This window comes from Arachis ipaensis, chromosome B6 (assembly GCF_059453495.1).
Source record: "Arachis ipaensis isolate K30076 ecotype BB chromosome B6, ASM5945349v1, whole genome shotgun sequence".
In the NCBI taxonomy this organism is placed as follows: domain Eukaryota; kingdom Viridiplantae; phylum Streptophyta; class Magnoliopsida; order Fabales; family Fabaceae; genus Arachis; species Arachis ipaensis.
Genome location: NC_142441.1, coordinates 65,182,352 through 65,320,463, shown reverse-complemented (window position 1 = coordinate 65,320,463; position 138,112 = coordinate 65,182,352). Strand labels below are relative to the sequence as shown.

The 138,112-nt window shown below is 41.6% G+C and overlaps 1 protein-coding gene, 20 non-coding genes and 61 pseudogenes across 21 annotated transcripts; 4 read left to right on the top strand and 78 right to left on the bottom strand.

The window, feature by feature from the left end:
• Positions 1-454: 454 nt before the first annotated feature.
• Positions 455-562, bottom strand: LOC148556324 (small nucleolar RNA R71). Its single transcript, XR_015887325.1, has one exon. It is a non-coding gene; the product is annotated as a small nucleolar RNA R71 (small nucleolar RNA).
• Positions 563-6,044: 5,482 nt separating this feature from the next.
• On the bottom strand, positions 6,045-6,163 carry LOC148556323 (5S ribosomal RNA; annotated as a pseudogene).
• Positions 6,164-6,342: 179 nt separating this feature from the next.
• LOC148556322 (5S ribosomal RNA) lies at positions 6,343-6,461 on the bottom strand (annotated as a pseudogene).
• Positions 6,462-6,651: 190 nt separating this feature from the next.
• On the bottom strand, positions 6,652-6,770 carry LOC148556321 (5S ribosomal RNA; annotated as a pseudogene).
• Positions 6,771-6,961: 191 nt separating this feature from the next.
• Positions 6,962-7,080, bottom strand: LOC148556320 (5S ribosomal RNA). Its single transcript, XR_015890179.1, has one exon. It is a non-coding gene; the product is annotated as a 5S ribosomal RNA (ribosomal RNA).
• Positions 7,081-7,259: 179 nt separating this feature from the next.
• LOC148556319 (5S ribosomal RNA) lies at positions 7,260-7,378 on the bottom strand (annotated as a pseudogene).
• A 179-nt stretch (positions 7,379-7,557) lies between these two features.
• On the bottom strand, positions 7,558-7,676 carry LOC148556318 (5S ribosomal RNA; annotated as a pseudogene).
• Positions 7,677-7,858: 182 nt separating this feature from the next.
• Positions 7,859-7,977, bottom strand: LOC148556317 (5S ribosomal RNA). The gene has a single exon (XR_015891768.1). It is a non-coding gene; the product is annotated as a 5S ribosomal RNA (ribosomal RNA).
• Positions 7,978-8,163: 186 nt separating this feature from the next.
• Positions 8,164-8,282, bottom strand: LOC148556316 (5S ribosomal RNA; annotated as a pseudogene).
• Positions 8,283-8,480: 198 nt separating this feature from the next.
• On the bottom strand, positions 8,481-8,599 carry LOC148556315 (5S ribosomal RNA; annotated as a pseudogene).
• A 178-nt stretch (positions 8,600-8,777) lies between these two features.
• Positions 8,778-8,896, bottom strand: LOC148556314 (5S ribosomal RNA; annotated as a pseudogene).
• A 480-nt stretch (positions 8,897-9,376) lies between these two features.
• LOC148556313 (5S ribosomal RNA) lies at positions 9,377-9,495 on the bottom strand (annotated as a pseudogene).
• Positions 9,496-9,693: 198 nt separating this feature from the next.
• Positions 9,694-9,812, bottom strand: LOC148556312 (5S ribosomal RNA; annotated as a pseudogene).
• A 493-nt stretch (positions 9,813-10,305) lies between these two features.
• On the bottom strand, positions 10,306-10,424 carry LOC148556311 (5S ribosomal RNA; annotated as a pseudogene).
• Positions 10,425-10,614: 190 nt separating this feature from the next.
• On the bottom strand, positions 10,615-10,733 carry LOC148556310 (5S ribosomal RNA). The gene has a single exon (XR_015891779.1). It is a non-coding gene; the product is annotated as a 5S ribosomal RNA (ribosomal RNA).
• A 181-nt stretch (positions 10,734-10,914) lies between these two features.
• Positions 10,915-11,033, bottom strand: LOC148556309 (5S ribosomal RNA; annotated as a pseudogene).
• A 189-nt stretch (positions 11,034-11,222) lies between these two features.
• On the bottom strand, positions 11,223-11,341 carry LOC148556308 (5S ribosomal RNA). The gene has a single exon (XR_015889327.1). It is a non-coding gene; the product is annotated as a 5S ribosomal RNA (ribosomal RNA).
• A 195-nt stretch (positions 11,342-11,536) lies between these two features.
• Positions 11,537-11,655, bottom strand: LOC148556307 (5S ribosomal RNA; annotated as a pseudogene).
• A 185-nt stretch (positions 11,656-11,840) lies between these two features.
• On the bottom strand, positions 11,841-11,959 carry LOC148556306 (5S ribosomal RNA). The gene has a single exon (XR_015891207.1). It is a non-coding gene; the product is annotated as a 5S ribosomal RNA (ribosomal RNA).
• A 181-nt stretch (positions 11,960-12,140) lies between these two features.
• On the bottom strand, positions 12,141-12,259 carry LOC148556305 (5S ribosomal RNA; annotated as a pseudogene).
• Positions 12,260-12,441: 182 nt separating this feature from the next.
• Positions 12,442-12,560, bottom strand: LOC148556304 (5S ribosomal RNA; annotated as a pseudogene).
• A 180-nt stretch (positions 12,561-12,740) lies between these two features.
• On the bottom strand, positions 12,741-12,859 carry LOC148556303 (5S ribosomal RNA; annotated as a pseudogene).
• A 188-nt stretch (positions 12,860-13,047) lies between these two features.
• LOC148556302 (5S ribosomal RNA) lies at positions 13,048-13,166 on the bottom strand. The gene has a single exon (XR_015891753.1). It is a non-coding gene; the product is annotated as a 5S ribosomal RNA (ribosomal RNA).
• Positions 13,167-13,346: 180 nt separating this feature from the next.
• Positions 13,347-13,465, bottom strand: LOC148556301 (5S ribosomal RNA; annotated as a pseudogene).
• Positions 13,466-13,660: 195 nt separating this feature from the next.
• LOC148556300 (5S ribosomal RNA) lies at positions 13,661-13,779 on the bottom strand (annotated as a pseudogene).
• Positions 13,780-13,975: 196 nt separating this feature from the next.
• On the bottom strand, positions 13,976-14,094 carry LOC148556299 (5S ribosomal RNA; annotated as a pseudogene).
• A 182-nt stretch (positions 14,095-14,276) lies between these two features.
• On the bottom strand, positions 14,277-14,395 carry LOC148556298 (5S ribosomal RNA). The gene has a single exon (XR_015891624.1). It is a non-coding gene; the product is annotated as a 5S ribosomal RNA (ribosomal RNA).
• Positions 14,396-14,578: 183 nt separating this feature from the next.
• LOC148556297 (5S ribosomal RNA) lies at positions 14,579-14,697 on the bottom strand (annotated as a pseudogene).
• Positions 14,698-14,887: 190 nt separating this feature from the next.
• On the bottom strand, positions 14,888-15,006 carry LOC148556296 (5S ribosomal RNA; annotated as a pseudogene).
• Positions 15,007-15,187: 181 nt separating this feature from the next.
• Positions 15,188-15,306, bottom strand: LOC148556295 (5S ribosomal RNA; annotated as a pseudogene).
• Positions 15,307-15,488: 182 nt separating this feature from the next.
• On the bottom strand, positions 15,489-15,607 carry LOC148556294 (5S ribosomal RNA; annotated as a pseudogene).
• A 196-nt stretch (positions 15,608-15,803) lies between these two features.
• Positions 15,804-15,922, bottom strand: LOC148556293 (5S ribosomal RNA; annotated as a pseudogene).
• A 182-nt stretch (positions 15,923-16,104) lies between these two features.
• LOC148556292 (5S ribosomal RNA) lies at positions 16,105-16,223 on the bottom strand. The gene has a single exon (XR_015891810.1). It is a non-coding gene; the product is annotated as a 5S ribosomal RNA (ribosomal RNA).
• Positions 16,224-16,374: 151 nt separating this feature from the next.
• Positions 16,375-16,493, bottom strand: LOC148556291 (5S ribosomal RNA; annotated as a pseudogene).
• A 182-nt stretch (positions 16,494-16,675) lies between these two features.
• Positions 16,676-16,794, bottom strand: LOC148556290 (5S ribosomal RNA; annotated as a pseudogene).
• Positions 16,795-16,989: 195 nt separating this feature from the next.
• Positions 16,990-17,108, bottom strand: LOC148556289 (5S ribosomal RNA). Its single transcript, XR_015890683.1, has one exon. It is a non-coding gene; the product is annotated as a 5S ribosomal RNA (ribosomal RNA).
• A 183-nt stretch (positions 17,109-17,291) lies between these two features.
• On the bottom strand, positions 17,292-17,410 carry LOC148556288 (5S ribosomal RNA; annotated as a pseudogene).
• A 484-nt stretch (positions 17,411-17,894) lies between these two features.
• On the bottom strand, positions 17,895-18,012 carry LOC148556287 (5S ribosomal RNA; annotated as a pseudogene).
• Positions 18,013-18,209: 197 nt separating this feature from the next.
• On the bottom strand, positions 18,210-18,328 carry LOC148556286 (5S ribosomal RNA; annotated as a pseudogene).
• A 181-nt stretch (positions 18,329-18,509) lies between these two features.
• Positions 18,510-18,628, bottom strand: LOC148556285 (5S ribosomal RNA; annotated as a pseudogene).
• A 192-nt stretch (positions 18,629-18,820) lies between these two features.
• LOC148556284 (5S ribosomal RNA) lies at positions 18,821-18,939 on the bottom strand (annotated as a pseudogene).
• Positions 18,940-21,440: 2,501 nt separating this feature from the next.
• LOC148556283 (5S ribosomal RNA) lies at positions 21,441-21,559 on the bottom strand (annotated as a pseudogene).
• Positions 21,560-28,997: 7,438 nt separating this feature from the next.
• Positions 28,998-29,711, bottom strand: LOC148556282 (uncharacterized). Its single transcript, XM_088489805.1, has one exon. It carries the CDS (start codon positions 29,709-29,711, stop codon positions 28,998-29,000), a length of 714 nt encoding a protein of 237 aa, XP_088345931.1.
• A 23,747-nt stretch (positions 29,712-53,458) lies between these two features.
• LOC148556281 (small nucleolar RNA R71) lies at positions 53,459-53,562 on the top strand. The gene has a single exon (XR_015886326.1). It is a non-coding gene; the product is annotated as a small nucleolar RNA R71 (small nucleolar RNA).
• A 3,177-nt stretch (positions 53,563-56,739) lies between these two features.
• LOC148556280 (5S ribosomal RNA) lies at positions 56,740-56,862 on the bottom strand (annotated as a pseudogene).
• A 196-nt stretch (positions 56,863-57,058) lies between these two features.
• On the bottom strand, positions 57,059-57,177 carry LOC148556279 (5S ribosomal RNA). Its single transcript, XR_015890757.1, has one exon. It is a non-coding gene; the product is annotated as a 5S ribosomal RNA (ribosomal RNA).
• Positions 57,178-57,358: 181 nt separating this feature from the next.
• LOC148556278 (5S ribosomal RNA) lies at positions 57,359-57,477 on the bottom strand. The gene has a single exon (XR_015890525.1). It is a non-coding gene; the product is annotated as a 5S ribosomal RNA (ribosomal RNA).
• A 183-nt stretch (positions 57,478-57,660) lies between these two features.
• Positions 57,661-57,779, bottom strand: LOC148556277 (5S ribosomal RNA; annotated as a pseudogene).
• Positions 57,780-57,958: 179 nt separating this feature from the next.
• Positions 57,959-58,077, bottom strand: LOC148556276 (5S ribosomal RNA; annotated as a pseudogene).
• A 179-nt stretch (positions 58,078-58,256) lies between these two features.
• On the bottom strand, positions 58,257-58,375 carry LOC148556275 (5S ribosomal RNA). The gene has a single exon (XR_015891742.1). It is a non-coding gene; the product is annotated as a 5S ribosomal RNA (ribosomal RNA).
• A 182-nt stretch (positions 58,376-58,557) lies between these two features.
• Positions 58,558-58,676, bottom strand: LOC148556274 (5S ribosomal RNA; annotated as a pseudogene).
• A 179-nt stretch (positions 58,677-58,855) lies between these two features.
• LOC148556273 (5S ribosomal RNA) lies at positions 58,856-58,974 on the bottom strand (annotated as a pseudogene).
• Positions 58,975-59,157: 183 nt separating this feature from the next.
• LOC148556272 (5S ribosomal RNA) lies at positions 59,158-59,276 on the bottom strand (annotated as a pseudogene).
• Positions 59,277-67,815: 8,539 nt separating this feature from the next.
• Positions 67,816-67,919, bottom strand: LOC148556271 (small nucleolar RNA R71). The gene has a single exon (XR_015887920.1). It is a non-coding gene; the product is annotated as a small nucleolar RNA R71 (small nucleolar RNA).
• A 10,603-nt stretch (positions 67,920-78,522) lies between these two features.
• On the bottom strand, positions 78,523-78,641 carry LOC148556270 (5S ribosomal RNA; annotated as a pseudogene).
• Positions 78,642-78,821: 180 nt separating this feature from the next.
• On the bottom strand, positions 78,822-78,940 carry LOC148556269 (5S ribosomal RNA; annotated as a pseudogene).
• Positions 78,941-79,118: 178 nt separating this feature from the next.
• Positions 79,119-79,237, bottom strand: LOC148556268 (5S ribosomal RNA; annotated as a pseudogene).
• Positions 79,238-79,417: 180 nt separating this feature from the next.
• On the bottom strand, positions 79,418-79,536 carry LOC148556267 (5S ribosomal RNA; annotated as a pseudogene).
• A 179-nt stretch (positions 79,537-79,715) lies between these two features.
• Positions 79,716-79,834, bottom strand: LOC148556266 (5S ribosomal RNA; annotated as a pseudogene).
• A 189-nt stretch (positions 79,835-80,023) lies between these two features.
• LOC148556265 (5S ribosomal RNA) lies at positions 80,024-80,142 on the bottom strand (annotated as a pseudogene).
• A 178-nt stretch (positions 80,143-80,320) lies between these two features.
• Positions 80,321-80,439, bottom strand: LOC148556264 (5S ribosomal RNA; annotated as a pseudogene).
• A 180-nt stretch (positions 80,440-80,619) lies between these two features.
• On the bottom strand, positions 80,620-80,738 carry LOC148556263 (5S ribosomal RNA; annotated as a pseudogene).
• A 189-nt stretch (positions 80,739-80,927) lies between these two features.
• Positions 80,928-81,046, bottom strand: LOC148556262 (5S ribosomal RNA). The gene has a single exon (XR_015891561.1). It is a non-coding gene; the product is annotated as a 5S ribosomal RNA (ribosomal RNA).
• Positions 81,047-81,230: 184 nt separating this feature from the next.
• LOC148556261 (5S ribosomal RNA) lies at positions 81,231-81,348 on the bottom strand (annotated as a pseudogene).
• A 193-nt stretch (positions 81,349-81,541) lies between these two features.
• On the bottom strand, positions 81,542-81,660 carry LOC148556260 (5S ribosomal RNA; annotated as a pseudogene).
• Positions 81,661-81,839: 179 nt separating this feature from the next.
• On the bottom strand, positions 81,840-81,958 carry LOC148556259 (5S ribosomal RNA; annotated as a pseudogene).
• Positions 81,959-82,445: 487 nt separating this feature from the next.
• LOC148556258 (5S ribosomal RNA) lies at positions 82,446-82,564 on the bottom strand (annotated as a pseudogene).
• A 188-nt stretch (positions 82,565-82,752) lies between these two features.
• Positions 82,753-82,871, bottom strand: LOC148556257 (5S ribosomal RNA; annotated as a pseudogene).
• A 189-nt stretch (positions 82,872-83,060) lies between these two features.
• LOC148556256 (5S ribosomal RNA) lies at positions 83,061-83,179 on the bottom strand (annotated as a pseudogene).
• Positions 83,180-83,358: 179 nt separating this feature from the next.
• LOC148556255 (5S ribosomal RNA) lies at positions 83,359-83,477 on the bottom strand (annotated as a pseudogene).
• A 179-nt stretch (positions 83,478-83,656) lies between these two features.
• LOC148556254 (5S ribosomal RNA) lies at positions 83,657-83,775 on the bottom strand (annotated as a pseudogene).
• Positions 83,776-83,972: 197 nt separating this feature from the next.
• Positions 83,973-84,096, bottom strand: LOC148556253 (5S ribosomal RNA; annotated as a pseudogene).
• A 164-nt stretch (positions 84,097-84,260) lies between these two features.
• LOC148556252 (5S ribosomal RNA) lies at positions 84,261-84,379 on the bottom strand (annotated as a pseudogene).
• Positions 84,380-84,562: 183 nt separating this feature from the next.
• Positions 84,563-84,681, bottom strand: LOC148556251 (5S ribosomal RNA; annotated as a pseudogene).
• A 186-nt stretch (positions 84,682-84,867) lies between these two features.
• LOC148556250 (5S ribosomal RNA) lies at positions 84,868-84,986 on the bottom strand (annotated as a pseudogene).
• A 180-nt stretch (positions 84,987-85,166) lies between these two features.
• On the bottom strand, positions 85,167-85,285 carry LOC148556249 (5S ribosomal RNA; annotated as a pseudogene).
• Positions 85,286-85,464: 179 nt separating this feature from the next.
• On the bottom strand, positions 85,465-85,583 carry LOC148556248 (5S ribosomal RNA; annotated as a pseudogene).
• Positions 85,584-86,042: 459 nt separating this feature from the next.
• Positions 86,043-86,161, bottom strand: LOC148556247 (5S ribosomal RNA). The gene has a single exon (XR_015891559.1). It is a non-coding gene; the product is annotated as a 5S ribosomal RNA (ribosomal RNA).
• Positions 86,162-86,345: 184 nt separating this feature from the next.
• LOC148556246 (5S ribosomal RNA) lies at positions 86,346-86,464 on the bottom strand (annotated as a pseudogene).
• A 13,977-nt stretch (positions 86,465-100,441) lies between these two features.
• Positions 100,442-100,545, top strand: LOC148556245 (small nucleolar RNA R71). Its single transcript, XR_015886579.1, has one exon. It is a non-coding gene; the product is annotated as a small nucleolar RNA R71 (small nucleolar RNA).
• Positions 100,546-127,875: 27,330 nt separating this feature from the next.
• Positions 127,876-127,983, top strand: LOC148556244 (small nucleolar RNA R71). Its single transcript, XR_015887324.1, has one exon. It is a non-coding gene; the product is annotated as a small nucleolar RNA R71 (small nucleolar RNA).
• Positions 127,984-136,362: 8,379 nt separating this feature from the next.
• LOC148556243 (small nucleolar RNA R71) lies at positions 136,363-136,470 on the top strand. The gene has a single exon (XR_015887323.1). It is a non-coding gene; the product is annotated as a small nucleolar RNA R71 (small nucleolar RNA).
• The last annotated feature ends 1,642 nt before the right edge of the window (positions 136,471-138,112 follow it).

The following is a 138,112-nucleotide window of genomic DNA, read 5'->3' as shown; positions in this document are numbered from 1 at the left end:
AGCAAAAATACAACAATCCAGAGATAACCTTTCAGAAATTTTCGAACAGGCAGAGGAGATGGCAACCGAAAATAATGATAATGCAAGGAAGATGCTTGGTGACTTTACTGCACCTAATTCCAATTTACATGGAAGAAGCATCTCCATTCCTGCCATTGGAGCAAACAACTTTGAGCTGAAACCTCAATTAGTTTCTCTGATGCAGCAGAACTGCAAGTTTCATGGACTTCCATCTGAAGATCCTTTTCAGTTCTTAACTGAATTCTTGCAGATATGTGATACTGTTAAGACTAATGGAGTAGATCCTGAAGTTTACAGGCTCATGCTTTTCCCTTTTGCTGTAAGAGACAGAGCTAGATTATGGTTGGATTTTCAACCTAAAGACAACCTGAACTCTTGGGATAAGCTGGTCACGGCTTTCTTAGCCAAGTACTTTCCTCCTCAAAAGCTGAGCAAGCTTAGAGCTGATGTTCAAACCTTCAGACAGAAAGAAGGTGAATCCCTCTATGAAGCTTGGGAAAGATACAAACAGTTGACCAAAAAGTGTCCTTCTGACATGCTTTCAGAATGGACCATCCTGGATATATTCTATGATGGTTTATCTGAGCTATCAAAGATGTCACTGGACACTTCTGCAGGTGGATCCATTCACCTAAAGAAAACGCCTGCAGAAGCTCAAGAACTCATTGACATGGTTGCTAATAACCAGTTCATGTACACTTCTGAAAGGAATCCTGTGAGTAATGGGACACCTATGAAGAAGGGAGTTCTTGAAGTTGATACTCTGAATGCCATATTGGCTCAGAATAAAATATTGACTCAGCAAGTCAATATGATCTCTCAGAGTCTGCATGGAATGCAAGCTGCATCCAACAGTACTCAAGAGGCTTCTCCTGAAGAAGAAGCTTATGATCCTGAGAACCCTGCAATAGCAGAGGTAAATTACTTAGGTGAACCTTATGGAAACACCTATAACTCAACATGGAGAAATCATCCAAATTTCTCATGGAAGGATCAAAAGCCCCAACAAGGCTTTAATAATGGTGGAAGAAACAGGTTTAGCAATAGCAAGCCTTTTCCATCATCAACTCAGCAAAAGACAGAGAACTCTGAACAAAATGCTTCTAATTTAGCAAATCTAGTCTCTGATCTATCTAAGGCCACTGTAAGTTTCATGAATGAAACAAGGTCTTCCATTAGAAATCTGGAAGCACAAGTGGGCCAGCTGAGTAAAAGGATCACTGAAATCCCTCCTAGTACTCTCCCAAGCAATACAGAAGAGAACCCAAAAGGAGAGTGCAAGGCCATTGACATAAGCGCCATGGCCGAACCTGTGAGGAGAGGAGAGGACGTGAATCCTAAGGAGGAAGACCCCCTGGGACGTCCAGTGGTCAATAAGGAGCTTCCCTCTGAGGAACCAAAGGAATCTGAGACTCTTCTAGAGACCATAGAGATTCCATTGAACCTCCTTATGCCCTTCATGAGCTCTGATGAGTATTCCTCTTCTGAAGAGAATGAGGATGTTACTGAAGAGCAAACTACCAAGTTTCTTGGTGCAATCATGAAGCTGAATGCCAAATTATTTGGCATTGATACTTGGGAAGTTGAACTTCCCTTGTTCATCAATGAACTAAGTGATCTGGATCAACTGACATTGCCTCAGAAGAGACAGGATCCTGGAAAGTTCATAATACCCTGCACCATAGGCACCATGATCTTTAAAGCTCTGTGTGACCTTGGTTCAGGGATAAACCTCATGCCCCTCTCTGTAATAGAGAAACTGGGAATCTATGGGGTGCAAGCTGCTAGAATCTCATTAGAGATGGCAGACAGCTCAAGAAAACAGGCTTATGGACAAGTAGAGGACGTGTTAGTAAAGGTTGAAGGCCTTTACATCCCTGCTGATTTCATAGTCCTGGAAACTGGAAAGGAAGAGGATGAATCCATCATCCTAGGAAGACCTTTCCTGGCCACAGCAAGAGCTGTGATTGATGTTGACAGAGGTGAAATATTCCTTCAATGGAATGAGAACTCCCTTGTGTTTAAAACTCAAGGATCTCCCTCTGCAACCATGAAGAGGAAGCATGAAAAGCTTCTCTCAAAGCAGAGTCAACCAGAGCCCCCACAGTCAAACTCTAAGTTTGGTGTTGGGAGGCCACAACCAAACTCTAAGTTTGGTGTTGAATTCCCATATCCAAACTCTAAGTTTGGTGTTGGAGAGTCTCAACAAAGCTCTGCACATCTGTGAGGCTCCATGAGAGCCTACTGTCAAGCTATTGACATTAAAGAAGCACTTGTTGGGAGGCAACCCAATGTTTATCTAATCCTTATTTTTATTGTTTTTCATGTTTTCTTAGGTTCATGATCATGTGGAGTCACAAAATAAATATAAAAATTGAAAACGGAATCAAAAACAGCAGAAGAAAAATCACATCCTGGAGGAGCATCTGTCTGGCGTTCAAACGCCAGAACAGAGCATAGTTCTGGGCGTTGGCGTTGAACGCCCAGAATGGGAGCATCCTGGCGCTGAACGCCCAGAACAAGCATGGTTCTGGCGTTCAACGCCAGAAATGGCAGCAAAGGGGCGTTGAACGCCCAAAATGGGCACCAACCTGGCGCTGAACGCCCAGAGTTGTGTGCAAGGGCATTTTACATGCCTAAATTGGTGCAGGGATGTAAATGCCTTGACACCTCAGGATCTGTGGACCCCACAGGATCATCTCAGGATCTGTGGACCCCATAGGATCCCCACCTACCTCATCATCTCTCTTTCCATTCATGATCATCCCTTCTTTTTTTCCATTTACCATTCACATCCATACACCCACTACCTTCAAAAATTCAACATCTCTCTCCCACCCAATCCCACCCATATGGCCGAATACACACTCCCATCCATCTCCTCCATATCTTCTTCTTATTCTTCTATTCTTTCTTTTTTTGCTCGAGGGCGAGCAACATTCTAAGTTTGGTGTGGTAAAAGCATAGCTTTTTTGTTTTTTTTCCATAACCATTGATGGCACTTAAGGCTAGAGAAACCTCTAGAAAGAGGAAAGGGAAGACAAAAGCTTCCATCAAGGGTCTATAGCTCAGTGGTAGAACATTTGACTGCAAATCAAGAGATCCCTGAGATACCTCAAGGGATAAATTTTCTTCCACACAATTATTGGAAGCAACTAAGGGTGGAACATCAAGAGCACTCCATCATCCTTCATGAAATCAGAGAAGATCTAAAAGCACTGAAGGAGGAGCAACAAAGGCAAGGAAGAGACATAGAAGAGCTCAAGGACATCATTGATTCCTCAAGAAGGAAATGCCACCATCACTAAGGTGGATTCATTCCTTGTTCTTAATTCTTCTGCTTTTCGTTTTCTATGTTATGTGCTTATCTATGTTTGTGTCTTCATTACATGATCATTAGTAGTTAGTAACTTTGTCTTAAAGTTATAAATGTCCTATGAATCCATCACCTCTCTTAAATGAAAAATGTTTTAATTCAAAAGAATAAGAAGTACATGAGTTTCGAATTTATCCTTGAACTTAGTTTAATTATATTGATGTGGTGACAATGCTTCTTGTTTTCTGAATGTATGCTTGAACAGTGCATATGTCTTTCGAAGTGGTTGTTTAAGAATGTTAAATATGTTGGCTCTTGAAAGAATGATGACTAGGAGACATGTTATTTGATAATCTGAAAAATCATAAAAATGATTCTTGAAGCAAGAAAAAGCAGCAAAGAACAAAGCTTGCAGAAAAAAAAAATAAAAAATAGGCGAAAAAAAAAATATAGAAAGAAAAAGAAAAAGCAAGCAGAAAAAGCCAAAGCTCTTAAAACCAAGAGGCAAGAGCAAAAAGCCAATAACCCTTAAAACCAAAAGGCAAGGGAAATAAAAAGGATCCCAAGGCTTTCAGCATCAGTGGATAGGAGGGCCTAAAGGAATAAAATCCTGGTCTAAGCGGCTAAACCAAGCTGTCCCTAACCATGTGCTTGTGGCATGTAGGTGTCAAGTGAAAACTTGAGACTGAGCGGTTAAAGTCAAGGTCCAAAGCAAAAAAAAAAAAAAAGAGTGTGCTTAAGAACCCTGGACACCTCTAATTGGGGACTTTAGCAAAGCTGAGTCACAATCTGAAAAGGTTCACCCAATTATGTGTCTGTGGCATTTATGTATCCGGTAGTAATACTGGAAAACAAAGTGCTTAGGGCCACGGCCAAGACTCATGAAATAGCTGTGTTCAAGAATCATCATACTAAACTAGGAAAATCAATAACACTATCTGAACTCTGAGTTCCTATAGATGCCAATCATTCTGAACCCAATGGATAAAGTGAGATGCCAAAACTATTCAAGAGGCAAAAAGCTATAAGTCCCGCTCATATGATTGAAGCTCTGTTTCATTGATAGTTTGGAATTTATAGTATATTCTCTTCTTTTTATCCTATTTGATTTTCAGTTGCTTGGGGACAAGCAACAATTTAAGTTTGGTGTTGTGATGAGCGGATAATTTATACGCTTTTTGACATTGTTTTTAGTATGTTTTTAGTAGGATCTAGTTACTTTTAGGGATGTTTTTAATAGATTTTGTGTTAAATTCACATTTCTGGACTTTACTATGAGTTTGTGTGTTTTTCTGTGATTTCAGGTATTTTCTGGCTGAAATTGAGGGACTTGAGCAGAAATCAGATTCAGAGGTTGAAGAAGGACTGCTGATGCTGTTGGATTCTGACCTCCCTGCACTCAAAGTGGATTTTCTGGAGCTACAGAACTTGAAATGGCGCGCTTCCAATTGCGTTGGAAAGTAGACATCCAGGGCTTTCCAGCAATGTATAATAGTCCATACTTTGACCAAGAATAGACGACGTAGACTGGCGTTCAACGCCAGCTCTCTGACCAAATCTGGCGTCCAGCGCCAGAAAAGGATTCAAAACCAGAGTTGAACGCCCAAACTGGCACAAATACTGGCGTTCAACTCCACAAATGGCCTCTGCACGTGCAACACTTAGGCTCAGCCCAAACACACACCAAGTGGGCCCCGGAAGTGGATTTATTCATCAATTACTTACTCATGTAAACCCTAGTGACTAGTTTATTATAAATAGGACCTCTTACTATTGTATTAGACGTCTTTTTGACCATCTTTGGATTACCTTATGATCCTTTGATCACGTTTTAGGGGGCTGGCCATCTCGGCCATGCCTGGACCTTCACTTATGTATTTTCATACGGTAGAGTTTCTACACTCCATAGATTAAGGTGTGGAGCTCTGTTGTTCCTCAAAGATTAATGCAAAGTACTTCTGTTTTCTATTCAATTCTTCTTATTTCGCTTCTAAGATATCCATTCGCACCCAAGAACGTGATGAAGGTGATGATTATGTGTGACGCTCATCATCCTTCTCCTTTATGAACGCGTGCCTGACAAACACTTCTGTTCTACATGAATTAAGCTAGAATGAGTATCTCTTAGATCTCCTAACCAGAATCTTTGTGGCGTAAGCTAGAATGATGGCGGCATTCAAGAGAATCCGGAAGGTCTAAACCTTGTCTGTGGTATTCTGAGTAGGATTCAATGATTGAATGACTGTGACGAGCTTCAAACTCGCGAGTGCTGGGCGTTAGTGACAGACGCAAAAGGAGGGTGAATCCTATTCCAGCATGATCGGGAACCGACAGATGAATAGCCGTGCCGTGACAGGGTGCGTGAGCATATTATTCACTGAGAGGAGGGGATGTAGCCACTGACAACGGTGATGCCCTTGCATAAAGCCAGCCATGGAAAGGAGTAAGACTGATTGGATGAAGATAGCAGGAAAGCATAGGTTCAGAGGAACGAAAAGTATCTCCATTCACTTATCTGAAATTCCTACCAATGATTTACATAAGTACCTCTATCCCTATCTTATTATATAATATTCGAAAACACCATTATCACTTTATATCTACCTGACTGAGATTTACAAGGTGACCATAGCTTGCTTCATACCAACAATCTCCGTGGGATTCGACCCTTACTCACGTAAGGTATTACTTGGACGACCCAGTGCACTTGCTTCATACCAACAATCTCCCAGGAGGTCACCCATCCTGGTACTACTCTCGCCCAAGCACGCTTAACTGCGGAGTTCTGATGGGATCCGGTGCATTAGTGCTAGTATGATTGCACCTATTAAAGTATGCACACAAAATTATCATAAGCATGTGTCGCGACATAGGGTAAGTCGAGTTGCGATGCCCTACGGACCCGTGGGAGCTTACCGGAAAATAGGTCATTAAGGCTCGCTTTAGCTAAACTATTCAAGATAGCGTCGTTTAAAGAACGAGGGTAAGAACGACGTAAAAAAAAACATGTGCAACACGATGACTTCCCAGGAGGTCACCCATTTTAGTACTACTCTCGCCCAAGCACGCTTAACTGCAGAGTCCTGTTAGGATCCGGTGCAGTAGTGCCGGTATAATCGCACCTATTAAAGTATACGCACACAATTATCATAAGCTTGTGTCGCGACGTAGGGTAAGTCGAGCTGCGAAGCCCTGTGGGACCGTGGGAGCTTGCTGGAAATCAGGTCATTAAGGCTCGCTTTAGCTAAAGTATTCAAGATAGTGTCATTTAAAGAATGAGGGTAAGCACGATGTAAAAAAAAAAAAAAGAAAAAGAGGTGCAACACGAGGACTTCCAAGGAGGTCACCCATCCTAGTACTACTCTCGCCCAAGTAAGCTTAACTGCGGATTTCTGATGGAATCCGGTGCATTAGTGCTAGCATGATCGCACCTATTAAAGTATGCGCACACAATTATCATAAGCATGTCCTGCGGCGTAGGGTAAGTCGAGCTGCGAAGCCCTGCGGGGCCTGTGCGAGCTTGTCGAAAATCAGGTCATTGAGGCTCGCTTTAGCTAAAATATTCAAGGTAGCGTCGTTTAAAGAACGAGGGTAAGTACGATGTAAAAAAAAAAAAAAGAAAAAAAGGTGCATCACGAGGACTTCCCAGGAGGTCACCCATCCTAGTACTACTCTCGCCCAAGCACGCTTAACTGCGGAGTTCTGATGGGATCCGGTGCATTAGTGCTGGTATGATCGCACCTATTAAAATATGCGCACACAATTATCATAATCATGTCTTGCGACGTAGTGTAAGTCGAGTTGCGAAGCCCTGTGGGGCCCATACGAGCTTGTCGAAAATCAGGTCATTGAGGCTCGCTTTATCTAAACTATTTAAGATAGCGTCATTTGAAGAACGAGGGTAAACATGATGTAAAAAAAAATGTTGCATCACAAGGACTTCCCAGGAGGTCACCCATCTTAGTACTACTCTCGCTCAAGCACGCTTAACTGCAGAGTTCTAATGGGATCCGGTGCATGAGTGCTGGTATGATCACACCTGTTAAAGTATGCGCACACAATTATCATAAGCATGTCTCGCGACGAAGGGTAAGTCGAGCTGCGAAGCCCTGCGGAGCCCGTGCGAGCTTGCCGAAAATCAGGTCATTGAGGGTCGCTTTAGCTAAACAATTCAAGATAGCGACATTTAAAGAACGAGGGTAAACAAGATGTAAAAAAAAACGTTGCATCACAAGGACTTCCCAGGAGATCATCCATCTTAGTACTACTCTCGCTCAAGCACGCTTAACTGCGGAGTTCTAATGGGATCCGGTGCATGAGTGCTGGTATGATCGCACCTATTAAAGTATGCGCACACAATTATCATAAGCATGTCTCGCGACGTAGGGTAAGTCGAGCTGGGAAGCCCTGCGGAGCCCGTGCGAGCTTGTCGAAAATTAGGTCATTGAGGGTCGCTTTAGCTAAACTATTCAAGATAGGGTCGTTTAAAGAACGAGGGTAAGAACAACGTAAAAAAAAAAAGAGGTGCAACATGAGGACTTCCCAGGAGGTCACCCATCCTAGTACTACTCTCGCCCAAGCACGCTTAACTGTGGAGTTCTGATGGGATCCGGTGCATTATTGCTGGTATGATCGCACCTATTAAAATACACGCACATAATTATCATAAGAATGTCTCGCGATGTAGGGTAAGTCGAGCTGCGAATCCTTGCGGGGCCCGTGCGAGCTTGCCTTAAATCAGGTCATTGAGACTCGCTTTAGCTAAACTATTCAAGATAGCGTCGTTTAAAGAACAAGGGTAAGCACGACGTAAAATAAAAAAAAAAGAGGTGCAACACGAGGACTTCCCAGGAGGTCACCCATCCTAGTACAACTCTCGCCCAAGCACGCTTAACTGCAGAGTTCTGTTGGGATCCGGTGCAACAGTGTTGGTATGATCGCACCTATTAAAGTATGCACACACAATTATCATAAGCATGTCTCGCGACGTAGGGTAAGTCGAGCTTTGAAACCCTGCGGGGCCCGTGTCAGCTTGCCGAAAATCACGTCATTAAGGCTCGCTTTAGCTAAACAATTCAAGATAGCGTCGTTTAAAGAACGAGGGTAAGCACGACGTTAAAAAAAAAGAAAAAAAAAGAAAAAAGAGGTGCAACACGAGGACTTCCTAGGAGGTCACCCATCCTAATACTACTCTCGCCGAAGCACGCTTAAATGCGGAGTTCTGATGGGATCCGGTGCATTAATGCTGTTACAATCGCACCTATTAAAGTATGCGCACACAATTATCATAATCATGTCTTACGACGTAGTGTAAGTCGAGCTACGAAGCCCTGTGGGGCCCGTACGAGCTTGTCGAAAATCAGGTCATTGAGGCTCGCTTTATCTAAACTATTCAAGATAGCGTCGTTTGAAGAACGAGGGTAAACACGATGTAAAAAAAATGTTGCATCACAAGGACTTCCCAGGAGGTCACCCATCTTAGTACTACTCTCGCTCAAGCACGCTTAACTGCGGAGTTCTAATGGGATCCGGTGCATGAGTGCTGGTATGATCACACCTATTAAAGTATGCGCACACAATTATCATAAGCATGTCTCGCGACGTAGGGTAAGTCGAGCTGCGAAGCCCTGCGGAGCCCGTGCGAGCTTGCCGAAAATCAGGTCATTGAGGGTCGCTTTAGCTAAACAATTCAAGATAGCGTCGTTTAAAGAACGAGGGTAAACACGATGTAAAAAAAAACGTTGCATCACAAGGACTTCCCAGGAGATCATCCATCTTAGTACTACTCTCGCTCAAGCACGCTTAACTGCGGAGTTCTAATGGGATCCGGTGCATGAGTGTTGGTATGATCATACCTATTAAAGTATGTGCACACAATTATCATAAGCATGTCTCGCGACGTAGGGTAAGTTGAGCTGCGAAGCCCTGCGGAGCCCGTGCGAGCTTGCCGAAAATTAGGTCATTGAGGGTCGCTTTAGCTAAACTATTCAAGATAGGGTCGTTTAAAGAACGAGGGTAAGAACAACGTAAAAAAAAAAAGAGGTGCGACTCGAGGACTTCCCAGGAGGTCACCCATCCTAGTACAACTCTCCCCCAAGCACGCCTAACTGCAGAGTTCTGTTGGGATCGGGTGCAACAGTGTTGGGTTGATCGCACCTATTAAAGTATGCACACACAATTATCATAAGCCTGTCTCGCGACGTAGGGTAAGTCGAGCTGCGAAACCCTACGGGGCCCGTGCGAGCTTGCCGAAAATCACGTTATTAAGGCTCGCTTTAGCTAAACAATTCAAGATAGCGTCGTTTAAAGAACGAGGGTAAGCACGACGTTAAAAAAAAGAAAAAAAAAAGAAAAAAGAGGTGCAACACGAGGACTTCTCAGGAGGTCACCCATCCTAATACTACTCTCGTCGAAGCACGCTTAAATGCGGAGTTCTGATGGGATCCGGTGCATTAGTGCTGTTATGATCGCACCTATTAAAGTATGCGCACACAATTATCATAATCATGTCTAGCGACATAGGGTAAGTTGAGCTGCGAAACCCTGCGGGGCCCGTGCGAGCTTGTTGAAAATCAGGTCATTGAGGCTCGCTTTAGCTAAACAATTCAAGATAGCGTCGTTTAAACAACGAGGGTAAGCATGACGTAAAAAAAAAAAACGTTGCGTCACAAGGACTTCCCAGGAGGTCACCCATCCTAGTACTACTCTCGCTCAAGCACGCTTAACCGCGGAGTTCTAATGGGATCTGGTGATGAGTGCTGGTATGATGACACCTATTAAAGTATGCGCACACAATTATCATAAGCATGTCTTGCGACGTAGGGTAAGTCGAGCTGCGAAGCCCTGCGGGGCCCGTGCGAGCTTGCCGAAAATCAGGTCATTGAGGCTCGCTTTAGCTAAACTATTCAAGATAGCGTCGTTTAAAGAACGAGGGTAAGAACGACGTAAAAAAATAGAAAAAGAAAAAAGAGGTGCAACACGAGGACTTCACAAGAGGTCACCCATCCAAGTACTACTATCTCCTAAGCACGCTGAACTGTGGAGTTCTGATGGGATCCGGTGCATTAGTGCTGGTATGATCGCCTCTGTTAAAGTATGCGCACACAATTATCATAATCATGTCTTGCGACGTAGGGTAAGTTGAGCTGCGAAACCCTGCGGGGACCGTGCGAGCTTGTAAAAAATTAGGTCATTGAGGCTCGCTGTAGCTAAACAATTCAAGATAGCGTCGATTAAAGAACAAGGGTAAGCACGACTTAAAAAAAAGAAAAAGAAAAGAGGTGCAACACGAGGACTTCTGAGGAGGTCACCCATCCTAGTACTACTCTCGCCCAAGCACGCTTAACGGCGGAGTTTTGATGGGATCCGGTGCATTAGTGCTGGTATGATCGCACCTATCAAAGTATGCGCACAAAATTATCATAAGCATGTGTCGCGACATAGGGTAAGTCGAGCTGCGAAACCCTATGGGCCCGTGGGAGCTTGCCGAAAATCAGGTCATTAAGGCTCGCTTTAGCTAAACTATTCAAGATAGCGTCGTTTAAAGAACGAGGGTAAGAACGACGCAAAAAAAAAAGCAGCTGCAACACGAGGACTTCCCAGGAGGTCACCCATTTTAGTACTACTATCGCCCAAGCACGCTTAACTGCGGAGTTCTGTTGGGATCCGGTGCAATAGTGCTGGTATGATCGCACCTATTAAAGTATGCGCACACAATTATCATAAGCTTGTGTCGCGACGTAGGGTAAGTCGAGCTGCGAAGCCCTACGCGCCCGTGGGAGCTTGCCGAAAATCAGGTCATTAAGGCTTGCTTTAGCTAAAATATTCAAGATAGCGTCGTTTAAAGAGTGAGGGTAAGCACGATGTAAAAAAAAAAAAGGAAAAAGAGGTGCAACACGAGGACTTTCCAGGAGGTCACCCATCCTAGTACTACTCTCGCCCATGCACGCTTAACTGCGGAGTTCTGATGGGATCCGGTGCATTCGTGCTGGTATGATCGCACCTATTAAAGTATGCGTACACAATTATCATAAGCATGTCTCGTGGCGTAGGGTAAGTCGAGCTGCAAAGCCTTGCGGGGCCCGTGCGAGCTTGCAGAAAATCAGGTCAATGAGGCTCGCTTTAGCTAAACTATTCAAGATAGCGTCGTTTAAATAACGAGGGTAGGGACGACGTAAAAAAAATAAAAAAAAGAAAAAAGAGGTGCAACACGAGGACTTCCCAGGAGGTCACCCATCATAATACTACTCTCCCCGAAGAACGCTTAACTGAGGAGTTCTGATGGGATCCGGTGCATTAGTGCTGGTATGATCGCACCTATTAAAGTATGCGCACAGAATTATCATAATCATGTCTTGCGACATAGGGTAAGTTGAGCTGCGAAACCCTGCGGGGTCCCGTGTGAACTTGTCGAAAATAAGGTCATTGAGGCTCGCTTTAGCTAAACAATTCAAGATAGCGTCGTTTAAAGAACGAGTGTAAGCACGACGTAAAAGAAAAAAAAGAGGTGCAACACGAGCACTTCCCAGGAGGTCACCCATCCTAGTACTACTCTCGCCCAAGCACGCTTAACTGCAGAGTTCTGATAGGATCCGGTGCATTAGTGCTGGTATGATCACACCTATTAAAGTATGCGCACATAATTATCATAAGCATGTCTCGCGACATAGGGTAAGTCGAGCTGCAAAGCCTTGCGGGGCCCGTGCGAGCTTGTCAAAAATCAGGTCAATGAGGCTCGCTTTAGCTAAACTATTCAAGATAGCGTCATTTAAAGAACTAGGGTAAGAACGATGTAAAAAAAAAAGAAGTGCAACACGAGGACTTCCTAGGAGGTAACCCATCCTAGTACGACTCTCACCCAAGCACGCTTAACTGCAGAGTTCTGATGGGATCCGGTGCATTAGTGCTGGTATGATCGCACCTATTAAAGTATGCGCACACAATTATCATAATCATGTCTTGCGACATAGGGTAAGTTGAGCTGCGAAACCCTGCGGGGCCCGTGTGAACTTATCGAAAATGAGGTCATTGAGGCTCGCTTTAGCTAAACAATTCAAGATAACGTCGTTTAAAGAACAAGGGTAAGCACGACGTAAAAAAAAAAAGAGGTTCAACACGAGGACTTCCCAGGAGGTCACCCATCTTAGTACTACTCTCCCCCAAGCACGCTTAACTGCGGAGTTCTAATGGGATCCGATGCATTAGTGCTGGTGTGATCACACCTATTAAAGTATGCGCATACAATTATCATAAGCATGTCTCGCGACGTAGGGTAAGTCGAGCTGCAAAGCCTTGCGGGGCCCGTGCGAACTTGCAGAAAGTCAGGTCAATGAGGCTCGCTTTAGCTAAACAATTCAAGATAGCGTCGTTTAAAGAACGAGGGTAAGAACGACGTAAAAAAAAAGAAGTGCAACACGAGGACTTCCTAGGAGGTAATCCATCCTAGTACTACTCTCACTCAAGCACGCTTAACTGCAGAGTTCTGATGGGATCCGGTGCATTAGTGCTGGTATGATCGCACCTATTAAAGTATGCGCACAAAATTATCATAAGCATGTGTCGCGACGTAGGGTAAATCGAGCTGCGAAACCCTGCAGGGCCCGTGCGAGCTTGCCGAAAATCAGGTCATTAATGCTCGCTTTAGCTAAACAATTCAAGATAGCGTCGTTTAAAGAACGAGGGTAAGCACGACGTAAAAAAAAAAGAAAAAAGAGGTGCAACACGAGGACTTCCCAGGAGGTCACCCATCTTAATACTACTCTCGCCGAAGAACGCTTAACTACGGAGTTCTGATGGGATCCGGTGCATTAGTGCTGGTATGGTCGCACCTATTAAAGTATGCGCACGAAATTATCATAATCATGTCCTGCAACATAGGGTAAGTTGAGCTGCGAAACCCTGCGGGGCCCGTGCGAACTTGTCAAAAATCAGGTCATTGAGGCTCGCTTTAGCTAAACAATTCAAGATAGCGTCGTTTAAAGAACGAGGGTAAGCACGGCGTAAAAAAAAAGAAGTGCAACACGAGGACTTCCTAGGAGGTAACCCATCCTAGTACTACTCTCACCCAAGCACGCTTAACTGCAGAGTTCTGATGGGATCCGGTGCATTACTGCTGGTATGATCGCACCTATTAAAGTATGCGCACAAAATTATCATAAGCATGTGTCGCGACGTAGGGTAAATCGAGCTGTGAAACCCTGCGGGGCCCGTGCGAGCTTGCCCAAAATCAGGTCATGAAGGCTCGATTTAGCTAAACAATTCAAGATAGCGTCGTTTAAAGAACGAGGGTAAGCACGACGTAAAAAAAAAAAAAGAAAGAAAAAAGAGGTGCAACACAAGGACTTCCCAGGAGGTCACCCATCCTAATACTACTCTCGCCGAAGAACGCTTAACTGCGGAGTTCTGATGGGATCCGGTGCATTAGTGCTGGTATGATCGCACCTATTAAAGTATGCGCACACAATTATCATAATCATGTCTTGCGACATAGGGTTAGTTGAGCTGAGAAACCCTGCGGGGCCCGTGCGAACTTGTCGAAAATCAGGTCAATGACGCTCGCTTTAGCTAAACTATTCAAGATAGTGTCGTTTAAGGAACGAGGGTAAGCACGACGTAAAAAAAAAGAAAAAAAAGAAAAAAGAGGTGCAACACGAGGACTTCCCAGGAGGTCACCCATCCTAATACTACTCTCGCCGAAGAACGCTTAACTGCGGAGTTCTGATGGGATCCGGTGTATAAGTGCTGGTATGATCACACCTATTAAAGTATGCGCACACAATTATCATAATCATGTCTTGCGACATAGGGTAAGTTGAGCTGCGAAACCCTGCGGGGCCAGTGCGAACTTGTCGAAAATCAGGTCATTGAGGCTCGCTTTAGCTAAACAATTCAAGATAGCGTCGTGTAAAGAATGAGAGTAAGCACGACGTAAAAAAAAAAAGAGGTGCAACACGAGGAATTCCCAGGAGGTCACCCATCCTAGTACTACTCTCGCCCAAGCACGCTTAACTGCGGAGTTCTAATGGTATCCGATGCATTAGTGCTGGTATGATCACACCTATTAAAGTATGCGGACACAATTATCATAAGCATGTCTCGCGACGTAGGGTAAGTCGGGCTGCAAAGCCTTGCGGGGCCCGTGCGAGCTTGCAGAAAATCAGGTCAAAGAGGCTCGCTTTTGCTAAACTATTCAAGATAGCGTCGTTTAAAGAACGAGGGTAAGAACGACGTAAAAAAAAAAGAGAAGTGCAACACGAGGACTTCCTAGGAGGTAACCCATCCTAGTACAACTCTCACCCTAGCACGCTTAACTGCAGAGTTTTGATGGGATCCGGTGCATTAGTGCTGGTATGATCGCACCTATTAAAGTATGCGCACAAAATTATGATAAGCATGTGTCGCGACGTAGGGTAAATCGAGCTGCGAAACCCTGCGGGGCCCGTGCGAGCATGCCGAAAATCAGGTCATTAAGTCTCGCTTTAGCTAAACAATTCAAGATAGCGTCGTTTAAAGAACGAGGGTATGCACGACGTAAGAAAAAGAAAAAAAAAAGAGGTGCAACACGAGGACTTCCTAGGAGGTCACCTATCCTAATACTACTCTCACCGAAGAACGCTTAACTGCGGAGTTCTGATGGGATCCGGTGCATTAGTGCTGGTATGATCGCACCTATTAAAGTATGCGCGCACAATTATCATAATCATGTCTTGCGATATAGGGTAAGTCAAGCTGCAAAGCCCTGCGGGGCCCATACGAGCTTGTCGAAAATAAGGTCATTGAGGCGCGCTTTAGCTAAACTATTCAAGATAGAGTCATTTAAAGAACGAGGGTAAGCACGACGTAAAAAAAAAAACGTTGCATCACAAAGACTTCCCAGGAGGTCACCCATCTTAGTACTACTCTCGCTCAAGCATGCTTAACTACGGAGTTCTAATGGGATCCGGTGCATGAGTGCTAGTATGATCTCACCTATTAAAGTATGCGCACACAATTATCATAAGTACGTCTCGCGACGTAGGGTAAGTCAAGCTGCGAAGCCCTGCGGAGCCCGTGCGAGCTTGTCGAAAATCAGGTCATTGAGGCTCGCTTTAGCTAAACTATTCAAGATTGCGTCGTTTAAAGAACGAGGGTAAGCACGACGTAAAAAAAAAAAGAGGTGCAACACGAGGACTTCCTTGGAGGTAACCCATCCTAGTACTCCTCTCATCCAAGCACGCTTAACTGCGGAGTTCTGATGGGATCCAGTGCATTAGTGCTGGTATGATAGCACCTATTAAAGTATGCGCACACAATTATCATAAGCATGTCTCGCGACGTAGGGTAAGTTGAGCTGCGAAACCCTGCGGGGCCCGTGCAAACTTGCCGAAAATCAGGTCATTAAGGCTTGCTTTAGCTAAATAATTCAAGATAGCGTGTTTAAAGAACGAGGGTAAGCTCGACGTAAAAAAAAAAGAAAAAAAAGAAAAAAGAGGTGCAACAGGAGGACTTTCCAGGAGGTCACCCATCCTAGTACTACTCTCGCCAAAGCACGCTTAACTGCGGAGTTCTGATGGGATCCGGTGCATTAGTGCTGGTATGATCGCACCTATTAAAGTATGCGCACACAATTATCATAATCATATCTTGCGACGTAGGGTAAGTTGAGCTGCGAAATCCTGTGGGGCCCGTGCGAGCTTGTCGAAAATCAGGTCATTGAGGCTCGCTTTAGCTAAACAATTCAAGATAGCATCGTTTAAAGAACGAGGGTAAGCAGGACCTAAAAAAAAAAAGAGGTGCAACACGAGGACTTCCCAGGAGGACACCCATCCTTGTACTACTCTCGCCCAAGCACGCTTAACTGCGGAGTTCTGATGGGATCAGGTGCATTAGTGCTGGTATGATCGCATCTATTAAAGTATGCGCACACAATTATGATAAGCATGCCCCGCGACGTAGGGTATGTCGCGCTGCGAAGCCCTGCGTGGCCCGTACGAGCTTGTCAAACTATTCATGATAGCGTCGTTTAAAGAACGAGGGTAAGCATGACGTAAAAAAAAATAACGTTGCATCACGAGGACTTCCCAGGAGGTCACCCATCCTAGTACTACTCTCGCTCAAGCACGCTTAAATGCGGAGTTCTAATGGGATCCGGTGCATGAGTGCTGGTATGATAATAGCTATTAAAGTATGCGCACACAATTATCATAAGCATGTCTTGCAACGTAGGGTAAGTCGAGCTGCGAAGCCCTGCGGGGCACGTGCGAGCTTGTCGAAAATAAGGTCATTTAGGCTCACCTTAGCTAAACTATTCAAGATAGCGTCGTTTAAAGAACGAGGGTAAGAACGACGTAAAAAAGAAAAGAGGTGCAACCCGAGGACATCCCAAGAGGTCACCCATCCTAGTACAACTCTCGCTCAAGCACGCTTAACTGCAGAGTTCTGTTGGGATTCGGTGCAATAGTGCTGGTATGATCGCACCGATTAAAGTATGCGCACACAATTATCATAAGCATATCTCGCGACGTAGGGTAAGTCGAGCTGCGAAGCCCTGCGGGGCCCGTGCGAGCTTGCCGAAAATCAGGTCATGAAGGCTCGCTTTAGCTAAACAATTTAAGATAGCGTCGTTTAAAGAATCAGGGTAAGCACGACGTAAAAAAAATAAAAAAAAGAAAAAAGAGGTGCAACACGAGGACTTCCCAGGAGGTCACCCATCCTAGTACTACTCTTGCCCAAGCACGCTTAACTGCAGAGTTCTGATGGGATCCGGTGCATTAGTGCTGGTATGATCGCACCTATTAATGTATAAGCACACAATTATCATAATCATGTCTTGTGACGTAGTGTAAGTTGAGCTGCGAAACCCTGCGGGCCCCGTGCGAGATTGTCGAAAATCAGGTCATTGAGGCACGCTTTAGCTAAACAATTCAAGATAGCGTTGTTTAAAGAACGAGGGTAAGCACGACGTAAAAAAAAAAAAGAGGTGCAACATGAGGACTTCCCAGGAGGACACCCATCCTAGTACTACGCTCGCCCAAGGACGCTTAACTGCGGAGTTTTGATGGGATCTGGTGCATTACTGCTGGTATGATCGCACCTATTAAAGTATACACACACAATTATCATAAGCATGTCTCGCGACGTAGGGTAAGTCTAGCTGCGAAGCCCTGCGGGGCCCGTACGAGCTTGTCAAAAATCAGGTCATTGAAGCTCACTTTAGCTAAACTATTCAAGATAGCGTCGTTTAAAGAAAGAGGGTAAGCACGACGTAAAAAAAAAAAAACGTTACATCACGAGGACTTCCCTGGAGGTCACCCATCCTAGTAATACTCTCGCTTGAGCACGCTTAACTGCGGAGTTCTAATGGGATTCGGTGCACGAGTGCTGGTATGATCACACCTATTAAAGTATACGCACACAATTATCATAAGCATGTCTCGCGACGTAGGGTAAGTCGAGCTGCGAAGCCCTGCGGGGCACGTGCGAGCTTTTTGAAAATCAGGTCATTGAGGCTCACTTTAGCTAAACTATTCAAGATAGCGTCGTTTAAAGAACGAGGGTAAGAATGACGTAAAAAAGAAAAGAGGTGTAACCCGAGGACTTCCCAGGGGTCACCCATCCTAGTACAACTCTCGCCCAAGCACGCTTAACTACAGAGTTCTGTTGGGATCCGGTGCAACAGTGCTGGTATGATCACACCTATTAAAGTATGCGCACACAATTATCATAAGCATGTCTCGCGACGTAGGGTAAGTCGAGCTGCGAAGTCCTGCGGTGCCTGTGCGAGCTTGCCGAAAATCAGGTCATTAAAGCTCACTTTAGCTAAACAATTCAAGATAGCGTCGTTTAAAGAACGAGGGTAAGCACGATGTAAAAAAAAAGAAAAAAAAAGAAAAAAGAGGTGCAACACGAGGACTTCACAGGAGGTCACCCATCATAGTACTACTCTCGCCTAAGCACGCTTAACGGCGGAGTTTTGATGGGATCCGGTGCATTAGTGCTGGTATGATCGCACCTATTAAAGTATGCGCACACAATTATCATAAGCATGTGTCGCGACATAGGGTAAGCGAGCTGCGAAGCCCTACGGGCCCGTGGGAGCTTAATGGAAATCAGGTCATTAAGGCTCGCTTTAGCCAAACCATTCAAGATAGCGTCGTTTAAAGAACGAGGGTAAGAACGACGTAAAAAAAAAAAACAGGTGCAACACGAGGACTTCCCAGGAAGTCACCCATTTTAGTACTACTCTCGCCCAAGCACGCTTAACTGCGGAGTTCTGTTGGGATCCTGTGCAATAGTGCTGGTATGATCGCACCTATTAAAGTATGTGCACACAATTATCATAAGCTTGTGTCGCGACGTAGGGTAGGTCGAGCTGCGATGCCCTGTGGGCCCGTGGAAGCTTGCCGGAAATCATGTTATTAAGGCTCGCTTTAGCTAAAGTATTCAAGATAGCGTCGTTTAAAGAATGATGGTAAGCACGATGTAAAAAAAAAAAGAAAAGAAAAAGAGGTGCAACACAAGGACTTCCCAGGAGGTCACCCATCCTAGTACTACTCCCGCCCAAGCACGCTTAACTGCGGAGTTCTGATGGGGTCCGATGCATTAGTGATGGTATGATCGTATCTATTTAAGTATGCGCACACTTGATGTGAATATTTGTGGAAAAACGAATTTTCAAAATACCCAAATCAACCGGCAAGTGCACCGGGTCGCATCAAGTAATAAAACTCACGTGAGTGAGGTCGATCCCACGAGGATTGATGGATCAAGCAACTTTAGTGGGTGATTAGTTTAGTCAAGCTAACATTTAAGCGAGATTGGGTGAAACTTAAAGCAACAGAATGTAAATGACAAGGAATTATAAAGTGCAGAAAGTAAATTGCATTGAAACTTAAAGAGCAAGAAATGTAAATTGCAAGAATCTTAAATTGCAAGAAATGTAAATTGCATAAAATTAAAAGGGAGTGGGTGCTGGAAATTAAAAGAAAGCAGTAGATCAAGTAACTGGAAAGTTAAATTGCAAGAAGAATAAAGGAAATTAGGTACTGGGATTCATGAAATCAAACACGGAAGTGTAAATAACAATCAAACAGAGAAGTAAAAGATGCAGCAGGTTCAACAGATTTGGAAAATCACTTTAAAATCAAAACAGAGAGCAGCTTGGCTCAATTTCAAAATCTCAATGAGAAATTGAAGATCTCAGGGGCTCAATGAGACTAGAAAACAAGTCTAGATCTCAAGTCCTTCCTTGATCCAATAAAGAACAATTTGCAAAAGAAATGAAGATGAAAGCAGTAAACAGAGTGTTGATTCAAATCCTTAATTCACTGAACTTTTGTAGAAGAAGAACAAGAGAAATCTCAAAGTGAGAATGAAACAGAATTCCTTCAATTCTCAACCCAAGATTCAAAACAAAGAGAAAAACTAAAGAGAGAGAGCTCTCTAATGCTAATGCTCCCTCGAGGAGCCAACCTTCAATGCTCTCTAATGGAGCTAACCTTCTATTCTCTCTATTCCGGCCCCCTTTCTAAAATGAAAATGATGCCTTTTTATAGGATTTTACAAACATGACAAATGAAAATGAAATTGAAAAGCAAATTACAAAGAAAATGAAATTCCTAATCAAATTGTTTCTTGTGCCTTTGAGTGATGATAATGGGCTTTGCGTGCTTTGGATTTGGGTTGAAGATGGCCTCTGTTGATTGCACTTGGATTTGGAGAGAAACCCATTGTGAATTGGGACATAAAGCACAAAAGCTTGAGTCAAAGTTTGAGGCAAACTTTTGCTCAAGCTTTTTATATCAGCCACCCCCTTTTGCTGATATCCACGTTTGAGCTAAAGTTTGAGGTCAAACTTTTAGCCAAACGTGGATCCCCTTGTGTGCATGTGTGGGGTGCTACTTTGTCCTCTTGTCAACATTGCCAATTTCAAGCCAACTATAGACTATTATATATGGTTGGAAAGCTCTGAATGTCAGCTTTCTAACCCAATTAGAATCACCTCAATTGGACATCTACAACTCAAGTTATGCTCATTTGAAGAGGACAGGATCGCTGGCTTTGGTGTGCAGCGTTTGAGGAAAAGTTTGCCTCAAACGTGGTCGAAAACGCCAGTTCTGATGCCTCAAACGCATTGTCCACCCCATACTATTATATATTGTTGGAAAGCCCTAAATTTCTACTTTCCAATGCCGTTGGAAGCACATCATTTGGAGCTCTACAGCTCGAGTTATACTCCGTCGAAAGTGCAGAGGTCAGTTGGCCTCACTGCAGGTTGCTATCATGTTCGTTTATGCACATTGCGGGGCAGTTTTCTCCCTTAATTTTAGTGTTCATCATGCAGTGCCATATATGCTTGGAAAGCTCTCGATTCCTACTTTCCATTGCTTTTTGAATCACCTCATTTGGAGCTCTGTAGCTCAAGTTATTCTTGTTGGAAGTATACCCCTTTAGGCTGTTGTGGTGTGTGGCGCCAACGTTTGCCAAAAAGCTTGAGGCAAACGTTGGCGCAAGCTTTTCTCCTCCAGGGTGTCGTTTTTGTGATGCCAACGTTTGCCAAAAAGTTTGAGGCAAACGTTGGCTCAATCTTTTTCCTCCAGGGTGTTTTCAATTCTTCCAAAAGTTTGAGCTAAAGTTTGAGGCAAACTTTGGCTCAAACTTTTTTCCTCTCTTGCTCCTAGCCATTCCTTCTTCCTTCAACCTTCTTCAAAACTCTTTTCACCTATCATCAATCAACCAAACACATCAAAGCTATGCTCAAAATCATGAGTTTTTTATTCTTTCATAATATATGACAATTATAGCATAAAATCTCATGAAATTGCATTAATTCATCCATGGTTGATTGAATCAAAGGAAATATGAAATTCTGCCCAATTGGCTTAGTTAAGGCTCAAGAAAGTGCATAAAACCTATTGAAAACAAAGGAAAAAAGCATAGAAAAATATGACATGGTGACATGTCATCAACACTATTATCATAAGCATGTGTCACGACGTAGGGTAAGTCGAGCTTCGAAGCCCTGCGGGCCCATGGGAGCCTGCCGGAAATCAGGTCATTAAGGCTCGCTTTAGCTAAATTATTCAAGATAGCGTTGTTTAAAGAACGACGTAAAAAAAAAAAAAAAGAGGTGCAGCACGAGGACTTCCCAGAAGGTCACCCATCCTAGCACTACTCTCGCCCAAGCACGCTTAATTGCGAAATTCTGATGGGATCTGGTGCATTAGTGATGGTATGATCGCACCTATTAAAGTATGCACACACAATTATCATAAGCATGTCTCGCGACGTAGGGTAAGTCGAGCTGCGAAGCCCTGCGGGGCCCGTGCGAACTTGTCGAAAATCAGGTCATTGAGGCTCGTTTTAGCTAAACTATCCAAGATAGCGTGATTTAAAGAACGAGGGTGTTCATACCCTGGATCGAGCTGTCCGACCCGGGATGATAGCGACAAAGCGACCGACCTCCGCGGGTCAGATTATCCGACCTCTTTTTAAAGAGCTCGGTCAATTCGACAGGAAAGCCCAGTAAAGGGCCCAAACAGAGGAACACGATCCAAATCCAAAGGCAACCCAAGCCTACAGAGATAAAGGCGGTTCCCTTGAAGATAAGATGACCTCACTCAAAAATAAGATAAGATAAGATAACTAACTTATCTTATCTAAAAAGGTCACTCTACACCATTATAAATACACTGGAGCACCCAGTTATAACTCATACTCTGATTCTACTAAAAAAACCTGTTTAATACCCATGCTAACTTAAGCATCGGAGTCTCTTGCAGATACCCCCCACCCTCCGGTGACTAAGGATCAGCAGTGCAGCCAGTCCAACAAGTCGGACACGACAGCTCCGGCCACCACCCATCAGCCGGACACGTCATCGCCGACCAGTATAGAAGATCTCGTCCAAGATCGACTTACAGTTTCAGGTAAACCTCGGAACATTGGCACCGTTGCCGGGGAACTTGGAAGTCATCCCATCACCATGGCAGATGATCACGACAACGACCATGATTCAGATCTAGAGGATAGAACACCGCATAAAAACGCGGACACTACGCTAAAAGATACTCCGGAATCCAACAGGGACAAAAATTCATCAAATCCGGGAGTTATAGAAGCACTTCACGATCGTTTAAAGCAACTTGAAAAAGAAACCCATCATCAACGGGAAGCCGGGAAGGATCTACAGAGAGAAGTAAGGCGACGTCGAGAATTAGAAGATAAACTTCTAAAACTCGAAGCCGATCTCAAAGCCAAAGCTACTCGATCCACCCCTGAGGATAGCCCACGCAAAGATCAAGATCCATTCACTAGGGAAATTATGAAGACCAAAATTCCTAAGAACTTCAAACTTCCAAACATGACCTTGTACGATGGCACTACAGACCCCAACCATCACCTCAGCAATTTCAGAAGTAGAATGTACCTCACCGACACCTTAGATGCAGTCCGTTGCAAAGCTTTTCCAACAACTCTCACAAAGATAGCAATCAGATGGTTCGACAGCCTACCTCCAAAGTCCATCTCAAGCTTTGATGATCCAGCCAAAAAGTTCCTGGCCAGATTCTCCATCCAAAAAGACAAAGCTAAGTACGCCCCCAGTCTACCAGGAATCAAGCAAGGAGATCGGGAAAGTCTTCGCAACTACATGGAGAGATTCAACAAAACATGCCTAGACATACAAAGTTTACCAACAGAGGCCGCCATCATGGGCCTCATCAATGGTCTACGAGAGGGACCTTTCAGTCAATCTATATCAAAGAAATACCCCACATCCCTAGACGAAGTGCAAGAACGGGCGGAGAAGTATATCAACATGGAAGAAAATTCTCGACTAGGAGAAACCTCAAAATCCGGATTCTCCTACTGAGATAAAGATAAAGAGCCCAAAAAGAAGGAAGATCGACATGGGGAAAAAATTAAAAAATATCATAATTACACCCCCCTTTGGGTGTCTCTTGTGGACGTGTACAAAGAAGTCTGCCACACAGAAAAAATACCCCTAGCTCGACCACTCAAAGGCAAAAGAGGAGGAGGAAACCGAAATGAATATTGCGAATACCATCGTGTCTGTGGACATTCCACCAACTAATGCTTCGATCTAAAGAACGTCATAGAAAAGTTAGTAAGAGAAGGAAAACTAGATCGGTATTTGGCCACCCGAGATGATAAGCAAAGAAAAAGGAGGAGGGATGAAGAGGCCGGGCAAACCGAGCGATCACCTCGTACACCAGAAAGACATGTTCATATGATACACGGAGGATTTGCAGGAGGAGGAATCTCCAAATCATCCCGCAAAAGATATCTTAAAGAAGTATATCATGTTGAAGGAAAGGAGGAAGCGCCCGACATCCCTGCAATTTCGTTCACCAAGGAAGATGCATCCGGTATCATCTCGAGACACGACGATCCCATGGTCATCACCATCATACTGGCAAACGCCAATCTCCACCGCACCTTAATAGACCAAGGGAGCTCCGTCGACATCTTATTCAAAACTGCCTTCGACAAGCTCGGCTTAGAAGAAAAAGAGCTTAAAGCATACCCGAACAGCCTGTTCGGACTGGGAGATACCCCGGTACAACCATTGGGATACGTGCCACTACACACAACCTTTGGAAAAGGAAACCAATCTAGAACACTCAAAATAGACTACATCGTGGTCGACGTGAGTTCAGCCTACAATGCCTTAATAGGACGGACAACCTTAAATCAACTCGGCGCAATAGTCTCAACTCCGCATCTATGCATGAAATTTTCAACTGCAGAAGGGATAGCTACAATAAAAGCAGATCAAAAGATGGCACACCACTATTATAACAAAAGTCTAAACCTCAGAGGCAGAGGAGAAGAATTCCATACAATTGAGCTTGGTGGAGTTCAGAGACGTGAAGAACTTCGTCCACAGCCCGAAGGTGAAGTAGAGAAAGTCCAGATCGGAGACACTTCAGACAAAATAACTAATATTGGCATGATCCTACAAGGAGGCGCAAAAGAATCACTAGTACAGTTCTTACGAGATAATGTCGATCTCTTCGCATGGAAAGCTGCAGACATGCCAGGCATAGACCCCAAACAAATGTGCCACAAGTTGGCGGTCTATCCAAGATCTCGGCCGGTATAGCAGAAACGAAGAAAACTTGGGCCAGAACGATCCCAAGCTGTGGAAGAACAGGTACAAGCATTACTGGAGGCAGATTCATAAGAGAAGTCAAGTACCCACTATGGCTAGCCAACGTCGTCTTGGTGAAAAAATCTAATGGGAAGTGGCGAAATGTGCACCGACTACACCGATCTCAACAAAGCCTGCCCAAAAGATCCTTATCCACTCCCAAGTATCGACGCTCTGGTGGATGCCTCATCCGGATATAAATACCTCTCGTTTATGGATGCATATTTTGGATACAACCAAATCCCAATGTATCCACCTGATCAGGAAAAAACCTCGTTTCTAACACCAAAAGTAAACTATTGCTACATCGTAATGCCTTTTGGTCTTAAAAACGCAGGAGCAACTTATCAAAGGCTAATGAACAAAGTCTTTTCAGACCATATCGGAAAAATCATGGAAGTCTATGTGGACGACATGTTGATAAAGACACAAAGTGAAGAGACATTATTGTCCGACTTGGTCCAAGTGTTCGACACTATAAGGAAGCATGGCATGCGACTCAATCCTGCAAAATGCACCTTTGCAGTAGAAGCTGACAAGTTCTTGGGTTTTATGCTAACACAAAGAAGAATCAAGGAAAATCCGGATAAATGCCAGGCTATACTCAACATGAAGAGCCCAACTTGTGTCAAAGAGGTACAACAACTCAACGGGAGGTTGGCGGCCTTATCCAGATTTCTAGCGGGATCAGCAATAAGGTCTCTCCCCTTTTACGCCACTCTAATAAAAGGAAAAAAGTTCGAATGGACAACAGAGTGTGAGTAAGCCTTCCAGGATTTCAAAAGTTTCCTGGGACAACCACCTATCCTAACTCGGCCACGAGAAGAAGAACCACTCGTATTATACCTCGCGGTAGGAAGTCGGGCAGTAGCCTCAGCACTGGTTCGAGAGGATGACAAAGGGCAACAACCTGTATACTTCATTAGTAAAGCGCTACAAGGATCCGAGTTGAACTACCAAAAAATAGAAAAATTTGCCTATGCGCTCATACTAACATCTCGACGTCTCCGCCCGTACTTCCAAGCTCACACCATTAAAGTTCGGACCAACCAGCCTATAAAAGGGATGTTGCAGAAAACAGATCTAGTAGGCAGAATCCTACAATGGGCTGTTGAGTTGTCCAAATTCGACCTCCAATACGAAGCTCGGACAGCCATTAAATCATAATACTTAGCCGACTTCATTGCAGAATTTACAGACACCCTAGAGACCCCCATAGAATGGAATATTTACGTGGACGGCTCCTCAAATAAGACTGGAAGCGGCACAGGTGTGATAATTAAAAGCAACCAAGGAACCCAAATTGAGCTTTCCCTCAAATTCGGGTTCCCGGCCTCAAACAACCAGGTGGAATATGAAGCACTACTAACTGGTTTGAAGCTGGCTAAGGAGGTTAGAGATAAAAAACTCAACATCTTCAGCGACTCACAAGTAGTCACATCACAAATAACAGGGAGCTACCAGGCCAAAGATCCCACCATGAAAAAGTATTTGGATAAAACCAGGGAACAGCTCGAACAACTCGGGGAATATAAGATCCGCCACATACCCACGAACAAAACGCCCGAGCTGACGTACTCTCAAAACTAGCCAGCACCAAACCAGGGGGCAACAATAGAAGCCTCATCCAGAAAATGCTACAGAACCCGTCAATCTCGGAAGAGGAAAAAGTCCTAGCCATAACAAGTCAGGATCAAGGACGGATGACCCCCATAATTAACTACCTCAAAATAGAAGCACTCCCCATAGATGAAAAGGAGGCAAAGAGGTTAAAACGGAAGGCACAATACTACACTATCATAAACAACACCCTATACAAAAGAGGGATTTCAATACCATTATTAAAATGTGTGCCGACCTCCAACACAAGGGAAGTCTTAGAGGAAGTACACAGTGACATTTGCGGCAATCATCTCGGAGCACAAGCTCTTATAAAAAAGTACTCCGGGCGGGATTTTATTGGCCAACTCTACAAAAGGAAGCTACAGAGTTTGTAAAGACATGTCCACCATGCTAGAAACATGCCAACTTTCACATCGCCCCGCCAGAAGAGCTCATCAGCGTAACCTCACCTTGGCCATTTGCAAAATGAGGACTCGATCTTCTCGGACCCTTTCCCCAGGGATCGGGACAAGTTAAATTCCTCATAGTAGGGGTAGACCATTTCACAAAGTGGATCGAGGCAGAGCCCCTAGCTAACGCCACTGCTCAAAGAAGCCAGAAATTCCTATATAGGAACATTGTCACAAGGTTCGGGGTTCCATACTCCATCACCACAAACAATGGCACTCAATTCACAGATGCAGGCTTCAAAAAATTAGTAGCCGACTTGAACATAAAGCACCAGTTACCTCTGTCGAATATCCCCAAACCAATGGACAAGCCGAAGCTGCTAACAAAGTCATATTGGCCGGGTTAAAATGGAGGTTACAAGACGCAAAGGGAGCTTGGGCCGAAGAACTTCCACAAGTCCTATGGGCGTATCGAACGACGCCGCATTCAACCACAAAGGAATCACCCTTCCGATTAGCATACAGAATGGAAGCAATGATCCCAGTAGAGATCGAGGAAGGGTCGCCTAGAGTGGTCCATTACAATGAAGAAGCCAACTTCCAACTTCAAAGGGAAGAGCTCGACCTACTTCCTGAAATCCAAGAAAGAGCTCGGATCAGGGAAGAAGCACTAAAACGTCGAATGGCTTCCAGATATAATCAAAAGGTAGTGCCAAGAGGTTATGCTAAGAACGATCTCATCCTAATCCAAAATGATATTAGAACAACTCGACCCGGAGAAGGAAAGCTGGCAGCAAACTGGAAAGGACCCTACCGAGTCATAAAAGTACTTGGGAAGGGCTACTACAAACTAGCCGAACTCGACGAACGAGAACTTCCTAGGTCGTGGCACGCCTGCAACCTAAGAAGGTACTATAGTTAGAGAAGGTAAAAGATCTCATCATAGGATGCACTCTTTTTTCTGAAAAGGTTTTTTAATGAGGCACCAAGTTGAGATCCAGAAATTATCCGACTCAAAAGGATAAAAACCCTATATGTACATATTTTCATTTTACATTTTAAATAAAATATATTAAATGTTCTACAAGTCTTCAAGACGCATTAATCTGAAACATTCATCGTCCGATTATAAAGCGACAGATTGGCAGAAAGTGAAACAAATTCACTACACAATCACGATAAAGACCAACAGAGATGAAAACCAAATTCATCTAAAGGTCAATTAAACGAGGATTTAATCCACCTTCCACAAATCGGCAAAGATGAAAATAGAATAATGCAAGAAGTTATCGAAAGTGATTCGGAGAAAGGACCTGACGAGGTCCTAATGGATTGCTAAATAATAACTTAAAAGACTGGCCGACGTTAAGAAGTCGGACCAAGTCAAACCAAGTTATAAGTAAACCCTGGAAAGAGGTCTGGCCAACCCTATAAAAGAGGATTACTTTAACTTAGAAGGGCACGACATGACGAAGTCAGCCCAAAATTTAAAAGTTATAGAAGTAATCCCTGAAAGAGACCTGAATAAGGTCCAAGAAAGAGGATTACAAAAATAACTTAGGAGGGCACGACATGACGAAGTCGGCCCAAAATTTAAAAGTTATAGAAGTAATCCCTGAAAGAGACCTGAACAAGGTCCAAGAAAGAGGATTGCAAAAATAACTTAGAAGGGTACGACATGACGAAGTCGGCCCAAAAACACGAAAGTTATAAAAGTAATCCCTGAAAGAGACCTGAACAAGGTCCAAAAATGAGGATTACAAAAATAACTTAGAAGGGCACGACATGACGAAGTCGGCCCAAAACATAAAGTTATAGAAGTAATCCCTGAAAGAGACCTGAACAAGGTCCAACAAAGAGGATTACAAAATAACTCAAAAGGGCCCGACACGAAGAAGTCGGCCCAAAACATAAAGTTATAGAAGTAATCCCTGAAAGAGACTTGAACAAAAGTCCAAGAAAGAGGATTACAAAATAACTCAAAAGGGCCTGACACGAAGATGTCGGCCTAAAACATAAAGTTATAGAAGTAATCCCTGAAAGTAACTTGAACAAAAGTCCAAAAAAGAGGATTACAAAATAACTGGATACGACATAACGATGTCGAGAAGGACCCGACATGATGAAGTCGACCCACATAAAAGTGCGAAAGCTACACTTGGTAGAGACCTCACAAAAGGTCCACACAAAACAGGATTTTTAGCCTTAAAGGAATCAAAGTTACAAGCGCAAAGGAGGTCGAACAGCAAGGCTCCAACATTCTCAAAACCCAGAAAGATGCCAAGTCCAGCGCAAATAAGCATGATATAAAAATGCGAAGTTATAACAAGCTTCAGAGGCCACCAAAATCTGTCCCAAAAGCTTGGAAGCTACTTTTGTTTTTCAAAATAAAGTTGCTAAACAAGTAACTAAGAAGTGTCAACAGCTAGCAAAACATTAATAAAGAGTTTAAAAGCCCACAAGCCGGGCAATATACACAAACAGATACGAAATTCAGTCAAACATCAGAAGGCTTCTCGGTAGCTTCAGTATAGGGAGAAGGAGGGCGAGCCTGGAGAGGCACTGCATCCATTGTACCATCGTCCCTATTCAGAATTTGGCAATTAGGATCTAATTCTGGATGAACGACCCCAGACGGAGGAACTGTGGAAGTTGACACTTTGGCATCAGGCACAGAGGGAGGTCCGACATCATCATCATCCGGGTCATCGGGGACAATCTTACCATCCCTCACAATATTGTCTAAGCTGAAGAGAGTAAGGTCAACCTCAGGAGCAAGAACTTGAACCTGCTCCTTCAGGTTCTCATAAGCAGCATTTACGCTGCCGACAAGGTGACCTTGGAGCTCAGAGTAATCAACCCGGGTAGACTCCAACTCCTTCCTCAGACGCATCACCTCCCGATAGGATGTAACATAACTATCTTTATGCCTCAATACAGTGTCCTCGGCCAACCTCACAGAAGCCGCCAGGGCAAGAGAGCTAGCCTTCTCGTTTTTCAGCTCCTTCTCGAGTTTGGCTACTTTTACTTCAAGCTCCTCCTTCAGGCTCTTCATCCGATCGAACTCCTGTTTAGCCTCCTCCATGAAGGCTTTGGTAGTGTGAAGGGGAAGATGTTGGGCAGTCCGATACAGGGCAGCTCCCATATATGCCATCTTAATGCTACTCCGAGTTATAAAATCTAAATAGCGAAGGAGTGATACATCATCCATGGGGAGGGCACCATAAGGACCGATTTGTTGATCAACAAACTCCACCGCATCGAAGTCAGGAGCGTCAAGGTTGAAAGGCTCAATTATTTTTTGTTTCTTGTTGGGAGGAGCACCAGAAGTAGCGGCAGAAGTCTGTAGAGGGTTGGCCAGACGAACCCGAGGAGTGGGGATCACCTTCTTCAGCCCAGGAGAACTCGGCACGGGCAGCTTCACCGGAACCTAAGACGATCCCTCTCCTGTCATCTTGGCCGAGATATTTTGAGCAGCAGCAGCCTTCCGTGCCTTTTTGAAAGCCTTCATGGAATCATTATTCTTAGACATCTCTGAAAATACAGAATCAACCACAGTAAGGGGTTACAATCACAAAAAGAGGAAGCAAAACTAAGAAACAAGTACAGAAATAAGTCAGACAGTACCCAAAGCAATTCGAACCAGGGACGGGTCACTGGTGCACGAAATTGTGATCATCAACAATGGCGCCAAAGGACTTGGAGCTCTTAAACATGAATCACACTTTGTCACAATTCCGCACAACTAACCAGCAAGTGCACTGGGTCGTCCAAGTAATAAACCTTACGTGAGTAAGGGTCGATCCCACGGAGACTGTCGGCTTGAAGCAAGCTATGGTCACCTTGTAAATCTCAGTCAGGCGAATTCAGATGGTGATGGAGAATTGATAATTAAAAGATAAATAAAACATAAAATAAAGATAGAGATACTTATGTAATTCTTTGGTTGGATTTTCAGATAAGCGTATGAAGATGCTTTGTTCCTCCTGAACCTCTGCTTTCCTATTGCCTTCTTCCAATCATTCATACTCCTTTCCATGGCAAGCTTTATGTTGGGCATCACCGTTGTCAATGGCTACTTCCTGTCTTCTCAGTGAAAATGTTCTACGCATGCTTTCACCGCACGGCTAATCATCTGTCGGTTCTCGATCATGTTGGAATAGGATCCATTGATCCTTTTGCGTCTGTCACACGCCCAACAATCGCGAGTTTGAAGCTCGTCACAGTCATCCCTTCCCAGATCCTACTCGAAATACCACAGACAAGGTTTAGACTTTCCGGATCTCAAGAATGACCGCCAATAATTCTAGCCTATACCACGAAGGTTCTAATCTTAGATTAGAAACTTAAGAGATACACATTCAAGCTTGTTTGCATGTAGAACAGAAGTGGTTGTCAGTCACGTGTTCATAGGTGAGAATGGTGATGAGTATCACATTCATCATGTTCTTGGGTGCGAATGAATATCTTGGAGAAGAAATAGACTTGAGTTGAATAGAAAAACAATATTACTTTGTATTAATTCATGAAGAACAGCAGAGCTCCACACCTTAATCTATAGTGTGTAGAAACTCCACCGTTGAAAATACAAAAGTGATAATAGTGTAAGCATGGCCGAATGGCCAGCCTCCAAGGTCTAGGGACTAAACGTCCAAAGATGAAAATACAATATCAAAAGGTCCTATTTATAGAGAACTAGTAGCCTAGGATTACAGAAATGAGTAATTAATGCATAAATCTTCTTCCGGGCCTACTTGGTATGTGCTTGGGTTGAGCATTGAAGCTTCCATGTGTAGAGACTTTTTTGGAGTTAAACGCCAGCTTTTTTGCCAGTTTCGGCGTTTAACTCCAGCTTTTGTGCCAGTTTTGGAGTTAAACGCCAGAATTCTTGAGCTGACTTGGAACGCCTATTTGGGCAATCAAATCTCAGGCAAAGTATGGACTATTATATATTGCTGGAAAGCCCAGGATGTCTACTTTCCAACTCAATTGAGACCGCGCCAATAGGGTTTCTGTAACTCCAGAAAATCCACTTTGAGTGCAAGGAGGTCAGGATCCAACAGCATCTGCAGTCCTTTTTCAGCCTCTGAATCAGATTTTTGCTCAGGTCCCTCAATTTCAGCTAGAAAAAACCTGAAATCACAGAAAAACACACAAACTCATAGTAAAATCCAGAAGAGTGATTTTTATTTAAAAACTAATAAAAACATAATAAAAACTAACTAAAATATACTAAAAACATACTAAAAATAATGCCAAAAAGCGTATAAATTATCCGGTCATCACAACACCAAACTTAATTTGTTGCTTGTCCCCAAGCAACTAAAAATCAAATAGGATAAAAAGAAGAGAATATACAATAAATTCCAAAAACATCTATGAAGATCAGTATTAATTAGATGAGCGGGGCTATTAGCTTTTTGCTTCTGAACAGTTTTGGCATCTCACTTTATCCTTTGAAGTTCAGAATGATTGGCTTCTATAGGAACTCAGAATCTAGATAGTGTTATTGATTCTCCTAGTTAAGTATGTTGATTCTTGAACACAGCTACTTTATGAGTATTGGCCGTGACCCTAAGCATTTTATTTTCCAGTATTACCACCGGATACATAAATGCCACAGACACATAACTGGGTGAACCTTTTCAGATTGTGACTAAGCTTTGCTAGAGTCCCCAATTAGAGGTGTACAGAGCTCTTAAGCACACTCTCTTTGCTTTTGGACCACGACTTTAACCGCTCAGTCTCAAGTTTTTACTTGACACCTTCACGCCACAAGCACATGGTTAGGGACAGCTTGGTTTAGCCGCTTAGGCCAGGATTTTATTCCTGTGGGCCCTCCTATCCACTGATGCTCAAAGCCTTGGATCCCTTTTTATCACCCTTGCCTTTTGGTTTAAAGGGGTATTGGCTTTTTCTGCTTGCTTTTCCTTTTTTCTTTCTTCTTTTTTTTTGCATATATCCTTTTTTTTGCAAGCTTTTCACTGCTTTTTCTTGCTTCAAGAATCAATTTTATGATTTTTCAGATCATCAGATAGCATTTTTCCTTTTCCCTCATTCTTTCAAGAGCCAACAATTTTAACACTCATAAACAATCAAATTCAAAAATATGCACTGTTCAAGCATTCATTCAGAAAAATAATAGTATTGCCACCACATCAAAATAATTAAACTGTTTTAAAATTTGAAATTCATGCACTTCTTTTTCTTTTTCAATTAAAAACATTTTTCATTTTAAGAGAGGTGATGGATTCATTTTCATAGCTTTAAGGCATAGACACTTAGACACTAATGATCATGTGATAAAGACACAAACATAAATAAACATAAAGCACAATTTTTGAAAAACAGAAAATAAAGAACAAGGAAATTAAAGAACGGGTCCACCTTAGTGATGGCGGCTTGTTCTTCCTCTTGAAGATCTTATGGAGTGCTTGAGCTCCTCAATGTCTCTTCCTTGCCTTTGTTACTCCTCTCTCATGGTCCTTTGGTCTTCTCTAATTTCATGGAGGAGGATGGAATGCTCTTGGTGCTCCACCCTTAGTTGTCCCATGTTGGAACTTAATTCTCCTAGGGAGGTGTTGATTTGCTCCCAATAGTTTTGTGGAGGAAAATGCATCCCTTGAGGCATCTCAGGGATTTCATGATGAGGAGTTTCCTCATGCTCTTGTCCATGAGTGGGATCTCTTGTTTGCTCCATCCTTTTCTTAGTGATGGGCTTGTCCTCATCAATGAGGATGTCATCCTCTATATGGGTGTTCATAAAAAAACCAAAATGTGGTTAACCGGTTAAAAAACCATAACCACATTTTGGTTAACCAGTTTAATGAAACAATTTAAAAACCATATCCAAATTTTTTAGAATTGGTTAACCAAAACCAAATTAAAAAAAACCGGTTTTTAACCGGTTAACCAAAACCAAAACCAAATTAAAATCAAAACTTAATTTTAAAACCAAATTACATACTCTTTCTCTCTCTCTCTCTCACTCACTCTCTCTCTCTCTCTATCTCCCACTTCCTCTCCCTTTCTCTCTCCCTCCCTCTCCCCCTTACTCTCTCTTTCTCTCTCTCTCTCTCTCCCTTCTTTTTCTCTCTCTCTTTCTCTCTCTCCCTCCTCTCTCTCTCTCTCTTTCTCATTTTTCTCTTTCTCCTCCTCTCCTTTTCTCTCTCCCTATCCTCTCTCTCTCTCTCTCTATTCTCTATCCCCTTTTCTCTCTCTTCTTTTCCCCCTATTTCTCTCCCTTTTCCCTCTCTCTCCCCTTTTCCTTCCCCCATCTCTCTCTCCCTTCTCTCTAACTCATTTTTCTCTTTATCTCCTCTCTCCTTTCCTTCTCTCTCCGCTTCTCTCTCTCTCACTCTCTCTCTCTCTCTCTCTCTCTCTCTCTTTTCTCTCTTTCTCTCCTCCTCTCTCTCCCCTATCTCTCTCTTTCCCTATCTTCCTCTTTTTCTCTCTCCCTCTCTCCCCTCCCTCCCTCTCTCTCTCTCTCTCTCGTCTTTCTTTCTCTCTCCCTTGTCTCTCTATCCTTCTCTCCCTCTCTCTCCCCTTCCCTCTTTCTCTCTCTCCCTCTCTATTTCTCTCCTTTTCTCTCTATCTCTCTCTCCTTCTCTCCGCTCTCTCACTTCCCCCCCCCCTCTCTCTCTCTCTTTCCTTGCCCGCTTTCTCCCCCTCTGTTCTCTCTTCCTCTCTCTCTCCTCCCCTTTCTCTCTCTAATCATCTCTCCCCTTTTTCTATCTTTCCCCTCCTCTCTCTCTCTCTCCTCTCCTCTCTTTCTCTCTCTCCCATATCTCTCTACTTTCTCCTCTCTTTTCCATTCTCTCTCTTTCTCTTTCTCTTTCTCTCTTTCTCCCCTCTCCTTCCTCTCTCTCTCTCTCTCCTTTACCTCCCCTCTCTTTCTCTCTCTCTCTCTCTTTTCTTTTCTCTCTTTCTCTCTCTCGCTCATCTCTCTTTCTTTTTCTTCTTTCTCTCTCTCTCTCCTCCTCTTCCTCTCTTCATTTTCTCTCCTTCTCTTCTTTCTTTTCTTACTCTCTCTTTTCTCTTTCTCTCTCAACCTTCTCTCCATCTCTATCCCTCTTCTATCTCTTTTCTCCTCTTCTCTCTAAAGCGAGAGAGAAGAGAGAGAGGAGGCGAAGATAGAGGAGGAGAAAGAAAAAAAAGAAGAGAGATAAGAAGAGAGAAGAAGGATAAGAGAGAGAAGCAGAGAGAGAAAGAGGACAAAGAGAGAGAAAGAGAGAGGAGAGAGAGAGGATGGGGAGAGAGAAGGAGAGAGAGACAGAAAAAAAGAAGGAGAGAGAGAAAAGAGAAGAGGAGAGAGAGAAGGAGAGAGGGAGATGAGGGGAGAGAGAAAGAGGGAGGGGGAGAGAGAGAGCATGGGGAGAGAGAGGGAGAGAAGGATAGAGAGAACGAAAGGGGAGGGGAAGAAAGAGGGGGAAGGGGAAGGGGAGAGAGAGAGAGAGATAGATAGAGAGGAGGGGGAGAGAGAGAAGAGAAAGAGAGGAGGAGAGAGAAAAATGGGAGAGAGAGAGAGAGAGAGAGAGAGAAAAGAAAGAGAAGAGGAGAGAGAGAGAGAAAGAGAAAAAATTATTTATAGAAAATATTGAAAAGAGATAAGAAAGAAAATGGAACGAAAGCAATGGAAGGGACTTCATTATTTACAAATGTTACTCGTATCATTTAGAAAGAAAAAAATTAGATTAAAAAAATTCAATTAAAAAAGATTTAAAATTTAGGGGTTTTGTATGTAAAAATATTAATTTTTGTGTAAAAATCTATTTTTACATGTAAAAACCAATTTTATGGTATAAAAACCAATTTTTTAGTATAAAAATCGGTTTTTGGGACAAAAACCGGTTTTTTGTGTAAAAATTTGGGTTTTATATGTAAAAATATTAATTTTTGTGTAAAAATATATTTTTACATGTAAAAACCAATTTTATGGTATAAAAACCAATTTTTTAGTACAAAAACCGGTTTTTAGTACAAAAACTGGTTTTTTGGTACAAAAACCGGTTTTTGGTATAAAAACCGGTTTTTATTTTAATAACCGGTTAAAAACCGGTTTTAAAATTCACTAACCGGTTAATAACCGGTTTCATCATGTAAAACCAATTTGGTTAATTAACCAATACTATATTTTTGGTTAACCAAAAAACTGGTTTGGTTTTTGGATTAACCAAACCATGAACACCCCTAAATTCCTCTATGTCAATTCCAACTGAGTTACAGAGATGACAAATGAGGTGAGGAAAGGCTAACCTTGCCACAGTAGAGGACTTGTCCGCCACCTTGTAGAGTTCTTGGGATATAACCTCATGAACTTCTACTTCCTCTCTAATCATGATGCTATGAATCATGATAGCCCGGTCTATAGTAACTTCAGATCGGTTGCTAGTAGGAATGATTGAGCGTTGGATGAACTCCAACCATCCCCTAGTCACGGGCTTGAGGTCATGCCTTCTTAGTTGAACCGGCTTCCCTCTTGAATCTCTCTTCCATTGAGTGCCCTCTTCACAGATGTCCATGAGGACTTGGTCCAACCTTTGATCAAAGTTGACCCTTCTAGTGTATGGGTGTGCATCTCCTTGCATTATAGGCAAATTGAATGCCAACCTTACATTTTCCGGACTAAAGTCTAAGTCTTTCCCCCGGACCATTGTAAGCCAATTCTTGGGGTCCGGGTTCACATTTTGATCATGGTTCTTGGTGATCCATGCATTGGCATAGAACTCTTGAACCATTAAGATTCCGACTTGTTGAATGGGGTTGGTGAGAACTTCCCAACCTCTTCTTCGGATCTCATGTCGAATCTTCGGATATTCACCCTTTTTGAGCTTAAAAGGGACATCGGGGATCACCTTCTTCTTGGCCACAACTTCATAGAAGTGGTCTTGATGCACCCTTGAGAGGAATCTCTCCATTTCCCATGACTCGGAGGTGGAAGCTTTTGCCTTCCCTTTCCTCTTTCTAGAGGTTTCTCCGTCCTTTGGTGCCATTAATGGTTATGGAAAAATAAAAAAGGTTTAGCTTTTACCAAACCAAACTTAGAAGGTTGCTCGTCCTCGAGCAAAAGAAGAAAGAAGAGAGTAGAAGAAGAAGAAATAGAGGAGATGGAGGGGGCTTAGTGTTTCGGCCAAGGGGATAGGTAGTGTGTATGTTGTGTGAAAATGAAGGAGTGAAGATGTGTTTATATAGGAGTGGAGAGGGGGGTATGGTTCGGCCATTATGGGTGGGTTTGGGTGGAAAAGTGGTTTGAATTTGAATGGTGAGGTAGGTGGGGTTTTATGAATGATGGATGTGAGTGGTGAAGAGAATGGTGGGATTTGATAGGTGAGGGGTTTTGGGGAAGAGGTATTGAGGTGATTAGTGAATGGATGAAGAAGAGAGAGAGAGGTGGGGTAGGTGGGGATCCTATGGGGTCCACAGATCTTGAGGTATCAAGGATTTCTCATCCCTGCACCATGTGGCATGCAAAACGCCCCTTGCTGCCAATCCTGGCGTTAAACGCCAGGCTGCTTCCCCCTTCTGGCGTTTAACGCCAGCTTCTTGCCCATTCCTGGCGTTAAACGCCAGGCTGGTGCCCATTTCTGGCGTTTAAACGCCAGTAAGTTTCTCCTCCAAGGTGTTCTATTTTTCATTCTGTTTTTGCTCTTTCAATTGTTTTGTGACTTCACATGATCATCAAACTACAGAAAACATAAAATAGCAAAAGAAAATAAAAATTTAACATAGATAAGTAAAAATTGGGTTGCCTCCCAACAAGCGCTTCTTTAATGTCAATAGCTTGACAGTGGGCTCTCATGGAGCCTCACAGATGTTCAGAGCAATGTTGGAACCTCCCAACACCAAACTTAGAGTTTAAGCGTGGGGGTTCAACACCAAACTTAAAGTTTGGTTGTGGCCTCTCAACACCAAACTTAGAATTTGACTGTGGGGGCTCTGCTTGTCTCTGTACTGAGAGAAGCTCTTCATGCTTCCTCTCTATGGTTACAGAGGGGTATCCTTGAGCTTTAAACACAAGGGAGTCTTCATTCACTTGAATGATCAATTCTCCTCTGTCAACATCAATCACAGCTTTTGCTGTGGCTAGGAAGTGTCTGCCAAGGATGATGGATTCATCCACACACTTCCCAGTCTCTAGGATTATGAAATCAGCAGGGATGTAGTGGTCTTCAACCTTTACCAAGACATCTTCTACAAGTCCATAAGCTTGTTTCTTTGAATTGTCTGCCATCTCCAGTGAGATTCTTGCAGCTTGTACCTCAACGATCCCTAGTTTCTCCATTACAGAGAGAGGCATGAGGTTTATGCTTGACCCTAGGTCACACAGAGCCTTCTCAAAGGTCATGGTGCCTATGGTACAAGGTATTGAGAACTTTCCAGGATCTTGTCTCTTCAGAGGTAATCTCTGCCTAGTCAAGTCATCCAGTTTTTTGATGAGCAATGGAGGTTCATCCTCCCAAGTCTCATTACCAAACAACCTGGTATTTAGCTTCATGATTGCTGCAAGGTACTTAGCAACTTGCTCTTTAGTAACATCTTCATCCTCTTCAGAGGAAGAATACTCATCAGAGCTCATGAATGGCAAAAGTAAATTCAATGGAATCTCTATGGTCTCTATGTGAGCCTCGGATTCCCATGGTTCCTCATCAGGGAACTCCATGGAGGCCAGTGGACGTCCATTGAGGTCTTCCTTAGTGGAGATCATTGCCTCTTCCTCCTCTCCAGGTTCGGCCATGTGAGACGTGTTTATGGCCTTGCACTCTCTCTTTGGATTCTCTTCTGTATTGCTTGGGAGAGTACTAGGAGGGAGTTCAGTAATTTTCTTACTCAGTTGACCCACTTGTGCCTCCAAATTTCTAATGGAGGACCTTGTTTCAGTCATGAAACTTTGAGTGGTTTTGATTAGATCAGAGACAATGGTTGCTAAGTCAGAGTGGCTTTACTTAGAATTCTCTGCCTGTTGCTGAGAAGATGGTGGAAAAGGTTTGCCATTGCTAAACCTATTTCTTCCACCATTACTATTGTTGAAACCTTGTTGAGGTCTCTGTTGATCCATCCATGAGAGATTTGGATGATTTCTCCATGAAGGATTATAGGTGTTTCCATAGGGTTCTCCCATGTAATTCACCTCTTGCTGGGTTCTCAAGATCATAAGCTTCTTCTTCAGAGGAAGCTTCCTTAGTACTGCCTGTTGCTACTTGCATTCCAGACAGACTCTGAGAAATCATATTGACTTGCTGAGTCAATATTTTATTCTGAGCTAGTATGGCATTCAGAGTATCAATCTCAAGAACTCCTTTCTTCTGAGTCGTCCCACTATTCATAGGATTCCTTTCAGAAGTGTACATGAATTGGTTATTTGCAACCATTTCAATGAGTTCCTGAGCTTTTGCAGGCGTCTTCTTCAGATGAAGAGATCCTGCAGGAGAGCTATCCAATGACATCTTGGATAGTTTAGACAGACCATCATAGAAGATACCTATGATGCTCCATTCAGAAAGCATGTCAGAAGGACACCTTCTGATCAATTGCTTGTATCTTTTCCAAGCTTCATAGAGGGATTCACCTTCATCTTTTCTGAAGGTTTGGACTTTCACTCTAAGCTTGCTCAATTTTTAAGGTGAAAAGAACTTTGCCAAGAAGGCATTGACTAGTTTTTCCCAAGAGTTCATGCTTTCTTTAGGTTGTGAATCCAACCATGTCCTAGCTCTGTCTCTTACAGCAAAAGGAAAGAGCATAATTCTGTAGACTTTAGGGTCAACCCTATTGGTCTTGACAGTGTCACAGATTTGCAAGAATTCAGCTAAGAACTGATGAGGATCTTCCAATGGAAGTCCATAAAACTTGCAATTTTGTTGCATTAGAGAAACTAATTGAGGCTTAAGCTCAAAGTTGTTTGCTCCAATGGCAGGGATTGAGATGCTTCTCCCATAGAAGTCGGGAGTAGGTGCCGTAAAGTCACCAAGCACCTTCCTTGCATTGTTGGCATTGTTGTTTTCAGCTGCCATGGCTTCTTCTTCCTTGAAAAGCTCTGTTAGGCCCTCTAGAGAGAATTGTGCTTTAGCTTCTCTTAGCTTTCTCTTCAAGGTCCTTTCAGGTTCAGGATCAGCTTGAACAAGTATGCCTTTGTCCTTGCTCCTGCTCATCTGAAAAGAGAGGAGAAGAAAATATGGAATCCTCTATGTTAGAGTATAGAGATTCCTTGAGGTGTCAGAGGAAAAGAAGAATAGAAGGAGGAGGTAGAGAAGAGAGAATTCGAACTTATCAAGGGAGATAGAGTTCGAATTGCACCTTGAGGAGGAGTGTTAGTCCCTTAAATAGAAGGATGTGAGAAGAGGGGAAGAATTTTTGAAAATTAATTAAAAAGATTTTGAAATAATAAAAAAAATTGAAAATTTGATTGAGATTTTTGAAAATTAAGATTAGGAAAGAAATTAAGTGATTTTTGAAAAAGATTTTGAAATTAGAAATCAAAAAGATATGATTGAGAGTTAATTTTAAAAAAGATGTGATTGAAAAGATATGATTGAGAAGATATGATTGAAAATCAATTTTAAAAGGAAAGTTTTTAAAATTAAAGTTGATTACTTGACTAACAAGAAATTAAAAGATATGATTCTTAAAATTTAAAATTTGATCATTTCTTAATAGGCAAGTAACAACTTGAAAATTTTGAAGTAAATCATTAATAGTAGCAAGGATTTTCAAAAATTATAATAATAAAAAAAGGAAAGAAATTGATTTTGAAAGGATATGATTGAAAAGATATGATTTGAAAAAGATTTGATTTTGAAAAATTATGAAATTTGAAAAAGATTTGAATTAAAAACAAAATCTTCTCTCTAGTGTCCTTCTGGCGTTAAACGCCCAGAATGCTATCCATTCTGGCGTTTAACGCCCAAAATGCTACCCTTTTGGGCGTTAACCCTGGTTGGCGTTTAAACACCAGTTTTCCTTCTTCATTGGGCATTTTGAACGCCCAGCTTTTTCTGTTTGATTCCTCTGCTGAATGTTCTGAATCTTCAATTCTCTGTATTATTGACTTGAAAAGACATAGTTTTGAAAATATTTTTGAATTTTTAATGAGGAGAAACAATCAAAATACAACTAATCTTAGGAAACTCAAATCAAACAAACAATGCATGCAGGACACCAAACTTAAAAATTTTCATATAAGAGACACTAACAAATTGAGAATGCATATGAGAAACAACAACACACACAAAACAAGAGAATTTAAAGATCAGAGCAATGAAATCATCAAGAACAACTTGAAGATTAATGAAGAACATAATGCATGTATTCAAAAAATGCAAGAAGAATAAAGACATGCAATTGACACCAAACTTAAAAATTGATACTAGACTCAAACAAGAAACATAAAATATTTTTGGTTTTTATGGTTTTATAAATTTTTTTTTTGTGATTTTTCGAAAATTGAGTGGAAAAGAAAATAAAGTGATTCAAAACTTTAATAAGAATTCCAGGAATCATGCAATGTTAGTCTAAAGCTTTAGTCTAAAAAGATTAGACATGGCTAGCCAAGCTTCAGCAGGACATTACATTCAGCAGGTAAATTGATGAGAATCAATCAGCTTTTGTGATGATAAGAACATCACCTTGAAACTCTAGAATTCATTCTTAAAAATTCTGAAAAATAAAAAGAAAAGTACCTAATCTAAGCAACAAGATGAACCGTCAGTTGTCCAAACTCGAACAATCCCCGGCAACGGCGCCAAAAACTTGGTGCACGAAATTGTGATCATCAACAATGGTGCCAAAGGACTTGGAGCTCTTAAACATGAATCACACTTTGTCACAATTCCGCACAACTAACCAGCAAGTGCACTGGGTCGTACAAGTAATAAACCTTACGTGAGTAAGGGTCGATCCCACGAAGACTGTCGGCTTGAAGCAAGCTATGGTCACCTTGTAAATCTCAGTCAGGCAAAATAAAAGATAAATAAAACATAAAATAAAGATAGAGATACTTATGTAATTCTTTGGTTGGAATTTCAGATAAGCGTATGAAGATGCTTTGTTCCTCTTGAACCTCTGCTTTCCTATTGCCTTCTTCCAATCATTCATACTCCTTTCCATGGCAAGCTTTATATTGGGCATCACTGTTGTCAATGGCTACTTCCCGTCCTCTTAGTGAAAATGTTCTACGCACGCTGTCACCGCACGGCTAATCATCTGTCGGTTCTCGATCATGTTGGAATAGGATCCATTGATCCTTTTGCATCTGTCACACGCCCAACAATCGCGAGTTTGAAGCTCGTCACAGTCATCCCTTCCCAGATCCTACTCGGAATACCACAGACAAGGTTTAGACTTTCCAGATCTCAAGAATGACCGCCAATAATTCTAGCCTATACCACGAAGGTTCTAATCTTAGATTAGAAACCCAAGAGATACACATTCAAGCTTGTTTGCATGTAGAACGGAAGTGGTTGTCAGTCACGTGTTCATAGGTGAGAATGGTGATGAGTGTCACATAATCATCACATTCATCAATGTTCTTGGGTGCGAATGAATATCTTGGAGAAGAAATAGACTTGAGTTGAATAGAAAAATAATAGTACTTTGTATTAATTCATGAAGAACAGCAGAGCTCCACACCTTAATCTATGGTGTGTAGAAACTCCACCGTTGAAAATACAAAAGTGATAATGGTGTAAGCATGGCCGAATGGCCAGCCTCCAAGGTCTAGGGACTAAACGTCCAAAGATGAAAATACAATATCAAAAGGTCCTATTTATAGAGAACTAGTAGCCTAGGGTTACAGAAATGAGTAATTAATGCATAAATCTTCTTCCGGGCCCACTTGGTGTGTGCTTGGGCTGCGCATTGAAGCTTCCATGTGTAGAGACTTTTTTTGGAGTTAAACGCCAGCTTTTGTGCAAGTTTTAGAGTTAAATGCCAGAATTCTTGAGCTGACTTGAAACGCCTATTTGGGTCATCAAATTTCAGGCAAAGTATAGATTATTATATATTGCTGGAAAGCCTAGGATGTCTACTTTCCAACGTAATTAAGAGCACGCCAATTGGGCTTCTGTAGCTCCAGAAAATCCACTTTGAGTGCAGGGAGGTCAGAATCCAACAGCATCTGCAGTCCTTTTTTAGCCTCTGAATTAGATTTTTGCTCAGGTCCCTCAATTTCAGCCAGAAAATACCTGAAATCACAGAAAAACACACAAACTCATAGTAAAGTCCAGAAGAGTGATTTTTATTTAAAAACTAATAAAAACATAATAAACTAACTAAAATATACTAAAAACATACTAAAAACAATGCCAAAAATTGTATAAATTATCCGCTCATCAGTCTCTCAAAAACTTTTTTGTATCAAGATGGGGTGGTTCCCCCCATAAATCTTCAAGAACAATTACAAAAGCCTGCTCAACCTCATCAAGCATCTCCCATGTATAACGAGACACTCTAACATCCTTTTGCCATTCTAGAGGGAAAGCAGGCTCGTCATTCTCATCAAGAAAAAAGGGGCGGACCCCCTCAACAGCGCGGACTCTAAAGAAATAATTCTTAAAATCCTTAAAAGACTCATCGTACATGGCGAAAACATTATGCCCCTGGGCAGACCTAAAAGAAACCCAGGAAGCCTTCTTTTTGGAAGAAGCTCCAGGCTTGTCAGAAACAAAAAGATAGAGGAAAAGAGTCTGAGAAGGCATTACGCCTAACTCTTGGCAAAGCAGCTGAAAGATCTTGATAAAACCCCAGGAATTCGGATAAAGCTGGGATGGGGCAATGTTACACGACCACAACAAGTCGGTCTCGAAAGCAGTAAAAGGAAAAGTAATGTCTAACTGGCTAAAGAAATATTCATAGGCATAGAAGAAGGGACGCACCCCCTCGACCGAAGTTGGAAAACAAACTCTCTCGTCAGAGTCGGGCGCTACAAGCTCATAATCCCTCTCCCGGGCACCGCCACCACAAACTCTGTGATGTTTCCTCAGCTCTACACAAAATCCAACATCCACCACAGAGACACACATTAAGACAAGGGAATCCAGCCAATCGGACATCCCTTCGGGAACTTTAGAAGACATCTCTACAATATTATTGCGAGAAGACATGGCCAAACTAGTCCTACAAACAAGAAAAGAAGATTGGATTACTAAAAAACATCCTGGACGAAATAAGAATAACTCGGCCAACATAATCCAGTACAGAACAAGCAACAAAAGGAAACCCCAGGACCTGTACCAAAAAGATCCAGGGGCATCCTTTGGAGGCAGATAACAGGACAAGGATTCAGGAAAACAGGCATACGTCTCGACACAAGAAAACAACAAAACCCTTTCTGTTCTACAACCAAAACGACACCTCGAAGGCCACAAGCCACAAATCAAACACGGCCATCCAAACGAGCTACCTCCCAGACTCACCGTCTCAGTTCAAAATAAAAAACGAAGGCAGATAGCAACAAAATGTTCAGAAGAAGTAGTCATCAAAGATGCACCCCAAACAAACAAAGAAAATCCTAACAAGCGATGAGGAAGGCTAATCAACAGGGCAAAAGTCAAGCTATCATTTTGAAAACTACTGTTATTTAAGCAAGATACAGTCTTTTCAAAAAACAGCCAGAAGCGACAGTAGAACATGCAAAACCTTAGGAAGCATCAACAGAAACACAAGGGGTATGCGCAAAAACGAAAAAGGAAAAACCAGAAAAAATACGCCACAGTAACAAGCAAGCACAAGGCTACAAAAAAGGATCAAGCTTTTCCAAACATACATTCAGTTAGAATCAAGGCATTATCAGAAAAAAGGACGAGAACGATGAAAAGAAGAACCAACCTGAACAAAGGAAGAAGTTTTCATAGAAGATCGAAGACGTAGAACAGAATCGCCTCTCGAGCAAAGAAAAACACCAAGAAAGCACCAAAGGACGTCGCAGGGAAGAAATGTGAAAACCGCAAACTTCAGGAAACAGAAAGGGAGAAGGAAAAGGGAAGTTACAAGTAAAAACGGAGAAGAGAAACTGTTTTTGTGTGTAAAGTTTAAAATAAAAAGCCAAGGGGAATGGGGCATTAACAGCTAATTAATGAGGGTATTAAACCCTTGCGCCTTCCCAAGAACAGAGCGCTAATACAAAAGCGCGCGCTTTAAATAAAGAAAACGTTCCACATTCAAAAAGAAGACTCTACAAAGAAGAAGTCGACAGATGCCCGAGCTCGGCCTCGCCAGAAAAGGATCGAAGTCATAAATTTAAGACTCGACCTCCCAAAGAAAGACCGAGCTCGAGCAGGGGCACTGTTCATACCCTGGGTCGAGCTGTCCGACCCGGGATGATAGCGACAAAGTGACCGACCTCCGCAGGTCAGATTATCCGACCTCTTTCTAAAGAGCTCGGTCAATTCGATAGGAAAGCCCAGTAAAGGGCCCAAACAGAGGAACACGACCCAAATCCAATGGCAGCCCAAGCCTACAGAGATAAAGGCGGTTCCCTTGAAGATAAGATGACCTCACTCAAAAATAAGATAAGATAACATAACTAACTTATCATATCTAAAAAGGTCACTCTACACCATTATAAATACACTGGAGCACCCAAGTATAACTCATACTCTGATTCTACTAAAAAAACCTGTTTAATACCCATGCTAACTTAAGGATCGGAGTCTCTTGCAGGTACCCCCACCCTCCGGTAACTAAGGATCAGCAGTGCAGCCAGTCCAACAAGTCGAACACGACAGCTCCGGCCGCCACCCATCAGCCGGACACGTCATCTCCGACCAGTATAGAAGATCTCGTCCGAGATCGACTTACAGTTTTAGGTAAACCTCAGAGTTCTGATGGGAGGACTGATGCGCATAAACGTGTTATGCTACGATTTAGGAAATTGCACGATCGGCAAAATTCCTTCCGGCAAGTGCACCGGTTATCGTCGTCAAGTAAAAACTCACAATAGAGTGAGGTCGAATCCCACAAGGATTGGTTGAGTGAGCAATTCGGATTAGAAGTGTGTTCTAGTTGAGCGGAATCAAGATTTGAGATGAGAATTGCGGAATGTAAAATTGGCGGGAAAAGTAAATGACAAGAAAATTAAATGGCTGAATCTTAAATTGCATGAATTAAAGAGCAGAATGTAAATTGCTGAAATTAAAAGGGACTGGGGATGATTGCAAGAATTGAATTGCAGAATGTAAAGAGAAAGTGGAAATCAGAAATGGGGAATTCATTGGGTTTAGGAGATATTGAAATCTCCGAATCAAAACATGTAAATCTCTTCCTCAACCAATGCATTCATTGAATTTTGCTTGGCAATCTTATATGATTGGATCCCAATTCCTTGGCTCCAATGCTCTCTAAAAACAAACAAATTCCCAATCCCTTGGTTTAAATGTTCATAAGAAGAGATGATGCTTGATCACTGATTATACCACACAATTTCATGAACCACAATTTGGTAGGATTACATGTCACAATATCCATCCAAACCCCAATCCAATCCACTGTGAGAAAGCTTCTCTAGCATGAATCCTCCATTCCTTTCCCAAGGCTCCGAAGGATTCCAAGTATGAGTAGTCTCTTTCCCAAGACAACTACTCAATGGAATTAGATCGAGAAGCTTTCTAACAAAATTCAAGAGAAAAGATTGAAGAAGAAGATAAACTATTATTGATTCATTGAATTACAATAGAGCTCCCTAACCCAATGAAAGGGGGTTTAGTGAATCATAGCTCTGAATTCAATTACAAATAAAAAGAAACTAGCTAAAAGTGAAAGTAAAAAGTCCCTTCTAACTTAACTTCTATCCTATTTATACACTTTCTATATTGAGCTTCAGTTGTGCTTCTTGGGCTTTGAGGCCTCTCCTTGCTTTCCTTTTGCCTTGGGTTTATGATCCATAATCTTGATGAGGTTGTTGATCCAAGTCCTGTAACATTTATTGAGCCAACTTAGTGATAATCAAATAATGACACATGACTCAATAAATTGAGATTTCAAACTCATCAATCCTTCAGGCCCAATCCCATAAACCATGATATTCAATTGGGTTTCATACCAAAGTAAGTTTAAGTTAATAATTGTGCTCAAAGACTAACTTAAATCACAATATTTTTGGCCCAGAAACCCTTTTCAAGAATGGCGTTTAAGTTGTAGTTTAAGCTTAAACTGCAACTTAAACGCCAGACACTTCCAGTGAGGCCATTTGTAGAAGCACGTTTAAGCTTCAGTTTAACCTTAAACTGAAGCTTAAACGTGGAAATGGAAGAATGGTAGCCCTGGAGAGTAATGTAGTCGAACACGTTTAACCTCCAGTTTAAGGTTAAACTGGAGGTTAAACGTGGAAGAGGAATGAGGCATCCTGGAGGTCGAACACGTTTAACCTCCAGTTTGAGGTCAAACTGGAGGTTAAACGTGGAAAAGGGTGGAGGCATACTGGAGGTCGAACACGTTTAACCTCCAGTTTGAGGTCAAACTGGAGGTTAAACGTGGAAGCTTGGAATGGTGGCCCTGGAGGTGTCGAACACGTTTAACCTCCAGTTTGGGGTCAAACTGGAGGTTAAACGTGGAGGTGGAGAGAGCAACCCTGGAGTGAAAGAAAACGTCGAACACGTTTAAGCTCCAGTTTGAGTCAAACTGGAGCTTAAACGTGGAATGGCCCCTGGTACTCTTCCTGGTTCTGGCGTTTAACCTCCAGTTTGAGGTCAAACTGGAGGTTAAACGTGGAACACCTCCCTGGGTGGCATACTCATTCTGGCGTTTAACCTCCAGTTTGAGGTCAAACTGGAGGTTAAACTTCAATCCCAGCATTTCTTATCCTTCATGATTTTGGCGTTTAAGCTCCAGTTTAGGCTTAAACTGGAACTTAAACTCCACATGTGATATTCAAGCTTCCTTTATTGATTTTGTTGCTTCCTTGCTTAGCCTCTTCTTCCCTGAAATCATCCAAACAATTGCATCAAAGTCTTGCAAAATTTCATGAGAAATCTTTCATTCATAGCATTTAAGTAATTCAACTAAAACTCATGGAATTTGCATCAAAATCATATTGTTTGGATGGTTCATTACTTTGTTCTTCATTTAACCATTTTTGGTTACTTTAAGCTCAAGAAAATGCATAAAACAACTAAAACTAACAGAAAAATGCTAGTGAAACTAGCCTATGATGCCTTGGCATCACAACACCAAACTTAATACTTGCTTGTCCCTAAGCAAGTCCTGAGTTAATTGAGAAGAAAGTATGAACAGAAAGTAATTACATTGGCTATATTAGCAAGCATTTGAAGTTCATCAGAAGGGTTTTATGCAGAAAGTTGCAGCATCACTTTTTCATACTTATCAGGTAGGATTATCACTTTTTCATTGCATCCATCAAAAATTGCTATGGCCTCTTGTTATTCTTATGTCTTTGGCACTTTTCTCTTCTTTGTTTTTCTTTTCTTTTTCTTAGAGCTTCTTTTGCTCCTTGTTTGCTTAGTGTCATGTGTTGCACAAGCCTTTGGCATTTTCTTTTTCTTATCAGTGCACTACACATATCCACCTTAGGCATTTTAGTTCACATTTCTTCTTGAGACATTGGTGCCCAGCACCTCTTTGTGTAACTAAATGTTTTGTATTTAGGTTGCTCTTGATAGTGGACTTTTGGTTGATAATCCCGGGTTAGTTAACCCAAGTTACCAAGTGTTGAAACACTCCTCAGAACCTATTCATCCAAGCATATCCTTAATACATAAACACCACAGGCATTTGTCTCAGAAGTTCAAACCATTGGTACCTAGCTTATTTTCTCAATTATTTTTACTTTTTGATTGCCTTTTTCCGTGGCTTTTTCTTTTCCTTTTTCTTTCTTTTTCATGGCCAAAGACATTTATTCATCAAGATCCATAGACAATTTTTACTTCTACAATAAAAAAGATGATAATTCTACACTCTAATATTAGTGATGTGACTAAACAATCAAGCATGCATACCACCACTTAATTCTACTTGATTTGTCACTAATTTAGCCAAGTTACTTTTGTTCAAGCTTTTCTTTTATTTTTGGAAACAGAACAAGCATGGCAGGCACTTGTTTAAGAAGGTGAAGTTATATCCAAACATCTAGGCATTCACTTTATTCAAAACACTTAACAAACACACATACTAAAAAAAACGACTCATAAAAAAAAAAAAACTCCACCTAACACTTAAATGACTTATGATGAAAACAAGTTCATAAAGACAATTCACCAATTATCATTTGATTATTAAGGAACGAGACCACCTCTTATTTATTGCTTGGTTCTTCTTAATTCTTGGGATCCTGCTTCTTCTTGCTTCCTGCCTCTTTTTGACCACTTGTGCTTCCTTTGTCTTTTCTTATGAGCTTTTTCCAGAATCCAGCCTTTTTCATCGTTTCTTCCACTCCTTTTTCAAGGATCATTGCCTTGTTTATTTCTCCTTCTTTCCTCCCTTTGAAATACTCATCATAAGCTGGGAATGCTGGGTCCATCTTGTGTAGATGTTCCCCTATGTAGTTAAGCTTGATTTGCGAACTGATGTTGTAGTCAGCTTGGACTGAGTATCTTGCATTCTGTAAAGTGGTGGCTTCCTTGATTGCCAAGACATTGGCATCTTGGTGTTGGCATATGTGGCTGAAGGATTCCTGTAAGTGTAGATTTTGTTCCCTTTGCAGATCAAAGAATCTTGATTCAAAGTTCCTTTGCATATCCATCATTTTTAGATGAAAGTCTTCTTGTCTTTCCTGAGACCTCATGTATTGTTGAGACATTCCTTCCATGATTTCCTGCATTCTGCTCATATCCATGGGGTCTCTGGGAATTCGTTGTCTTCTTTCAGGATTTGCTTGCTCTTCTTGCTCTTCTTCTCTGTCTTCTCCTTCCTGTCTTTCTTGTTCTGCTTCTTGCTCGGCTTCCACTTGTTGCCCTTCTTCATTTCTTCTTCTTGTATGTCTTGGAGGAGTTGGGCCAAGAGTCATTCTGTGTGCAGTTATGGCCAACCCAGGATATAGCCAATTAGGTCTTTCATCCTCAAGTGGTACTTGGGCATCGATGCATAGTCTAATGATGGTGCTAGGGAAATGAAGCCAGGATTCAGGGTCACTTTTCTCACTAAACTCTTGTATCTGTTCAGCAATGAGTCTATGAACTTTGATCTCTCCTCCAACCATAATGCAATGTAGCAAGATGGCTCTTTTAGGGACTATTTCTGAAGAGTTTGCAGTGGGTAGGATGGATCTCCTAACTATTGCATACCACCCTTTAGCTTCAGGTGTTAGGTCTCCTCTTCTCAAGACTCTTGGAGCCCCTCTTGTTTTTCTCACCCATTCAGCTCTGATGGCACAAAGGTCTTCAGCAATAGTTGTATAGTCAGGTTCTCCTCTCATCCTTTCGTCATAACTTGCTTGGCTGAAATGTATGTTTTTCAGGCCAAGAGTTTTCATAATTGCTTTGGGACTGAAGTCAACTTCCACCCCTCTCACATAGCTTTTGTATGTGGGGTTCTTGGTTTGATCCTCCCTTACTGCATTTGCATAAAACTCCTTCACCAAGTTGATGTTGATTCTAGTGATTGGCTTAGTTAGGAGTTCCCACTTCCTCTTTTTGATCTTTTCCCAAACACCTGGGAACTCATCCTTTTCAAGTTCAAAGGGGACCTCAGCTAGTACCGTTTTAGGTCTCATCCATTCGGCTTGAATCTCATGGAACACTGATCTGTATCTCCATGCATCGAATCCCCTGTTTTCCTCCATTGGCTGCTTGTCTTTTCTTCTTTTGTGGCTAGATGAAGCTGCCATTTTGGTAAGTGACAACTAAAGTTGACAAGGTGAAGTAAGAAGTGTTGTTGGAGGTGTGGTGAGATTGTTTTCGGCAAGAGATGGTTATGCTATGATGAAGGAAAAAGTGTATGAAGGAGGATTGATGGTGTGGGACTCGTTCCCCAAGTGGTTCTTTATAGTGCCCATGAGTGAAAAATGAACGGCTAGGGTGGTTTGTGAAGGGTGGCTTGATGGTAAATATATGAATTGTAGATAAGGACGATTGGCTTTTCATTTTCTTGGAAGTATTCTAGATGCATTAGGTTGTACATGTAGCTTTCTTTTCTTGCAGAACTTCCTTTTCCCATGTGTTAGTTTCAAAGATTTATGAATTTTCTTTTTGACCAAGCACGTACCTCCCTTTGTCTTTTTCCTCCATTTTTGTCTTTTCTTTTGTACCTGCACAAACAAACAAATTTGCTATCATTTTTCGGTCCATGTGAATTATGAACAGTATTTGCACATGTAAATCAATGCTTGTCTTTATGAGCTTATAGCCGTGACTTCTACATGTATGCACACTTATTATTTGGACACCAAACTTAGTTTTTGGTTAAGTCTCCTGATGACATGAAATCCATATTGGTTGTCCTTAATGAGTGTGCATATTTCTAATAAATCATAGTCACCTTGGCTCTTTGATTCTAAACAAAGTGACTACCCTAAGTAATTGAACTAAAGCATTAAAACATATGAATGGTATACTTGTCATGACTTTTGAGATCCAGAGGAACTTCTTGCTTTTCATAAACTGTGTTCAAAAAGAACACCAAACTTAATGTTTGGTTGTGCACCTTGAATGAAAGATGGAATTCAATTTGAGTAAGATTTGGGAGTGCCATCAGGCACACCAAACTTAGAGACCAATTGTAATTTACATGCACGGTTTAGTGCACTTAATCAATAGTTGTCCTGAGGATTCAAGTTCATGCATAAGAAACCATACTTTATTAGATGTAAAGCAAAGCACTAAAGATTAAGGATACTAAAAACATGGGTTGCCTCCCATGAAGCGCTTCTTTAACGTCACTAGCTTGACGGTTGTCCCTTGTTAGGGTGGATTGTAGTGCTTGACGTCCTCTCCTCTCACTATGAAAACGTCCCCTCTTGATTCATTCATGACCTCTAAATGTTCCAAAGAAAGAACTTTCTTGATTGTGAACACTTGAGGGAGCTGAGAAGGAATGGTCTTGAGGCCAGGTGGAATTGGCAGATAATGACTTGAGATCACTTTATCTCCTGGAGAAAAACCTTCAGTGGGAATTTTCTTGTTTCTCCATCCTCTTGGCAATCTCCCTATCACTCTTCCCTTTCTCTTGAGGATTTCTTCATTGACTTTTATGTCAGGAGGATCCTTCTGATCTGTTTCCACTGATTCTTGTGGCTCTAACTCTTGCAACTCTTGTTTGCCTTCCAATGACTGTTTTAGAGTCTCAGCTGCTGGATTACTTTCCTCCAAACACGGATGGCTACTATCATCTTTAGGCTTTTCAGATTCTGGTTCAGGCTCAGATGCAGGTTTGAAGACTTTGAAAATGAGCTGTTCATCACGTATTCTCAGAATTAGTTCTCCTTGTTCTACATCTATGAGCGCTCTAGTAGTGGCTAGAAATGGTCTGCCCAGAATGATAGGGTGTAAATAGCTTTCCTCCATGTCCACAATGACAAAGTCTGTGGGGAAATAATAATCTCCTACTTTCACCAGCACATTTTCAACTACCCCTTCAGCTTGCTTCTGAGTTTTGTCAGCCAGTTGTATGATTACATCAGTGGATCTCACCTCGTTCAGTTGTAGCCTCTTCATAAGAGTTAGAGGCATCACATTTATGCTAGCTCCTAGATCACAGAATCCTCTGTCTATTTTTGTTTCCCCTATGATGCAAGGGATATGAAAGCTTCCTGGGTCCGTTTTCTTAGAGAGTGTGTCCTTCTTGATGAGAGCACTGCATTCTTTGTTCATTGTTACCGTTTGTCCTCCCTTCAAAACTCTTTTCTTGCTTAACAATTCCTTTAAATACTTGATGTGTGTGGGCATTTGATGAAGAATCTCAAGAAAGGGAATATTGACATGCAGAGAATTAAATGTCTCTAGAAACCTTGAATAGGTTTTCCTTTTTTCACCTCCTCCTAACCTCTCAGGAAATGGTGCTTTTGGTTGGTATACTTCCATCATGCCTTTTTGCAGATCCTTGGCTTGCTCAGTTCCACTTTCCTGCTTAACTTCTTCCACATCTTCTTTCAAGATTTCTGGTTCCTGCTGTGAGGACCTGATTCCTTCTTCTTCTGAGACTTCCTTCAATATGGTGATGGCCTTGCACTCTTCCCATCTTACTCTCTTTTGTTCCCCCTTAGGATTCTTTTCTGTGTCACTAGGGAACACTGCAGTTGATTTGGGTGCCTGTTGAGATAGCTCTCCTACTTGAGATTCCAACCTTTTGAGTTTTTCACCATGGTTTCTTAAGGTAGTTCTCACATCATCCCTGAAGCTCTTCAATTCACTTATGTCTTGGCTCATGGTTGCCATCATTCCTTCCATCCGGTTTAATTGATCTTGAAATTGTTGGTTCGGATTAGGTTGGGTATGTTGATCATTTTGGCCATGATATGATGATTGGGGGTAAGTGTTTTGTGTGGCTTGGTATGATCTTTGGTTGGAGTTTTGGTATGTGGAATTGTTTTGTTGATTGTGGTTGTAAGGTTTGTGGTTTTGTGGTTGGGTTTGTTGGTTTCCCCACCCAAAGTTTGGGTGGTTTCTCCAGCCTGGGTTGTAAGTGTTGGAGTGTGGATCATATGATTGCCTTTGTTGGTTTCCCACATAGTTAACCTCATCCCAATCACCTCCTTCAATGCCTACTTCCTCTTGATCTTATGTGTGTATTGCAGCCACTTGCTTTGTTTCTAATTGCCTGGTAAGCTCTGCTAGTTGCTTGGCAAACACCTTGTTTTGGGCTAGAATTGTATCAACATGGTTCAGCTCCATGACTCCCTTAGTGTTGTGCCTTTCTGATGCATAGTAGTACTCATTCTCAGCCACTGTCTCGATCACTTCAATGGCTTCTTCCACAGTCTTTTTCTTGTTCAATGAACCTCCTGATGAATGGTCTACAGCCTTCCTTGATTCATAAGAGAGTCCATCATAGAAGATGTGCAATTGCACCCAATCATGGAACATGTTTGGTGGGCATTTCCTTGTCAAGTCCTTGAATCTCTCCCATGCCTCGTAGAGAGTTTCACCATCTTTTTGTCTAAAAGTTTGGACCTCAGATCGAAGCCTATTGACCTTTTGTGGAGGGTAGAAACGTGCCAGAAACTTGCCTTCCACCTCATCCCATGTGGTTAGACTCCCCCTTGGGAATGATTCCAGCCACTTAGCTGCCTTGTCCCTAAGTGAAAATGGGAACAAGAGCAGTTTATAGGCATCTTCCTGGACTCCATTGGACTTCACAGTGTCACAAATTCTCAGGAACTTTGTGAGATGTTGGTTTGGGTCTTCATTAGCACTTCCTCCAAAGGAACAATGATTTTCCACCAATGATATTAGCTGTGGCTTGAGCTCAAAATTGTTGGCCTGAATGGGTGGTTTCTGGATGCTACTACCACAATTCCCAGAGGTTGGGTTTATGTATGAACTAAGAACCCTCCTCTCAGGAATGGCATTGTTTCCATCAGCTCTCTCATGGTTGTGAACTTCTCTATCCATGTTGAGATCTAGAGCTTCCTCAAAATTGTCCTCAGATTCTCCTTCAGATTCCTCTTCTCCCACTACTCTCTTCCCTCTTGCTTCCCTTCTAAGTCTATGAAGGGTCCTTTCCGGTTCGGTATATGGAGGAGTTGATGTCTCTCCTCTCCTACCTGTCATACAAGAACACAGCTCAAACACAAACAAGTGAAATACTCTTGGTTAATGGAAGAGTATGGTTAGATCAATTGAGGAATTAAATCAAACAGTTAGTGAGTCAGTGAGTTAGTTGCATGGATTTAAAGGCATAAAGAAGGAAAGCATGTAACCAAGTGCAGAAATTAAAATTCAACAAGTATCTAGAACAGAATTAATCAAAGCAAGAGAAAATTGCTCAATCTAGTTAGCTTCCAATTTGAGAATTGTCAATCGAAAACCAATCCCCGGCAACGGCGCCATAAACTTGATGCGCATAAACGTGTTATGCTACGATTTAGGAAATTGCACGATCGGCAAAATTCCTTCCGGCAAGTGCACCGGTTATCGTCGTCAAGTAAAAACTCACAATAGAGTGAGGTCGAATCCCACAAGGATTGGTTGAGTGAGCAATTCGGATTAGAAGTGTGTTCTAGTTGAGCGGAATCAAGATTTGAGATGAGAATTGCGGAATGTAAAATTGGCGGGAAAAGTAAATGACAAGAAAATTAAATGGCTGAATCTTAAATTGCATGAATTAAAGAGCAGAATGTAAATTGCTGAAATTAAAAGGGACTGGGGATGATTGCAAGAATTGAATTGCAGAATGTAAAGAGAAAGTGGAAATCAGAAATGGGGAATTCATTGGGTTTAGGAGATATTGAAATCTCCGAATCAAAACATGTAAATCTCTTCCTCAACCAATGCATTCATTGAATTTTGCTTGGCAATCTTATATGATTGGATCCCAATTCCTTGGCTCCAATGCTCTCTAAAAACAAACAAATTCCCAATCCCTTGGTTTAAATGTTCATAAGAAGAGATGATGCTTGATCACTGATTATACCACACAATTTCATGAACCACAATTTGGTAGGATTACATGTCACAATATCCATCCAAACCCCAATCCAATCCACTGTGAGAAAGCTTCTCTAGCATGAATCCTCCATTCCTTTCCCAAGGCTCCGAAGGATTCCAAGTATGAGTAGTCTCTTTCCCAAGACAACTACTCAATGGAATTAGATCGAGAAGCTTTCTAACAAAATTCAAGAGAAAAGATTGAAGAAGAAGATAAACTATTATTGATTCATTGAATTACAATAGAGCTCCCTAACCCAATGAAAGGGGGTTTAGTGAATCATAGCTCTGAATTCAATTACAAAGAAAAAGAAACTAGCTAAAAGTGAAAGTAAAAAGTCCCTTCTAACTTAACTTCTATCCTATTTATACACTTTCTATATTGAGCTTCAGTTGTGCTTCTTGGGCTTTGAGGCCTCTCCTTGCTTTCCTTTTGCCTTGGGTTTATGATCCATAATCTTGATGAGGTTGTTGATCCAAGTCCTGTAACATTTATTGAGCCAACTTAGTGATAATCAAATAATGACACATGACTCAATAAATTGAGATTTCAAACTCATCAATCCTTCAGGCCCAATCCCATAAACCATGATATTCAATTGGGTTTCATACCAAAGTAAGTTTAAGTTAATAATTGTGCTCAAAGACTAACTTAAATCACAATATTTTTGGCCCAGAAAACCTTTTCAAGAGTGGCGTTTAAGTTGTAGTTTAAGCTTAAACTGCAACTTAAACGCCAGACACTTCCAGTGAGGCCATTTGTAGAAGCACGTTTAAGCTTCAGTTTAACCTTAAACTGAAGCTTAAACGTGGAAATGGAAGAATGGTAGCCCTGGAGAGTAATGTAGTCGAACACGTTTAACCTCCAGTTTAAGGTTAAACTGGAGGTTAAACGTGGAAGAGGAATGAGGCATCCTGGAGGTCGAACACGTTTAACCTCCAGTTTGAGGTCAAACTGGAGGTTAAACGTGGAAAAGGGTGGAGGCATACTGGAGGTCGAACACGTTTAACCTCCAGTTTGAGGTCAAACTGGAGGTTAAACGTGGAAGCTTGGAATGGTGGCCCTGGAGGTGTCGAACACGTTTAACCTCCAGTTTGGGGTCAAACTGGAGGTTAAACGTGGAGGTGGAGAGAGCAACCCTGGAGTGAAAGAAAACGTCGAACACGTTTAAGCTCCAGTTTGAGTCAAACTGGAGCTTAAACGTGGAATGGCCCCTGGTACTCTTCCTGGTTCTGGCGTTTAACATCCAGTTTGAGGTCAAACTGGAGGTTAAACGTGGAACACCTCCCTGGGTGGCATACTCATTCTGGCGTTTAACCTCCAGTTTGAGGTCAAACTGGAGGTTAAACTTCAATCCCAGCATTTCTTATCCTTCATGATTTTGGCGTTTAAGCTCCAGTTTAGGCTTAAACTGGAACTTAAACTCCACATGTGATATTCAAGCTTCCTTTATTGATTTTGTTGCTTCCTTGCTTAGCCTCTTCTTCCCTGAAATCATCCAAACAATTGCATCAAAGTCTTGCAAAATTTCATGAGAAATCTTTCATTCATAGCATTTAAGTAATTCAACTAAAACTCATGGAATTTGCATCAAAATCATATTGTTTGGATGGTTCATTACTTTGTTCTTCATTTAACCATTTTTGGTTACTTTAAGCTCAAGAAAATGCATAAAACAACTAAAACTAACAGAAAAATGCTAGTGAAACTAGCCTATGATGCCTTGGCATCAAGGACTTCCCAGGAGGTCACCCATCCTAGTACTACTCTTGCCCAAGCACGCTTAACTGCGGAGTTCTGATAGGATCCGGTCCATTAGTGCTGGTATGATCGCACCTATTAAAGTATGCACACACAATTATCATAAGCATGTCTCACGACGTAGGGTAAGTCGAGCTGCGAAGCCCTGCAGAGCCCGTGCGAGCTTATCGAAAATCAGGTCATTGAGGTTCTCTTTAACTAAACAATTCAAGATAGCGTCGTTTAAAGAACGAGGATAAGCACGACGTAAAAAAAAAAGAAAAAAAGAAAAAAAAGGTGCAACACGAGGACTTCTCAGGAGGTGACCCATCCTAGTACTACTCTCGCCCAAGCACGGTTAACTGCGGAGTTCTGATGGGATCCGGTGCATTTGTGCTGGTATGATCGCACCTATTAAAGTATGCGCACACAATTATCATAAGCATGTCTTGCGACGTAGGGTAAGTCGAGCTGCGAAACCCTGCTGGGCCCATACGAGCTTGTCGAAAATCACGTCATTGAGGCTCGCTTTAGCTAAAAAATTCAAGACAGCGTCGTTTAAAGAACGAGGGTAAGCACGACGTAAAAAAAAAAGAGGTGCAACACGAGGAATTCCCAGTAGGTCACCCATCCTAGTACTACTCTCGCCCAAGCACGCTTAACTACGGAGTTCTGATGGGATCTGGTGCATTAGTGCTGGTATGATCGCACCTATTAAAGTATGCGCACACAATTATCATAAGCATGTCTTGCGACGTAGGGTAAATCGAGCTGTGAAGACCTGTGGGGCCCGTGCGAGCTTGCCGAAAATCAGGTCATTGAAGCTCGGTTTAGCTAAACAATTCAAGATGGCGTCGTTTAAAGAACGAGGGTAAGCACGACGTAAAAAAAAAAAAGAGGTGCAACACAAGGACTTCTGAGGAGGTCACCCTTCCTAGTACTACTCTCGCCCAAGCACGCTTAACTGCGGAGTTTTGATGGGATCCGGTGCATTAGTGCTGGTATGATCGCACCTATTAAAGTTTGCGCACACAATTATCATAAGCATGTCTCGCGACGTAGGGTAAGTCGAGCTGCGAAGCCCTGCAGGGCCCGTGCGAGCTTGTCGAAAATCAGGTCATTGAGGCTCGCTTTAGCTAAACTATTGAAGATAGCATCTTTAATGAACGAGGGAAAGCACGACGTAAAAAAAAAGAGGGGCAACACGAGGACTTCCCAGTAGGTCACCCATCCTAGTACAACTCTCACCGAAGCACGCTTAACTGCGGAGTTTTGTTGGGATCCGGTGCAATAGTGCTAGTATGATTGCACCTACTAAGGTGTGCGCACACAATTATCATAAGCATTTGTCGCGACGTAGGGTAAGTCGAGGTGCGAAACCCTGCGGGCCCGTGGGAGCTTGCCAGAAATAAGGTCATTAAGGCTCGCTTTAGCTAAACTATTCAAGATAGCATCGTTTAAAGAACGAGGGTAAGAACGACGTAAAAAAAAAGAGGTGCAACACGAGGACTTCCCAGGAAGTCACCCATCCTAGTACCACTCTAGCCCAAGCACGCTTAACGGCGGAGTTCTGATGGGATCCGGTGCATTAGTGCTGGTATGATCGCACCTATTAAAATATGCGCACACAATTATCATAAGCATGTGTCGCGACATAGGTTAAGTCGAGCTGCGAAGCCTTACGGGCCCGTGGGAGCTTGCTGGAAATCAGGTCATTAAGGCTCGATTTAGCTAAACTATTCAAGATAGTGTCGTTTAAAGAACGAGGGTAAGAACGACATAAAAAAAAAACACAGGTGCAACACGAGGACTTCCCAGGAGGTCACCCATCCTAGTACTACTCTCGCCCAAGCACGCTTAACTGCGGAGTTCAGTAGGAATTCGGTGCAATAGTGCTGGTATGATCACACCTACTAAAGTATGTGCACACAATTATCATAAGCATGTGTCGCGACGTAGGGTAAGTCGAGCTGCGAAGCCCTGCGGGCCCGTGGGAGCTTGCCAGAAATAAGGTCATTAAAACTCGCTTTAGCTAAACTATTCAAGATAGCGTCGTTTAAAGAACGAAGGTAGGAACAACGTAAAAAAAAAGAGGTGCAACACGAGGACTTCCCAGGAGGTCACCCATCCTTGTACTACTCTTGCTCAAGCACGCTTAACGGCAGAGTTCTGATGGGATCCGGTGCATTAGTTCTGGTATGATCGCACCTATTAAAGTATGCGCACACAACTATCATAAGCATGTGTCACGACATAGGTTAAGTCGAGCTGCGAAGCCCTGCGGTCCCGTGCTTAGCTTGACGGAAATCAGGTCATTAAGGCTCGCTTTTGCTAAACTATTCAAGATAGCGTCGTTTAAAGAACGAGGGTAAGAACGACGTAAAAAAAAAACACAGGTGCAACACGAGGACTACCCAGGAGGTAACCCATCCTAGTACTACTCTCGCCCAAGCACGCTTAACTGCGGAGTTCTGATGGTATCCGGTGCATTAGTGCTGGTATGATCGCACCTATTAAAGTATGCGCACACAATTATCATAAGCATGTCTCGCGACGTAGGGTAAGTCGAGCTGCGAAGCCCTGCGGGGCCCATGGAAGCTTGTCGAAAATCAGGTCATTGAGGCTCACTTTAGCTAAACTATTCAAGATAGCGTCGTTTAAAGAACGAGGGTAAGCACGACGTAAAAAAAAAGAGGTGCAACACGAGGACTTCCTAGGAGGTCTGATAAACCCATATTTTATGATATATATTGTGCTCAATTTAAGTGATTTATTCAACCCTTCACCCACTTATTCATGTAAATTGCATGGTTTTACTTTCCCTTCCTTATTATGTGAAATATATGAATAACATGTTTCCTATTATTTAAAAATAATTATTTTAATTACCCTTTATTACCATTTGATGCCGTGATTTATGTGTTGAGTAATCTAAGGTAGGAATAACTTAAAGGATGAAAAAGGAAACATACAAAAATGGAAGGAAAGCACAAAATGGAGTTTTTGAAGAAATTGGCAGCGACGCGAACGCATGGACGACGTGGTCGCATGCCTAGCGCAAAAAAGTAGCGACGCGAATGCGTGACTGACGCGGACGCGCCCCATGAGCAGAACACAGATGACACGGACGCATGACCGAAGCGAACGCGTGATAAGGAAAACTCCAGATGACGCGACCGCGTGACCCACGTGGACTCGTGACAGACGCCACACACCATAAATTACAGAAAACGCTCCTAGCAATTTCTGAAACCCTTTTTGGCCCAGATCCAAGTCCAGAAGGCACAGATTAGAGGTCATAAAGTGGGGGAATGCATCCATTCATTAGGAGGTCTTCAATTTTTCACTTTTCATAGTTTAGATGTAGTTTTTAGAGAGAGAGGTTCTCTCCTCTCTCTTAGGTTTTTAGGATTAGAATTCCTCTTAAAGGATTTAGAATTTCAACTCTTCATCAAGTTCAACATTCCTTTTACTTTATATTTCTCTTTTACTTTCAGTTATTTTAATGTTATCCTTTAATTACTTTTATTACCAATTTGGCTTATGAACCATTCATGTTTAGATTTAATTTTCTATTTAATATAATTTGAGGTATTCTGGAATTATGACTGCTTTCCTTTATTTATATTAATAATTTAGATTTTCCCCTTTTGGTTTTGGTTGATTAATTGGTAACTCTTGAGTTGTCTAACTCATCGTGATTGATAACTGATATCCTTGCACATCTGATTTAAATCCCTATAACTCTAGTCTTTCCTTAGGAATTAACTAAGACTTTAGGAGTTAAATTGATTTACCCACTCAACTTACCTTAATAGTTAGAGGTTGACTTAGTGGAGAGCAAAATATAATTCTCATCACCATTGATAAGGACAACTAGGATAGGACTTCCGAATTTTCATACCTTGCCAAGAGTTTATTTTACAGTTGTTTATTTATTTTATTTGTCATTTAAATTATTTGTTTCTTACTTTCAAAACCACAATTTACAAAACTCATAACCAATAATAAGAACATACCTCCCTGCAGTTCCTTGAGAAGACGACCCGAGGTTTAAATACTTCGGTTATTAATTTTAAAGGGGTTTGTTACTTGTGACAACCAAAACGTTTGTAAGAAATGAATTCTTGTCGGTCTAGAAGCTATACTTACAACGGGAATTTATTTGTGGAAATTCTAGATCGCGCAAGAGTTTCGTTCTTCAAAATGGCGCCGTTGCCGGGGAACTGCAAACGTGTGCCTTATTATTGGTTATTGTAAATATTTTTCTTTTACTTGTTTATTTGTTTTTGTTTTTCCCTTTTTATTTTTATTAGCTACTATGAATTCTCACCCCTCTCACTTTGAGTTTGGTTCTAATATTGTTGAAGGGAACGAAAGTTATAGCAGGAACATTCATCAAGGTCAGAGCAATCAAAGATGGATGGAGCCAAGAGGATCTGATCAACCCTTTAGGCAACAACACCCTCCAAGATATCATGGACGAGGACCACTTTACAATGCATACCAAGCTAATAGATATGGTGGACAACCTTGTAACTACCAACAAGCCCCACCTTGTGCTTATAGACCATCCTCTCAACGTAGATTTGAACCACCACGCTCACAAGTCCCTTTTCACCATTCACCACCGTATGACCCTTATCATCCACAATCCCAATCCAATTACTCCCGAGAACCACCACATTCTTGTTCTGAACCCCCCTCCCCAACCAATGAACCCTTATACCCACCCCAACCTCCTATGGACAATAGACTTCGTGTTCTTCTTCACGGGCAAGCAAAGATAGAAAAGGGCGTACTGGAACTCACTATTACCGTAACTGAGGTAGTAAATTTAATAGCTTCCCGACATCTGAGAACTCAAAGTACTCCCATGGCTGCATGTAGGGAATCAAAAGAAGAGCGTAGCATGAAGGAAATACTAGAAACTCCGGTGGACAATGAGGAGCATGGCTTTGTACTGGAACGAGTAGAGGAAGCCATTATAGTTGTAAAGGAGGAAGTGGTTGAAGATTTAGGAGATGCTGAACCTCTATGGGAATCAAGAACTGTACAGGATTCCGCTGAGAAGTCCGAATTAGATGCCAAGGAGGATAGTGCATAACCTCCAAAGCATATACCTTGTGAAAAATTGGACGGAACAGACCAAGAAGTTGATTCCATGGGCAGCGATGATCACGAATCAAGCTCTCCTATTCACGAACTCACATTCGCAGCTGAGTTCCTTGAACCTGAAGAACCTTATCCAAGTGAATACGAAGATGACGTCGAGGTAGATTTCTCTCAACCACCGGCTTATGACCTGAGTGATGAGGAAGACATAGAAGACTTTGATCAGGACGCAGTTGCAGCTAAAGAATTTTGCAAAGAAGTGGAGGAATTCACAGAAGATTACAAGAGAGTAGAACTTACAGAACCATTGGAAACACCTATCCCAAGGCCATTACCACCTAATACAAGCTTCAAGTGGGTACAATCCTTAACCTTTATCTTTACTTTTCCACTTGAATATGGTTTGCTTGAAACAGATGGCCAGCTTAGAGCTCTCTGCGGCTTTAAGAGTAAGAGGGAAATGGCTCGTACTCAGAGCTGGTGTGCAAGGTTCGATAAAATTCCACGCTTCAATTCGAAGTGCACGGATTGGTATCAAGTTCAATTGAATGAGTCACGGAAGACGTTTGGTCATCTTAGCGAGAATACAATTTATAAACCGCCCGGATGGAAGCATATAGATCAAGACAAAGGCGGACCTAAAAGCAAAGTTTGGGATCCTGGAATCTATTCTGACATTCGTCACTCCGGGAGCCTGAGAACCTGTTTGAAGCTACTCAATGGCTTCACATGCCTAATTTGGGACCCCGGAGGCTGTTGCCATTCCAAACGTTGGTGGAGATTTCTGGATGAATTTAAGCATAAGCCACCATAACAGGAAGCCCATCCAATGTCCAACTTAAGGACTTTAACTAAAAGTGCTAGGTGGGAGACAACCCACCATGGTATGGTCGTTTCTTTTTTCAATTTTTATTTCGTATTGTTTGATTTTATGTTATATTTTTTTATTGAACCTGGATGTTATTCATAGCATTTGCATTAGCATTGCATACCTGCATATATATAAAAAAAAGAGGCGTGCGACGCGACCACACTGCTAACACGTTCGCGTCAGTTGCAAAAACCACCTCCCACGCGTCCCCGTCAATCACGCGAACGCGTGATCTGGAAATAGGCGTAAAAATCCAACGCCCAGAAATCTGGGCTGGAATCGTGCGGCTGTTGTGCGTTTAGCACAAAACGGCTCACGCGTTCGCGTCCGTCACGCGAACGCGTCACTTGCACAAAAACTTATCCCACGCGAAAGCGTGAGCGACGCGTTCGCGTCATGTGGATATTATGGCACCCCAATGGAGACAGAGAGTTGTGTTGAAACGACGCTGGAATTGTGCGTTTAGCACAATTTCCAGCGACGCGGTCGCATGCCTCACGCGACCGCGTCATTCATCCTTTCACCCATTCTATGCGATCGCGACACTCACGCGATTGCGTCAACCCCATTCCACCCTAGCCACGCAACCGCGTGCCGCACGTGTTCGCGTGGATTCAAATTCACTAACCCCAGTGACGCGAAACCCTACCCCCATCGCGCCCCACTCTCCTTCCCCAACCCCTTCTGTTCTCTCTCCCTCCTTCCTCTGCACCCACCACCAGCCACCCCTGACCACCGCACCAGCGCCGACCACCCAGCCACGACTGCGACGCCCACCCCCTCCTTTTTCCTTCCCTCCCTTTCTTCTCTTTCTCTTCTCTTCTTCCCTCCGCCACCGTTGCCCCCACCGCGGCCAACCACCACCACCACCACGCCATCACCGCCGCGCCTCGCACCACCACCACCCCCATCCCCATTTTCTTAAATCACCCCCTCCATCGTTAACCCTACTGATGAGCGGATAATTTATACGCTTTCTGGCATTGTTTTTAGTATGATTTTAGTAGGATCTAGTTACTTTTAGGGATGTTTTTATTATTTTTTATGTTAAATTTACATTTCTGGACTTTACTATGAGTTTTTGTGTTTTTCTATGATTTCAGGTATTTTCTGGCTGAAATTGAGGGACTTGAGCAAAAATCAGATTCAGAGGTAGAAGAAGGACTGCTGATGCTGTTGGATTCTGACCTCCCTGCACTCAAAGTGGATTTTCTGGAGCTACAGAACTCAAAATGGCGCGCTTCCAATTGCTTTGAAAAGTAGACATCCAGGGCTTTCCAGAAATATATAATAGTCTATACTTTGGCCGAGTTTAGACGACGCAAAAGGGCGTTGAACGCCAGTTCTACGCTGCAGTCTAGAGTTAAACGCCAGAAACATGTCACGAACCAGAGTTGAACGCCAAAAACACGTTACAACTTGGCGTTCAACTCCAAAAGAAGCCTCTGCACGTGTAAACTTCAAGCTCAGCCCAAGCACACACCAAGTGGGCCCCGGAAGTGGATTTATGCATCAATTACTTACTTTTGTAAACCCTAGTAGCTAGTTTAGTATAAATAGGACTTTTTACTATTGTATTTAGATCTTATGATTTTTAGTTGAACTTTGGATCATATTGATCACGTATGGGGGCTGGCCATTCGGCCATGCCTGGACCTTCATCACTTATGTATTTTCAATGGTAGAGTTTATACACACCATAGATTAAGGTGTGGAGCTCTGCTGTTCCTCATGAATTAATACAATGTACTACTGTTTTTCTATTCAATTCAACTTATTCCGCTTCTAAGATATCCATTTGCACTTCAACATGAATGTGGTAATTGTGACAGTCATCATCATTTCCTATGAACACGTGCCTGACAACCACTTCCGTTCTACCTTAGATTGAATGAGTATCTTTTGGATTCCTTAATCAGAATCTTTGTGGTATAAGTTAGAACCCATGGATGGCCATTCCTGAGATCTGGAAAGTCTAAACCTTGTCTGTGGTATTTCGAGTAGGATCTGGGAAGGGATGGCTGTGACGAGCTTCAAACTCGCTAGTGCTGGGCGTAGTGACAGACGCAAAAGGATCAATGGATCCTATTCCAGTATGATCGAGAACCGACAGATGATTAGCCATGTAGTGACAGCGCATTGGACCATTTTCACTGAGAGGACAGGATGTAGCCATTGACAACGGTGATGCCTGACATATAGCTTGCCATGGAAAGGAGTAGGATTGGTTGGATGAAGACAGCAGGAAAGCAGAGGTTCAGAGGAACGAAAGCATCTCTATACGCTTATCTGAAATTCTCACCAATTTATTACATAAGTATCTCTATCCTATTTTACGTTTTATTTATCTTTTAATTATGAAAACTCTACAACCATTTGAATCCGTCTGACTGAGATTTACAAGGTGACCATAGCTTGCTTCAAGCCGACAATCTCCGTGGGATCGACCCTTACTCACGTAAGGTTTTATTACTTGGACGACCCAGTGCACTTGCTGGTTAGTTGTATCGAAGTTGTGACAAATTATGAATTAAGATTAGAGCACCAAGTTTTTGGAGCCATTACCAGGGATCACAATTTCGTGCACCAAGTTTTTGGCGCCGTTGCCGGGGATTGTTCGAGTTTTTGGCTAGTTTTGGTCCGGTAACATCAGTGCCAAGTTGGTCCGGCAACAACACCAAGTTTTTGGCGTCGTTGCCGGGGATTGTTCGAGTTTGGACAACTGACGGTCCATCTTGTTGCTCAGATTAGGTGATTTTCTGTTTGTTTTATTTTCAAAAAAATTTTCAAAAATCTTTCAAAAATTTCTCATCTGTTTTCGAAAATTATTCTAAGTTTTTTAGAATGAATTCTAGTGTTTCATGAAGCATGTTGAAGCCTGGCTGGCTGTAAAGCCATGTCTAATTCTTTTGGACTGTGGCTTCCAACCATCAGCATAGAGGCAAGTTAATTGGAATATCAGCTGTTGCATGCCTGATTTATATCCTAAAGCTGGCTGGCTATTAAGCCATGCCCAACCCTTGGATTGGAGCTTTAGGCCAACATTGAAAGATTCCTGGGATTCTTATTAAAAATTTTTGAATTTCTTATTTTCTTTTTCTTATATGTTTTTCGAAAAAAATATACAAAAATCCAAAAAAATTAATAAAATCATAAAATCAAAAATATTTTTTGTTTCTTGTTTGAGTCTAGAGTCAATTTCTAAGTTTGGTGTCAATTGCATTTTTTCTAAAAATTTATGCATTTTTCGAAAAATTCATGCATTCATAGTGTTCTTCATGATATTCAAGTTGTTCTTGGTAAGTCTTCTTGTTTGATCTTGATGTTTTCTTATTTTGTGTCTTTTGTTGTTTTTCATATGCATTCTTGAATTCTTAGTGTCTAAAAATTAAAAATCTTTAAGTTTGGTGTCTTGCATGTTTTCTTTTCTTGAATTTTTTTTTTAAAAATAAGTTATTGGTGTTCATCTTGACATTCAAAGTGTTCTTGGTGTTCATCTTGACATTCATAGTGTTCTTGCATTTATCACATGTTTTGATCCAAAATTTTCATGCATTGAGTCAATTTTGTGTTTTTCTCTTTCATCATTAAAAATTCAAAAATCAAAAAAATATCTTTCCCTTTTTCACTCATAAATTTTCGAAAATTTGAGTTGACTTTTTCAAAACTTTTTAAAAATTTAGTTGTTTCTTATGAGTCAAATCAAATTTTCAATTTAAAAATCTTATCTTTTTCAAAATCTTTTTCAAAAATCATATCTTTTTCATTTTTTTATTTATTTTCGAAAATTATAAAAATATTTTTCAAAAATCTTTTTTAATTTTATCTCATAATTTTCGAAAATATTATCAACAATTAATGTTTTGATTCAAAAATTTCAAGTTTGTTATTCCCTTGTTAAGAAAGATTCAAACTTTAAGTTCTAGAATCATATCTTGTGATTAGTTGTGAGTCAAGTCATTAATTTTGATTTTAAAATTCAAATCTTTTTTCAAAACTAATTTTAATAATATCTTTCTATCATATTTTTTTAAATCATATCTTTTTCAAAAATTTGATTTTAAAATATCTTTTCTAACTTCTTATCTGCTTATCTTTTCAAAATTGATTTTCAAATCTTTTTCAACTAACTAATTGACTTTTTGTTTGTTTCATATCTTTTTCAAAACTACCTAACTAATTCCCTCTCTACTTTTCGAAAATACATCCCTCTTTTTCAAAAATTCTTTTTAATTAATTAATTGTTTCAATTTTTAATTTTAATTTTAATTTTATCTTAATTTTCGAAAATCATTAACTCTTTTTCAAAATTAATTTTCGAAATTCTCTCTCCCTCATCTCCTTCTATTTATTTATTCATTTACTAACACTTCTCTTCATCTCAAATCACTGCTCCTATCCTCACCCTTGTGTTTGGATTATCCATTCTTATTCACTCTTATTCCCTTTCTTCTTCTACTAACAATAAGGGAACCTCTATACTGTGGTAAAAAGGATCCCTATTATTATTTTCTATTCCCTTTTTTGTCATATGAGCAGGACCAAGAACAAGAACATTCTTGTTGAAGCAAATCCTGAACCTGAAAGGACTCTAAAAAGGAAACTAAGAGAAGCTAAAATACAACAGTCCAGAGACAACCTTACAGAAATTTTTGAAAAGGAAGAGGAGATGGCAGCCGAAAATAATAATAATGCAAGGAAGATGCTTGGTGACTTTACTGCACTAAATTCCAGTTTACATGGAAGAAGCATCTCCATCCCTACCATTGGAGCAAACAATTTTGAGCTTAAGCCTCAACTAGTTTCTCTGATGCAACAAAACTGCAAGTTTCATGGACTTCCATCTGAAGATCCTTTTCAGTTCTTAACTGAATTCTTGCAAATATGTGATACTGTTAAGACTAATGGAGTAGATCCTGAAGTCTACAGGCTCATGCTTTTCCCATTTGCTGTAAGAGACAGAGCTAGAGTGTGGTTGGACTCTCAACCCAAGGATAGCCTGAACTCTTGGGATAAGCTGGTCACGGCTTTCTTAGCCAAGTTCTTTCCTCCTCAAAAGCTCAGTAAGCTTAGAGTGGATGTTCAAACCTTCAGACAGAAAGAAGGTGAATCCCTCTATGAAGCTTGGGAGAGATATAAGCAACTGACCAAAAAGTGTCCTTCTGACATGTTTTCAGAATGGACCATCCTGGATATATTCTATGATGGTCTGTCTGAATTAGCTAAGATGTCATTGGATACTTCTGCAGGTGGATCCATTCACCTAAAGAAAATGCCTGCAGAAGCTCAAGAACTTATTGACATGGTTGCTAATAACTAGTTCATGTACACTTCTGAGAGGAATCCTATGAGTAATGGGACGCCTCAGAAGAAGGGAGTTCTTGAAATTGATACTTTGAATGCCATATTGGCTCAGAATAAAATATTGACTCAGCAAGTCAATATGATTTCTCAGAGTCTGAATGGAATGCAAGCTGCATCCAACGGTACTCAAGAGGCATCTTTTGAGGAAGAAGCTTTTGATCCTGAGAACCCTGCAATAGCAGAGGTGAATTACATGGGTGAACCCTATGGGAACACCTATAACCCATCATGGAGAAATCACCCAAATTTCTCATGGAAGGATCAACAAAAGCCTCAACAAGGCTTTACTAATGGTGGAAGAAACAGGTTTAACAATAGTAAACCTTTTCCATCATCCACTCAGCAACAGACAGAGAATTTTGAGCAGAATCCATCTAGCTTAGAAAATTTAGTCTCTAATCTATCTAAGGCCACTCTAAGTTTCATGAATAAAACAAGGTCCTCCATTAGAAATTTGGAGGCACAAGTGGGCCAGCTGAGTAAGAAGATCACTGAAACCCCTCCTAGCACTCTCCCAAGCAATAGATAAAAGAATCCAAAGAGAGATTGCAAGGCCATTGATATAACCATCATGGCCGAATCCAAGGAGGAAGGGGAGGACGTGAATCCCAAGGAGGAAGACCTCCTGGGACGTCCAAAGATCAACAAGGAGTTTTCCTTTGAGGAACCAAAGGATTCTGAGGCTCATTTAGAGACCATAGAGATTCCATTGAACCTCCTTATGCCCTTCATGAGCTCTGATGAGTATTCTTCTTCTGAAGAGAATGAGGATGTCACTGAAGAGCAAGTTGCCAAGTACCTTGGTTCAATCATCAGGCTGAATGCCAAACTATTTGGTAATGAGACTTGGGGAGATGAACCTCCCCTGTTCACCAATGAACTAAATGCATTGGATCAACTGAGATTGTCTCAGAAGAAACATGATCCTGGAAAGTTCCTGATACCTTGTACCATAGGCACCATGACCTTTGAGAAGGCTCTATGTGACCTTGGGTCAGGAATAAACCTCATGTCACTCTCTGTAATGGAGAAACTGGGAATCTTTGAGGTGCAAGCTGCTAGAATCTCATTAGAGATGGTAGACAATTCCAGAAAGTAGGCTTATGGACAAGTAGAGGACATGTTAGTAAAGGTTGAAGGCCTTTACATCCCTGCTGATTTCATAATCCTAGACACTGGAAAGGATGAGGATGAATCCATCATCCTTGGAAGACTCTTCCTAGCCACAACAAGAGCTGTGATTGATGTGGACAGAGGAGAATTGATCCTTCAACTAAATAAGGACAACCTTGTGTTTAAAACTCAAGGATCTCTCTCTGTAACCATGGAGAGGAAGCATGAAAAGCTTCTTTCACTACAGAGTCAACCAGAGCCCCCACAGTCAAACTCTAAGTTTGGTGTTGAACTCCCATATCCAAACTCTAAGTTTGGTGTTGGGAGTCTATAAAATTGACCTGATCACCTGTGTGGCTCCATGAGAGCCCACTGTCAAGCTATTGACATTAAAGAAGCGCTTGTTGGGAGGCAACCCAATTTTTATTTATCTAATTTTATTTTTATTTTTATTGTTCTTTCATGTTTTATTAGGTTCATGATCATGTGGAGTCACAAAATAAATCCAAAAATTAAAAACAGAATCAGAAACAGCAGAAGAAAAATCACACCCTGGAGGAAGGACTTACTGGCGTTTAAACGCCAGTAAGGAGCATCTGGCTGGTGTTCAACGCCAGAACAGAGCATGGAGCTGGCGCTGAACGCCAGAAACAAGCATGAAGCTAGCGTTCAACGCCACAAATATGCTGCATATGGGCGTTGAACGCCCAGAACAGGCATCACTTCGGCGTCTAAATGCCAGAAATGCATGCAAAGGTATTTTACATGCCTAATTGATGCAGGGATGTAAATCCTTGACACTTCAGGATCTGTGGACCCCACAGGATCACCTCAGGATCTGTGGATCCCACAGGATCCCCATATACCTCCACTCACCTTCCCTCCTCATAATCCTATATCACCCTCTCTCTCTCTCAATTCACAGTCATCCCTTCTGTTTTCCATTCACCACTCACATCCATACACCCCACCTACCTTCAAAATTCAAAATCTCTTTCCCACCCAAGCCCACCCATATAGCCGAATACACACATCCCTCCATCTTCTCCATATCTTCTTCTTCTTCTACTATTCTTTCTTCTTTTGCTCGAGGGCGAGCAACATTCTAAGTTTGGTGTGATAAAAGCATAATCTTTTTTTTTCCATAACCATTGATGGCACCTAAGGCCAGAGAAACCTCTAGAAAGAGGAAAGGGAAGACAAAAGCTTCCACCTCCGAGTCATAGGAGATGGAGAGATTCATCTCAAGGGTCTATAGCTCAGTGGTAGAACATTTGACTGCAAATCAAGAAATCCCTGAGATGCCTCAAGGGATGCACTTTCCTCCACAGAACTTTTGGGAGAAAATCAACACCTCCCTAGGAGAACTGAGTTCCAAGATGGGACAACTAAGGGTGGAACATCAAGAGCACTCAATCATCCCCCATGAAATTAGAAAAGATCAAAGAGCTATGAGGGAGGAGCAACAAAGACAAGGAAGAGACATAGAAGAGCTCAAGGACATCATTGGTTCCTCAAGAAGAAAATGCCACCATCACTAACGTGGACTCATTCCTTGTTCTCAAATTTTCTGTTTTTCGTTTTCTTTATGTTAATGGCTTATCTATGTTAGTGTCTTATTACATGATCATTAATATTTAGCAACTTTTTCTTAAAGTTATGAATGTCCTATGAATCCATCACCTCTCTTAAATGAAAAATGTTTTTAATTCAAAAGAACAAGAAGTACATGAGTTTCGAATTTATCCTTGAACTTAGTTTAATTATATTGATGTAGAGATAATACTTTTTGTTTTTTGAATGAATGCTTGAACAGTGCATATGTCTTTTTAAAATTGGTGTTTTAGAATGTTAAATATGTTGGCTCTTAAAAGAATGATGACAAGGAGACATGTTATTTGATAATCTGAAAAATCATCAAAATGATTCTTGAAGCAAGAAAAAGCAGTGAATACAAAAGCTTGCAGAAAAAAAAATGGCAAAAAAAAAATAGAAAAAGAAAAAGCAAGCAGAAAAAGCCAAAAGCTCTTAAAACCAAAAGGCAAGAGCAAAAAGCCAATAACCCTTAAAACCAAAAGGCAAGGATAAATAAAAAGGATCAAAGGCTTTGAGCATCAGTGGATAGGAGGGCCTAAAGGAATAAAATCCTGGCCTAAGCGGCTAAACCAAGCTTTCCCTAACCATGTGCTTGTGGCATGAAGGTGTTAAGTAAAAACTTGAGACTGAGCGGTTAAAGTCAAGGTCCAAAGAAAAAGAAGAGTGTGCTTAAGAACCCTGGACACCTTTAATTGGGGACTTTAGCAAAGCTGAGTCACAATCTGAAAAGGTTCACCCAATTATGTGTCTGTGGCATTTATGTATCCGGTGGTAATACTGGAAAACAAAGTGCTTAGGGCCACGGCCAAGACTCATAAAGTAGCTGTGTTCAAGAATCAACATACTGAACTAGGAGAATCAATAACACTATCTAAATTCTAAGTTCCTATAGATGCCAATCATTCTGAACTTCAATGGATAAAGTGAGATGTCAAAACTATTCAAGAGGCAAAAAGCTACAAGTCCCGCTCATCTGATTGGAGCTATGTTTCATTGATATTTTGGAATTTATAGTATATTCTCTTCTTTTTATCCTATTTGATTTTCAGTTGCTTGGGGACAAGCAACAATTTAAGTTTGGTATTGTGATGAGCGGATAATTTATACGCTTTTTGGCATTATTTTTAGTATGATTTTAGTAGGATCTAGTTAATTTTAGGGATGTTTTTATTAGTTTTTATGTTAAATTCACATTTCTGGACTTTACTATAAGTTTGTGTATTTTTCTGTGATTTCAGGTATTTTCTGGCTGAAATTGAGGGACTTGAGCAAAAATCAGATTCAGAGGTAGAAGAAGGACAGGTGATGCTGTTGGATTCTGACCTCTCTGCACTCAAAGTAAATTTTTTGGAGCTACAGAACTCAAAATGGCGTGCTTCCAGTTGCGTTAGAAAGTAGACATCCAGGGCTTTCCAGCAATATATAATAGTCCATACTTTAGCCGAGTTTAGATGACACAAAAGGGCGTTGAACGCCAGTTCTACGCTGCAATCTGGAGTTAAACGCCAGAAACACGTCACGAACCAGAGTTGAACGCCAAAAACACGTTACAACTTGGCGTTCAACTCCAAAAGAAGCCTCTGCACGTGTAAACTTCAAGCTCAGTCCAAGCACACACCAAGTGGGCCCCGAAATTGGATTTATGCATCAATTACTTACTTTTGTAAACCCTAGTAGCTAGTTTAGTATAAATAGGACTTTTTACTATTGTATTTAGATCTTATGATTTTTAGTTGAGCTTTGGATCATATTGATCACGTATGGGGGCTGGCCATTCGGCCATGCCTGGACCTTCATCACTTATGTATTTTCAACGGTAGAGTTTCTACACACCATAGATTAAGGTGTGGAGCTCTGCTGTTCCTCATGAATTAATACAAAGTACTACTGTTTTTCTATCCAATTCAACTTATTCCGCTTCTAAGATATCCATTTGCACTTCAACATGAATGTGGTGATCGTGACAGTCATCATCATTCCCTATGAACACGTGCCTGACAACCACTTCCGTTCTACCTTAGATTGAATGAGTATCTCTTGGATTCCTTAGCTAGAATCTTCGTGGTATAAGTTAGAACCCATGGATGGCCATTCCTGAGATCCGGAAAGTCTAAACCTTGTCTGTGGTATTCCGAGTAGGATCTGGGAAGGGATGGCTGTGACGAGCTTCAAACTCGCAAGTGTTGGGCGTAGTGACAGACGCAAAAGGATCAATGGATCCTATTCCAGTATGATCGAGAACCGACAGATGATTAGCCATGCAGTGACAGCACATTGGACCATTTTCACTGAGAGGACAGGATGTAGCCATTGACAACGATGATGCCTGACATACAGCTTGCCATGGAAAGGAGTAGGATTGGTTGGATGAAGACAGCAGGAAAGCAGAGGTTCAGAGGAACGAAAGCATCTCTATACGCTTATCTGAAATTCTCACCAATGAATTACATAAGTATCTCTATCCTATTTTATGTTTTATTTATCTTTTAATTATGAAAACTCTACAACCATTTGAATCCGCCTGACTGAGATTTACAAGGTGACCATAGCTTGCTTCAAGCCGACAATCTCCGTGGGATCGACCCTTACTCACGTAAGGTTTTATTACTTGGACGACCCAGTGCACTTGCTGGTTAGTTGTATCGAAATTGTGACAAATTATGAATTAAGATTAGAGTACCAAGTTTTTGGAGGCATTACCAGGGATCACAATTTCGTGCACCACCTACCCCCTGCCACCACGAACAGCCACCCACCACCGTGCCAACCACTCTGTTCCGCCACTACACCACTGTGCCCCCTCCCAGTGCCACACCACACCCCCGCCATCTCTCTGTTCCCTAGCTTCATTCATACACCTACCAGGTTCCGCCGAATGCCATTTTTCTTTCATTCGTAGTTAGTTGCATATTTTTCCAATTATGTTCAAATTATGCTAGTTAGAGATGCATGTTTGTAGTGGATTCTAGGTGGTTTGGTAGCTAGGATGTGGTTAGTGGATTTAGGCCTGATTAATTACGCTGTTCTTGCTACTTGTTTTATAATTTTCGTAATTCTGCTGTTGCTGTGATGTTAGTACTATTCATATGCTGTTCTTTACTGTTTCATGCTGCTTTTTACACTGTTTTTTCATGTTCATATTCCGTATATGTAATTGCAGCTTTATTTTAATTTATATGACCTATTTTGCTTGCTGTTTATTACCCGGGAACATCCAATTTTTGTCGGAATGCTGCCCAATTTTCTGTAAATTATTTTTATTTTCATTCATATTTTGGTTTTGGCAATTTGAATTTGACATTACTTAGCTTTTCCAAAACCACTTCATGAATGCACGGGAAAGCATTCATATTCCTTTCGATTTTCTGGTTAATAAATTGCACTTTTGATGATTCGGTTTTAATTTTTTGATATTTTTATATCTTTATGAATCATCATCACTAAGCTGATATTTTTGAATATGAGTTGACCAGTCTTTAAATTTATGAATTTCTTGTTAACTTAAGAAACAATTATCAATGGCACTTACTTTGATTTTTTTCTCCTAACTCACTGCTTTCCACTTTTTCACTTTTCACCACTTTTGACTTTCTAACTTCTCCATTTGCTTTTTAACTAACTCCTTCAACTTTTTACTTCATGGCATGATTATTATTTTTCCTAATTAACAGGAATTCTACTTATAACATATTTTGATTTGTAATTTCTCATCTCAGCTTTTTAACTCTGAAACAATCCAAAATGCACAATTATTCAACTCACTTCATAATTCTACTACTCCTTTGCCACTATGCGCTTATCTTGTTATTTGCCTACTTGTTTTCCTGTTTTTATTATATCCTAGATTTCTATTTTTCAGGATGTCTAACCCTCAAAGAAAAGGAAAAGGCAAGGCTACCACTGGTAAAAGGAATAGAGGTGAATCCTCTATGTCCATCCTGGACATTATGCATGATGACTCCTTGCGGGAAAAGCACTTTACCCTGCAGGAGAAGGCTGACCAGCTCCTCCCTGCCAATGATCCCATTAAATTTGCAAACAGATATTGTGAGCTCAAGTATCCGGTGTTTGCCACCTCTAGAAATCTGTACCTGGAGAGGACTCTGAAAATTCCAGAAGAACTACAGCAGTACACCTCCGATCAGATCAAACAAAGGGGCTGGTTCTTCTTGGAGAGAAATTTGACAGAGGTCAATGATTCCTGGCCGCAGATGCAGAGATTCCTATCCCGTCAGAGCCTCCACTACAGCAGATAGATCCTCCTACCCTCATCCAGTCTGCAGATCCTCAGGCCACCACCGAGACTCCAGTAGCCCATCCTTCCAGTGATGACACTCCTTCACACCCAGCTTGAGTGAGCATCGAGGACGATGCTTTAGTTTAAGTGTGGGGAGGTCGCCATCTCTGGCATATCTTTTTGGTGAATCACTACAGACTCTTTTATTTTATTTTGGTTATTTTTCTGTATTTTTATCTTTATTTTTATTTTTATCTTTCAGTACTTGTACACTATTCTTTTGCTGTATTTTTACTCTATTTTCGCATTTTGCACTTTAGTTTATACCTTAGCCAATTAGTTTAGTTTGCAATTCTAAACTTATTAGTTATAGAATATGTGGATTAATTAGTATAGTTTACCCTTTTAGCATATGATAATTTGGTTTAATTGAAAAAAAAAGGAGTAAACTAGAGACTTTAGTAATCAAAAACAATCCACACACCTTGTATATATAGCATTATATGTTAGTTAGTTAACAACATTTCATCAAGGAGGAACACTAAAACTTTAAAGCCACCCAAGAAATTTTACATTAAGAATAATGGGAACTCTTAATTTCTACTTACATGACATGTATAACTGATATATGATTTTTGAGCTAGAAAACACACAGCCTGTGAGTTTTGAGCTTAATTGTATGGTTACATTCAAACCATAAATTTCATTCCTGTGTGTTTTGTCCTTCTTTTTATTCTGATGTTCTTTGCTTTGTTTTAATCTATATGTCCAATATAGAATATAGATACATACTAAGAGATGATTGAGGCCATTGCTTGAAATATTTGCTCACTTATCCCAAATTAGCCTACCTTTTACATCACCCTTGTTAGCCCCCTTGAGCTTTTTAATCCCCTCATGTTCTATAAACCACATTACTAGCCTTAAGCAGAAAAACAAAATAAAAATTCCAAGTTGAATCCTTGGTTAGCTTAAGATAGAAATTGGGTATTGTTTAAGTGTAAGGAACTTTATGGGAACATGGATGATAGAAACAAAGGTGGAAAGTTAAAAAGAATAAAGATATTTCAAAATAAAAATTTGGGAAGCATGCTCATGTGAAATCAAAACAATTGAATTACCATGTGCATTAAAAAAAATTTATTATTTACATTTTCGGTATTTAATTAAGGGGATGCAAAAATTCCCCAATTGCAAAAATAAAAGAATCAATGCACTTGGGATAAAATTAAAGTTAATGCATGAGCTTGCAAAACAAAGTGAGAAAGTTTGGGAAAATAGGTTAAGAAACTTGGAATTACAAAATATCTATGTTAGGTGAGATCTTAGACTAATCAAGGATTCACTTATTAGCTCACTTAGCCTTATACATATACCCTTACCTTTACCTTGACCCCATTACAACCTTGAAAAAGACCTCATGATTTTTGTATGCCTATGTTCTATAATTGTTGATTGGTTAGATGAAGAATAAAGTTATAGAAAGTAAGGATAAAAAGAAGAATAGAGTGATTAACCCAATAAACACTGAGTGACTAGAGAGTAAACACAAAATCCAGTGAGGGTTCAATAGCTCATCACCATATATCTCTGCTTAAATTGTTAATTGTCTTGCAAGTTTGTAAAATATTTTTTACCCATCTCAATTGTAAAAGTGCTTTAACATTATCTAGGGTTTGGCTATGGATATATGATGCCGTAAGAATGTGAATTAATTTAACTACATGTAAGTTTTATATACAAGTGAATAACAATTAGAATTGCATGATTCATTTAGGTAGTTTGCATTTAGAATAGATTGCATTGCATGAGATTCCACCTCTTTAACCTTACCTTACCCTTTATCTTGGACTTAGCATGAAGACATGCTATTGTTTAAGTGTGGGGAGGTTGATAAACCCATATTTTATGATATATATTGTACTTAATTTAAGTGATTTATTCAACCCTTCACCCACTTATTCATGTAAATTGCATGTTTTACTTTCCCTTCCTTATTATGTAAAATATATGAATAACATGTTTCCTATGCTTTAAAAATAATTATTTTAATTACCCTTTATTACCATTCGATGCCGTGATTTGTGTGTTGAGTAGTTTTAGATCTTCTAAGACAGAAATAACTTAAAGGATGAAAAAGGAAACATACAAAAATGGAAGGAAAGCACAAAATGGAGTTTTTGAAGAAATTGGCAGCGACGCGAACGCGTGACTGACGCGGACACGCACCATGAGCAGAACACAGATGATGCGGACGCATGACCGAAGCGAATGCGTGATAAGGAAAACTCCAGATGACGCGACCGCGTGACCCGCGCGGACGCGTGACAGACGCCACGCACCATAAATTACAGAAAACGCTTCCAGCGATTTTTGAAACCTTTTTTGGCCCAGATCTAAGTCCAGAAGGCACAGATTAGAGGATTAGAATTCCTCTTAAAGGATTAGAATTCCTTTTACTTTATATTTCTCTTTTACTTTCAGTTATTTTAATGTTATCCTTTAATTACTTTTATTGCCAATTTGGCTTATGAACCATTCATGTTTAGATTTAATTTTCTATTTAATATAATTTGAGGTATTCCAGAATTATGACTGCTTTCCTTTATTTACATTAATAATTTAGATTTTTTCCTTTTGGCTTTGGTTGATTAATTGGTAACTCTTGAGTTGTCAAACTCATCGTGATTGATAACTGATATCCTTGCACATCTAATTTAAATCCCTATAACTCTAGTCTTTTCTTAGGAATTAACTAGGACTTTAGGCGTTAAATTGATTTACCCACTCAACTTACCTTAATAGTTAGAGGTTGACTTAGTGGAGAGCAAAATATAATTCTTATCACCATTGATAAGAACAACTAGGATAGGACTTCCGAATTTTCATACCTTGCCAAGAGTTTATTTTACAGTTGTTTATTTATTTTATTTGTCATTTAAATTATTTGTTCCTTACTTTCAAAACCCCAATTTACAAAACTCATAACCAATAATATGAACATACCTCCCTGCAGTTCCTTGAGAAGACGACCCGAGGTTTAAATACTTCGGTTATTAATTTTAAAGGGGTTTGTTACTTGTGACAACCAAAACGTTTGTAAGAAAGGAATTCTTGTCGGTCTAGAAGCTATACCTACAATGGAAATTTATTTGTGAAAATTCTAGATCGCAAGAGTGTTTCGTTCTTCAAGGTCACCCATCCTAGTACTACTCTCACCCAAGCACGCTTAACTGCGGAGTTCTGATGGATCCGGTGCATTAATGTTGGTATGATCGCACCTATTAAAGTATGCGCACATAATTATCATAAGCATGTGTCGAGACGTAAGGTAAGTCGAGCTGCAAAGCCCTGCGGGCCCGTGGGAGCTTGCTGAAAATCAGGTCATTAAGGCTCGCTTTAGCTAAACTATTTAAGATAGCGTCGTTTAAAGAACGAGGGTAAGCACAACGTAAAAAAAAAGAGGTGCAACACGAGGACTTCCCAAGAGGTCACCCATTCTATTACCACTCTCGCACAAGCACGCTTAACGGCGGAGTTCTGATGGGATCCAGTGCATTAGTGCTGGTATGATCGCACCTATTAAAGTATGCGCACACAATTATCATAAGCATGTGTCGCGACATAGGTTAAGTCGAGCTGTGAAGCCCTGCGGGACCGTGAGAGCTTGCCGGAAATAAGGTCATTAGGGCTCGCTTTAGCTAAATAATTCAAGATAGCGTCGTTTAAAGAACGAGGGTAAGAACGACGTAAAAAAAAAAGAGGTGCAACACGAGGTCTTCCCAGAAGGTCACCCATCCTAGTACTACTATTGCCCAAGCACGCTAAACGCCAGAGTTTTGATGGGATCCGGTAAATTAGTGCTGGTATGATCGCACCTATTAAAGTATGCGCACACAATTATCATGAGAATGTGTAGCGACATAGGGTAAGTCGAGCTGCGAAGCCCTGCGGGCCCGTGGGAGCTTGCTGGAAATCAGGTCATTAAGGCTCGCTTTAGCTAAACTATTCAAGATAGCGTCGTTTAAAGAAAGAGGGTAAGAACGACATAAAAAAAACAGGTGCAACATGAGGACTTCCCAGGAGGTCAACCATCATAGTACTTCTCTCGCCCAAGCATGCTTAACTGCGGAGTTTTGATGGGATCCGGTGCATTAGTGCTGGTATGATCGCACCTATTAAAGTATGCGCACACAATTATCATAAGAATGTGTCGCGACGTAGGGTAAGTCGAGCTGCGAAGCCATGCGGTCCCGTGGGAGCCTGCCGGAAATCAGGTCATTAAGGCTCGCTTTAGCTAAACTATTCAAGATAGCATCGTTTAAAAAAAGAGGGTAAGAACGACGTAAAAAAAAAAGAGGTGAAACATGAGGACTTCCCAGGAGGTCACCCATCCTAGTATTACTCTTGCCCAAGCACGCTTTATGGTGGAGTTCTGATGGGATCCGGTGCAATAGTGCTGGTATGATCGCACCTATTAAAGTATGCACACACAATTATCATAAGCATGTGTCGCGATATAGGGTAAGTCGAGCTGCGAAGCCCTGCGCGCCTGTGGGAGCTTGCCGAAAATCAAGTCAATAAGGCTCGATTTAGCTAAACTATTCAAGATAGCATCGTTTAAAAAATGAGGGTAAGAACGACGTAAAAAAAAACAGGTGCAACACGAGGACTTCCATGGATGTCACCTATCCTTGTACTACTCTCGCCCTAGCACGCTTAACTGCGGAGTTCTATTGGGATCCGGTGCAATAGTGCTTGTATGAACGCACCTATTAAAGTATGTGCACACAATTAGCATAAGCATGTGTCGCGACGTAGGGTAAGTTCAGCTGCGACGCCTTAGGAGCCCGTGGGAGCTTGCCGGAAATCAGGTCATTAAGGCTCGCTTTAGCTAAACTGTTCAAGATAGCATTATTTAAAGAACGAGGGTAAGCACGACGTAAAAAAAGAAAAAGAAAAAGAGGTGCAACACGAGGACTTCCCAGGAGGTCACCTATCCTAGTACTACTCTCGCCCAAGCACGCTTAACTACGTAGTTCTGATGGGATCCTGTGCATTAGTGCTGGTATGATCGCACCTATTAAAGTATGCGCACAAAATCATCATAAGCATGTGTCGCGACGTAGGGTAAGTCGAGCTGCGAAACCCTGCGGGCCCGTGGTAGTTGCCGGAAATCAAAATATTAAGGCTCGCTTTAGCTAAAGTATCCAAGATAGCGTCGTTTAAAGAACGAGGGTAAGCACGACGTAAAAAAAAAGAGGTGCAACACGAGGACTTCCCAGGAGGTCACCCATCCTACTACTGCTCTCGCCCATGCACGCTTAATTGCTGAGTTCTAATGGGATCCGGTGCATTAGTGCTGGTATGAACGCACCTATTAAAGTATGCGCACACAATTATCATAAGCATGTGTCGCGATATAAGGTAAGTCGAGCTGCGAAGCCCTGCGCGCCCGTGGGAGCTTGCCGGAAATCAAGTCATTAAGGCTCGATTTAGCTAAACTATTCAAGATAGCGTCGTTTAAAAAATGAGGGTAAGAACGACGTAAAAAAAAAACAGGTGCAACACGAGGACTTCCATGGATGTCACCTATCCTAGTACTACTCTCGCCCTAGCACGCTTAACTGCGGAGTTCTATTGGGATCCGGTGCAATAGTGCTGGTATGAACGCACCTATTAAAGTATGCGCACGCAATTAGCATAAGCATGTGTCGCGACGTAGGGTAAGTTTAGCTGCGAAGCCTTGGGGGCCCGTGGGAGCTTGCCGGAAATCAGGTCATTAAGGCTCGCTTTAGCTAAACTGTTCAAGATAGCGTTATTTAAAGAACGAGGGTAAGCACGACGTAAAAAAAGAAAAAGAAAAAGAGGTGCAACACGAGGACTTCCCAGGAGGTCACCCATCCTAGTACTACTCTCGCCCAAGCACGCTTAACTGCGTAGTTCTGATGGGATCCTGTGCATTAGTGCTGGTATGATCGCACCTATTAAAGTATGCGCACAAAATTATCATAAGCATGTGTCGCGACGTAGGGTAAGTCAAGCTGCGAAACCCTGCGGGCCCGTGGTAGTTGCCGGAAATCAAAATATTAAGGCTCGCTTTAGCTAAAGTATCCAAGATAGCGTCGTTTAAAGAACGAGGGTAAGCACGACGTAAAAAGAAAGAAAATGAGGTGCAACACGAGGACTTCCCAGGAGGTCACCCATCCTAGTACTACTCTGCCCAAGCACGCTTAACTGCGGACTTCTGATAGGATCCGGTTCATTAGCGCTGGTATGATCGCACCTAATAAATTATGCGCACACAATTATCATAAGCATGTCTCGCGACGTAGGGTAAGTCAAGCTGCGAAGCCCTGCGGCCTCGTGGGAGCCTGCTGGAAATCAGGTCATCAAGGCTTGCTTTAGCTAATCTTTTCAAGATATCCTCGTTTAAGGAACCAAGGTAAGCACGACGTAAAAAAAAAAAAAAAAAGAAAAAGAGGTGCAACACGAGGAGTTTCCAGGAGGTCACCCATCATAGTACTACTCTCGCCCAAGCACGTTTAACTGCAGAGTTCTGATGGAATCCAGTGCATTAGCGTTGATATGATCGCACCTGTTAAAGTTTGCGCACAAAATTATCATAAGCATGTGACACGACGTAGGGTAAGTTCAGCTGTGAAGCCCTGCGGGCCCGTGGGGGCCTACCGGAAATCAGGGCATTAAGACCTGCTTTAAGTAAACTATTCATGATAGCGTAGTTTAAAGAACGAGGGTAAGCACGATGTAAAAAAAAAGAGGTGCAACACGAGGACTTCCCAGGAGGTCACCCATCCTACTACTGCTCTCGCCTATGCACGCTTAATTGCTGAGTTCCAATGGGATCCGGTGCATTAGTGCTGGTATGAACGCACCTATTAAAGTATGCGCACACAATTATCATAAGCATGTGTCGCGATATAAGGTAAGTCGAGCTGCGAAGCCCTGCGCGCCCGTGGGAGCTTGCCGGAAATCAAGTCATTAAGGCTCGATTTAGCTAAACTATTCAAGATAGCGTCGTTTAAAAAATGAGGGTAAGAACGACGTAAAAAAAAACAGATGCAACACGAGGACTTCCAAGGATATCATCTATCCTAGTACTTCTCTCGCCCAAGCATGCTTAACTGCGGAGTTCTATTGAGATCCGGTGCAATAGTGCTGGTATGAACGCTCCTATTAAAGTATGCGCACACAATTAGCATAAGCATGTGTCGCGACGTAGGGTAAGTTCAGCTGCGAAGCCTTGCGGGCCCGTGGGAGCTTGCCGGAAATCAGGTCATTAAGGCTCGCTTTAGATAAACTATTCAAGATAGCGTTATTTATAGAACGAGGGTAAGCACGACGTAAAAAAAGAAAAAGAAAAAGAGGTGCAACACGAGGATTTCCCAGGAGGTCACCCATCCTAGTCCTACTCTCGCCCAAGCACGCTTAACTGCGTAGTTCTGATAGGATCCTGTGCATTAGTGCTGGTATGATCGCACCTATTAAAGTATGCGCACAAAATTATCATAAGCATGTGTCGCGACATAGGGTAAGTCGAGCTGCGAAACCCTGCGGGCCCGTGGTAGTTGCCGGAAATTAAATCATTAAGGCTCGCTTTAGCTAAAGTATCCAAGATAGCGTCGTTTAAAGAACGAGGGTAAGCACGGTGTAAAAAAAAAAAAAGAAAATGAGGTGCAACACGAGAACTTCCCAGGAGGTCACCCATCCTAGTACTACTCTCGCCCAAGCACGCTTAACTGCGGACTTCTGATAGGATCCGGTTCATTAGCGCTAGTATGATAGCACCTAATAAAGTATTCGCACACAATTATCGTAAGCATGTGTCGCGACGTAGGGTAAGTCGAGCTGCGAAGCCCTGCGGGCCCGTGGGAGCCTGCCGGAAATCAGGTCATCAAGGCTTGCTTTAGCTAATCTATTCAAGATATCCTCGTTTAAGGAACCAAGGTAAGCACGACGTAAAAAAAAAAAAAGAAAAAGAGGTGCAACATGAGGACTTTCCAGGAGGTCACCCATCCTAGTACTACTCTAGCCCAAGCACACTTAACTGCAGAGTTCTAATGGAATCCAGTGCATTAGCGTTGATATGATCGCACCTGTTAAAGTATGCGCACACAATTATCATAAGCATGTGTCACGACGTAGGGTAAGTTAAGCTGTGAAGCCTTGCGGGCCCGTGGGGGCCTACTGGAAATCAGGGCATTAAGACTCACTTTAAGTAAACTATTCAGGATAGCGTAGTTTAAAGAACGAGGGTAAGCACGATGTAAAAAAAAAGAGGTGCAACACGAGGACTTTCCAGGAGGTCACCCATCCTACTACTGCTCTCGCCTATGCACCCTTAATTGCTGAGTTCTAATGGGATCCGGTGCATTAGTGCTGGTATGAACGCACCTATTAAAGTATGCCCACATAATTATCATAAGCATGTTTCGTGACATAAGGTAAGTCGAGCTGCGAAGCTCTGCGGTCCCGTTGGAGCTTGTCAGAAATCAGCTCATTAAGGCTCGCTTTAGCTAAACTATTCAAGATACCGTCGTTTAAAGAACGAGGGTAAGAACGACATAAAAAAAAAGAGGTGCAACACGAGGACTTCCCAGGAGGTCACCCATCCTAGTACAATTCTCGCCCAAGCACGCTTAATTGCGGAGTTCTGTTGGGATCCGGTGCAATAGTGCTGGTATGATCGCACCTACTAAAGTATGCGCACACAATTATCATAAGCATGTGTCGCGACGTAGGGTAAGTCGAGCTGCGAAGCCCTGCGGGCCCGTGGGAGCTTGCCGGAAATAAGGTCATTAAGGCTCGCTTTAGGTAAAGTATTCAAGATAGCGTTGTTTAAAGAACGAGGGTAAGTACGACGTAAAAAAGAAAAAAAAAAAAAAGAAAAAGAGGTGCAACATGAGGACTTTCCAGGAGGGGAGGTCACCCATCCTAGTACTACTCTCGCCCATGCACACTTAACTGCAGAGTTCTGATGGGATCCGGTGCATTAGTGCTGGTTTGATCGTATCTATTAAAGTATGCACACACAGTTATCATAAGCATGTGTCGCGATGTAGGGTAAGTCGAGCTGCGAAGCCTGCCAAAAATCAGGTCATTACGGCTCGCTTTAGCTAAATTACTCAAGATAGCGTTGTTTAAAGAACGAGGGTAAGCATGACGTAAAAAAAATTAAAGAGGTTCAACATGAGGACTTCCTAGGAGGTCACCCATCGAAGTAGTACTCTCGCCTAAGCACACTTAACTGCGGAGTTCTGACCGGATCCGGTGCATTAGTGCTGGTATGATCGCACCTATTAAAGCATGCGCACACAATTATCATAAGCATGTGTCGCGACGTAGGGTAAGTAGAGTTGTGAAGCCCTACGGGGCCCGTGGGAACTTGCCGAAAATCAGTTCATTAAGGCTCGATTTAGCTAAAATATTCGAGATAGTGTCGTTTAAAGAACGCGGGTAAGCACGACGTAAAAAAATAAAAGAGGTGCAACACGAGGACTTCCCAGGAGGTCACCCATCCTAGTACTACTCTCTCCCAAACACGCTTAACTGCGGAGTTCTGATGAGATCCGGTGTATTAGTGCTAGTATGATCGTATCTATTAAAGTATGCGCACACAATTATCATAAGAATGTGTCGCGACGTAGGGTAAGTCGAGCTGCGAAGCCCTTCGGGCCCGTGGGAGCCTGCCGGAAATCTGGTCATTGCGGCTCGCTTTAACTAAACTATTCAAGATAGCGTTGTTTAAAGAACGAGGGTAAGCATGACGTTAAAAAAAAAATTAAAGAGGTGCAACACAAGGACTTCCCAGGAGGTCACCTATCCTAGTACTACTTTCGTCCAAGCACGCTTAACTGTGGAGTTCTGATGGGATCCGGTGCATTAGTGCTGGTATGATCACACCTATTAAAGTATGCACACACAATTATCATAAGCATGTGTCGCGACGTAGGGTAAGTCGAGCTGCGAAGCCCTGCGGGGCCCGTGGGGCCTGCCAGAATTTAGATCATTAAGGCTCGCTTTAGCTAAACTATTCAAGATAGCCTCGTTTAAAGAGCGAGGGTTAGCAGGATGTAAAAAAAAAAGAGGTGCAACACGAGGACTTCCCAGGAGGTCAACCATCCTAGTACTACTGTCACCCAAGCACGCCTAACTACGGAGTTCTGATGGGATCCGGTGCATTAGTGCTGGTATGATCGCACCTACTAAAGTATGCGCACACAATTATCATAAGAATGTGTCACGACTTAGGGTAAGTCGAGCTGCGAAGCCCTGTGGGGCCTGTGGGAACTTGCCAAAAATCAGTTCCTTAAGGCTTGCTTTAGCTAAACTATTCGAGATAGCATCGTTTAAAGAACGACGGTAAGAACGACGTAAAAAAAAAAGGTGCAACACGAGGACTTCGCAGTAGGTCACCCATCCTAGTAATACTCTCGCCCAAGCACGCTTAACTACGGAGTACTGATGGGATCCGTTGCATTAGTGCCGGTATGATCGCACCTATTAAAGTATGCACACACAATTATCGTAAGCATGTGTCGCAACGTAGGGTAAGTCGAGCTACGAAGCCCTACGGGGCCCGTGGGAGCCTGCCAAAAATCAGGTCGTTAAGGCTCGCTTTAGCTAAACTATTCAAGATAGCATCGTTTAAACAACGGGGGTAACCACGACGTAAAAAAAAGGGTGCAACACATCACCCAACCTAGTACTACTCTCGCCTAAGCACGCTTAACTGCGGAGTTATGATGGGATCTGGTGCATTAGTGCTGGTATGATTGCACCTATTAAAGTATGCGCACACAATTATCATAAGCATGTGTCGCGACGTAGGGTAAGTCGAGCTGCGAAGCCCTGTGGGGTGCATCGGAACTTGCCGAAAATCAGTTCATAAGGCTCGCTTTAGCTAAACTATTCGAGATAGCGTCGTTTAAAAAATGCGGGAAGGCACGGCGTAAAAAAAAGGGGTGCAACACGAGGACTTCGCAGGAGGTCACCCATCCTTGTACTACTCTCGCCCAAGCACGCTTAACTGCGGAGTTCTGATGGGATCCGGTGCATTAGTGCTGGTATAATCGCATCTATTAAAGTATACGCACACAATTATCATAAGCATGTCTCACGATGTAGGGTAAGTCGAGCTGCGAAGCCCTGCGGGCTCGTGGGAGCCTGCCGAAAATTAGTTCATTACGGCTCGCTTTAGCTAAACTATTCAAGATAGCGTTGTTTAAAGAACGAGGGTAAGCATGACGTAAAAAAAAATTAAAGAGGTGCAACACAAGGACTTCCCAGGAGGTCACCCATCCTAGTACTACTTTCGTCCAGACATGCTTAACTGTGGAGTTCTGATGGGATCCGGTGCATTAGTGCTAGTATGATCACACCTATTAAAGTATGCACACACAATTATCATAGGCATGTGTCGCGACGTAGGGTAAGTCGAGCTGCGAAGCCCTGTGGGGCCCGTGGGGGCCTGCCGGAAATTAGGTCATTAAGGCTCGCTTTAGCTAAACTATTCAAGATAGCGTCGTTTTATTCAACGAGGGTTAGCACGACGTAAAAAAAAAAAGAGGTGTAACACGAGGACTTCCAAGAGGTCACCATTGAAGTAGTACTCTCGCCTAAGCACGCCTAACTGTGGAGTTCTGATGGGATCCGGTGCATTAGTGCTGGTATGATCGTACCTATTAAAGTATGCACACACAATTATCATAAGCATGTGTCGCAACGTAAGGTAAGTCGAGCTGCGAAGCCCTGTTGGGCCTTTGGGGGCCTGTCGGAAATTAGGTCATTAAGGCTCGCTTTAGCTAAACTATTCAAGATAGCGTCGTTTAAACAACGAGGGTTAGCACGACGTAAAAAAAAAGAGGTGCAACACGAGGGCTTCTGGTGCACGAAATCGTGATTGTTCATTCCTTGGTAATGGCGCCAAAAACTTAATACGCACGTTCATAATCTGAGTTCTTTTCACAACTTCGCACAACTAACCAGCAAGTGCACTGGGTCGTCCAAGTAATAAACCTTACATGAGTAAGGGTCGATCCCACGGAGATTGTTGGCTTGAAGCAAGCTATGGTCACTTTGTAAATCTCAGTCAGGCGGATTCAAATGGTTATAGAGTTTTAATAATTAAAAGATAAACAAAACATAAAATAAAGATAGAGATACTTATGTAATTCATTGGTGAGAATTTCAGATAAGCGTATGGAGATGCTTTGTTCCTTCTGAATCTCTGCTTTCCTACTGCCTTCATCCAATCCTTCATACTCCTTTCCATGGCAAGCTGTATGTTGGGCATCACCGTTGTCAATGGCTACATCCCGTCCTCTCAGTGAAAATGGTCTAAATGCGCTGTCACCGCACGGCTAATCATCTGTCGGTTCTCGATCATGCTAGAATAGGATTCCGTAATCCTTTTCTGTCTGTCACTACGCCCAGCACTCGCGAGTTTGAAGCTCGTCACAGCCATCCCTTCCCAGATCCATCTCGGAATACCACAGACAAGGTTTAGACTTTCCGGATCTCAAGAATGGCCGCCAATAATTCTAGCCTATACCACGAAGACTCTGATCGTAGATCAGGAGGCTAAGAGATATGCATTCAAGCTTGTTTTCATGTAGAACAGAAGTGTTTGTCAGGCACGCGTTCATAGGTGAGAATGGTGATGACCGTCACATAATCATCACATTCATCATGTTCTTGTGTGCGAATGAATATCTTAGAGAAGAAATAGGCTTGAGTTGAATAGAAAAACAATAGTACTTTGCATTAATTCATGAGGAACAGCAGAGCTCCACACCTTAATCTATGGTGTGTAGAAACTCCACCGTTGAAAATACATAAGTGATAATAGTGTTCATTGGCTTCGGCCCCAGAGAGGGAACCAGAATAACCAAGACCCTAAAGGTGGTCAAAAGACTCTTAATACAATAGTAAAAAGTCTTATTTATACTAAACTAGTTACTAGAGTTTACAGAAATGAGTAAATGATGTAGAAATCCACTTCTGGACCCACTTGGTGTGTGCTTGGGCTGAGCATTGAAGCATTTACGTGTAGAAGTCTACCTTGGAGTTGAACGCCAGTTTATAACTTGTTTCTGGTGTTTAACTCTGCTTTGCAACTTGTTTCTGGCGTTTAACGCCAGAATAGGGCAGAAAGCTGGCGTTAAACGCCAGTTTGTGTCAACTAAACTTGGGCAAAATATAAACTATTATATTTTGCTGGAAAGCCCTGGATGTCTACTTTCCAACGCAATTGAGATGGCACCATTTGGGTTTCTGTAGGTCTAGAAAATCCACTTTGAGTGCAGGGAGGTCAGAATCCAATAGCATCTGCAGTCCTTCTTCAGCCTCTGAATCAGATTTTTGCTCAAGTCCTTCAATTTCAATCAGAAAATACCTGAAATCACAGAAAAATACACAAACTCCTAGTAAAGTACAGAAATGTGATTTTTAATTAAAAACTAATAAAAATATACTAAAAACTAATCAAATCATACTAAAAACTATGTAAAAATAATTCCAAAAAGCGTATAAATTATCCGCTCATCACAACACCAAACTTAAATTGTTGGTTGTCCCCAAGCAACTGAAAGTCAAATAGGATAAAAAGAAGAGAATATACTATAAATTCCAATATATCAATGAAACTTAGCTTTTTGCCTCTGAACAGTTTTGGCATCTCACTTTATCCCTTGAAGTTCAGAATGATTGGCATCTATAGGAACTCAGAATTTAGATAGTGTTATTGATTCTCCTAGTTCAGTATGTTGATTCTTGAACACAGCTACTTTATGAGTCTCGGCCGTGGCTCTAAGCACTTTTTTTTCCAGTATTACCACCGAATACATAAATGCCACAGACACATAATTGGGTAAACCTTTTCAGATTGTGACTCAGCTTTGCTAAAGTCCCCAATTAGAGGTGTCCAGGGTTCTTAAGCACACTCTGTTTTTGCTTTGGACCTCGACTTTAACCGCTCAGTCTCAAGCTTTTGACTTGACACCTTCACACCACAAGCATATGGTTAGGGTCAGCTTGGTTTAGCCGCTTAGGCCAGGATTTTATTCCTTTGGGCCTTCCTATCCACTGATGCTCAAAGCCTTGGATCCCCTTTACCCTTGCCTTTTGGTTTTAAGGGCTATTGGCTTTTTCTGCTTGCTTTTTTTTTCTTTTTTTTTCGCAAGCTTTTCTCTATTTACTGCTTTTTCTTGCTTCAAGAATCATTTTTATGATTTTTCAGATCATCAAATAATATTTCTCCTTTTTCATCATTCTTTCAAGATCCAACAATTTTAACATTCATAAACATCAAATTCAAAAGACATATGCACTGTTCAAGCATTCATTCAGAAAACAAAAAGTATTGTCACCACATCAAAATAATTGAACTAGTTTCAAGGATGAATTCGAAATCATGTACTTCTTGTTCTTTTGTGATTAAAAGCATTTTTCATTTAAGAAAGGTGATGGATTCATAGGACATTCATAGCTTTAAGACATAGACACTTAAACACTAATGATCATATAGTAAAGACACAAACATAAATAAAATATAAGGCTCAAGAACCGAAAAACAGGAAAATAAGAACAAGGAGATTAAGGAACGGTTCCACCTTAGTGAGGGTGGCGTCTTCCTCTTCTTGAAGAACCAATGGTGCTCTTGAGCTCCTCTATGTCTCTTCCTTGTCTTTGTTGCTCCTCCCTCATAGCTCTTTGATCTTCTCTAATCTCATTGAGAATGATGGAGTGCTCTTGGTGTTCCATCCTTAGTTATCCCATCTTGGAACTTAATTCTCCTAGGGAGGTGTTGATTTGCTCCCAATAGTTTTGTGGAGGAAAGTGCATCCCTTGAGGCATCTCAGGGATTTCATGGTGAGGAATTTCCTCATGCTCTTGTTGAGGTCCATGATCTCTTGTTTGCTCCATCCTTTTCTTAGTGATAGGCTTGTCCTCATCAATGAGGATATCTCCCTCTATGTCAATTCCAGCCGAATTGCAGAGGTGGCAAATAAGGTGAGGAAAGGCTAACCTTGCCAAAGTGGAGGACTTGTCAGCCACCTTATAGAGTTCTTGAGGTATAATCTCATAAACATCCACTTCCTCCCCAATCATGATACTATGGATCATGATGGCCCGGTCTACAGTAACTTCAGACCGGTTGCTAGTAAGAATAATTGAGCGTTGGATGAACTCCAACCATCCTCTAGCTACAGGCTTATGGTCCGGTCTTCTCAATTGAACCGGCTTGCCTCTTGAGTCAACTTTCCATTGAGCTCCCTCCACACATATGTCCATGAGGACTTGGTCCAACCTTTGATCAAAGTTGACCCTTCTAGTGTAGGGGCATGCGTTTTCTTGGATCATTGGCAAGTTGAACGCCAACCTTACAATTTTCGGACTGAAATCTAAGTATTTCTCCCAAACCATTGTAAGCCAGTTCTTTGGGTTTGGGTTTATACTTTGATCATGGTTCCTAGTGATCCATGCGTTTGCATAGAACTCTTGAACTATTAAGATTCCGACTTATTGAATACGATTAGAGAGAATTTCCCATCCTCTTCTTCTAATCTCTTGTCGGATATCCGGATACTCGCTCTTTTTTAGCTTAAAAGGGACCTCAGGGATCACCTTCTTCTTGGCCACAACTTCATAGAAGTGGTCTTGATAGACCTTTGAGATGAATCTCTCCATCTACCATGACTCAGAGGTGGAAGCAATTGCCATCCCTTTCCTCTTTCTTGAGGTTTCTCTGGCCTTAGGTGCCATTGATGGTTATGGAAAAACAAAAAGCAATGCTTTTACCACACCAAAATTAAAAGGTTTGCTCGTCCTCAAGTAAAAGAAGAAAGAAAGTAGTAGAAGAAGAAGAAAATGAAGGAGATGGAGGGAGAGAGTGTATTCGGCCAAGGGGGAGAAGTGGTGGTTGTAATGTGTGAAAATGGAGTAGTGTTGAGGGATTTATATAGGGGTGGGGGAAGGGTAGGTTTCGGCCATTAGGGTTGGGTTTAGGAGGGAAAAGAATTTGAATTTTGGAGGTAGGTGGGGTTTATGGGGAAGAGTGGATGGATGTGAGTGGTTAAGGGTATTTGGGGAAGAGGTATGGAGGTGATTTGTGAAGGTATTTGGGGAAGAAAGTTATGAAAAGGTGTGAAAAGGAGAGAAGAAGAGGTGGGGTAGGTAGGGATCCTGTGGGGTCCACAGATCCAGAGGGGTCAAGGACTTAGCATCCCTCCATTTAGGCGTACAAACGCCCTTAGAATGCATGTCTGGCATTAAACGCCAGCTTGCTACTTGTTTCTGGCGTTAAATGCCAACTCCATGCTCTGTTCTGGCGTTAAACGCCAGTTTGATGCTCCTTACTGGCATTTAAACGCCAGTAAGCTCTTCCTCCAGGGTGAGCTATTTTCAATACTGTTTTTCATTTTATTTTTGATTTTTCAGTTGTTTTTGTGACTTCACATGATCATCAACCTAAAGAAAACACAAAATAATAATGGAAAATAAATAGATATAATTAAATAACATTGGGTTACCTCCTAACAAGCGCTTCTTTAATGTCAATAGCTTGACAGTGAGCTCTCATGGAGCCTCACAGATGTTCAGAGCATTGTTGGGACCTCCCAACACCAAACTTAGAGTTTGAATGTGGGGGTTCAACACCAAACTTAGAGTTTAGTTGTGGCCTCCCAACACCAAACTTAGAGTTTGACTGTGTGGGCTTTGGTTGACTCTGCAGTGAGAGAAGCTTTTCATGCTTTCTCTCTATGGTTATAGAAGGAGAACCTTGAGTCTTAAATACAAGGTAGTCCTCATTTAGTTGAAGGACCGACTCTCCTCTGTCCACATCAATCACAGTTTTTGCTGTGGTGAGGAAGGGTCTTCCAAGGATGATGGATTCATCCCCATCATTCCCAGTGTCTAGGATTATGAAATCAGCAGGGATGTAAAGGCCTTTAACCTTTACTAACAAGTCCTCTACTAATTCATAAGCCCGTTTCATTGATTTATCTGCCATCTCTAGTGAGATTCTTGCAGCTTGTACCTCATAGATTCCCAGTTTCTCTATTACAGAGAGTGGCATGAGGTTTATCCCTGACCCAAGATCACACAGAGCCTTCTCAAAGGTCATGGTGCCTATGGTATAAGGTATGAAGAACTTTCTGGGATCCGGTTTCTTCTGAGGCAATGTCTTCCTTATCAATGCACTTAGTTCATTGGTGAACAAGGGGGGTTCATCCTCCCAAGTTTTAATACCAAATAAACTGGCATTCAACTTAAATACACTGGAGCACATAGGTATAACTCATACTCTGATTCTACATAACACCTGTTTAATACCCATGCTAACTTAAGCATCGGAGTCTCTTGCAGGTACCCCCACCCTTCGGTGACAGAGGATCAGCAGCACGTCCAAGTCCAAACAAGTCGGGCGTACCAGCTCCGGCCTCGATTCACCAGCCGGACACATCGGTTTCGACCACCACTGAGGATCTCGTCCGAGATCAACCTATAGCTTCAGGTAACCCTCGGAACATTGGCGCCGTTGCCGGGGACCTGGATGTCATCTGATGCACAGAAAACTTGTCTCATAACAAATCTCCCTTTGGCAAGTGTACCGAATTTGTCGTCAAGTAAAAACTCACAATAGAGTGAGGTTGAATCCCACAGGGATTGATTGATCAAGCAACTTTAATTAGAAGAATGTTCTAGTTATGCGAATCCAGAATTTTGGTTGAGAGTTGCAGAAAATAAAATGGCGAGAATGTAAATAACAGAAAAGTAAATGCTAGGATTAAAGGATTGGAAGTAAATGACTGAAAATAAATTGCAGAATTGTAAATGGGAATGGGGGATTTGCTCATAAAAATAAATGGCAGAAATTAAAGAGAATGGGTAAGATCAGAGATGGGGAGTTCATTGGGCTTAGGAGATGTTGCAATTCTTCGGATCAAGTTCATTTTCATCTCTTCCTCAATCAATGCACTCATTGATCTCCTTGGCAATCTTAAGTGATTGAATTACAATTTCTTGCAATTCAATCTCTCAAATCTTGATCAATAGCCAATTCCTTGGTCAATTGCTCATGAGAAGAGATGAAGTATGGTCACTGATTATACCACATGCATTTCCCAAATCAAGTATTGAGAGGGTTATAGTCACATACCCATCCAAACCCAATTTGGTCCAGCATGAGAAAGCATTTCTAGCTTGATCTCTTCATTCCTCTTTCAAGGTTCAAAAGAGATCCAAGTTTGAATAGCTTCTCTTCCAAGATAACTACTCAATTGGATGAAGATCGAAAGCTTTCAAGTAAAATCAAGAGAAAAGATAGAAGAAGAATAATGAAAATTAGTATTGATCCATCAAATTACAACAGAGCTCCCTAACCCAATGAAAGGGGTTTAGTTGTTCATAACTCTAGAAAATGAAAACAAAGATGGAGAATACATCATAAAACTAGAAAATGCAGAGAAAGTAAAATACAGAGAGTAGTTCTCCTCTTCCAGCCTCCTCAAACTCTGTTTTACAATTCAAAGCTACTCCTATATATACTACTCTTCTCAGCTTCTAGTTTGCTCTTCGAGTCTTGGGCCTTTGGATCTTGAGTTTAAAGCAGTTCTTTTCTTCATTTGGGCTTGGCTTTACTTGCAGAGAGAAAGTGTTAAGTGGGCAGAGACTTTAGCTCAGGGCGTAAGGGGTGTTAATCATTTAGTGAAAGTATAAGTTCGGGAACGTTAGTGACACTTAACATTTTCACTAACGTTCCAATGTACCCCCTTGCCTCACGTTAGATCCCACGTTAACTAGGTTAACGTGGCTTCTAACGTGGCCTTGCCAACCTTTGAGAAAGTTAGTGACACTCAACATTGTCACTAACGTTCTAGTGTGCCCCTTTTTGCTTCACGTTAAAGCCCACGTTAACTAGGTTAACGTGGCTTCTAACGTGGCCATTCTTAGCCATCCAACGTTAGTGACAATGTTGAGTGTCACTAACGTTGGCTCATCATTCATTCCTCATCGTTAGCTTCCACGTTAACTAAGTTAACGTGGAAGTTAACGTGGCTCCTTGGGGGGTTGTGTGGTTGCTTCCAACGTTAGTGACAATGTTGAGTGTCACTAACGCTGTCGACAACTCTCACTTCTTATGTTAGCTCCCACGTTAACCAAGTTAACGTGGGAGTTAACGTGGTGTGTTGCATCCTTAGGCCAACGTTAGTGACAATGTTGAATGTCACTAACGTTGGCTTCTCTTCCCCCTTTAACGTTAGAGGTCACGTTAACTAGGTTAACGTGGGCTCTAACGTGGCCACTCATGAGTGTTTGCCAATGTTAGTGACAATGTTAAGAGTCACTAACGTTGGCTCAACTTCCCTTTTCCACGTTAGAGTTCACGTTAACTTAGTTAACGTGACTCTTAACGTGGGCAATGATGGCTTTGAGAGTGTCATTGGCAATCACTTTTCTCATTAATCTTGCAAGTTTCCTCCCTTTCTTTGCTTCCTTTGGTCCTGAAATCAAGCAATAGAGTGCATCAAAGTTCTAGTCCAAGTCATGGGCAATGCAACATACAATTTGTCACTAAACTTATGCAAAATCCTCATGAAATAATGTGAAATGCACAATGTATGCTTGAATCAAGGTGTAAGTGAATATCTATCCAAAACTAGCTTATTTCCTAAGGAAATGCATGAAACTAACCTAAAAATAGTAAAGAAAAGGTCAGTAAAACTGGCCAAGATGCCCTGGCATCACAACACCAAACTTAAAGCTTACTTGTCCCTAAGCAAGTACTGGAACAAGAGAATGATGAATGGAATATCTAGAGGAATGAGTCATTCTTGTGGAAGTCATGTTACTGATTTTATGGTGGTTTCATGCATAACAACTTAGGTTCATTCTATTACTGGCTTTCAGACCTTTATCATGTCCCTAAACACTTACTTTGTCTATATCCCATGAGACTTTTATTCATTGATCCTTTTATTGTTATTTCAAGGGTTATTTGTGTTATTTAGGCTAAGTGCTCTGTAAGGGGGCAACTCTTTAAGATAAGCTTTCAGCCAACACTCCTAAACCAGTTGGTTCAAGGTGCTAGGTGTTGAAGCACCCCTAAGGACTTACTCCCTCAAGTCTCTCCCCGATACATACACACCACAAGCATATAGTTCCTTTATTTTCTTTTCTTGAGACCTTGGTGTCCAGCACCTCTTTGGGTTACTAAATGCTCTATGGTGAGGTTACTCTTGATAGTGGATTTTCAGCTGATAATCCTGGGTTAGTTAACCCAAGTTACCAAGTGATAAAGCACCCCTGAGAGCTTATTCATCCAAGTAGATCCCTCACACAGGAGCACCACAGACACTTGTCTCAAGGTCCAAACCATTGGTGCCTAGCCTTATTGCTTACTCTTTTTCTTTTGTTTTTCACTTCCATTATTCTTTCCCTTTTCTCTTATTAGGATCTTGTCATCTACGTAGTCTCATGGGTATATCCAAAGTCAAGTATTCAGGATAGATAGTTGTCCTCCTAACCTTGCAGTTGAACCAACTTAGCTAACTTATGACTGCCCCAAAGATTCATGAATGCACTTCCACAATATGAACTCCACTCTGGTCTTTTAAAAACATAAACATTCTCTTCTTCATTTGATTTAAAAGGAACAAGCATACAAGTAAGTTAAGTAAGGATGCAGTGACATAAAGACTAGCACACATAGACCTATTCAATACCACAAACTTAAAAGACATGATTGAAAAAGGTTTAAACATAACATGGAAGCAAGTTCTATTTCACACAAGATCTTCCTTATTTAAGACATAGAGAAAGATGGAACAAAGAAGGAGCTCCACTACCTTTTACTGTTGTGGATGTCCATGCTCTTTTCCTTGCTTGTCCTCCTTGTTTCCTCTTGCATTTCCTTGCATCCGTGCCAATCTTGCTCGCTTCCAATCCTCAAGTGCCTTCCTCACTGACTCATGACTCTCTTCCACCCTTTGTCTTTCCTTTCATGCTAATTCATCCTTCATTTCGTCATATTTGACTATTTCTGGATGCAATACTGGCAGCTATCCCACTAAGTAGCCAAGCCTGGCTTGAGTGTTTATATGATGTCCTGTTTCGCTCATGTAAACTCCTTCTGCGAATGCCCTTTGCTCGTCCAATAGTTCTGCCTGTTCTATTTGTCTTCGATGCATCTCATGTATGTGTACCCCTTGATGTGCTTGGATGTTGATTAGCCTCTGGGTGGATTCTTGTTGCTCGTTTTGCCTTTGTTCCATCCTGTTAAATGCTTCTCCCCATTGTTGTCCTTGGCTTAGTTGCTGTTCCATCATTTGCCTTTGCCACTCACCTTGCTGAGTCATCCATCTTGAAAGTGTTTCCTTTTGCTGCCCCATCATCTGTAGTTGAAGCTCTTTCTGTGCTCCTTAGCTTTCCAAATATTGTCTAGACAAGCCATCAATGGCCTCCTGCAATTGGTGCATGTCCAAGGTCTGTTGTGCTTGACCCTCTGAGACTTGGCCTTCCACTACTTGAGGGGCTGTCCTCTTTCTTTGCTTCCGTTGAGGCAGGGGGGATGCTGCAGCATTCATCCTTCGGACTGTTATTAGAATGCCTTCCTTTATCCAAACGGGGTCCTCATCTTCAAAAACCACCCTAGCTTTCTTGCATATTCGGTAAATAGTGCTGGGGTAACCTAATGTTCCTCTTGAGTCGCTTTTCTCTGCCATCTTTCTAATGCCTTGAGCTATGATCTCATGAACTTTGATTTCTCCTCCCTTGAGTATACAATGCACCATTGTTGCTCTCTCGAGATTCACCTCTGAGTTGTTTGCAGCTGGGAGAATAGACCTCCTCACTAGCTCAAACCACCCCTTAGCTTCAGGAGTGAGGTCTGTTCTCTTAATGAACTTTGGTTTATTTCCCGCACCCCTTTCCCAGTCAGCTCCTGGTACACAAAGGTCTCGTAAAAGCTGGTCATAATTGGGGTTGTTGTCCAATCTTGAGTGATAACTTTCTTCTTCAAACGGTATAGACCGTAGCTTCAATGCCCTCATTGCACTCATGGGACCAAAATCCACCATTGTTCCTCTCACCAAGCTTGTATATGACTCATCTTTCTTATCATATTTGACTGCATTTGCATAAAATTTTCTTATGAGATTTGCATTCACCTTAGTGACCGGGTCAGTGAGGAGCTCCCATCTTCTCCTTTCTACCTTCTCTGTGATTTCGAGTCATTCAGTCTTCTTAACTTGAAATCCCAACTCATAAATGATTTCCTTATCAACCATCCACCCGTATTGCAATGCATGATGCAAGCTTCTAAATCTCTTCTCATCATATGGGTGTTCTTCCATGGGTTCCTTTCCCTCCCTTCTCTTAGAACTTGAAGTTGCCATGAATGATGATTAATATGTGAAGGTGGCAAGGTTGTGGAGACTTTTGGTTGTTTAGGGTTTTATGGCAATGAAGAGAGTGAGGGGAGGAATGTTTATAATCGGATAAGGGGTGTATTATACCGAAATGAAGAGTGGTGATGGGTGTGTGATGACAAGGGTCATTTATATAAAGAAGTTGTGAGAGAATGGAGGGTGTAGATTGATGAAGTGGTCACTTGATGGACGGTTAGGGTTATGCATGGCTAGAAGACAAGGATCATCACTTTATGATGGGGATTGCTCGGTCTTCTAGGGGTCACATTTTTTCAATGTTGCATGGCAACATTTTCCAATGTATTCCCTCTTTAGAACAAGTGTGTAACCCCTCCTTTTGTGGTGTCCGAACCTTCTTTGTTTGGTTGTCCAATCTATCCCTCTTAATGCTCCTTTTCCTTTCCTATAAAGATTTAAAATAAGGAAATTAATATCATAAAAAAAATAATCAAACTCTACGGCTAGAATACTAAAGGGAAGAAAAAGAGTTTGTATATTTATGAATTTCAACTTAGCCAACCACTGGTGTATCCTCATGCATTTTGGTGGCACCATGGGGTGACACCAAACTTAGTTTGAAGCATTGTGATGAAAAGTTTTGTTCAAAGCTCCAAGAGTTCTACTTTGAACACCAAACTTGTTCTTCACTATAGACTGCATGATAAAGATTTCACTAAGTGTTTGTCATGTTTGGGTTGAAATTCATAAACATTGATTTATTCATTATTTTAAAAACATATAAAACATGGGTTGCCTCCGATGAAGCGCTTCTTTAGCGTCACTAGCTTGACGTTTTTCCTTCATCAGGGTGGTTGGTAGTGCTTAAAATCCTCCCCTCTTGTTGTGGACTTGTATCCATTGGTTGGATCAATGATCTCCACATGTTCCAGGGAAAGAACTCTGTTGATAGTGAAGACCTTAGGTAACTAAGATGGTACAGTAGGGAAATTAGTGGGAATATCTGGGAAGTAAGCTAAGACAACTCTATCCCCTGGAGAGAAATCTTCTGTAGGGATCTTCTTGTTCCTCCATTTCCTTGGTACCTTCTTCTTTGTTTCTTTTGAGGTTGCCTTCCCCTTGGTGACCTTTTTTTCCAAGGAGTTGTGATGTTGTCTTCACATGCCTCTAGTGGTTTAGGTTCCTCCAACTTTTCCTTGAGCTGTGGCAATTGCTGTTTTCCTTGTTTATCAATTGAGGGGGTTTCAGAATGAACTTGCTGTGCTTCAGTGCTTGTCTCCCCCTTCAGTGTCTCTTTATCGTTTGTGCTTAGTTCCTTGTCCTCTTGATCTGTTTCTTGTGAGAGTTTGAAGATATTGAAGCTGAGTCGTTCATCATGGATTCTCAATATTAGCTCCCCTTTCTCTACATCGATAAGTGCTCTGGCCGTAGCTAGGAATGGTCTTCCCAATATGATTGGGTGAGTGTGACTCTCTTCCATGTCCAGAATGACAAATTCTGTTGGGAGAAAGTATTTCTCAACCTTTAGCAACACATTTTCCACCACTCCTATTGCTTGCTTTTGAGTTTTGTCAGCCAGTCTGATGATTACATCTGTGGGCATTATCTCATTAATCTGCAGCCTCTTCACCAGGGATAAAGGCAGTAAGTTGATGCTGGCCCCCAAATCACATAGTGCTCTATCGAACATAGTTTCACCTATGGCACAAGGGATGTGAAAACTCCCTGGGTCTCTTCTTTTTGTAGGAAACTCAGGTTGAATAAGGGCACTACATTCCTTGTTCATCACTATAGTCTGGCCTCCTTTGAGTGAGCTTTTCCTGGGAAGTAGTTCCTTCATATACTTGATGAATGTAGGCATTTGTTGAATTACCTTGATGAATGGTATGTTTACATGCAGAGATGCAAACAAGTCTAGGAACCTTGAGTATATTTTCTTTCCCACAGCACCATTGAGCAGTTGAGGGAAGGGAGCATAGAGCTTCAGCAACTCTTGTTGTGAGATTTTTCGTTCTTGGTGATCTCTATCCTCCTCCTTTGTTGAGTTCTCTTCAGGTTGTTTGCAAAATTTGCCTTGCTTGTCTTAAGTCTCTTGATCACTCATAGTGACCATTTTGCAATCTTCCCATCTTACTTTCTTTGCTTCTCCCTTGGGGTTTTTCTCCGTGTCACTTGGGAAGCTATCGGTAGGTTTGGGAATCTTCTTAGCTAAATATCCCACCTGGAATTCCAGCTTCCTAATGGTCTCTCCCTGGTTCTTAATATTGGCTCGCACTTCCTCTTTGAACACCTTATTTTCTTGAATCTCTTGGCATATTCCTTCAAGTAAGGCTTCAATCTTAGAGAGCTTGTCATCAATTGATGGGTGATTCGGAGCAGATGTGCTATTTTGGTTTTGATAAGCATATGAAGAAGTGTTGTTGTGGGGGTGTTGAGACGTCCTCTGTGTGAATTGCTGGTGAGCTGCATTGTTGTTGGAGTTGTAACGTCTCTGGTCTTGGTTTTGATCTTGCTCACTTCCCCACCCAAAGTTTGGGTGGTTTCTCCATCCAGGGTTGTAGGTCTTGGAGTATGGATCATAATTTTTCCTTGGTGAAGTCCCAATGTAGTTGGCTTACTCCTGACTCACCTCTGCTTCTTCATTCACTCTTTCTTGGATTGTTGATGAAGTGGAGATTGCTGCTACTTGGTTCATCTCCATCTTCTTGGTGAGGTTAGCCAGCTGCTGGGTAATGAGCTTGTTTTGGACCAACAGAGCATCTACATTGTTTAGCTCTATTACTCCTCTTGTGTTCCCTCTTTCGGAAGCATAGAAGTAGTCGTTCTCTGCTACTGTTTCAATAACATCTATGGCTTCCTCAATGGTCTTCTTCTTGTTCAAAGATCCTCCAGATGAATGGTCTACGGCCTTCTTTGACTCATAAGAGAGCCCTTCATAGAAAATGTGCAGCTGCACCCATTCGTTGAACATGTCAGGTGGACACCTCCTTGTTAAGTCCTTGAACCTCTCCCATGCTTCATATAGAGTCTCACCATCTTGTTGCCTGAAAGTTTGGACCTCAGCTCTCAGCCTATTGATTCGTTGAGGAGGGTAAAATCTTGCTAAGAATTTGTTCACCACGTCTTCCCAAGTTGTCAAGCTTTCCCTTGGGAAAGATTCCAGCCATTTGGCTGCCTTGTCCCTGAGTGAGAATGGAAATAAGAGCAGTCTATAGGCGTCAGGATGAATACCATTAGACTTCACTGTGTCACATATTCTCAGGAAGGTGGTTAAATGTTGATTGGGGTCTTCTTGAACACTTCCTCCAAACGAACAGTTGTTCTGAACAAGGGTGATGAGCTGTGGTTTAAGTTCAAATTTGTTGGCATGGATTGTTGGCTTTTGGATGCTACTTCCACAATTTCCTGGGTTTGGATTGATGTAAGAGCCCAAAACTCTTTTATCCTCCCCAGCATGATTTGTTCTACCTCCTCCCCCATGGTTGTGATCTTCTTCTTCATGATGGATTTCCATGTTGTCTTCCATGTTTGTTTCAAAGAATTCCTCTTCTTCCTCAGCACCAACCACTTTCTTTCCTCTTGCCTCCCTCCTTAATCTAAGGAAGGTCCTATCAGGTTCAGAATCGAAGGAAGTTGAAGCTCCGCTTCTTCTCCTTGTCATACAACCATCAAGTGCAAGCAAGAAAAGATAGGTGCAGAAAGTATTTGTGTCAGAATTACTGTTAGTTGTGGGTGATGCAATATATCAAACAGTTAGTGGGTTAGCAAACAGAATTGAAAATAACAAAGAAGAACAAAAGAATAGACGGGGAAGGGAAGAAGTTTAACTAAAACAAAAAGTAAATCACTAAAACAGAAAATGAAATTCACAAAATAAAAATGCTCAATCTAGTGATCTTCCAATTTAATCATTGTTGATGCACAATCAATCCCTGGCAACGGCGCCATAAACTTGATGCACGGAAAACTTGTCTCACAATAAATCTCCCTTCGGCAAGTGTACCGAATTTGTCGTCACGTAAAAACTCACAATAGAGTGAGGTCGAATCCCACAGGGATTGATTGATCAAGCAACTTTAATTAGAAGAATGTTCTAGTTGAGCGAATCAAAAATTTTGGTTGAGAGTTGCAGAAAATAAAATGACGGGAATGTAAATAACAGAAAAGTAAATGCTAGGATTAAAGGATTGGAAGTAAATGACTGAAAATAAATTGCAGAATTGTAAATGGGAATGGGGGATTTGCTCATAAAAGTAAATGGCAGAAATTAAAGAGAATGGGTAAGATCAGAGATGGGGATTTCATTGGGCTTAGGAGATGTTGCAATTCTCCGGATCAAGTTCATTTTCATCTCTTCCTCAATCAACGCACTCATTGATCTCCTTGGCAATCTTAAGTGATTGAATTATAATTTCTTGCAATTCAATCTCTCAAATCTTGATCAATAGCCAATTCCTTGGTCAATTGCTCATGAGAAGAGATGAAGTATGGTCACTGATTATACCACATGCATTTCCCAAATCAAGTATTGAGAGGGTTATAGTCACATACCCATCCAAACCCAATTTGGTCCAGCATGAGAAAGCATTTCTAGCTTGATCTCTTCATTCCTCTTTCAAGGTTCAAAAGAGATCCAAGTTTGAATAGCTTCTCTTCCAAGATAACTACTCAATTGGATGAAGATCGAAAGCTTTCAAGTAAAATCAAGAGAAAAGATAGAAGAAGAATAATGAAAATTAGTATTGATCCATCAAATTACAACAGAGCTCCCTAACCCAATGAAAGGGGTTTAGTTGTTCATAGCTCTAGAAAATGAAAACAAAGATGGAGAATACATCATAAAACTAGAAAATGCAGAGAAAGTAAAATACAGAGAGTAGTTCTCCTCTTCCAGCCTCCTTAAACTCTGTTTTACAATTCAAAGCTACTCCTATATATACTACTCTTCTCAGCTTCTAGTTTGCTCTTCGAGTCTTGGGCCTTTGGATCTTGAGTTTGAAGCAGTTCTTTTCTTCATTTGGGCTTGGCTTTACTTGTAGAGAGAAAGTGTTAAGTGGGCAGAGACTTTAGCTCAGGGCGTAAGGGGTGTTAATCATTTAGTGAAAGTATAAGTTCGGGAACGTTAGTGACACTTAACATTTTCACTAACGTTCCAATGTACCCCCTTGCCTCACGTTAGATCCCACGTTAACTAGGTTAACGTGGCTTCTAACGTGGCCTTGCCAACCTTCGAGAACGTTAGTGACACTCAACATTGTCACTAACGTTCTAGTGTGCCCCTTTTTGCTTCACGTTAAAGCCCACGTTAACTAGGTTAACGTGGCTTCTAACGTGGCCTTGCCAACCTTCGAGAACGTTAGTGACACTCAACATTGTCACTAACATTCCAATGTGCCCCTAGATCTCACGTTAAAGTCCACGTTAACTAGGTTAACGTGGCTTCTAACGTGGCCATTCTTAGCCATCCCAACGTTAGTGACAATGTTGAGTGTCATTAACGTTGGCTCATCATTCATTCCTCATCGTTAGCTTCCACGTTAACTAAGTTAATGTGGAAGTTAACGTGGCTCCTTGGGGGGTTGTGTGGTTGCTTCCAACGTTAGTGACAATGTTGAGTGTCACTAACGTTGTCGACAACTCTCACTTCTTACGTTAGCTCCCACGTTAACCAAGTTAACGTGGGAGTTAACGTGGTGTGTTGCATCCTTAGGCCAACGTTAGTGACAATGTTGAATGTCACTAACGTTGGCTTCTCTTCCCCCTTTAACGTTAGAGGTCACGTTAACTAGGTTAACGTGGGCTCTAACGTGGCCACTCATGAGTGTTTGCCAACGTTATTGACAATGTTAAGTGTCATTAACGTTGGCTCAACTTCCCTTTTCCACGTTAGAGTTTACGTTAACTTAGTTAACGTGACTCTTAACGTGGGCAATGATAGTTTTGAGAGTGTCATTGGCAATCACTTTTCTCATTAATCTTGCAATTTTCCTCCCTTTTCTTGCTTCCTTTGGTCCTGAAATCAAGCAATAGAGTGCATCAAAGTTCTACTCCAAGTCATGGGCAATGCAACATACAATTTGTCACTAAACTTATGCAAAATCCTCATGAAATAATGTGAAATGCACAATGTATGCTTGAATCAAGGTGTAAGTGAATATCTACCCAAAACTAGCTTATTTCCTAAGGAAATGCATGAAACTAACCTAAAAACAGTAAAGAAAAGGTCAGTGAAACTGGCCAAGATGCCCTGGAATCATCATCCCAACAACCATGACAACGATCACGATTCAGATCTAGAAAACAGAACGCCGCACAAAAACGCGGACACCCCACTAAACGACACCCCGGAATCCAACGGAGACAAAAATCCAGCAAACCCGAGGGCGATAGAAGTACTCCAAGATCGCTTGAAGCAACTTGAAAAAGAAACCCAACAACAACGAGAAATTGGGAAGGATCTACAAAGAGAGATACGGCGACGTCGAGAATTGGAAGAAAAATTACAGCAATTGGAAGCCGATCTCAAATCGAAGGCCCCTCGGATCACTCCTGAGGAAAGCTCACGTAAAGAACAGGATCCATTCACCAGAGAGATCATGAAAACCAAAATCCCAAAGGACTTCAAACTCCCAGATATGACTTTATATGATGGCACCACAGATCCCAACCACCATCTCAGCAATTTCAGAAGCAGAATGTACCTTATCGACGCCTCAGACGGCGTTCGCTGCAAAGCTTTCCCAAAAACTCTCACAAAGATAGCAATCCGATGGTTCGACAACTTACCTCCAAAGTCCATCCCAAACTTCGACGACCTGGCCAAAAAGTTCCTGGCCAGATTATCCATTTAGAAAGATAAAGCCAAGCACGCCCCCAGTCTACTGGGGATCAAGCAAGGAGATCGGGAGAGCCTTCGCAATTACATGGAATGATTCAACAAAACATGCATGGACATACAAAGCTTACCAACAGAGGCCGCCATCATGGGACTCATCAATGGCCTACGAGAGGGGCCATTTAGCCAATCTATATCAAAGAAGTACCCTACCTCATTAGACGAAGTACAGGAGCGAGCAGAAAAATATATCAACATGGAAGAAAATGCTCGATTAGGAGAAACCTCAAAATCTGGGAACCCCTACCGAGATAAAGACAAAAAGAAAGAAGACTGACAAGGGGAGAAAATTAAAAAATACCATAATTATACTCCCCTCAGAGCATCCCTAGTCGAAATATACAAGGAGGTCTGCCATACAGAAAAGATTCCCCTAGCATGGCCCCTCAAAGGAAAAAGAGGAGGAGGAAATTGGAAGGAATATTGTGAATATCATCGGGTCAGAGGAAACGCCACCAACGAAGGCTTCGACTTGAAAAATATCATAGAAAAATTGGTGAGGGAAGGAAAATTAGATCGATTCCTGGCCACCCGAGATGATGATCAAAGAAAAAGACGAAGGGATGAAGATACCGAACGAGCAGAACGATCACCTCGGACACCAGAAAGACACGTCCACATGATACATGGCGGATTCACAGCAAGAGGGACCTCCAAATCTTCCCGTAAAAGGTATCTCAAAGAAGTATGTCATGTCGAAGGAGAGGAGGAAGCACTCAACATCCCAGCGATAACATTCACTAAGGAGGACGCGTCCGGCATCATCACAGGACACGACGATCCCATGGTCATCACCATCATATTGGCAAATGCCAACCTACACCGCACCTTAATAGACCAAGGGAGTTCTGCCGACATATTATTCAAGACAGCCTTTGATAAACTCGGCTTAGAAGAAAAAGAACTTAAGGCATATCCAAACAGTCTGTTCGGGTTATGAGATACCCCGGTTCGACCATTAGGATATATATCACTACATACAACCTTCGGAAAAGGAGACCAATCCAGGAGATTACATTGTGGTCGATGTAAGTTCAGCTTACAATGCTCTCATAGGTCGGACAACACTCAACCAACTCGGCGCAATAGTATCGACCCCACACCTATGTATGAAGTTTCCAACTCCAAAAGAGATAGCCACGATAAAAGCTGACCAAAAGATGGCACGTCGCTGTTATAACGAAAGCCTAAACCTCAGAGGCAAATGAGAAGAGTTCCACGCAATCGAGTTGGGTGGAGTTCAACGACGAGAAGATCTTCGCCCCTAACCAGAGGGCGAGATAGAAAGAATTCAGATCGGGGACACCTCGGAAAAAACAACTAATATCGGCACAATCCTCAAAGGAGATTTAAAAGAATTGCTAATACAATTCTTGCGAAATAATGTCGACCTCTTTGCATGGAAAGCTGCGGACATGCCAGGCATAGACCCTAAGCTAATGTGCCACAAGTTGGCGGTCTACCCAGGATCTCGACCGGTACAGCAGAGATGAAGAAAGCTTGGGCCAGAGCGATCCCAAGCTGTGGAAGAGCAAGTACAGGCACTACTGGAAGCCGGATTTATAAGAGAAGTTAAATACTTGCTATGGCTAGCCAACGTCGTCTTGGTGAAAAAATTGAATGGGAAGTGGCGAATGTGCACCGATTACACCGATCTCAACAAAGCTTGCCCAAAAGATCCATACCCGCTCCCAAGTATTGACACCCTGGTAGATGCTTCCTCTGGATATAAATATCTCTCATTTATAGACGCGTATTCAGGATACAACCAAATCCCTATGTATCCACCAGACCAAGAAAAGACCTCGTTTTTAACACCAAAGGCAAACTACTGTTACATCATGATGCCCTTTGGTCTCAAGAACGCAGGAGCTACTTATCAAAGACTAATGAATAAAGTTTTTTTTAGATCACATCGGAAACATCATGGAGGTCTATGTGGACAACATGTTAATAAAAACACAAACCGAAGATACATTATTATCCGACCTGGCTCAAGTGTTTGACACCATAAGGAAACACAACATGCGACTCAATCCGGCAAAATGTACCTTCGCAGTAGAAGCAGGCAAATTCTTAGGCTTCATGCTCAACAAAGGAGAATTGAAGCAAACCCAGACAAATGTCAAGCCATACTCAACATGAAGACTCCAACCTGTGTCAAAGAAGTACAACAACTCAACGGGCGATCGGCCGCCCTATCCCGATTCTTAGCAGGAGCCGCGATAAGATCTCTCCCCTTCTATGCTACTTTAAGAAAGGGAAAAAAGTTCGAATGGACGATAGAATGTGAGCAAGCATTCAAAGACTTCAAGGAGTTCTTAGGACGGCCACCTATCTTATCTCGACCACGAGAAGGAGAACGACTCATATTATATCTCGCAGTAGGGAGTCGGGCAATAGCTTCAGCACTAGTCAGAGAAGACGAAAATGGGCAATAACCCGTCTACTTCATTAGCAAGGCACTACAGGGATCCGAGCTGAACTACTAGAAAATAGAAAAATTTGCCTATACTATTATCTTAACGTCTCGACGACTCCGCCCGTACTTCCAGGCTCACACCATTAAGGTTCGAACTAACCAGCCCATAAAAGGAATATTGCAGAAAACAGATCTAGCAGGCAGAATTCTATAATGGGCAGTCGAGTTGTCAGAGTTTGACCTCCAAAATGAAGCTCGGACGGCCATCAAATCACAGTATCTAGCCGATTTTATCGCAGAATTCACAGATGCCCTAGAAACCCCCACATAATGGAACCTTTACGTGGACGGTTCTTCAAACAAAACTGGAAGCGGTGCGGGCGTGATAATAGAAAGCAACCAAGGAACCCAGGTTGAGCTCTCCCTCAAGTTCGGGTTCCCGGCCTCAAACAACCAGGCGGAATATAAAGCATTATTAGCTGGTTTGAAGCTGGCTAAAGAAGTCGGAGCTCAAAAACTCAACATTTACAGCGATTCAAAAGTGGTTACATCACAAATAACAGGGAGCTACCAAGCCAAAGATCCCACCATGAAAAAGTATTTGGATAAAACCAAGGAACAGCTCGGACAAATAGGGGAGTATAAGATCTGCCACATACCCGCGAACAAAATGCCCGAGCTGACGCACTCTCAAAACTAGCCAGCACCAAACCAGGGGGCAACAATAGAAGCCTCATCCAGGAAATGTTGCAGAACCCGTCAATCTCAGAAGAGGAAAAAATATTGACCATAACAAGTTAGGACCAAGGATGGATGACCCCTATAGCCAACTACCTCAGAACAGGAACGCTCCCCACAGAAGAAAAGGAGGCAAAGAGGTTAAAAAGGGAGGCACAGTACTACACCATCATAAATAACATCCTGTACAAAAGAGGAATCTTAACACCTTTACTAAAATGTGTGCCAACCTCCAACACAAAGGAAGTGCTAGAAGAAATACACAGCGGTATTTGTGGCAATCATCTTGGAGCACGAGCTCTCGCCAAAAAAGTACTCCGGGCGGGATTTTATTGGTCAACTCTACAGAAAGAAGCCACAGAATTTGTAAAGACATGCCCACAATGTCAGAAACATGCCAACTTTCACATTGCCCCGCCAGAAGAGCTCATCAGTGTGACCTCGCGTTGGCCGTTTGCAAAATGGGGACTCGATCTTCTCGGCCCATTCCCACAGGATCAGGACAAGTTAAATTCCTCATAGTAGGGGTAGATTACTTTACAAAGTGGATCGAGGCAGAGCCCTTGGCCAATGCCACCGCTCAAAGAAGCCGGAAATTCTTATATAGAAACATTGTCACAAGGTTCGGGGTTCCATATTCAATAACCACAGACAATGACACTCAATTCACAGATGCAGGCTTCAGAAAACTAGTAGCCGACTTGAATATAAAGCACCAGTACACCTCCGTCGAACATCCACAAGCCAATGGGCAAGCCGAAGCTGCTGACAAAGTCATATTGGCCGGATTAAAACGGAGATTACAAGATGCAAAGGGAGCCTGGGCAGAAGAGCTTCCACAGGTCCTGTGGGCATATCGAACAACGCCACATTCCACCACGAAGGAATCCCCCTTCCGATTAGCATACGGAATAGAGGCAATGATTTCAGTAGAGATTGAGGAAGGGTCGCCCAGAGTAGTTCACTACAATGAGGGAGCAAACTCCCAACTTCAGAGAGAAGAGCTCGACTTGTTACCCGAAATCCAAGAAAGAGCTCGGATCAGGGAAGAAGCTCTAAAACGCCAAATGGCTTCCAGATATAATCAAAAGGTAGTGCCGAGAAGTTTCGCAGAAAATGATCTCATCCTAATCCGAAATAATATCGGAACAACTCGACCAGGAGAGGGAAAGCTGGCAGCAAACTGGAAAGGACCCTACCGAGTGGTAGAAGTACTTGGAAAGGGCTACTACAGACTGTCTGAACTCGATGGACGAGAGCTTCCCAGGTCATGGCACGCCTGCAACCTCAGAAGGTACTACAGTTAGAAAAGATAAAAGATCTCATCATTGGATGCACTCTTTTTCCTGAAAAAGTTTTTTAATGAGGCACCAAGTTGAGACTCAGACAAATCCCATATGTATATATTTTCATTTTTCCTTTAAATAAAATATATTTTAGATATTCTACAAAAATTTCAAGACGCATTAATCTAAAGTATTCATCGTCCGATTATAAAGCAACAGATTGGCAGAAAGTGAAAAATAATTTTCACTGCACGATCATGATAAAGACAACCGTCCGATAAAGGTGAAAACGCGATTCACCCAAAGGACGATCTAGAGACGACAACCACTTTCTACAAATCGGCAAAGATGAACTCAGAATATTGTAAGAAGTTATCGAAAGTGATCTAAAAAAGAACCTGACGAGGTCTTACGGATTGCTAAAATAATAACTTAAAGACTGGCCGACGTTGAGAAGTCGGACCAAGTCAACCCAAGTTATAAGTAAACCCTGGAAAGAGGTCTGGCCAACCCTATTAAAGAGGATTACTTTAACTTAGAAGGGCTCGACATGACAAAGTCAGCCCAAAATGAAAAGTTATAAAAATAATCCCTGCAAGAGACCTGACAAAGGTCCAAGAAAGAGGATTACAAAAAATAACTTAAAGGAGACCGGTATAACCAAGTCGGACTCCTACTACTTAAAAGTTATAAAAGTAATCCCTGAAAGAAACCTGGCAAAGGTCCAAGAAAGAGGATTACAAAAAATAACTTAAAGGAGACCGGTATAACCAAGTCGGACTCCTACTACTTAAAAGTTATAAAAGTAATCCCTGAAAGAGACCTGACAAAGGTCCAAGAAAGAGGATTACAAAAAATAACTTAAAGGAGACCGGTATAACCAAGTCGGACTCCTACTACTTAAAAGTTATAAAAGTAATCCCTGAAAGAGACCTGACAAAGGTCCAAGAAAGAGGATTACAAAAAATAACTTAAAGGAGACCGGTATAACCAAGTCGGACTCCTACTACTTAAAAGTTATCAAAGTAGTCCCTGAAAGAGATCTGATAAAGATCCAAGAAAGAGGACTACAAATAACTTAAAGAAGATCGACCCAACGAAGTCGGACTCCTACAACTGGAAAGCTATAAAAGTAATCCCTGAAGGAGACCTAGCAAAGGTCCAAGACATAGGATTACGAGAATAGCTTAGAAGGGGACCAACGTTAAGAAAGCATACAAAGCAAACAAAACTAAAAGAAACAAGTTGGACCCCCACAACCACGACTCAAAGGATTCAAGCTACAAATAACATAACAAAACAACCCAAGGAGGTCGAGCCGCAAGACTTCGACATCAGCAGAAAACAGAAAAGATGCCTAGTCAAAAAACTACTTTTTACAGAGTTATAAGGCCTCGAAAGGCCACCAAAAACTACTATAAAAAAGATAGCGAGCTATTGTTTGTTTTTCAAAATAAAAGTTGCTAGATAAGCAACTAAGAAGTATCAGCAAATAAATAAAAGAGTTCTAAAAAAGCCCACAAGCCGGGCCAACTACACAAATTTTAAGAAAAGATCAACAAGCATCAGGAGCCTTCTTGGCAGCATCAGGACAAGGAGAAGGAGGGCGAGTCTGGATCGGCACAGCATCCACAGTTCCATCCTCCCGATTCAGGATCTGGCAATCCGGGTCGGGCACAGCGGGAGGAACTGAAGAGGTCGGCACTTTGGTAGAAGACACAGGAGGAACGACATCATCATCATCACCTTCATCATCAGGGACAATCTTGCCATCCCTGACAATATTATCCAGGCTAAAAAGGGTGAGGTCGGCCTCGGGAGCAATGACCTGAACTTGCTCCCTCAAGTTCTCATAAGCAGCAGTCACGCTGCCAACGAGATGACTTTGGAGCTCAGAATAATCTTCCCGAACACTGTCAAGCTCCCCCCTCAGGTGCATCACTTCCCGATAAGATGAAAGGTAACTCTCCTTGTGCATCAAGACTGCGTCCTCAGCCAACCTCAAAGAAGCCGCCAATGACTGAGAGCTCGCCTCCTCATTCTTCAAGTCCTTCTCCAGCTTGGCTACCTTCGTCTCAAGCTCCTCCTTTAGCTCCTTCATCCGATCAAACTCCTGTTTCGCCTCCTCCATAAACACTTTAGTAGCGTGGAGAGGGAGATTCTGAGCAGTCCGATATATGGCAGCCAACATGTACGCCATCTTCACATGATTTCGGGCCATGAATTCCAAGTGATGGAGAATGGACACATTGTCCATGGAGAGAGTGCCATAAGGACCGATTTGTTGGTCCACGAATTCAATAGCATTAAAATCAGGAGCATCGAGGTCAAAGGGCTCAGCAATCTTTTGTTTTTTATTGGGAGGAGCAATAGAAGGAGCAGCAGAGGTGACGTGAGGATCTGCCAAACGAACTCGGGGTGTAGGGATCACCTTCTTCATCCCAGCGGAGCTCTGCACCGATGGCTTCTCGCGCACTTGGGAAGATCCCTCCCCAGTCGCCTGGGCAGCAGCATTTCTGGCAGTAGTCGCCCTCTGCGCCCTCTTATAAGCTTTCATGGATTCATTATTCTTCATTGCCTCTACAAACAAAACAGAAAACTCAGCTACAAGTCGGACAAGTCGGAAAGGACAGCTACAAGCAACATAAACAAAATAATAAAAGAAACACAAGATACCCAGTTCAGTTTGAAGAAGAGTAGGATTGGTTAGAAATTTATTTGTGTCAAGATGGGGAGGTTGACCCCAGTGTTCTTCCAAGATAGTCACAAAGGCTCGCTTAGCCTCATCCAACATCTCCCACAAATACTTGGAGACCCTCACATCTTTTTGCCATTCCAAGGGGAAAGCAGGTTCGTCATTCTCATCTAGAAAAAAGGGCCGAGCTCCTTTAACAGCCTGGACCTTGAAAAAGTAGTTTTTAAAATCACGGAACGACTCGTCAAATATGGAAAAAACCTTCTTCCCCTGAGTAGAATGAAAGGAGACCCAGGCCGACTTCTTTTTTACCACACCGGGCTTAGTCAAGACAAACAGATAGAAAAAGAGAGATTGGGAAGCAGGAATACCAAAACCATCGCACAGCAATTGGAAAATTTTAATAAAACCCCAGGAATTGGGGTGAAGTTGAGAAGGGGCAACATTACAAGACCATAACAGGTCGGTTTCGAATTCGGTAAAAGGAAGGGTGATACCCAGCTGACCAAAGAAAAAATCGTAAGCATAAAAGAAAGGGCGACCATCAACAACTCGAGTCGAAAAGCAGACTCTCTCGTCAGAAGAGGGAGGGACAAGTTCATAGTTCTTCTCATCACCAGAATTACTACAGACACTGTGAAACTGCCTAAGCTAAGTACAAAATTCAGAATCAACCAGTGAGACACACATAAGAACCATGGAGTCCACCCTATCAGCCATACCCGCGGGAACCTGGGAAGGCATTTTGACAACGTTATTTCGGGAAGACATGAGGTCAAATAAATCCTACAAAAAAAAAAGAAGAATGGATTACTCAAAAACATCTCGGACAGAGGGCAAAACATCTCGACGGACGGATAAACAAAAAGGAAAAACCCCAAGACTCAAGACAAAGGTCTTGGGGCATCCCTTGAAGGCAGTAAACAAGCAAGGTTTTCAAGCTATTTCTACGGCCTACATCCCAGCACTCATCAAAATCCAGAAAGAAAACAAAAGAAAGCAAAAATGCAAAAGGTCCACTCTTATACAGTTTATCAGAAGAAAGCACTATTTCTACAGTTTATCAGAAATGGCCAAGCGGAAAGGCGCAAACTTTTCTGAAATCAAGCAAAAAAATCATCAGCAAAGAACAAGCACCAACACCGAGCATACCAAACAGAAATCATCAAAGACACAGCCTTTTTTTCAGAATCAAACAAATTATCATCAAAAGCACAAACGAGAAATAACATGCAGAAGCCCTAAGCACATTAAAGCAATAGGAAAGGCGAAAAAGATTTATACAAAAGGATGAAAAAAACTTCAGAACACGCATTACGACAGTAACCAGGCACAGTAAAAGCAGAAAGATCCAAACTTCCCTCAAAGCAAAATCGCAACTTAATCAGAAAAAGCCAAAGCAGCGAAAGAGAAAGAAAGTACGAATGGAACTCACCTGGAGAAGAGAAAAGCTTCAAAGGAAAGAAGGAGGTGTAAAAATGAAAGTTGTCCCGAGAATCGCTAAGTGACACCGCAACGCAGGAAAAGAAGAAACGTAGGCGAAAAACAGAGAACAAGAAAAACGGAGGAAAATGGTGAAGAAGTTACGAAAGAGCAAAGAAGAGAAACCATTTCTGAGTTTTCAAAAATCAAAATAAAGAGCCAAAGGAAAAACGGGGCAATTAATACTAATTAATTAGGGTATTAAACCCTCGCACGTTCCCCAGGACAAAGCGCTAATACAAAAGCGCGCGCTTTTAGAGAAAAACGTTCTACATTCAAAAGATTCTACAAAAGGAAGAAATCGACAAAATGCTTGAGTTCGGCTTCGTCAGAGAAGGACCGAAGTCAAAGACTCGACTTCAACAAAAAGACCGAGCTCAAGCAGGGGCACTGTTCATACCCTGGGTCGAGTTACCCGACCCGGGATGATTGGCGACAAAGTGACCGACCTCTTCAGGTCAGGCTATTCGACCTCTTCTCAAAGAGGTTGTCCAAATCGACAGAAAAGCCCAATAAAGGGCCCAAATAGAGGAACACGACCCAAATCCACAGGCTGTCCAAGCCTATAGAGATAAGGGCAGTTCCCTTGAAGATAAGCTGACCTCAACTCAAAGATAAAGATAAGATAAGATAACTAACTTATCTTATCTAGAAAGGTCACTCTACAAACACTATAAATACACTGGAGCACCCAGGTATAACTCATACTCTGATTCTACATAACACCTATTTAATATCCATGCTAACTTAAGCATCGGAGTCTCTTGTAGGTACCCCCCACCCTTCGGTGACAGAGGATCAGCAGCACGTCCAAGTCCAAACAAGTCGGACGTACCAGCTCTGGCCTCCATTCACCAACCGGACACATCGGTTCCGACCACCACTAAGGATCTCGTCTGAGATCGACCTATAGCTTCAGGTAACCCTCAGAACACATTCCATTTCCACAACTTGCAAGGAAGCCCAGGAAGTAGCTGGAACCTGATCCCAAAATGGTAGAAATATTCAAAAAGGTTGAGGTAATTGTTCCCCTCTTTGATGTTATTCAACAGGTACCTAAATATGCAAAGTTTCTAAAAGATTTATGTATACATAAAGACAAAATTAACGAATTAGAAACTATTCCTTTAGGTAGTTCTGTATCTGCTTTAATGGGAGGTATACCTGAATAGTGTAGTGATCCAGGTCCATGTATGGTTAATTGTATTATTGGTGGTGTGATATTTTCTGACTACATGTGTGATTTAGGAGCATGTGTTAGTATAATGCCTTTGTCTATATATGATAATTTGAGGCTCCCTCCCTTAAAAAGGTCGGCAGCTCGTTTTGTGTTAGCAGATATTACAGTGGCTGGAGTTGCTGAAGATGTATTAATGAGCATTAAGGGACTCACCTTTCCCATTGATTTTTATATCCTGGAGATGCCCCAAAATGACTCAGAGAAACCATCGTCAATCCTACTCAGAAGACCATTCCTGAAGACCTCAAAGTTCAAATTGGATGCTTTTTCAGGAACATACTCTTTTGAAATAGATGGCCGAGTAGTAACCTTCAATCTGAATGGAGCTATGAAGCATCCTCCAGAGGATCATTTTATCCTCCAGTGTGACATCATAGATGAAACCGTGGCTGAAGTTCACCAAGAGGAATTTGAAAAGAAGTTTATAGGACAAGGTCCAAGTGTGGGGATATTCTCAGAGGACAATGAAAGTGCTTTACCATTGTTACCAGCTCCAGACAACCCAGAGCCTGACCATGAGTAGAAGTTAGAATTGAAACCCCTCCCTCCACACCTCAAATATGCTTACCTTGAGGACAAGCAGAAGTTTTCAGTTATCATTGCAAGGGAACTCACTTCTCAACAAGAAGATCAATTACTTAGTGTGCTGAGGAGGCACAAAAAGGTAATTGGTTGGAGTTTGACAGACATAGTAGGCATCAACCCTCGAGTTTGTGAGCACAGAATATTCTTAGAAGAGGGAGCAAAGCCTGTCCGTCAACCCCAGAGAAGACTGAACCCCACTATCTTAGAGGTTGTTAAAAAGGAAGTGACCAGACTACTGGAGGCAGATATCATCTACCCCATCTCAGATAGTGAATGGGTAAGCCCAGTACAAGTGGTGCCAAAGAAGTCTGGAGTCACTACAGTGAAGAATGAGCATGAAGAGCTCATGGCAACCACAGTTCAGAATGCCTGGAGGGTCTGCATTGACTACAGACGCCTAAACCAGGCCACTCGTAAGAATCACTATCCTCTTCCATTCATTGATCAAATGCTGGATTGCCTGTCAGGTAAATCACATTATTGTTTCTTAGATGGTTACACAGGCTATTTCCAGATTCATATAGCTCCTAAAGATCAGGAAAAGACCACTTTCACATGTCCTTTTGGAACTTATGCTTATAAGAGAATGCCTTTTGGCTTGCGCAATGCACCAGCTACTTTCCAAAGGTGCATGATGAGTCTTTTCTCTGATCTTATTGAGGACTGCATGGAGGTTTTTATGGATGACTTTAGTGTATATGGTGACTCCTTTACTCTTTGCTTGGAGAGTTTATCTAGAGTATTAGATAGATGTGTTAGTACAAACCTTGTATTGAATTTTGAAAAATGTCACTTTATGGTTAAACAAGGGATTGTACTAGGACATTGTTCCGAAGGTTACCTGAAACTGTAGGTCGATCTCGGATGAGATCTTCTGTACTGGTTGGAGATGACGTGTCTGGCTGGCTGGTGGCGGCCGGAGCTGTTGTGTCCGACTTGTTGGACTGGCTGCACTTCTGATCCTTGGTCACCAGAGGGTGGGGGTACCTGCAAGAGACTCCGATGCTTAAGTTAGCACGGGTATTAAGCAGGTTTATTGTAGAATCAGAGTATGAGTTATACTTGGGTGCTCCAGTGTATTTATAATGGTGTAGAGTGACCATTTTAGATAAGATAAGTTAGTTATCTTATCTTATCTTATCTTTGAGTGAGGTCATCTTATCTTCTGGGGAACCGCCTTTATCTTTCTGGGCTTTAGCTGCCTTTAGATTGAGCTGTGTTCCTTCGTTTGGGCCTACTTGGGCCTCTGCGGCATTTTGTCCGAGCTCTTTAAGAAGAGGTCGGATAGTCTGACCTGAAGAGGTCGGTCGGCTTGTCGCTAAACATTCCGGGTCGGACAGCTTGACCCAGGGTATGAACAATGCCCCTGCTTGAGTTCGATCTTTCCATGAGATTGTGCTTTTCAAAGCTTCGATCTCTTTGGAAGTCGTGCTCAAGCATCTGTCTGGCTTGTTTCTTCATTGCTTTGCAATCTTTGCAGATTTTCTAGAGGTTTGGTACTTCACAGTCCAACCTCTTTTGAGTGGTAGTATGGGTTTTCTACCCTTGCCTTATGGATTACGCCTTGCTTTAAGTTTGTGTTGACAACTCTCTGCCTTGGCGAAGTTATCTTTTTTGAGCGGAGTTGTCTCCCTTTTAGCTAAGCACATTCAAGCCTTAAGTTGTTTCCCAACCTTTTGGCTTGTTCTTTTTTGAGATCGTACTTGTGCCTCTTCTTAGCTGACATCGACCTGTACGACTTTGCCCCTGCTTGAGTTCGGACCTTTTCGTGAGATCGTGCTTTCGGAGCTTTGATCTCTTTGGGGATGTCGTGCTCAAGCATCCTGACTTTGGTCGATCTTAAGTAGTTTCTCCTTGTGCGAGTTTGGTATTGCCTCTTTTTAGTTTGTTGAGAGGTCTTTTCAGCCTTCTTCTGATTTGTTTGTCTTCACTGCTCGGGCTTTTTAGTCATAATCCAACAACTTTTTAGGTAATGTTCCGATGGGGAACCTTTTTATAGTTTGTTTGGATGACTTTTTAGCGTCGTCTTTGAGGCCGTGCTTTTTGCTTTTTAAGTAGTGTCATTTTTCAAGACTTTGTACTTTTCAGCGAAGCACTTCTGGCTTTGGTCTTTTGACCTTTCCTTGGCCTTTGTGAGATGTTTATAGAGTGTTGGCATTTTGCTGTCCGACCTCTTTTTGTTTTGTCCACTTTCTGCTTGGTCGAGGTGGTCTTTTGGGGCTAACTTGTCCGACAACTTTTTAGGGTTCTTTGGTAGAACCTTTTTAGTTGGTCTGAACAATTTCGATAGCCTTGTCGTGGAGCCGTGGCTTTTTGGGCAAAATTATGTCCCTTTTAGCGCACATTCATTGGTCCGATTTCTCTTGTCGATCCTTTTTTAGCTTTCGTTGGTCCGACTTCTCTTGTCGGTCCAAGTTGTAGCTTTCGTTGGTCCGACTTCTTCTTGTCGGTTCAAGCTGTAGCTTTCATTGGTCCGACTTCTTATCGTCGGTCCAATCTGTAGCTTTAATCATCTTTGGGCCGACTTCTTCATGTCGATCGCTTCTAAGTTATTTCTAGTAATCCATTTTTGGTTGGACCTTGGTGGGTCTCTTTTATGGATAACTTTTTATAACTTTTTGTCACGCCGACTCCGTTATGTCGTACCCTTCTAAGTTATTTTTGTAATCCTCTTTCTTGGACCTTTGTTCAGATCTCTTTTAGGGATTACTTTCATAACTTTTACGCTATGTAGGAGACCGACTTCGTCATGTCGATCTCTTCTAAGTTATTTTTGTAATCCTCTTTCTTGGACCTTGTTCAAGTCTCTTTCAGGGATTACTTTTATAACTTTTTTGTAGGAGACCGACTTCGTCATGTCGATCTCTTCTAAGTTATTTTTGTATTCCTCTTTTTTGGACCTTGTTCAGGTCTCTTTCAGGGATTACTCTTATAACTTTTATGTTTTGGGCCGACTTTGTCATGTCGAGCCCTTCTAAGTTAAAGTAATCCTCTTTTATAGGGTTGGCCAGACCTCTTTCCAGGGTTTACTTATAACTTGGGTTGACTTGGTCCGACGTCTTAACGTCGATCAGTCTTTAAGTTACTATTTAGCAATCCATTAAGACCTCGTCAGGTCCTTTCTCCGGATCACTTTCGATAACTTCTTGCATTTTTCCGTTTTCATCTTTGCCGATTTGTAGAAATTGGGTTTGATCCCCGTTTGGTCGACCTTTTGATGAATTTGGTTTTCATCTTTGTTGATCTTTATCGTGATTGTGCAGTGAATTTGATTTTCACTTTCTGCCGATCTGTAGCTTTATAATTGGGCGATAAATTCTGCTTTCACTTTTTTGCCGACCTTGTCGAAATCGGGCGATGAATTATGGTTTCATCTTTGCCGACTTTTATCGTGATCAGGCGGTGAATTTGGTTTTCACCCCGCCGACCTTGTCGTGATCCGGCAGTGAAATTTGCGTTTCGGATTAATGCGTCTTGGTATAGCAGTGAATTTTGTTTTCACTTTGTCGACCTTTGTCGAAATCAAACGATGAATTTGGTTTTCATCGTGGTCGGGCGGTGAAGTTGGTTTTCACCTTGCCGACTTGTCACTTTGTAATCGGACGATGAATTTGGTTTTCATCTTGCCAATTTTGTCGTGATCGGGCGGTGAATTTGGTGTTCACCTTGCCGACCTGCCATAGTCGGGCGTCTTGGTAGGAAACTTTTTAGGAAATCTACAATCTTTTAAACAATAAAATGAAGATAAGAGTGTGTACATGTTAGTACTTAACTTTCTAGGTCGGGAAATCTTTTTGGATCTCGGCCTGGCACCCTTTTTAGATTGCAGGCATGCCATGACCTTGGTAGCTCTCGCCCCTCGAGTTTGGACAGTCTGTAGTAGCCCTTCCCAAGTACTTCTGAACAACTTGGTATGGTCCTTTCCAGTTGGCTGCTAGCTTCTCTTCTCCTGACCGACCTATTCTGATGTCATTTCAGATTAGGATGAGATCGTTGTTGCTAGATTACCTTCCGATTGTATCTTGAGGCCATTTAACGTTTTAACGCCTCTTCCTTGATCCGAGCTCTTTCTCGGGTTTCTGGAAGTAGGTCGAGTTCTTTCTTTTGAATTTGGGAGTTGGCCTCTTCACTGTAGTGGATCACTCTGGGCGATCCTTCTTTGACCTCCACTGGGATCATTGCCTCTATTCCGTAAGCTAATCGGAAGGGTGATTCCTTTGTAGTGGAGTGTGGGGTTGTCCGATATGCCCATAGGACTTGTGGGAGCTCTTCAGGTAGGGCTATAGGGAAGTTGGTATGCTTTTGATGTAAATCTTTGACTTTGTATTTGCTCTGAAGAACTTTGGTTCTTTCTGCAAAAAGTTTGCATCTTTGATCGTTGGGTTGTCACTTTTCATTCGCCTTTGAGAAGAATGTGTGCTTTGCTTAGGGTTTGGTTCCTGTTCCTGTTTCTTTTCATCGTTGCCTGACTCCTTTTGTACAAAGGTTCTAGCTTTTGTTTTGATCTTCTGTTTGAGAGGTGTTTGGATTGTTTGGGTATAGATTGTCGACTTCTTTTTTCTGTGTTCTTGCCTCCAAAGGGTGCCCCTGGACTTTCGTGTGAGTCCTGGGGTTTCCCTTTTACTGCCATGTCTGTCACTTGATATTTTGCTATTATTGTCCGAGTTGTTTTCTTATTTTCCCGAGTTGTTTGGTAGTAACCCCATAGTCGACCTATGTCTTTGAGATGTCTACTAAGATCCCGGACAGCATGTCTGATTGGTTGGATTTCATAGTTTTAATGCGTGTTACTGTGGCTGACCCTGAGTACATTCCTTATATCGCCTTCGAGATCGACTTGTTGTGGTCTTGTAATGCAGCCTGGATGAGGCTTCTGTTATTGCCCCCTGGTTTGGTGTTGGCTAGTTTTGAAAATGCATCAGCTCGGGCATTTTATGTGTCGGACTTCATTTTTCCCAATTTTGTCCGAGTTGTTGGTGCTGGCTGGTTTTGAAAATGCATCAGCTCGGGCATTCTATGTGTCGGACTTCATTTTCCCTAATTTGTCCGAGCTATTTTCTGTTTTTGTCCAGGGTCCCCCGAATTGTCCGAGATGTTCTCTGGTTTTGTCCAGGGTCCCCCGAATTATCCGAGCTGTCCTCTGTAGGATTCTTCCAACTGAGTTTGTTTTCTGTAGGATGCCTTTTATGGGCTGGTTGGTCCAAACTCTAATAGTATGAGCTTGAAAGTATGGGTGGAGTCGTTGAGAGGTGAGTACGAGGGCATAGGCGAACTTTTTCTATCTTTTGATAGTTTAGTTCGGCCCCTTGTAGAGCTTTGCTGATGAAGTAGATGGGTTGTTGCCCACTTTCGTCTTCTCTGACTAGTGCTGAGGCTATTGCTCGACTTCCCACTGCGAGGTATAATATGTGTTCTTCACTTTCCCGGGGTCTGGTGAGAATGGGTGGTTACCCCAAGAATTTTTGAAATCTCGGAAGGCTTGTTCGCATTCCGTTGTACTTTTCAAACCTCTCTCCCTTCCTTAATAAACCTCTTTGAGGTGTCTTTAGCGAGATGATTTAGAGATGCCTCCTCCTGCGAATCCTCCATTTATCATATGAACATGTCTCTCAGGGGTGTGAGGTGGACGTTCAACTCGTCCAACCTCTTCGGTGTGAGGTGGACGTTCAACTCGCCCGACCTATTCGGTGTGAGGTGGATCTTCAACTTGTCCGACCTCTTTGGTGTGAGGTGGATGTTCTACTCGTCCGACCTCTTTGGTGTGAGGTGGATCTTCAACTCGCCCAACCTCTTGGGTGTGAGGTGGATGTTCCACTCCTCCGACCTCTTTGGTGTGAGGTGGATGTTCAACTTGTCCGACCTCTTTGGTGTGAGGTAGACCTTCAACTCGTCCGACCTCTTTGTTGTGAGGTGGACCTTCAATTCGTCCGGCCTCTTTGTTGTGAGGTGGACGTTCAACTCATCTGATCTCTTTGGTGTGAGGTGGACCTTCAACTCGTCCGACCTCTTTGTTGTGAGTTGGACCTTCAACTCGTCTGACCTCTTTCTTCTTTTTGCTTTTGAATGGACGAGGTGGTGAGATCTTCTCAGTGTTGCATATTTCTCGGTAAACCTCCACAAGAGACACCCGAAGAGGGGTGTAATTGCGGTATTTTCTAGGCTTCCCAGGTTGATCTTATTTTTTCTTGGACTCTTTATCCTTGTCCTGTGGTGGGTTATGAGAATTCGGTTTCTGAGCTCTCTCCTAGTCGAGAGTTCTCCTCCATAATGATGTATTTCTCTGCCCGTTCCTGTACCTTGTTTAGAGATGTTGGGTGCTTCTTGGATATTGAGTGGCTAAAAGGTCCTCCTTATAGGCCATTGATGAGACTGGTGCACGAAATTGTGATGTCCAGGCTCGAACAATCCCTAGCAACGTGAGCAACTTGGTACGCGTAATCGTGATTACACTTTAATTATGTAAAATTCATGGCTCCTTCTTTCCTTGGCAATGGCGCCAAGAACATGGTGCCAATACCATGGTTCACAACTTCGATACAACTAACCAGCAAGTGCACTGGGTCGTCCAAGTAATACCTTACGTGAGTAAGGGTCGAATTCCACGGAGATTGTTGGTATAAAGCAAGCTATGGTCACCTTGTAAATCTCAGTCAGGCAGATATAAAGTGATAATGGTGTTTTTGAATATTATATAATAAAATAGGGATAGAGATACTTATGTAATTCATTGGTAGGAATTTCAGATAAGCGAATGGAGGTGCTTTCGTTCCTCTGAACCTCTGCTTTCCTGCTATCTTCATCCAATCAGTCTTACTCCTTTCCATGGCTGGCTTTATGTGATACATCACCACTGTCAATGGCTACTTTCGGTCATCTCTCGGGAAAATGATCCAATGCCCTGTCATGGCATGGCTAATCGTCTAGAGGCATCACCCTTGTCAATGGCTTCATCTTATCCTCTCAGTGAATAATATGCTCACGCACCCTGTCACGGCACGGCTATTCATCTGTCGGTTCTCGATCATGCTGGAATAGGATTTACTATCCTTTTGCGTCTGTCACTAACGCCCTGCAATCGCGAGTTAGGAGCTCATCACAGTCATTCAATCATTGAATCCTACTCGGAATACCACAGACAAGGTTTAGACCTTCCGGATTCTCTTGAATGCCGCCATCATTCTAGCTTACACCACGAAGATTCTGGTTGGGAGATCTAAGAGATATTCATTCTAGCTTATTTCATGTAGAACAGAAGTGTTTGTCAGGCACGCGTTCATAAAGGGGAAGGATGATGAGCGTCACACATAATCATCATCTTCATCACGTTCTTGGGTGTGAATGGACATCTTAGAAGCGAAATAAGATGAATTGAATAGAAAACAGTAGTACTTTGCATTAATCTTTGAGGAACAGCAGAGCTCCACACCTTAATCTATGGAGTGTAGAAACTCTACCGTATGAAAATACATAAGTGAATAGAGGGTAAGCATGGCCGAGTGGCCAGCCTCCCATGGAGGTCTAGAGATCTAAAAATGATCAAAAGATGCCTAATACAATAGTAAAAGGTCCTATTTATGATAAACTAGCTACTAGGGTTTACATGAGTAAGTAATTGATGTATAAATCCACTTCCTGGGCCCACTTGGTGTGTGTTTGGGCTGAGCCTGAGTGTTGCACATGTAGAGGTCCTTCTTGGAGTTGAACGCCAGCTTTTGTGCCAGTTTGGGCGTTCAACTCTGGTTTTGGCTCCTTTTCTGGCGCTGGACGCCAGATTTGGGTAGAAAGCTGGCGTTGAACGCCAGTTTACGTCGTCTATTCTTGGCCAAAGTATGGACTATTATATATTTCTGGAAATCCCTGGATGTCTACTTTCCAACGCAATTGGAAGCGTGCCATTTCGAGTTCTGTAGCTCCAGAAAATCCACTTTGAGTGCAGGGAGGTCAGAATCCAACAGCATCAGCAGTCCTTCTTCAGCCTCTGAATCAGATTTTTGCTCAAGTCCCTCAATTTCAGCCAGAAAATACCTGAAATCACAGAAAAACACAAAAACTCATAGTAAAGTCTAGAAATGTGAATTTAACATAAAAACTAATGAAAACATCCCTAAAAGTAACTAGATCCTACTAAAAACATACTAAAAACAATGTCAAAAAGCGTATAAATTATCCGCTCATCACAACACCAAACTTAAATTGTTGCTTGTCCCCAAGCAACTGAAAATCAAATAGGATAAAAAGAAGAGAATATACTATAAATTCCAAACTATCAATGAAACATAGCTCCAATCAAATGAGCGGGACTTATAGCTTTTTGCCTCTTGAATAGTTTTGGCATCTCACTTTATCCATTGAGGTTCAGAATGATTGGCATCTATAGGAACTCAGATTTCAGATAGTGTTATTGATTCTCCTAGTTCAGTATGATGATTCTTGAACACAGCTATTTTATGAGTCTTGGCCGTGGCCCTAAGTACTTTGTTTTCCAGTATTACCACCGGATACATAAATGCCACAGACACATAATTGGGTGAACCTTTTCAGATTGTGACTCAGCTTTGCTAAAGTCCCCAATTAGAGGTGTCCAGGGTTCTTAAGCACACTCTTTTTTTTTTTTGCTTTGGACCTTGACTTTAACCGCTCAGTCTCAAGTTTTCACTTGACACCTACACGCCACAAGCACATGGTTAGGGACAGCTTGGTTTAGCCGCTTAGACCAGGATTTTATTCCTTTAGGCCCTCCTATCCACTGATGCTCAAAGCCTTGGGATCCTTTTTATTTACCCTTGCCTTTTGGTTTTAAGGGTTATTGGCTTTTTGCTCTTGCCTCTTGGTTTTAAGAGCTTTTGGCTTTTTCTGCTTGCTTTTCTTTATATTATTTTTTTTCGCCTATTTTTTTTTCTGCAAGCTTTGTTCTTTGCTGCTTTTTCTTGCTTCAAGAATCATTTTTATGATTTTTCAGATTATCAAATAACATGTTTCCTAGTCATCATTCTTTCAAGAGCCAACATATTTAACATTCTTAAACAACAACTTCAAAAGACATATGCACTGTTCAAGCATACATTCAGAAAACAAGAAGCATTGTCACCACATCAATATAATTAAGCTAAGTTCAAGGATAAATTCGAAACTCATGTACTTCTTGTTCTTTTGAATTAAAACATTTTTCATTTAAGAGAGGTGATAGATTCATAGGACATTCATATCTTTAAGACAAAGTTACTAACTACTAATGATCATGTAATGAAGACACAAACATAGCTAAGCACATAACATAGAAAACGAAAAACAGAAGAAAGAAGAACAAGGAATGAATCCACCTTAGTGATGGTGGCGTTTCCTTCTTGAGGAACCAATGATGTTCTTGAGCTCTTCTATGTCTCTTCCTTGTCTTTGTTGCTCCTCCCTCATTGCTTTTTGATCTTCCCTTATTTCATGAAGCATGATGGAGTGCTCTTGATGTTCCACCCTTAGTTGTCCCATATTGGAACTCAATTCTCCTAGGGAGGTGTTGATTTGCTCCCAATAATTTTGTGGAGGAAAGTGCATTTGAGGCATCTCAGGGATCTCATGGTAATGAGCTTCATACGCCTCTTGAGCTCCATGACTGGGATCTCTTGCTTGCTCCATCTTTTTCTTAGTGATGGGCTTGTCCTCTTTAATGAGGATATCTCCCTCTATGTCAATTCCAGCCGAATTGCATAGGTGGCAAATGAGGTGAGAAAAGGATAACCTTGCCATGGTGCAGGACTTGTCAGCCACCTTGTAGAGTTCTTGAGGTATAATCTCATGAACTTCCACCTCTTCTCCAATCATGATGCTATGGATCATGATGGCCCGGTCTATAGTAACTTCAGACCGGTTGCTAGTGGGAATGATTGAGCATTGAATGAACTCCAACCATCCTCTAGCTATAGGCTTGAGGTCCAATCTTCTTAGTTGAACCGGCTTGCCTTTGGAGTCAACCTTCCATTGAGCTCCTTCTACACATATGTCCATAAGGACTTGGTCCAACCTTTGATCAAAGTTGACTCTCCTTGTATAGGGGCGTGCGTTCTCTTCCATGTTTGGCAAGTTGAACGCCAACCTCACATTTTCCGGACTAAAATCTAAGTATTTCCCCCAAACCATTGTAACATAGTTCTTTGGATCCGGGTTCTTACTTTGATCATGGTTCTTGGTGATCCATGCATTAGCATAGAACTCTTGAACCATTAGGATGCCGACTTGTTGGATGAGTTTTGTTAGAACTTCCCAACCTCTTCTTTGAATTTCATGTCGGATCTCCGGATACTCATTTCTTTAGAGTTTGAAAGGGACCTCAGGGATCACCTTCTTCTTGGCCACAACATCATAGAAGTGGTCTTGATGGGCTTTGGAGATGAACCTTTCCATCTTCCATGACTCGGATGTGGAAGCTTTTGTCTTCCCTTTCCCTCTTCTAGAGGATTCTCCGGTCTTAGATGCCATCAATGGTAATGGAAAAACAAAAAAAAGCTATGCTTTTACCACACCAAACTTAGAATTTTGCTCGCCCTCGAGCAATAAAAGAAAGAATAGATGAAGAAGAAGAAGAAATGGAGGAGAGGGAGAGGGTGATGTGGTTCGGCCAAGAAGGGTGTAGAGGGGTGTGTTGTGTGAATTTGATGAAGAATGGAGGGCTTTATATAGGGAAGGGAGGGGGGAAAGGTTTCGGCCATATGGGTGGGTTTGGGTGGGAAATTGGTTTTGAATTTTGAAGGTAGGTGGAGTTTATGAGGTAGGTTTATGGGGAAGAGTGGATGGATGTGAGTGGTGAAGAGGTGATGGGGAAGAGAGTGTGAGGTGATTGGTGAAGGGTTTTTTGGGGAAGAGTGTTTATGGGGTTGTGTGAAAGAGAGTGGTGAGAAGAAGTGAGTGGAGGTAGGTGGGGATCCTGTGGGGTCCACAGATCCTAACTGGATCCTGTGGGGTCCACAGATCCTGAGGTGTTCAAGGATTTACATCCCTGCACCCATTAGGCATGTAAAAATGCCTTTGCACCCAACTCTGGGCGTTCAACGCCCATTTGCGTGCCATTTCTGGTGTTGAACGCCAGAACCATGCCTGTTCTGGTGTTCAGCGCCCAGAAGCTGCCCATTTTGGGCGTTCAGCGCTAGAACCATGCTCTGTTCTGGCGCTGAACGCCAGACAGATGCTCCTCCAGGGTGTGATTTTTCTTCTGCTGTTTTTGATTCCGTTTTCAATTTTTATATTTATTTTGTGACTCCATATGATCATGAACCTACAAAGACATATAACTAAGAAAAATATAGTTAGATAAATAAAAATTGGGTTGCCTCCCAACAAGCGCTTCTTTAATGTCAATAGCTTGACAGTGGGCTCTCATGGAGCCTCACAGATGTGCAGAGCTTTGTTGAGACTCTCCAACACCAAACTTAGAGTTTGGATATGGGAGTTCAACACCAAACTTAGAGTTTGGTTGTGGCCTCCCAACACCAAACTTAGAGTTTGACTGTGGGGGCTCTGGTTGACTCTGCTTTGAGAGAAGCTTTATCTGCTTCCTCTCCATGGTTGTAGAGGGAGATCCTTGAGTTTTAAACACAAGGGAGTCCTCATTCCATTGAAGGACTATTTCACCTCTGTGAACATCAATCACAGCTCTTGCTGTGGCCAGGAAAGGTCTTCCTAGGATGATGGATTCATCCTCTTCCTTTCCAGTATCCAGGACTATGAAATCAGCAGGGATGTAAAGGCCTTCAACCTTTACTAACACGTCCTCTACTTGTCCATAAGCCTGTTTTCTTGAACTGTCTGCCATCTCTAATGAGATTTTAGCAGCTTGCACCCCATAGATTCCCAGTTTCTCTATTACAGAGAGGGGCATGAGGTTTATCCCTGAACCAAGGTCACACAAGGCCTTAAAGATCATGGTGCCTATGGTACAGGGTATTATGAACTTTCCAGGATCCTGTCTCTTCTGAGGCAATGTCAGTTGATCCAGATCACTTAGTTCATTGATGAACAAGCGAGGTTCAACTTCCCAAGTATCAATGCCAAATAATTTGGCATTCAGCTTCATGATTGCACCAAGAAACTTGGCAGTTTGCTCTTCAGTAACATCCTCATTCTCTTCAGAAGAGGAATACTCATCAGAGCTCATGAAGGGCATAAGGAGGTTCAATGGAATCTCTATGGTCTCTAGATGAGCCTCAGAGTCCTTTGATTCCTCAGAGGGAAGCTCCTTATTGATCACTGGACGTCCCAGGAGGTCTTCCTCCTTGGGATTCACGTCCTCTCCTTCCCTTACAGGTTTGGCCATGGTGCTTATGTCAATGGCCTTGCACTCTCCTTTTGGGTTCTCTTCTGTATTACTTGGGAGAGTACTAGGAGGGATTTCAGTGATCCTTTTACTCAGCTGGCCCACTTGTGCTTTCAGATTTCTAATGGAAGACCTTGTTTCATTCATGAAACTTACAGTGGCCTTAGATAGATCAGAGACTAGATTTGCTAAATTAGAAGTATTTTGTTCAGAGTTCTCTGTCTGTTGCTGAGTTGATGATGGAAAAGGCTTGCTGTTGCTAAACCTTTTTCTTCCACCATTATTAAAGCCTTGTTGGGGCTTTTCATCCTTCCATGAGAAATTTGGATGATTTCTCCATGTTGAGTTATAGGTGTTTCCATAAGGTTCACCTAAGTAATTTACCTCTGCTATTGCAGGGTTCTCAGGATCATAAGCTTTTTCTTCAGAAGATGCCTCTTGAGTACTGTTGGATGCAGCTTGCATTCCATGCAGACTCTGAGAGATCATATTGACTTGCTGAGTCAATATTTTATTCTGAGCCAATATGGCATTCAGAGTATCAACCTCAAGAACTCCCTTCTTCATAGGCGTCCCATTACTCACAAGATTCCTTTCAGAAGTGTACATGAACTGGTTATTAGCAACCATGTCAATGAGTTCTTGAGCTTCTGCAGGCGTTTTCTTTAGGTGAATGAATCCACCTGCAGAAGTGTTCAGTGACATCTTTGATAGCTCAGATAAACCATCATAGAATATATCCAGGATGGTCCATTCTGAAAGCATGTCAGAAGGACACTTTTTGGTCAACTGTTTGTATCTTTCCCAAGCTTCATAGAGGGATTCACCTTCTTTCTGTCTGAAGGTTTGAACATCAGCTCTAAGCTTGCTCAGCTTTTGAGGAGGAAAGTACTTGGCTAAGAAAGCCGTGACCAACTTATCCGAAGAGTTCAGGCTGTCTTTGGGTTGAGAATCCAACCATAATCTAGCTCTGTCTCTTACAGCAAAAGGGAAAAGCATGAGCCTGTAGACTTCAGGATCTACTCCATTAGTCTTAACAGTATCACATATCTGCAAGAATTCAGTTAAGAACTGAAAAGGATCTTCAGATGGAAGTCCATAAAACTTGCAGTTCTGCTGCATCAGAGAAACTAATTGAGGTTTCAGCTCAAAGTTGTTTGCTCCAATGGCAGGAATGGAGATGCTTCTTCCATGTAAATTGGAATTAGGTGCAGTAAAGTCACCAAGCATCTTCCTTTCATTATTATTATTTTCGGCTTCCATCTCCTCTTCCTGTTCGAAAATTTCTGAAAGGTTTTCTCTGGATTGTTGTAATTTAGCTTCTCTTAATTTTCTCTTCAGAGTTCTTTCAGGTTCTGGATCTGCTTCCACAAGAATGTTCTTATCCTTGCTCCTGCTCATATGACAAAAAAGAAGGCACAGAAAAATGATAATAATAATAGAGATCCTTTATACCACAGTATAGGGATCCCTGTATAAGTAGAAGAAGAGGAGGAGACAAAGAATGTAATATAATGGAAGAAACACAACTGTGAGGATGGCAGAGATGTGAAATAAGATGTTAGGATATGAATGAATAAATAGAATAATATGGGGGAGGGATAATTTTCGAAAATTATTTTGAAAAAGAGTTAGTGATTTTCGAAAAATGGTTTTTGAAAATTGTTAGTATTTTTTCGAAAAATTTTTAAAATTAAAAATAAAAATAAGAATAATTAGTTAATTAAAAAGAAATTTTTGAAAAAGAGGGAAGATATTTTCGAAAATTAGAGAGAGAGAGTTAGTTAGGTAGTTTTGAAAAAGTTAAGAAACAAACAAAAAGTTAGTTAGTTAGTTGAAACAAATTTTGAAAAGATAAAAAGTTAGGAGGTTAGGAAAGATATTTTGAAAAGATATTTTTGAAAAAGATAAGATGAGAAGATATTTTGAAAAGATATGATAGAAATTAGTTTTTGAAAAAAGATTTGATTTTTAAGATCACAATTAATGACTTGATTCACAAGAAATCACAAGATATGATTCTAGAACTCAAAGTTTGAATCTTTCTTAACAAGCAAGTAACAAACTTCAAATTTTTGAATCAAAACATTAATTGATTATGTTATTTTCGAAAATTTGGTATAAAAATAAGAAAAATATTTTTGAAAAATATTTTTGGAATTTTCGAAAATAACTAAGAATTTTGAAAAAGATTTGATTTTTGAAAAAGATAAGATTTTCAATTTGAAAATTTGATTTGACTCATAAGAAACAACTTGATTTTAAAAATTTTTGAAAAAGTCAATCCAAATTTTCGAATTTGATGAGAGAAAAAGGGAAAGATTATTTTTTTTTGATTTTTTGAAATTTTTATGAAAAACATGAAAATTATGCAATGCATGAAATTTTTAGATCAAAACAATGAATGCATGCAAGAATGCTATGAATGTCAAGATGAACATCATAGACACAATTTTGAAAAATTTTTAATGCAAAGAAAACATGCAAGACACCAAACTTAGAATTCTTTAATGCTTACGCACTAAGAATTCAAGAATGCATATGATAAACATGAAAAGACACAAAACAAAAAATTGTGATGTCCAGGCTCGAACAATCCCTGGCAACGTGAGCAACTTGGTATGCGTAATCGTGATTACACTTTAATTATGTAAAATTCATGGTTCTTTCTTTCCCTGGCAATGGCGCCAAGAACATGGTGCCAATACCATGGTTCACAACTTCGATACAACTAACCAGCAAGTGCACTGGGTCGTCCAAGTAATACCTTACGTGAGTAAGGGTCGAATCCCACGGAGATTGTTGGTATGAAGCAAGCTATGGTCACCTTGTAAATCTCAGTCAGGCAGATTATAAAGTGATAATGGTGTTTTCGAATATTATATAATAAAATAGGGATAGAGATACTTATGTAATTCATTGGTAGGAATTTCAGATAAGCGAATGGAGGTGCTTTCGTTCCTCTGAACCTCTGCTTTCCTGCTATCTTCATCCAATCAGTCTTACTCCTTTCCATGGCTGGCTTTATGTAATGCATCACCATTGTCAATGGCTACTTTCGGTCTTCTCTCGGGAAAATGATCCAAATGCCCTGTCACGACACGGCTAATCGTCTGGAGGCATCACCCTTGTTAATGGTTACATCCTATCCTCTCAGTGAAAATGGTCAACGCACCCTGTCACGGCACGGCTATTCATCTGTCGGTTCTCGATCATACTGGAATAGGATTTACTATCCTTTTGCGTCTGTCACTAACACCCTGCAATCGCGAGTTAGGAGCTCGTCACAGTCATTCAATCATTGAATCCTACTCGGAATACCACAGACAAGGTTTAGACCTTCCGGATTCTCTTGAATGCCGCCATCATTCTAGCTTACGCCACGAAGATTCTGGTTGGGAGATCTAAGAGATATTCATTCTAGCTTATTTCATGTAGAACAGAAGTGTTTGTCAGGCACGCGTTCATAAAGGAGAAGGATGATGAGCGTCACACATAATCATCATCTTCATCACGTTCTTGGGTGTGAATGGACATCTTAGAAGCAAAATAAGATTAATTGAATAGAAAACAGTAGTACTTTGCATTAATCTTTGAGGAACAGCAGAGCTCCACACCTTAATCTATGGATTGTAGAAACTCTACCGTATGAAAATATATAAGTGAATAGAGGGTAAGCATGGCCGAGTGGCCAGCCTCCCATGGAGGTCTAGAGATCTAAAAATGATCAAAAGATGCCTAATACAATAGTAAAAGGTCCTATTTATAATAAACTAGCTACTAGGGTTTACATGAGTAAGTAATTGATGTATAAATCCACTTCCTGGGCCCACTTGGTGTGTGTTTGGGCTGAGCCTGAGTGTTGCACGTGTAGAGGTCCTTCTTGGAGTTGAACGCCAGCTTTTGTGCCAGTTTGGGCGTTCAACTCTGGTTTTGGCTCCTTTTCTGGCGCTGGACGCCAGATTTGGGTAGAAAGCTGGCGTTGAACGCCTGTTTACGTCGTCTATTCTTGGCCAAAGTATGGACTATTATATATTTCTGGAAAGCCCTGGATGTCTACTTTCCAACGCAATTAGAAGCGCGCCATTTCAAGTTTTGTAGCTCCAGAAAATCCACTTTGAGTGCAGGGAGGTCAGAATCCAACAGCATCAGCAGTCCTTCTTCAACCTCTGAATCAGATTTTTGCTCAAGTCCCTCAATTTCAGCCAGAAAATACCTGAAATCACAGAAAAACACACAAACTCATAGTAAAGTCCAGAAATGTGAATTTAACATAAAAACTAATGAAAACATCCCTAAAAGTAACTAGATCCTACTAAAAACATACTAAAAACAATGTCAAAAAGCGTATAAATTATCCGCTCATCACAACACCAAACTTAAATTGTTGCTTGTCCCCAAGCAACTGAAAATCAAATAGGATAAAAAGAAGAGAATATACTATAAATTCCAAACTATCAATGAAACATAGCTCCAATCAAATGAGCGGGACTTATAGCTTTTTGCCTCTTGAATAGTTTTGGCATCTCACTTTATCCATTGAGGTTCAGAATGATTGGCATCTATAGGAACTCAGATTTCAGATAGTGTTATTGATTCTCCTAGTTCAGTATGATGATTCTTGAACACAGCTATTTTATGAGTCTTGGCCGTGGCCCTAAGTACTTTGTTTTCCAGTATTACCACCGGATACATAAATGCCACAGACACATAATTGGGTGAACCTTTTCAGATTGTGACTCAGCTTTGCTAAAGTCCCCAATTAGAGGTGTCCAGGGTTCTTAAGCACACTCTTTTTTTTTTTTTGCTTTGGAGCTTGACTTTAACCGCTCAGTCTCAAGTTTTCACTTGACACCTACACGCCACAAGCACATGGTTAGGGACAGCTTGGTTTAGCTGCTTAGACCAGGATTTTATTCCTTTAGGCCCTCCTATCCACTGATGCTCAAAGCCTTGGGATCCTTTTTATTTACCCTTGCCTTTTGGTTTTAAGGGTTATTGGCTTTTTGCTCTTGCCTCTTGGTTTTAAGAGCTTTTGGCTTTTTCTGCTTGCTTTTCTTATATTATTTTTTTTCGCCTATTTTTTTTTCTGCAAGCTTTGTTCTTTGCTGCTTTTTCTTGCTTCAAGAATCATTTTTATGATTTTTCAGATTATCAAATAACATGTTTCCTAGTCATCATTCTTTCAAGAGCCAACATATTTAACATTCTTAAACAACAACTTCAAAAGACATATGCACTGTTCAAGCATACATTCAGAAAACAAGAAGCATTGTCACCACATCAATATAATTAAGCTAAGTTCAAGGATAAATTCGAAACTCATGTACTTCTTGTTCTTTTGAATTAAAACATTTTTCATTTAAGAGAGGTGATAGATTCATAGGACATTCATATCTTTAAGACAAAGTTACTAACTACTAATGATCATGTAATGAAGACACAAACATAGCTAAGCACATAACATAGAAAACAAAAAACAGAAGAAAGAAGAACAAGGAATGAATCCACCTTAGTGATGGTGGCGTTTCCTTCTTGAGGAACCAATGATGTTCTTGAGCTCTTCTATGTCTCTTCCTTGTCTTTGTTGCTCCTCCCTCATTGCTTTTTGATCTTCCCTTATTTCATGAAGCATGATGGAGTGCTCTTGATGTTCCACCCTTAGTTGTCCCATATTGGAACTCAATTCTCCTAGGGAGGTGTTGATTTGCTCCCAATAATTTTGTGGAGGAAAGTGCATTTGAGGCATCTCAGGGATCTCATGGTAATGAGCTTCATACGCCTCTTGAGCTCCATGACTGGGATCTCTTGCTTGCTCCATCTTTTTCTTAGTGATGGGCTTGTCCTCTTTAATGAGGATATCTCCCTCTATGTCAATTCCAGCTGAATTGCATAGGTGGCAAATGAGGTGAGAAAAGGCTAACCTTGCCATGGTGGAGGACTTGTCAGCCACCTTGTAGAGTTCTTGAGGTATAATCTCATGAACTTCCACCTCTTCTCCAATCATGATGCTATGGATCATGATGGCCCGGTCTATAGTAACTTCAGACCGGTTGCTAGTGGGAATGATTGAGCATTGAATGAACTCCAACCATCCTCTAGCTATAGGCTTGAGGTCCAATCTTCTTAGTTGAACCGGCTTGCCTTTGGAGTCAACCTTCCGTTGAGCTCCTTCTACACATATGTCCATAAGGACTTGGTCCAACCTTTGATCAAAGTTGACTCTCCTTGTATAGGGGCGTGCGTTCTCTTCCATGTTTGGCAAGTTGAACGCCAACCTCACATTTTCCGGACTAAAATCTAAGTATTTCCCCCAAACCATTGTAACATAGTTCTTTGGATCCGGGTTCTTACTTTGATCATGGTTCTTGGTGATCCATGCATTAGCATAGAACTCTTGAACCATTAGGATGCCGACTTGTTGGATGAGTTTTGTTAGAACTTCCCAACCTCTTCTTTGAATTTCATGTCGGATCTCCGGATACTCATTTCTTTAGAGTTTGAAAGGGACCTCAGGGATCACCTTCTTCTTGGCCACAACATCATAGAAGTGGTCTTGATGGGCTTTGGAGATGAACCTTTCCATCTTCCATGACTCGGATGTGGAAGCTTTTGTCTTCCCTTTCCCTCTTCTAGAGGATTCTCCGGTCTTAGATGCCATCAATGGTAATGGAAAAACAAAAAAAAGCTATGCTTTTACCACACCAAACTTAGAATTTTGCTCGCCCTCGAGCAATAAAAGAAAGAATAGATGAAGAAGAAGAAGAAATGGAGGAGAGGGAGAGGGTGATGTGGTTCGGCCAAGAAGGGTGTAGAGGGGTGTGTTGTGTGAATTTGATGAAGAATGGAGGGCTTTATATAGGGAAGGGAGGGGGGAAAGGTTTCGGCCATATGGGTGGGTTTGGGTGGGAAATTGGTTTTGAATTTTGAGGGTAGGTGGAGTTTATGAGGTAGGTTTATGGGGAAGAGTGGATGGATGTGAGTGGTGAAGAGGTGATGGGGAAGAGAGTGTGAGGTGATTGGTGAAGGGTTTTTTGGGGAAGAGTGTTTATGGGGTTGTGTGAAAGAGAGTGGTGAGAAGAAGTGAGTGGAGGTAGGTGGGGATCCTGTGGGGTCCACAGATCCTAAGTGGATCCTGTGGGGTCCACAGATCCTGAGGTGTTCAAGGATTTACATCCCTGCACCCATTAGGCATGTAAAAATGCCTTTGCACCCAACTCTGGGCGTTCAACGCCCATTTGCGTGCCATTTCTGGCGTTGAACGCCAGAACCATGCCTGTTCTGGTGTTCAGCGCCCAGAAGCTGCCCATTTTGGGCGTTCAGCGCTAGAACCATGCTCTGTTCTGGCGCTGAACGCCAGACAGATGCTCCTCCAGGGTGTGATTTTTCTTCTGCTGTTTTTGATTCCGTTTTCAATTTTTATATTTATTTTGTGACTCCATATGATCATGAACCTACAAAGACATATAACTAAGAAAAATATAGTTAGATAAATAAAAATTGGGTTGCCTCCCAACAAGCGCTTCTTTAATGTCAATAGCTTGACAGTGGGCTCTCATGGAGCCTCACAGATGTGCAGAGCTTTGTTGAGACCCTCCAACACCTAGAGTTTGGATATGGGAGTTCAACACCAAACTTAGAGTTTGGTTGTGGCCTCCCAACACCAAACTTAGAGTTTGACTGTGGGGGCTCTGGTTGACTCTGCTTTGAGAGAAGCTTTATCTGCTTCCTCTCTATGGTTGTAGAGGGAGATCCTTGAGTTTTAAACACAAGGGAGTCCTCATTCCATTGAAGGACTATTTCACCTCTGTGAACATCAATCACAGCTCTTGCTGTGGCCAGGAAAGGTCTTCCTAGGATGATGGATTCATCCTCTTCCTTTCCAGTATCCAGGACTATGAAATCAGCAGGGATGTAAAGGCCTTCAACCTTTACTAACACGTCCTCTACTTGTCCATAAGCCTGTTTTCTTGAACTGTCTGCCATCTCTAATGAGATTTTAGCAGCTTGCACCCCATAGATTCCCAGTTTCTCTATTACAGAGAGGGGCATGAGGTTTATCCCTGAACCAAGGTCACACAGGGCCTTAAAGATCATGGTGCCTATGGTACAGGGTATTATGAACTTTCCAGGATCCTGTCTCTTCTGAGGCAATGTCAGTTGATCCAGATCACTTAGTTCATTGATGAACAAGCGAGGTTCAACTTCCCAAGTATCAATGCCAAATAATTTGGCATTCAGCTTCATGATTGCACCAAGAAACTTGGCAGTTTGCTCTTCAGTAACATCCTCATTCTCTTCAGAAGAGGAATACTCATCAGAGCTCATGAAGGGCATAAGGAGGTTCAATGGAATCTCTATGGTCTCTAGATGAGCCTCAGAGTCCTTTGATTCCTCAGAGGGAAGCTCCTTATTGATCACTGGACGTCCCAGGAGGTCTTCCTCCTTGGGATTCACGTCCTCTCCTTCCCTTACAGGTTTGGCCATGGTGCTTATGTCAATGGCCTTGCACTCTCCTTTTGGGTTCTCTTCTGTATTACTTGGGAGAGTACTAGGAGGGATTTCAGTGATCCTTTTACTCAGCTGGCCCACTTGTGCTTTCAGATTTCTAATGGAAGACCTTGTTTCATTCATGAAACTTACAGTGGCCTTAGATAGATCAGAGACTAGATTTGCTAAATTAGAAGTATTTTGTTCAGAGTTCTCTGTCTGTTGCTGAGTTGATGATGGAAAAGGCTTGCTGTTGCTAAACCTTTTTCTTCCACCATTATTAAAGCCTTGTTGGGGCTTTTGATCCTTCCATGAGAAATTTGGATGATTTCTCCATGTTGAGTTATAGGTGTTTCCATAAGGTTCACCTAAGTAATTTACCTCTGCTATTGCAGGGTTCTCAGGATCATAAGCTTTTTCTTCAGAAGATGCCTCTTGAGTACTGTTGGATGCAGCTTGCATTCCATGCAGACTCTGAGAGATCATATTGACTTGCTGAGTCAATATTTTATTCTGAGCCAATATGGCATTCAGAGTATCAACCTCAAGAACTCCCTTCTTCATAGGCGTCCCATTACTCACAAGATTCCTTTCAGAAGTGTACATGAACTGGTTATTAGCAACCATGTCAATGAGTTCTTGAGCTTCTGCAGGCGTTTTCTTTAGGTGAATGGATCCACCTGCAGAAGTGTTCAGTGACATCTTTGATAGCTCAGATAAACCATCATAGAATATATCCAGGATGGTCCATTCTGAAAGCATGTCAGAAGGACACTTTTTGGTCAACTGTTTGTATCTTTCCCAAGCTTCATAGAGGGATTCACCTTCTTTCTGTCTGAAGGTTTGAACATCAGCTCTAAGCTTGCTCAGCTTTTGAGGAGGAAAGTACTTGGCTAAGAAAGTCGTGACCAACTTATCCCAAGAGTTCAGGCTGTCTTTGGGTTGAGAATCCAACCATAATCTAGCTCTGTCTCTTACAGCAAAAGGGAAAAGCATGAGCCTGTAGACTTCAGGATCTACTCCATTAGTCTTAACAGTATCACATATCTGCAAGAATTCAGTTAAGAACTGAAAAGGATCTTCAGATGGAAGTCCATAAAACTTGCAGTTCTGCTGCATCAGAGAAACTAATTGAGGTTTCAGCTCAAAGTTGTTTGCTCCAATGGCAGGAATGGAGATGCTTCTTCCATGTAAATTGGAATTAGGTGCAGTAAAGTCACCAAGCATCTTCCTTTCATTATTATTATTTTCGGCTGCCATCTCCTCTTCCTATTCGAAAATTTCTGAAAGGTTTTCTCTGGATTGTTGTAATTTAGCTTCTCTTAATTTTCTCTTCAGAGTTCTTTCAGGTTCTGGATCTGCTTCCACAAGAATGTTCTTATCCTTGCTCCTGCTCATATGACAAAAAAGAAGGCACAGAAAAATGATAATAATAATAGAGATCCTTTATACCACAGTATAGGGATCCCTGTATAAGTAGAAGAAGAGGAGGAGACAAAGAATGTAATATAATGGAAGAAACACAACTGTGAGGATGGCAGAGATGTGAAATGAGATGTTAGGATATGAATGAATAAATAGAATAAGATGGGGGAGGGATAATTTTCGAAAATTATTTTGAAAAAGAGTTAGTGATTTTCGAAAAATGGTTTTTGAAAATTGTTAGTATTTTTTCGAAAAATTTTTAAAATTAAAAATAAAAATAAGAATAATTAGTTAATTAAAAAGAAATTTTTGAAAAAGAGGGAAGATATTTTCGAAAATTAGAGAGAGAGAGTTAGTTAGGTAGTTTTGAAAAAGTTAAGAAACAAACAAAAAGTTAGTTAGTTAGTTGAAACAAATTTTGAAAAGATAAAAAGTTAGGAGGTTAGGAAAGATATTTTTGAAAAAGATAAGATGAGAAGATATTTTTGAAAAGATATGATAGAAATTAGTTTTTGAAAAAAGATTTGATTTTTAAGATCACAATTAATGACTTGATTCACAAGAAATCACAAGATATGATTCTAGAACTCAAAGTTTGAATCTTTCTTAACAAGCAAGAAACAAACTTCAAATTTTTGAATCAAAACATTAATTGATTATGTTATTTTCGAAAATTTGGTATCAAAAATAAGAAAAATATTTTTGAAAAATATTTTTGGAATTTTCGAAAATAACTAAGAATTTTGAAAAAGATTTGATTTTTGAAAAAGATAAGATTTTCAATTTGAAAATTTGATTTGACTCATAAGAAACAACGTGATTTTAAAAATTTTTGAAAAAGTCAATCCAAATTTTCGAATTTGATGAGAGAAAAAGGGAAAGATATTTTTTTTGATTTTTTGAAATTTTTATGAAAAACATGAAAATTATGCAATGCATGAAATTTTTAGATCAAAACAATGAATGCATGCAAGAATGCTATGAATGTCAAGATGAACATCATAGACACAATTTTGAAAAATTTTTAATGCAAAGAAAACATGCAAGACACCAAACTTAGAATTCTTTAATGCTTACGCAC

Excerpts from the sequence above, each read along its gene's own strand:
- LOC148556282 (XM_088489805.1), bottom strand. The coding sequence starts at position 29,711 with ATGGATGATGTATCACTCCTTCGCTATTTAGATTTTATAACTCGGAGT.